The following is a 144,179-nucleotide window of genomic DNA, read 5'->3' as shown; positions in this document are numbered from 1 at the left end:
TCACAATAAACTTATTCTCCTTCTTTCTTTGAGAAAAATAGCATATATATAAAAAAGCAATGAATTTCAAATCACAGCACCACAATAAGTTGTAGAACATATTTTAGAGTTTGACATGAGTTACAATTCCATAATTTTGGGTTTTTACTTCTAGCTACTCTAAGATACTGGAGACTAAAAGAGATATCAATTTAATGATTCAGAATTCATATTCATTTGTTAAATCTTATCTTCACTGTATAATTCCACCATCGCCTTTGTTCTTACCATCCCTCTTTTTAGAATGGCTATGGCCATTCTAACTTTATCATATTGGAAGGGTCTGTCACTAATATAAGGTAGGGAGATGGAACTAGTTGATGATCTGGAGTGGCTGGGACTCCTAGTGGACCAGGGACCCATCTGGAGGTTGTAGGTTTCTGGAAAGTTAGTCTAGTGCATGGATCCCTTGTGGAATCTTATATATTGCCCCAGGTGTTCTTGAGGATTGGCTGGAATGGTCTTGGTTGGGGATTGACAGGTTTGGATAGGTAGCAAGGTCTAACTGAAGCTTACATAAGAGCAACCTCCAAAGCCTTTCAACTCTATTTGAACTCTCTCTGCCATTGATATTTTATTAGTTACACTTCTTTTACCTCTTTTAATCAGGATGGAATTGTTGTTCCCATGATACTAGGGCTGGATTCATCCCTGGGAGTCATCTCCTATGTTTCCAGGGAGACTTTCACCCCTGGATGTCATGTCCTATGTAAAGGGTAGGGCGATGGCTTCACTTGCAGAGTTGGGCTTAGAGAGTGAGAACACATCTGAGCAACAAAAGAGGTCCTCCAGAAGTAACTCTTACGCATGTCTATAGGTAGTCTAAGTCTCTCTGGTACCTACATAAGCTTCACAAGAGTAAGCCTCATGGTCGAGGGCATGGCCTATTGATTTCAATGTCCCTAAATTTAACACAGTATCAGGGGATTTCCTGATGGTAAGTTTTAATACTTCTATATTCTTTCTCCCATCACTCAAGGTATTTTGCCAATACTTTTGTTTATCTGATTAGTATGTTCTAGGATATATCCAGGCATTTCAATAATCTATACAAGATTGAAGGACCTCTTTCTTGTTCTGGGCTCCCTGAGTTTCAATGTTAACATATTTTTATAATAGCTTCTTTGAAGTCTTTATCTTTGAAAGTCTGCTGTCTAGGCCACTTAAAAGGCAGTTTTTATTGCCTGCTTTTACTCTTATTAAGGGTCATCCTAACTGTTTTTTTTTTTGTCTTGAACCTCTTTTGTTGAAAACTGGGCATTTTTAGAGACTATATTGTACCATCTCTGGATAGTGACTTTTTCACATACATGCCACACTTGACAGGTGTTGTTCATTCTGTTGTTTCTTATTTGTTTAAGGATTTGGCTGAATTAATTCTATGAAATCTGTCTCTTTCACAGTGTGCAACTTCTGATGTCCCTACTCAAACTTTTTCCCTCTTCTTTTTATCTTTTAGCTTGTATTCCTAGGGGTTTCCACTGGGCTAGCATAAGTTACTTATTGGTCAAAGGTTGTGCTTAAGCTCCCTAGCCAGTTAAAGTTTTACCCATCATCTTTGTGGGTGTGTATATGTGTATGTGTGTGTTTCTGAGGCTTTTATTACAGTGTAGGGAGCTTATCATGTTTTGGGCTCCAAATTCAGCCAGGAAATAGTAGTTTGAATGTTCTCTCTGTTATCACTCCTGAGAGGGCACAGTCTTGAACATACATGCAGAATTTCAGGGATGAGTGTGATCACTTTTATTTTTATAAATTTTTCAAGTCAAGAAATTGTGAGTTTACAGAAAAAATCATGCATAAATTACAAGATTCTTATACTTGTGTTGTATTCTTGTTCCCTATTTTCAACATCTTGCATTAACGGTATATTTCTTGCAATTGATGAAAGACTAGTTTTATAATTTTACTATTAACTAGAGTCCATGGATTAATTTAGGATTCCCTGCTTGTGTAGAGCATATTCATGGATTTTTTTTTTTTAACATGGGCAGGCACTGGGAATTGAACCCAGATCTCCAGCATGGCAGACAAGAATTCTACCTGCTGAGCCACGGTGGTCCACCCTATTCATGGATTTTTAAAAAACATTCTGTCCTGTTATATAACCTAACAATTTACCTTTTTATCACCATAAAGATACATATTTCAGTGCTGTTATTTATGTTCAGAATGTTGTGTTAGCATCACCACCATCTGTCACCAAAACAATTCCATCTTTCAAAATAGGAATTATGCACATATTAAGCCTTAACTCTATTCCTTATTTCCCACCCTGTTCCCTGCTAAATTTTATTCTGGATTTTGACTTTATGAATTTTCTTATTCTAATCATTTCACTTAAGTGAGAACATGCAATATTTGTCAATTCATCTTGTCTTGTTTTGCTCAACATGTTGTCTTCAAGGTTCATTTATGTTATCAAAAGTATCAAAACTTCATTCCTTTTTATGGCTGAATAGTATTCCATTGTATGTATATACTATATTTTGTTTATTCATTTGTCAGTTGATAGAGACTTTGATTACTTCCAGATTTCAGCATCTGTGAATAATGTCACTAAACATCAGTGCGCAAATATCTGTTTGGGTCCCTGCTTCCAATTCTTTTGGGTATATACCTAGAATTGGAATTGCCAGGTCATATGATAATTCTATACTTAAATTTCTGAGGAACTGCCAAACTGTCTTCCACAGGGGCTGTACCATTTATATAGATATCAACAATGAATGTTTGTTTCTATTTCTCAAAATTCTCTCCAACACTTATTTTCCATTTTTATAATAGTAGCCTTTCTAATGAGTGTAAAATTGCATCTTATTGTGGTTTTGATTTGCATTTCCTTGATGGTTAATGATATTGGGCACCTCGTGATGTGTTTTTTTGTCATTTGCATATCTTCTTTGGAGAGATTTCTATTCAAGTCTTTTGCTCATTTTTAAAATTGGGTTGTTCATCTCCATTTTTTAAGATGAAGATTTTCTTTATATATTCTTGATATTAAATCTTTTTTGTTTAAATGACTTCCAAGTATTTTCACTGATTGGGTAGCTTGTTTTAGTTTCATAATAAAGTCTTTTGAGGCACAAATTTTTTTATTTTGATAGCATTTCATTTATTATTGTTTTGTTGCTTGTGCTTTGGATATAAAGTCTAAGAAACCACTGCTTAGCACATGGTCTTGAGGATGCCTCCCTAGGTTTTATTCCAGGAGTTTGTAGTCATGGTTCTTATACTTAGGTCTTTGATCCATTCTGAGTGGATTGCTGTATAAGGTGTGAGATTGGGCCCCCACTTCATTCTTTTGCAAATGAAGATCAAGTTTTTTTTTATCACCATTTGTTGAAGAAGCTATCTTTCCCATTTGAGGGGTCTTTGATATCTTGTTAAAAATCACTTGGCCTTAGAATGCTCACCTTTCATGCAGGACCCCGGGTTCTATTTCCAGACCATGCACCCCCTAAGAAAATATCAGTTGACAATAATTGTGAGTGTTGATTCATGTGGTCTCAATTAAATTGCATTAGTCTATATATCTGTATTTGAGTTAGTACCATGCTGTTATGATTACTGTGGCTTTGTAATACATTTTAAGATTGGGAACTGTGAGTCCTCTAACTTCATTTCCCTTTTTCAAAATGGTTTTGTCTATTCAAGACCCCTTACCTTTCCACAGAAATATGATGATTAGCTTTTCCATTTCTGGAAAGAACATTGCTTTAATTTTGATTGGGATTGTGTTGAATCTGTAAACCACTTTGGGTAGAATTGACCTCTTAACAATATTTAGTCTTCTGATACATGAACACAAAATGTCCTTCTGCTTATTTAGATCTCCTTTGACCTTTTTTGGCAATGTTTTGTGGTTTATATGTGTGAGTCCTTTACATCATTGCTTAGACTTATTCCTGGATATTTCATTCTTTTAGTTGCTATTATAAATGAGTTTTTTTTCTCGATTTCTTCTTCCAATTGTTCATTCTATGTATTGAAAAAGTTTTCCACCATTAAGTAGAATGTTAGCTGTTTTTCTTTTTTCACATATGTCTTTTATCATAGTAAGGAACTTTACTTCTATTCCTAGATTTCTAAGTGTTTTTTATCAAAAATGGGTATATTGGGTTTTGTCAGAAGCCTTTTCTGAATCAATGTATATGATCATGCATTTTTGTTCTTTCATTCTGTTATTGTGGTGTGTTCCATAGATTGATTTTCTTACCTTGAACTAACCATTAATACCAGGCATAAATCCCACTTCATCAAGTTGTATAATTCATTTATTTAGTTTTTGGATCTGGGTTGTTAGTATTTTGTTGAGAATTTTTTCATCTATATTCATAAGGGATAATGGTCTGTAGTTTCCTATTCTTTTGGTATATTGATCTTGCTTTGGTATGAGAGTGATGTTGGGCTTGTAGAATGAGTTAGAGATTGTAACTGCCTCCTTAATTTTTGGGAAGAGTTTGAGCAGAAATGGGGTTAAATCTTCTTTGAATGTTTGGTAGAATTCCCCTGTGGAGCCATCCTGTCTTAACCTTTATTTCTTGGGAGGTTTTTTATTACTAATTAAATATTTGTACTAGTAATTGGTTCATTGATAGCTTCCTTTTCTTCTTGAGCTAATGCAGATAGTCTGTGTGTCTCTAAGAATATATCCATTTCATCTGGATCATCTAATTTATTGGCATACATTTGTCCATATTATCATCCTATAGTACTTTTATTTCAGTGGGTCTCCATTTTCCCTTCTGATGTATATATATTGGTTCTCTTTCCTTATTTTCTTGGTCTGTCTAGCTAAACCTTCATCAACTTTATTCATCTTTTCAAGTAGCAAACTTTAGGTTTTCTTGATTCTCTCTACTATTTTTTGTTTTCTATTTAAAATTTATCTCCACTCTAATCTTTGTTATTTCCTTCTATCTTCTCATTTTGTGTTTAGATTGCTCTTCTTTTCTAGTTCTTCTGGTTTTGAAATAAGGTCTTCGATTTGAAGTCTTTCTTCTTTTTTAATGTAAGCACTTAGAGCTATGAATTTCTCTCTCAGCACTGCCTATGTTGCATAACATTTTTGTTATGTTGCATTTTAATTTTCATTCACCTCAAGATACTTCTTAATTTCCTCTTTAATCCATTGGTTGTCTTAGAGTATGTGGTTTAATTTCCACGTATTTATGGATTTTCCATTTTTCCTTCTGTTACTGATTTTTAGCTTTGTTCTGTCGTGGTACGAAAATATTCATAGTATGATTTCAATATTTTTTAATTTATTGAGACTTGTTTTGCGTTGCACATATTGTCTATCTTAGAGAATGATACATGTGCCCTTGAGAGAATATATATTCTGGTGTTTTGTTGGTTGCAGTGTTCTCTCTATGTCTGTTAGGTCTAGTTTGTTTGTTATATCATTCAATTCTGTACTTTCTTATTCATCTTCTGACTAGATATTCTATCCATTATTGAAGTGGTGTGTTAAAGCCTCCTACTATCCTACTATTAATGTAGAAACATCAATTTCTCCCTTCAAACCTATCAGTATTTGCTTCTTGTATTTTGTGATGTTGCTGTTAAGTGTATATATATTTATAACATTTATATCTTCTTGTCGAATTGTCCCCTCTTTCAATATATGCTGATACTATCTTTGACCCTTATAACTGTCTCTATATTTTTTTCCTTAAAGTCTACTTTATTGGATATTTATACAGCCACCCCATTTGTCTTTTGGTTGCTACCTGAATAGAATGTGTTTTTTTTTTCCATCCTTTCACTTTCACTCTACTTTATCTTTGAATTGAAGATGAGTCTCTTCAAGACAACATACAGTTGGGTCATGCTTTTTATTCATTCTGCAAATCTCTGTCTTTAGACTGAGTATAAATAAGTATAATCCATTTATACTTAAATGTGACTTTAAAGTGACAACTGATAATGCAGGACCTTTTCTGCTATTTTTGTATTTATCCTTTGTAAATATTATGCCTTTTTGTCCCTTATTTCCATAAAAGCTTATTTTTATATTTATTTGCTTTTCTTGTACCATATTTAGTGCCTTCTCATTTCTACTGGATATATTTTTCACCTATATTCCTTGTGGATGCCATGGGATTAATGCTTAACATACCAAATATATATCTATGATATTTAGTTTGGTACCAACTTTAATACAGTAACATGCACATATACTTTTCCATACCCTTCTGTCACCAGACAATTTTTCTGTATTCGTTACTACTTATATATTTGTACATTATATATCCAATAATATAGATTTTTCATTCTTCTTTTTGCACTTGCATTTTAGAACATGTAAGAAGAATGAAGTGAACTTACAAACCTAAGAATACAGTACATTAATAATGTCTTCTATAATTAATTAAATGGTTAGTTTTACAACAGGTCATTATTTTTTACACTGCTTGAAACCACTGAAGAACTCCCTTTACCATTTCTTGTAAGGCAGCTCTAGTAGTGATGAATTCCCTCAACTTTTTAAATCTGAGAATATTGCAAACTTCCCACCATTTCTGAAAGAGAATTTTGTAAATTGTAAAATTCTTGGCTAGCACTCTCAGCACTTTATTACTTCAATCCACTGCCTTCTTGCCTCCATGGTTTCTGATGACAAATTGAACTGAACCTAATTAGGACTCTTTGTACACAACATGTTGCTTTTCTCTTTCACCTTTCATGACTTTCTTTTTGTCCTTTGCATTCGATAGCGTGATCCATATATTATGGGTTATATTTATCTTGTTTGTTGATCTCTGGGGTTCCTGAATGCACATATTCACATCTTTTGCCAAGTTTTGGAAGCTCACTCTTATTATTTCTTTGAATATTCCTTCTGCTCCTTTCTCTATTTCTTCTCATTCTCGGGCTCCCATAATGCATGTATTGGTAAACTTTGATGGTGCTCCAGAGGTGTCTTAGGCTATTTTCATTTGTTATAATTCTTTTCCCATTCTCTTCCTCAGGCTGACTCATTTTGAGGGTTTTTTCTTTGAGTTCTTTCAGGGGCAGTCTTTTCTCAGTGCTCTCCTAGACTGTTTTAATTACAGGCATTGTGTTCTTCAAATCGAGTAGTATTGTTTTTATGATTGATTTTCTACTCTTACTGTACTCAAAGGCACTACGGACTTTGTTTCTTGTAATCAGAATGGCACTACCAGTCCATGGGGTGAGCTGGCAAAAGAGATAATCAAAATATGTCACCATTGGATTCTGCTAATTCTTCACTTATATGAAGCCAGGCTCTGTGGAATAATGTTTTTGACACCTTTAAGGAGTTTTGTGGAATTAGAGGTAAGGGGAGAATTTAGCTGGTTGTTGTTAGATATGCTGTATACGTTGATGAGGGAAAGGAATGAGCTGAAGGCTTCAAGTGAGAAGCTTATGCACCATATGACAGATGTAAAAGTTTCTATGAAAGCCATGAAGGAAAACCTTATCGTTAGAGTAGCAACTTTACAATGTGAACTGAAATCTCAAGCTTCCATAGTGTCTGTCATTAAAGTGAGGAAATTGATTGGAAAGAAGTGGAACTCTGAAAAATGGGATTGTGACATATGGATTGATAATGATGCCAGTGGAGAGGTTGAAACCTTAGATCATCCTGAGTCTTTTCTAGATAACCCTGTAATAGTCTTCCTTGAGGACATAGCTGCCCCACCTCCAGCTTGCCCCAAGGAGTTGGTCAGCCAATCTCCACCTGAAGGAATTAAATTTAGAGTGATTAATCCTTTTTCACCAGATGAAACCTCAAGTGAAATCCCTGAGACAATTGGCTTGGAAGATATTTCTAATTCTTTTCATGACCCACCCCCACCACCCCTCATTTCTTCCAGACCTATAACTAAAGTCTCAACAGGCCCCAAAAGGTGGCATACAAAGTGTCACCAATGAGGAGGTATGTTGCACTCCAAAAGAACTGCATCAGTTTTCCAATTTATATAAACAGAAATCAGGGGAATATGTGTAGCAATGGATATTAAGGGTGTGGGACAATGGTTGGGGGGATGTAAAGCTGAGTCAGGCAGAATTTACCGAAGTGGGCCCACTAAGCAGAGATTCTTCATTCAATGTTATAGCTCAAGGAGTTAGAAAAGGCATTAACAGTTTGTTTGAATGGTTGGCTGAAGCATGGATCAAAAGATGGCTGACATTATCTGAGGTTGAAATGCCAGAACTGCCCTGGTATAATGTAGATGAGGGGATCCAGAGGTTTAGAGAGATTGGGATATTAGAGTAGATTTATGATGCACAGCCTGCTCATATACCTGAGGAATGCCCGGAGGATGCACCTCTTACTGGAACTGTGAGAAATAAATTTATGAGACTAGCTTCATCATCCCTGAAGAGCTCTGAAGTTGCCCTTCTCTGTAGGTCAAATATTACTGTGGGATCTGCTGTCACTGAAATGGAATCCTTAAATACAATGGGGATGATCAGATACTGAATTGGCCAAAGCAAGGTGGCAGCACTTAATCACCAAAGACAAGGCGGACTTGGCTTTCATAATGGACAGCAAACTCAAAGTAGGATTCAAAATAATCTGACTTGCAGAGACTTGTGGTATTGGCTAGTAGATCATGGGGTACCTAGAAGTACAATAGATGAGCAGTTTACTAAATTCTTTTCTGAGCTGGATAAACAAAAGGGTTCTAAGTCAAGTGTACAGAAGTCTCACTTGAATTCCAAAACACAGAGTCACTGTCCCTTAATCAATTTCCAGACTTGAGACAGTTTACAGACCCAGAGCCTTTTGAATGAGGGGGAGGCCAGGTCCCTTTGGGGGAGGACCCTGTTACACTGCCAGAAATTTATACTCTTAAACTTCCTCCAAGCTTTCCCCAAGGAGACTGATGGCCTTTTACCAGGGTAACTGTGCATTTGGGAAAAGGAAATAATCAGATGTTTTGGGGATTATTAGACATTGACTCAGAAGTGACATTAACTCCAGAGGACCCAAAACATCACTTAGGTCCACCAATAAGAGTGGGGGTTTATGGAGGTCAGGTGATCAATGGAGTTTTAGCTCAGGTCCATCTCGCAGTGGGTCAAGTGGATCCACAGTCCCATTCTGTAGGTATTTCCCAAGTTTCAGAATGCATAATTGGGATAAACATACTAAGCAACTGGAGAAATCCCCATATTGGCTCTCTAACTCATGGAATAAGAGCTATTATGGTAGGAGAGGCCAAGTGGAAGCTACTAGAACTGCCCCTACCTAGCAAAATAGTAAATCAGAAGGAATACCAGATTCCTGGAGGAACTGCAGCGATTACTACCACTCTTAAGGACTCGAAGGATGCAAGGGTGGTGATTCCCACCAAATCCCCTTTCAACTCTCCTATTTGTCATGTACAGAAAATAGATGGGTCTTGTAAGATGGCAGTGAATTATCGTAAGCTCAACCAGGTGGTAACTCCAATTGCAGCTGCTGTTCCGGATGTGGTATCATTGCTTGAGCAAATCAATACACCTCTGGTACCTGGAAAAAGCATTTTCCAGATCAATAGCTGTTAGGAAAGACCACCAGTAACAGGTTGCTTTCAGCTAGCAAAGTCAGCAATATACTTTCACCATCCTACCTCAGGGGTATATCAACTCTCCAGCCTTATGTCATAATCTTGTCTGCAGGAACCTTGATCATTTCTACCTCCCACAAGACAACACAATGGTCCATTATATTGATGATATCATGTTGATTAGACCTAGTGAGCAAGAAGTAGCAACTACTCTAGACTTATTGGTAAGCTATTTGCATGTCAGAGGATGGGAGATAAGTCCTATAAAAATGCAGATGCCTTCCACCTCACTGAAATTTCTAGGTGTCTAGTGGTGTGGGGCATGTCGAGATATCCCTCCTAAGATGGAGGATAAATTGATTCATCTGGGAAAAAAATAGGCTCAATGTTTAGTTTGTCTCTTTGGATTTTGGCAACAACATATTCCTCATTTGGGCATATTACTCCAGCCCATTTATTGAGTGACCAGAAAAGCACCTAACTCTAGTGGAGACCTGAACAATAGGAAGCTCTGCAACAGGTCAGACTGCTGAACAAGCTTCTCTGCCACTTAGACCATATGATCCAGCAGATACAATGGTGCTGGAAGTGTCAGTGTCAAATAGAGATGTGATCTGGAGCCTTTGTCAGGCCCCTATAGGAAAATCACAACACAGACCCTTAGGATTTTGAAGTAAAGACTTACCATCTGCTGCAGATAACTACTTTCCTTCTGAGAAACAGCCTTTGGTCTGCTATTGTGCCTTCTGATGACAAACATTACTCTAAACTATCCCCTTTGAACTACATTGACTCACAATTCATTATACTCACAATAATGTACTACCATCACCTTTATCTATTTCTAAATATTTAAATTCAACTTGGTTAAACATTCTGCACACATTAAGCAACTTCTTCCCATTCTTTAGACCTGTTTTATCCTCTGGCAACCATATTCTAGATTTTTTTGTCTATGAGTTGACATATTATAATTAGTTGATATTAGTGAGGTCATACAATATTCATCGTTTCTTGTATGACTTATTTAACTCAACATAATGTCTTCAGGGTTCATCCATGCTATTGTGTGCTTCAGAATGTCATTTTTTCTTACTAATGAATAATAATCCATCATAAATATATATATATATATATATATATATATATATATATATTCCATATTTCTTTATCCATTCATCAGTTGATGGACACTTTAATTGTTTCCATGTTTTGGAAATTGTGGTTAATGCCAGTATGAGCATCAACGTGCAAGTGTCTGCTCGTGTCCCTGCTTTCATGTTTTCTGGGTATATACCAAGAAGTGTCATTGGTGGCTCATACAGCAACTCTATATTTAGCTTTCTGTGAAACCACCAAACTGTCTTTCACAGTGGCTGTGCCACTTACATTCCCACAAGCAGTGAATTAGTGCTACTATTTCTCCACACACTCTCCAACACTTGTGGTTTCCTGTTTGCTTAATCTAGTATGTGTGAAATATCTCATTGTGGTTTTGATTTGTATTTCCTAATAGCTAGTGAAGTGTGGTAAAATTAACCTGTGAAGCCATCTGGTCCTGGGTTTTTCTTTGTGGGAAGATTTGTGATAACTGATTCAATCTCTTTATTTGCGATTGATTTGTTGAGGACTTCCATTTATTCTCGAGTATGTGTATGTTGTTTGTGTGTTTCTAGGAAATGTTTTCATTTCATATAAGTTGTCTAGTTTGTTAGCGTACAGTTGTTCATGTATCCCCTTATGGTCCTTTTCATTTCTCTGGGTTCCATGATAATGAACCCTTCTCATTTCTGATTTCGTGAATTTGCATATTCTCTCTTTTTGTCTGTCAGTCTAGCTAAGGGTTTGTTGATTTGACTGATCTTCCTAAAGAACCAAATATTGGTTCTGTTGATTCTTTCTCTTGCTATTTGTTATCCATTTTATTTATTTCTACAATAATTTCTGTTATTTCTTTCCTTCTGCCTGTTTTGGGATTTCCAGCTGTTCAATTAGATCCTTGGTTTTAGGTTTTTCTTCCTTTCTTTAATATAGGCATTTAGGGCTATAAATTTCCCTCTCAGCACTGCCATTGCTGCATCACTTAGGTTTGATATATTGTGTTTTCTTTCTCATTCTTCTTGAGATGTTTACTGATTCTTCTTGCAATTTCTTCTTTGACCCATTATTTTAGAGCACAATGTTTAACCTCTTCATATTTGTGAATTTTTCACTTCTCCAGTTGTTATTGATTTCAAGCTTCATTCCAATATGGTTAGAGGAAGTGCATAATTTCAGTCCACTTAAATTTATTGACTTGCTTTGTGCCCCAGTATGTGGTCTATCCTGGAGAATGTTCCATTAAAACTTGAGAACAATGTATATCCTGCTGTTTCAGGATGCAATGTTCTCTCTATATATGTTAGATGTAGTTTATCATATCATTTGGGTTCTCTATGTCATTAGTGGTCCTCTGTTTAGATCTTCTATCTATTGGAGAGAGCGGTGTGTTGAATTTTCCCACTGTTATTATAGAGACATCTATTACTCCCTTCAGTTTTTGCTGTGTTTGTCTTGTACTTTGGGGCATCTTGCTTGAATGCATAAATATTTATGATTTTTATTTCTTCTTGGTGAATTGCCCTTTCATTAACGTATAGTATCCCTATTTGTCTCATAATATTTTTGCATTTAAGGTTTATATTTTCTGTTATTTATATAGCTACCCCAGCTTTTTGTTCTTACTGCTTGCATAGAATATCTTTTTCCATCCTTTCACTTTCAACCTATTTGTATCTTTGGGTTTATAATGAGTCTCTTATAAAGATATGATGGATCATATGTAATATCTTTTCTTTCTGCCAACCTGTGTCTTTTGATTGGGGGGATTAATCCATTAATAGTCAATGTAATTACTGTGAAAGTTGTTCTTACTTCCATCATTTTATCCTTTGACTTTTATTTATCAGATCTATTATTTTTCTTTCTTTTTATCCTTTTAGTTACCCTTACTGACACTCATCACTTCTATACTATCCTTCAAGCCTCTCTTTCTCTCTTTCTCTTTGTTCTTCTGGTAGAATGAAGGTCTCTTGTTAACAAATTCTCCCAACCTCTGTTTATCTTTGAATATTTTAAGCTTTCCCTCACTTTTGAAGGATGGTTTTGCTGGATAAAGAATTCTTGGCTGTTGTTTTTTTTCAGTATCTTAAATATATCATACTACTGCCTTCTCACTTCCTTGGTGTCTGATAAGAAGTCAAGGTTGAGCCTTACATGGTTTCCTTTATATGTGATGAATCACTTTTCTCTTGCTGCTTTCAGAATTCTCTCCTACTCAGCTTTGGCAGTCTGATTAGTACTTGTCTTTTTTTTCTCCATTTTTTAATTTGCATGTCCAAATTCAGTTGCTCTGTCCTCTATTTAGCAGATTCTTTCTTTTACCTGTTCAAATCTTCTGTTGTCTATCTATAGTTATATTTTTAATTTCATCTCCAGAACCTTTCATTTCCTTAAGATCTGCTATTTTTCTATGTAATCTATCAAATTTCTCTTCATTCTCTCTTAGGGTATTTATAATATCCTTTATCTCTTTAACCATTTCATTGAAATTATTTAGAAGATTTGTTTGACTGTCTTTGATTAGTTGTTCCAAACTCTGTATTTCCTTGGACTGTTTAATTTGATCATTTGGTTTGGCCATACATTCTTGTTTCTTAAAGGGCTTTGTAACTTGTTGCTGGTTTCTGGGCATCTGACTATCTTGATGAGATTATTTTAGATTGGTTTCCTTCTCATCTAAGATTCTGTTGTTCATTAGGTTCAAGTTGAAAGTTTCCTTTGGCACTTAGTTCATCTATATACCACAGCCAAACTAGTGTCACCATACCACACAGTGGGTGCAGACCCATCCCAAAGGGCCCACAATTTCTCAGTTGTAATTTCTCCATTTTTCATCCAGCTATTCTTCATATGTTGCAATGGTCCTTCCTTGGTCTCCTGAGCCCCAGAACCACTGCTTTGGATAATGTCTCCCTGATTTCTTAGAGCTTTTGGTGGAGGAGTGAGTTCTTTCTGTCCTTATTCCACCATCTTTCTGGAAATCTTGGTCTCAGAGTTTTTAATCCTACCTCTATAGTTTTTTGTAGTCTTTTAATTGTCTCATGCTGCTTTTGCTTGGAAAGAGGAACTTCCTGGATATAACTTTCCTGAGTATTTTACAGCCAAAACAGGGCCAGGGACCCATGATGGGTTTGCAGACCAGCACCAAAGCCCTGAGAAGGGGATTAAGAAATGCACAAAATGCTTCAACAGCTCCTGAAAGCTGAAATCTCCTGGGATTCCCATAAAATGCAGTCTTTCTGCTACCTTTGCCCTGTAGTCCTGAGGAAGTGATGCATCTTTAAATCTCTATCACCTCTACCCTTCTCCAAGGAGGGTTATAATAAGGCTTCTGCTACCTTGGTCCAGAACAGGTTTGAAACAATGGCTGCTCTCAGAGCTGGGCCCCCAGTGATCCAAATTCACTAATCAAAAGCCATAATCAGTGATTAGCTATGCCCACCACCCTTCTCATGAAAGATGGTTTTATTTTCCTTTCTGTCACCCATGAGCTAGTCAGGAATTGGACCCCAAGGTGTCCTGCCATAAGAGTGGGAGATGTGCACAAATAGGTGCCATGCTGAGAGAGCAACTTATTTTCCTTTAGTGTAGTTCATCAGCCTCTTCTTCCTTCTCTTCCCTGAATGATGTAGAGTATTCTTCAGGCCTCTGATGTTTCAAAATAGTTGTTTCAGACAGTCCCTGCTTGTTTCATAGTTGTCTTGGTGGAAGGATTGAGTCCTGGAACTCCTTACTCCATCCTCCCCAGAAGTTCCCTACTGAGCTTCTTATTCTCATTGTTTTACTTGTTGAATTTGATAGAAACACTATTATGCTATCTTGTTTCTTTTTTAATGCTCACAGGTACAATTTATTGCAGCCAAGAGATACAGAGTAAAATCATCAGAGAGAAAAAATGCATGTGGTGAAGTTCAGAGGAAAACAGATGCAGGCTTCCTAGTTTCCCCTCCTAGTGGAGTTGCCTGAGACACACTCAATTCCCCCAGTGATGATATGTGATAACACGTATTGTATGTTGCCAACCAGGGGAGCTCACTGAAACCCAGATATCTGGGATTTATATTGGAGGCCAGTCACATAGCCATATAGCACCTGTGTGACTGCTCTTAGTACCTAAAACACTAAAACCACAGAGATAAAGCAGTGTTAATCACCTACTTCATTAGGGTAAGCTTTCAAGATGAATTAGTAGGCCTCAGGCATTCAAAAACTCTTCTTTTGGAAGAAAGAAATGACTTTATTTCTTTCAAAGTCTTTCTATGTGTTTGTTTTATTTTTTTGTCATCAGATAGATTATTTTTATTTTTATTTTTCTTCTTGCTTAAAAAATTATTACAGAGGTTGTGGGTTTACAGAACCCTTACACACAAAATACAGCATTCCCATACACCACCCCACACTGACATTTGCATTGGCATCCAAAGTTTATTACAATTGACTAAAATACATTTTTATAGTTCTATTTTTAAAAAGACTTTTACTAACTAAAGAAAAGATTTTAGCTTTCATTTTTCAAAAACACTAAAATAACACACAACGTAGTATGTAAGCACACAATATAAACTGATATATGCAATCAATATTTCCCCAAATGATTATTTTAAGTTTTACTTTGGAACTCCTTCAAAACCTACACAAAAGGATGACTCTTGAATGACCTTTATCAAAGTTATCAAAAACAACAAGAGGAAGTACTGGAAAAACAAACAAACAAACAAAAAATCCTGCGTGGTGCAATAGAGGTCAACAACAGAATTCTTGCCTGCCATGCCAGAGACCCGGGTTCATTTCCTGGTGCCTGCCCATGTAAAAAGATAAACCTTAGTGTAAAAGATACCTCAATCCTTAGAAACTTGGAACTTTCTGCAATGGAAATACTTGAGTTTCTTCTCAAAAATACCCCTCTGTGTCACCCATTTTGTCAAGAGTTTAAGTGACATTTATTTTCAATCTGTTGAGTCCTACAAACCAAAGCAGGAATTTAATGGCCACACTGTTTTATCTAGATTTAGTGTGAAAGAAATCATTCTAAGACATCTTGTAAAATTAATCTCACTGGTTTCTTTATTCCTCCTGTGCCCTAACTATAGCATAACAGGTTTGCTAATCCAAGAGTTCATAGAGCTAGTTAATTCTTGTGTGATCTGTGTGATTGGATACACTTTTCACACTTGAAAACATTTTCTTATGTTCTATTGTTTGTCCCAAAACCCTGGGCTTTAAAAAGTCAAAGAAAATATATTTTGACCCATTACTCAGGAACTCTCTGAGACACACAAACAGTGTTGTTGCAGAAGCAATAGAATGCAGGCCAGACAGCTCCAACTGAGAGCCCATCTCTTCAAGGAAAGCAATTTGCAGTACATCTGCAAAAATTCGCATTTCTAACTGCAGCAGATTTGGTTTTTGATAGCAGGGTAATTGTGACAGCCAGGGACACCATTCTCTGTGGTGGTTGGTGGCTCCCAGTGGGAGGGAACCCCTCAGCAAAGCACTTTTCCATAGGAGCAAAAGACAGACTTGCAGCTGTGCTTTGAGAAGCTGGTGAAGTTGAATTTCTTCTTAGTGATTATCTTAAATATGGCAGCATTTTGTTGACATTGAGAAGCAAGAGGTCAATCTCACTCAAATCATTTTTCATTCCCATTGATAACTCAGACAACCACTTATGTGGGCTTAATCACAGAATACAGAAAGAGATCCTTTCAAATACACCTTTCTGGGTGAATAAAGCTGCAGTACATGGAAATGGAAATTCAAAAGGTGCATCTGAAGGGTTCTCCTTTCATGTTCTGTGATTAGGCCCACATAAGTGGTTGTCTGAGTTATCAATGGAAATGAAAAATGATTTGAGTGAGATTGACCTCTTGCACACATAAGAGTGTGTCTGAGTCATTTCCTCTTCCCAAATTCACTGTGGCCAGGCAGTTGTGGAGGACCCCTCTTCCACCCCTCATATTTTATATCCTAGGATGCAGGGAGCCTGAAGGCAAACCTCTGTCACAGCCAGAGGAGGACATTAAATGGATCTCAATATGACCCTAAAGTGGATGAAGAAGATGAGCAGTGCATGAATCAGCCCCTTGCAGAAGACCCCATAGGAACAGGTGACAGCTGAGTGCAACAACCATACAGTTAGACCCAACGGAGTAGCTGTCATATAGAGATTGGTGCCTGCCACCAGCACACCACATGCTCCCAGTGCCTGCCCACTGGCTAGCTGCTCTTTGCATCCCATGTTTTCCTAGGCCTTTGCCCCAACTACTGACCCATACTCGGTGAGCTGAGGAAGGGAAGGAGCAGTGGTGAGGCTGGTAGATGGACAGGCAGGCCACAGTCTGGGGAGGTCCCAAAAGTGTCTGGACACCACCACTGGCTCTCAGCCCCACTGTGTAGTCTCATAATTCTATGGTGTTTTAATGGTAACAACATTTGTAACAACCAAAGATTATAAATGTAGTACTATAATTATTGTCCATAGTTTACATAGGGGTATTTTCCCCCATATTCCTGACCTAATATTATTATTTTTCATATGCATCTTTATTTTGTTACTCATCTACCCATGTATTGGATAAAGGGAGTATCAGTCACAAGATTTTTACAATCACACGGTCACACCATAAAAGCTGTATAGTTACACAACCATTAACAAATATCAAGCTGACTGGATTACAGTTCAACATTTTCAGCTATTTACTTCTGGCTATTCTAATACACTAGAAACTAATAACATCTATATAATGGGTCATTAGTTATAATCCTTTGTTAAATCTTAATTTCCCAGCTACACCTCCTCCCTCTCATTTGATCATCCTTTCAATCTTCAGGGATATCTTGCCAATGGTCATTTCATTTTCTTCATGCTGGAAATGGGTGTTGATCTTATGGAGTGAGGTTGAAGTTCTTAGAGAGACTGGTACCTCTGGGTTTCAGGGCTTACCTGGCATAGGAAAAATCTGGAGACATAAAGATTCTGAAAAAATAAACTTATGAAGTAAAACTTTTATAGATTCTTAGATAGAGTCTGGGGTATTCTTTAAAGTTTTAAAGAGTACTGTTGCTTGGAGCTTGATGTACTGTAGCAGTTTGCAATATCTGGCTGAGGCATGCATACGAGTAATCTCCAGAATGATTTCTTAACTCTATTTGAAATCTCAGCCACTGAAACTTCTAATTTTGTTTCATTTCTTTTTCCCCATTTTGTCAAGAAGGCATTCTCAACCCCATGGTGCCAAGGCCGGACTCATCTCTGGGAGTCATGTCCCTCATTACCAGGAAGACTTAACCCTTGGGGGCCATTTCCCACATAGTGGGAAGGGCAGTGACTTTATTTGCAGTTTGCTTAGAGAGAGAGCTCACATCTGAGCAAAAAAGTTCTCTGGTTTTGACTCTTAGGTATGGTTATAAGTACTTTCACATTTGCCATTTCAGAAATATGTTTTATAAGGGCAAGCCTCAAGATGGAGGGTTTGGCTTATTAAATTGGGATTCCCTAAAGCTTGAAAGAACATCAAGAATTCCCCAGGTGTGGAAGTTTAATAGTTCTGCAGTTCTCCCCAGTACCTCAAGAAGACTTAGTTGTAATGTTTGGTTCTTTGATGAATTTTGAGTCAATTTTTGCATATATGTGGTATAAGGGTCTTCTTTCATTCTTTTGGACATAGATATCCAGTTTTACAAGCACTATTTGTTGAAGAGTCTGCTTTTCCTCAGTTGAGTTGGCTAGACCACCTTATCAAAGGTCAATTGTTCATAGATGAAAGGATCTGTTTCTGAACACTTGATTTGATTCCATGAGTCAATATATCTGTCTTTATGTGGTATCATGCTATTTTGACTGATGTAGCTTTGTAATGTATTTTATTTTTAGGGGGAGATGCATGTCTGGGAGTCAAGCTCAGATCTTCTGCATGGTAGGAAAGAATTCTATCACTGAACTACCTTTGCACCATCCTGTAATATATTTTCAAATCAGGTAGTGTAAGACCTCCAGCATCATTTTTCTCAAGAATTTTTTTAACTATTCATGGCACCCTGTCATTCCAAATAAATTTGATTATTGTTTTTTCTATTTCTCTAAATAAGTTGTTGGGATTTTGATAGGTATTTCATTGCATCTATACATCAATATGGGTAGAATTGACATCTTAATCATATTTAAGATGTCTTCCATTCATGAACAATGAATATCCTTACATTTATTTAATTTCCTTGAATTTTTAATGAGTGTTTTCTAGTTTTCTGTATATAGGTCTTTTATGCCCATGGTTAAATTTATTCATAAATATTTGAATATTTTAGTTGCTATTGTAAATCGATTTTTTTCTCGATTTCCTCCTCTGAATGTTCATTACTAGTGTATAGAAACACTACTGATTATTGCACATTGATCTTTTATCCTTTCACTTTGCTGTACTCATTTATTAGTTCTACTAGCTTTGCTGTTGACATTTCTGGAGTTTCTGTGTAGGATCATGTCATCTGAAAACAGTAAAAGTTGTGTTTTTTTCCTTTCCAAATTGAATGTATTTTATTTCTTTTTCTTGACTAATTGCTCTAGATAAAACTTCCAATGCAATATTGAATAACAATGTTGACAATGAGCATCCTTGTCTTGCTCCTGATCTTAGGGCAAAAGATTTCAATCTTTCCCCATTGAGTATGATGTTAGTAGTGGGCTTTACATTAATTCCATTTATCATGCTGAGAAAGTATCCTTTGAAGTGTTTTCATAAAAAAAAAAGAAAAAGATGCTGAGTTTTGTCAAATGCCTTTTCTTCATCAATTGGGATAATCATGTGGTTCCTTCTTTTTTATTAAATTAATTGATTTTCTTGTGTTGAACCAACATACCTTGAATTAAACCAACTTTGTCTCAGTGTATAATTCTTTTATTGTGCTGCTGGACTCAATTTGCTAATATTTTATTGAGGATTTTTGTACCTTTATTTATTAAAGTTATTTGTCTATAATTTTCATATAATATCTTTGTATGGCTTTGGTATTAGGTGCAGTTGGCTTTGTAGTATGAATTGTAGAACTCAAAAACTCTTTTGAGGGTAGTTTTTGATGGTTGATTCAATTGCTTAACTTTTGAGGGCTTCTAATTCTTTTTGAGTCAATGTTGGTTGTTCTTGCTTTTCTAGGAAGTTATCCATTTCATCTAATTTGTCCAGTCTGTTAGTATCTTTGCTCATAATATCCTCTCATTATCACCTTTATTTCTGCAGAGTCAGTAGTTATGTTCCTTCTCCCATTTCTGATTTTATTTTACTTATTTTCTTCCTCCCTTCTTTATTTTTGTCAGCTTAGCTAAGGGTCCACCATTTTTAATGATTTCCTCAAAGATCCAACTTCTGGTATGTTGAGTCTCTCTATTGAGAACTCTCTATTAGAACTCTGCCACTGAGCCACCATCACACTGCCCATCTTTCTTCTTTTTAAATATATGCGTTTAGGGTAACAATTTTCCCTTGAGGTATTTACTGATTTTTTTTTGCAATTTCTTCCTTAACCCACTGATTGTTTAAGAATGTGTTGTTTAGTCTCCATATATGTAAACATTTTCCAGGCTTCCACCACTTATTGATTTCTAATTTCATTCTATTATGATCCAAGAAAGCATATTGTAAAATTTTGATCTTTTAAAATTTATTTATGCCTGCTTTGTGACACAACAATATACCTGCTTTGTGACCCAACATTTATCCTGGAGAATGATACAAGAGCACTTGGACAAATGTATATCCTGATGCTATTGGGTGCAATGTTCTGGAGATGGCTGTTAAGTCCACCTCATCTTTTATTTTATTCAAGATACCTGTTTTCTTATTGATCCTCTGTCTAAATATTATGTCCATTGATAAGATATTGAAGTCTTCCATTATTACTGTTGATGTGTCTACTTCTCCCTTCAATGTGGTCAGTGCTCACCTCATTTTTTGACCACTCTGGCTCAGTGCATAAGTATTTATGACTGATATTTCTTCTTGACAAATTATCTCTTTTATCAATAAATAGTGCCCTTCTTTGTCTCATTTAATAGTTTTAAATTTGAAATCTAATTTTTTATTAGTATAGTTACCCTCACTGTTTTCTGGTAGTTGTATGCATGAATTAATTTTTTCTACCTTCCACTTTCAACCTGTTTTGTCCCAGGGTCTAAAGTGAGTCACTAGATGGACCCTGATGTTTTATCCATTTTGTGAGGCTATGTCTTTTGATTGGGGTGTTTAGTCCATCAATATTTATTGTTACTACTGTTAAGGCAGGACTTTCTTCAATCATTTTGTCCTTTGGATTTTATATGTCATATATTATTTTTTTCTCTTTTCACTGTTTTATTTACCCTTACTCAGAATCTTCATTTCAGTAGTCTTTTCCACACCCCTCTCTCCTGTATTTTCCTATCTGCCAAATAGCACTTCCTTTAGTATTTCTTGTAGAAAAGTTCTGTTGTTCATGAACCCTCTCAGTGTCTGTCCATAAATAGTTTAAGGTCTCCTTCATTTTGAGGGAGAATTTTGCCAGGTATAGAATTCTTGGTTGGTACCTTTTCTCTTTCAGAATCTTAAATATATCATAACATTTCCTTCTTACCTCCATGGTTTTTATTGAGAAATCCTCATTTAGTCTTATCAAGCTTCCCTTATTTGTGATAGATCAATTTTCTCCTGTTTCTCTCAAAATTCTCTCTTTGTCTTTGGCATTTGTCATTCTGATTTGTAAGTGCTATGGATATATTTATTTGGGACTATCCTGCTTACACTTATTGGGCCTGTATTATTTTTTTCATAAGGATTGAGAAATTTTCACTGATTACTTCTTCCATTATTTTTCAACCCCGTTTCCCTTCTTTCCTCATTTTGGAACATCTAGAACACATATGTTCATGTGGTTCATGCTGTCATTCAATTCCCTGAGACACTGCTCATATTTTTCCATTGTTTTCCCTATCTGTTCTCTTGTATGTAGAATTTCAGAAATCTGTCCTCTAGTTCACTAACCCTTTCTTCTGCTTCTTCAAATCTACTGTTTTATATTTCCATTGTGTTTTTCATCTCTTCTAATGTGCCTTCCTTTTGCACAATGTCTGCTATTGATTTTTGCAAGCTTTCAGTTTCTCCTTTATGGTCATCCAGTTTACTCTTTATATCCTTCTTCTCGCGTCCCACATTTTTCTTCAACTCATTGAATTGATTTAAAAAATTTGTTTGAGTAACTTTAATTAGTTGTTTCAACTTCTGTATCTCTTTTAAAGTGTTAGTTTGTCCCTTTGACTGGGCCATATCTTTGTGCTACCTATTGTGAGTCACGAATTTTTGTTAATGTCTAGGCATCTGATTTTCTTTACTAGTTTATTCTGAAGGTCATTTTCTCACTTTTGCTTAGTGTTTCTGTATTGGTTGGCTTTGTTCTCTATTCTTTGACATTCAGTTCAACAGATTCTAGGCCCTTCACATAGATTGTGTTTAACTGATAAGAATTTTTCAGCTTATCTTTTACCTGTTTTTTTCCCAGCCTATATGGAATTTTTTTCAAATTACTTTTTTTTTTTTGCATATACATTTGTTTCACCCCCAGGAAAAAGCTCTGTCTTCCTTCTTCCTCCTCAGGAAATGCTGGGGTCCTGTTTATTTTATTTGGTTTTTTACTCTATATATTTTTAACACTCATTTTATTACTTCTGACACCATTTACCTGAAGTTTTGACTCTGGGGGGAGGATCTTTCCAGATAGATTTGACCGTATTCAAATTTTTGAGACAAGACAGGACCAGGACTCATTAAGGGGGTGTAATCAGTATCAAGGTTCCATATAGATGAGATCCAGCAGGGCAGCAGTCATTCCTGTGAAGCCTCTTAATGCTGTGCTTTTCCTGTAATGCCAAGAAAATGGTGCTTGTCAGCCCACTGCTCCCCACAGGCTTAATGTGTTACTGTGCCTTTAATTTTCAGCAGACCTTGTCTGTATTGGTTTTATAGTGTTATTTACCTAGAAAAGCCATGTTCTTTTAATCCTAATACAACCTTGGGGGACGGCCATGCTCTTTTAATCATGATCCAATATTGTAGGGTGGTGCCTCTTGATTAGGCTGTTTCCATGGTGACGTGACAAGCCTGATTGTATGTGTGACTTTTTGATTAGATGGAGTGGTTACTCTGACCATTCAAGATGGTTTTTATCACTTTACTTGAGCACTTGAAATAGCCAAACATAGAGTAGATACAGAGTTTGGAGATGTAGTGGAAACTACTGGAAGGACCCACAGGATCTACAAGAGCCAATTGAAACAGAAGCTGGGAGGGGAGCACAGCAGATGTTGTCTTGTGCCTTCCCATGGGACCCCTACCAAGACAGAAACCAGAGTTTTGTTCCAGAGAAGCTAAGTGAGGGCCCACAGACACCTAGAGAGGAAGCCACTTAAATCAGAAGCACAAACAAATGAACCAGGATCAAGGGCCTCAGGTGCCAGTCACATGCCATATCAGCTGACAAAGATGTCTTGAAAGCCTTTCAGCCTTCCTTTGAAATCAGGTATTTTTCTCTGGGTGCCTTACTTTGGACATTTTAATGGCATTAGAACTGTAAACTTGTAACTTAGAGAATCCCCTTTATACAAGCTGATCCATTTCTGGCATATTGCATTCTGGCAGCATTAGCAAGCTAAAACATCATCCCTTCCAGGAGCATGACTGCGACAGAGGCTGAAGCTGAAGGGGAGCTTAAACTGTTTCTGTTTCCCAGCTCTTGAGGTCTGAATTCTCTAAATAACATTCACCACTTTTGCTTAGACTTCTTCCTCCCTTCTTTAGAGGAAGGCAGGAACCTCTCTTCAACCCCATTCTCTGAAGGCTGAGAGTCTAGTAACAAGACTCTCAAGCAACATCCCTTTCCCTCTTGCTGGGCTGGTGTTTGAAACAGGCTGGTATGTTTTGTAGGTTGAAACTGCTGCTGATATCCCAGCCCCTGGTGCCTAAATTCTCTGAATGAGAGCTTCCACTTGTGCTGGGCCCTGTACTGCACTGACAACACCCCCCCCCATTTTCTTGGGGAAGATAAGCTTTTTAGGGAACTATATCCTTCACCTGATTAGTTACTTCATCTTTCAGTCATTCCACCCTTGTTTGGGAAAGGGATGAAAACTAAGATACCCCATGCTTTCTTTAATTCACTATAAAAAAGAAAGTCATTCTCAGAGCAGTCCCCAGCCCCTCGAGTTTGCCAATCAGGAAATTGAGTTGGTATCCAGCTCTATGTGCCCCTTTTCTTGGGGCACAGCCATTTTTCGGCATTCTGAGCTCAACCAACTCCCAAAACCTCTGTTATTGTTTTTTTTTTTTCATCAGCCCTGCCTCCTCACTACTGGGGATGGTGCTGCTATAGATATCACAGCTCTTTTCTTGTTTTCCCTGTAAGTCTATCTGTACTCAGAGCTGGTATTCAGCAGTCTGATTTTGTTAATCATATCCTTGATTTAAGTTTGATTGAGCTCTCTTCCCTTGCTCTTAGTAGACAGGGCTTCTGTTTTCCAACAGAGAGACTCTGAATCAGCCTTTCATGCCACTGGGGGAGGATCACCAGCCTCCACAACATGGAAAAAATTACTTACAGTTTTGTGCTGTGATCACAACCATTCCACATACTCCACCCTGGTGCATGATTTGTGTCTGGTCAGTGAAGTCCCCCAAATAATTGTTCCAGATAGTTCATTGTTATTTGTTAGCTGCCCTAGATGAGAAATTAAATCTCATGTCTCTTTATGCTACCGTCTTTCCCTGCAATAAGAATCTATATTGTTTTAATGGTCTTGCTATTTTATTTCCACTCAACTTTTTTTTGTAATTTGTTCATGTTGTTGCATATAACTAGTACCATCATTTTCACAGCTGTTTGTGCAAACACTTATCTTTAAGCATTTGAGATGTTTCTAGTATTTCTGTGGAATGGTACTATGAATATTCTTGTGTAGGTGTCCTCACACACGTAGTGAAATTTCTGTTGAGAATTTAACTAGAAATATGATTGTTGGATCATAAGATATACAAATATTAAACTTTAGATGATAATACCAACATTTCTCAAAGTGGTTATACTCATTTACTCTCCCATTACCAACATACGAGTAATTCTCTTGTTACATAATCACTTTAATATTTTATATTGTCAGATTTCTCAACTTTTCCCAATTGAATGGATACAAGATCGTATTTTATGGTGTTATTGATTTGCTGGATATGCTTTTTAAGGCCCCCTAGATGAATCTTGTGAGTTATTTAAATGGTTTTGTGGGTTAGGAACAGGAATTAGGAACTTACTGCATAATTCCAATTTTCAGTGTCACGTGAGTTACCACCCCATATGCTTCTTCTTTCTAATATTTCTGCCTTCTATCACCACTACCTAAGATAATCATAACCATGTGTCATTGATATCCTGGACCTCTTGCCCTCTTGTGGGAAGTGATGCCATAGTGCTGCTCTCTGCTTCTTGACTATCTTCAATAGGACCCAGCTTTTTATAAAGGTGGCCAACCACCATTCCAGATTGAGTTTTTCTAGTGCATCCCAGCACTTCTTCAGACCCCTCCCTAGCCCCCCAACAATTCATTTTACTTGAAGTGTCAAATTCTGATTTTAATGCTTCAGTTTATAAAAATAAAGAAATGAATATAAGAATTTTTAAAGAGTGAAGATGTCAGTATAACATAATTTTGAGCATGTTCCCTAAACAAATTTACTTTTAAATACGCATTATAACCCTCAGTTAACAATAGCAACAAAGACAATCAAAGTGGTTCTACACCATAAATAGGAAAATCTGTCTGTGACCATTTTGTATAAGGGTTTTTTTTTTAACTCATTATAGGGTATATTTGTGTTTTATGTTTCAAACACTGCCTTTTATTGATTCAGTGATTATCTAACTTCAGTGTGCAGCTGAATTGCTTAGGGAACTTGTTAAAATAAAGATGTTTAGGTAACATCTCCAGAGATTCATATTCTCATAGGTCTGGGGGTGATTGGAAGTCTGCATTTTAGTAAGACCTCTAAGAATTATGTTCAAATTCATTTCACAGCCATAAGTGAAGGCATCTACCACATAAAAGAACTGTCTTTTCCACACAGTTGAGATGCTTTTACCTCTGCCAGAGAGCATCTTTGCTCATATCAGAGCTTGTCTAAAACATTGCTAAGACTCATTAGTATTAAGTTAGCTTTTCTTTCCACTCCCCCACTCCTACTGTTGCTTTCAACCCAACCCTGGAAGGAAATCAATAAACTTCCAGCTTCAGACTTCCTTCTCCCATTCTCTTTCACTCAGCTGACATACTTGACCACTGTAGCCGCAGTCTCCACATAGATCTGGCACCCACAGCTTATCACTAAAACTTAGCACAATGGGGACAGAAAGTGAAGAAGAGTAAAAGGCATTTTTCTAAGGTCTGCTGCCCAGTTTTTTTTTTAATAATCAAGCTATACAAGTATCAGTTCATTGGCCTTCTTACTGAGCTATGAAAAGCCTGGATTGGCTGAGGCTCTGATGGGAGGAATTAGGGAAGTAGGGAGATGAAAGAGAAATGTTCAGAGAAGCAGGCTGCTAAGCAAAAGATGAATCAGGATTTGGAGATGTTCTCATAATTGCTACTATGGTCTTCAACTTTTAGAATTTGGGGGCTGGAAGTAATATTTCAGTTCACCCACTCAAGTACAACTTATACTATATCCCTCCAAAGAGGTATTCCATCACCAGCTTCCAGCTTTCCTTCCTCCTGAGATCATGTGCTCATGCTGTTATGAGACAGCACATTCTATTCTATGATGGCTCTGACTGATAGAACATTCTTCCTCATATTGAGCTGATAAATCTATTCTCCTTATGGCTTTTAAAAGTTTTCCTCTGAGGACCCACAAAGATCATTTCACTCCCTTTGTCCCATGATAGTCTTTCAAAGTCCAATATCCAAGACTAAGCCCCCCTGAGTCTTTTCTTCTCCAGACCAATTAGCCCCTGAAACTTCCTCATTGGACTTGTTTTCCAAATCCTTCCCGAGAATATTTACTTCCCTGCTCTAAGACCTCAATTTGCTTTTGTCTCTCTTTATGTGTTGTGTCCAGAGGTACTTCCCCTAGATGGTCCTGACTAGGAGAGAAGAAAGCCAGGTTTGCACTTTTGATCACTAATTCCCTTTGGAATTTTGTTGAGTTTTGTTTCAAGGTCAGACTCTCTCTTGATGAGAATGGTTTCTCATGAAACCAGCATGTCTGCTCTGCATGCCTAATACACCAACAGACCCACACCACTCCCTAGGGCACTGATTTTTGAGGCAGCTACCTCCCTCTTTTCCATTCTTCTCCTACTATATTCATTGATTAGTAAATATTTATTGAGGGACTACTATGTGTCAAGACATGCTCTGGGCACTGAAGAGAGAACCCTGAATAAGGCAGATGTTTTCCTGCTTTTCTGGGTTTATATTCTAGTGGGAGGAAATGGACAGTAAACAAGTTCCTCCTGGCAAGGAACAAAGCAATCTTTGGCCTGCCATGGTCTCAAAAAGATTGTTGTAATACTCCTGCTTCATAATCCACTCTTAACAGAGTTCTCCCCATACTCAAGAAAGCCAAGTCTCCCCCTGCCCTCAAAGGAATCCATGGATTTGCAGCTGGGTTACAAATGTTACAGAGTCCTGCAACAGTCACAAAAGCTCTCCTGGAAACTAGAAGTTGAAGACCGCTATGAGAAAGGGGAGAAGAGGCTCTGAAGAGATTTCTCGTAAAGGGCTCCATGCCTTTCAGGATAGAAGCTGTATGGCAAAATATTGCTATTGTTATTATTAATAATAACTGCAATAAATTAATTAGGGTCAGACACCCCAGGCAAACTCTAGTGTTTGCAGAACATCTTGACCTATTTTTTCAAATGTTTGGGGTTCAATGTAAGCCAAACTCTGTTTTGTTCTGAGTTCTTTTCTCTGTAGCTAGGGGGAAAAAAGGAAGGCATGTACATTTTAAGGGAAATTTAGCCCACATGTTGTTAAATTGGTCTAAATTTAAATCATTGAAATTTTTTGAAATTAAAGTGTTTTGGTGTCCAAGCAGGCTTTGAAAGTTTTTAATAAGCTTTCTGTATTTTTCCAACTTTCCTTATAAATAGGAACTTGTCTTCAAAGAAGCTTGTAAGGGGGTTAAGGGTGGGGGAGGCATAAAAATTTACCGTACTCTGAAGTTTCATCTTAAAGCAAAACAGGATCTCTTCTTCCTATTACCTTTCAAGGGGTCTAGTTGTTATTACTATTGCCTTATTTTATTTTTCAATGCAGCTGAACTGGAATAAACTCACTCTCACAATATCGGCCTTCCAGGACAAGTATGTGAAATGTAGATATCAGAGAGATATAAATCATGTGGTTTACCATTGTGAAAATCAGTCCCAAGCCCCCCAGACATTGGCAAGAGCAAGATGAGAAATGGTTGACACTTCAGGCTTGAGGGCAAAGTACCATGCATAATTCTGTTGACACTAAGCCTGGAACAGGGAGCAGGATGCAAGGAGAGACCAAGAGATAATCAATAAATCTAGTATCTAATCTGAAATATGGTTGGGGATGAAAACACATGTGTAAATGGAAGACATGTATGGGAAATACCTTTTGGCACAAAAGTCCTAGGTTACCTCATAGGAGGGAGGGGTATACAGTTCCTCAATTTAGCCTCTTGGAAAACAGTTTTGACTGGACTTTCCACTAACAAACTTGCTAATGTCATCCCAGCTTTCTTAGAGATCTTGGCCTTCAGGAGTCTTCTGGTGTCTGAGGGTCTCCAAGTATGCCAGTATCTTCCTCAGCTCTCACCAAGTTTCTTGTTATGACTCTTGAGGGACCAAAAAATTCCAGGACTTAAGGATCCCTGAAGTCCTGAGCAACATACTATGCCAATGATCTCTGTTCCTAATTGGCCTCTAACTTTGAGCTTTTCATGGTGCTTCTTCTAAATGAGCTTTTTGAGATACATTTGTGCCACTAGAGCTTCCTTGGAAGAACCACTGGACCAAACAAGGAAAGTATCTTCTAAACTTCTGATCTTTTGCTCTCTGCTATTTTCTTTGTAGCTACCATGGAGCTTAAATTTAACATCCTAAATCTGTAACAAACTCTTATACAAACTTAACTTCAATAATATGCAAAAATTGTGTTATTATATCCCTCCATCCCCCCACCCTTATGTAGTTCTTGTAACAAATTACATGCTTATATATTATGAGTCCAAATCTGATTTATCATAATATTTATGCATTTGCCTTTTAACTCTTGTAGGAAGTAAAAAGTGACATTAAAACTAAAAATACAATGATACTGCCATTTATAATTATCCAATGTCTTTACTTTCACTGGAGATCTTTATTTCTTCATGCAGCTTTAATATACTGTCTATTGTCCTTTCCTTTCAATCTGCAGAACTTTCTTTAGCATCTTTAATAGGGCTGGTCTAGTAGTGACAAACTTCCTCAGTTTTTGATAATCTTGAAATGTCTTAATCTCATTTTTGAAAGACAAAGTTTTGCCAAATAGAATATGCATTGGCAATTTTTTTTTTTTGCTTTGAGCACTGGAAATATGCTATCCCACTGCTTTCTTTTCCTATGGTTTTTCATGAGAAATCAACATTTAATCTTACTGAGATTCTGGTTTGTTTCATTTTTAACTTATTCTTTGATCCCATCTAGCTCCTGCATTCCCAGGGGCCTGTGCACAATTTGTTCCATCTAATTAAACTGCCCTTATATTACTACCTAAACTTTTATTCTATATCTTTTTGTCTAATGTCATCTTCCCCATCTTATATCCACCCCCTTGCAACCTCATTTAAGGTATATGAGGGCTAAGACCTTTTCCTTGATTGTTTGGTGTTGTGTCTGAAACACAGTAGGTGTTCAATAAGTATTTTTGAATGAGCATGAGTGTTCTTGTATTTTTCACTTACAAAGGGCTAGGCTAAAGAAGATGTAACACTACTGTGCTCACATGCTTCTTTGCTACAAGGAGACAATGATGGAGCTTTAGGGATAGCAGCCTTCTTTAGTGAACCATGCTGGAAATTGAAACTCTTCATCTCTAGATTCTGCTCCAAACCATTTTACATATAGTATACAAAGTGAACTTTCTAGAACATAAGTTTGATCATGTCAGTCCTCTGTTTAAACCCTTTAATAACTTTCCACTACCCTCAGGAAGAATTCATTCATTTACAAATAGTTGCTGAAAGCTCTATTAATTTTCTATTGCTGTTTAACAAATTACCACAAACTTAGAGACTTGAAACAATACCCATTTATTAGTTCACAGTTCTGTAGATGAGAAGTCTGGGTACAGTGTAGCCTGGTTCTTTGCTCAATGTATCACAAGGCTGAAATTAAGAGGTCAGCCAGGCTAAGTTTTCACCTAAAGACTGGAAAAATCCTTCCATGCCCATTCTTGTTGTTGAAAGAATTCACTTCCTGTGCTCATAAAATTGTTGCAGGATTGTTTCCTTCTTTGCTATCAGTCAGGGGGCATTCTCAGCTCCTAAACGTTGCCTGCATTCCTTGATTTGTGCCCCACCTCCATCTTCAAGTTAATAGAAGCCTATCAAATCCTTCTTGTACACTGAGTCACTGAATTCCTCTTCTATTTTCAGCTGGAGAAAACTCTCTACATTTATAAGGCTCATGTCACGTCCACCTGCATAGTGTCCCTATGCTAAGGTATAGTGAATTTGGACCTTAATTCCATCTGAAAAATCCCTTCAGAGAAGTATCTATATTAGTGTTTTATTTAATAAGTACATCAGAGGCCGATAATCTCAGGAGGCCATCTTATCATTTCAATATGGGGAGTTCACTACATTTCAAAGGTACATACCACTATAGAGCTTCCCCCTAGATCCCCAAGTCTTAGCAATACAGAAAGACTTTCATGGCAGCTAAGGGCAGAGCTGGGTTCATAGGGAAAAATCCAGAAGAGCTGCTCAGTGCAATAGTAAGAGCCCTGAAAGTTCACTGGTGAAGGAAAAGTTAAATAAACTAAGAATCAACCCTTCTAGAGATTATTATGCAGCTGTTCAAAAGAATGGTTAAGTACACAAATCATGTTACAGAATAATACATAAAATATTATCCCAAGTATAGATCCCATTTATATAAAAGTACCATCTATTAACATATAGTAGACTTATCACTATTCAATACAGTTTACAAAAGGGCATTGGGATGGCTTGGAGAAGAGAACAGGTCTGGGAATTAGAATATGTGAATTGTTTTATTTCCCTTTCTTTTTATTTGAAGTATGGCAAGCATACAGTAAAGTTCATACATCTATGTGTACATCTCAGCTAATTTTCTTTAACTCAAACACCTGTGCTTTTCCTTATTTTTAATTTTCCATATTTTTTACTAGAGAAGTTCACTTATAGAAAAATTGTGCAGAAAATAAAGATTCCCATATACCTCCCCTATATCATTATCACTTCATGTTAATTACAATTGATGAAAGACTCTTATTATGATTGTAATATTAACTATAGACTATAATTTACTGTTCATTATGGTTCACTGTTTATTTTGTACACCCCTAGTTTTTATTTAAATGTTATTCTAGTAACACATAAACAACCATCCATTACCAAAATACTTCTATCACCCCAAACAGAAACTCTGTACCAATTAAGCATTGACTCTCCATTCCTAAACCTTCCCTGGCCCCTGGTAACCTGCATTCAAGTTTTGGATTTTATGAATTTTCTTATTCTAATTAGCTCATATCAGTGAGATCACACAATATTTATCACTTTGTGCTTGGATTATTTTGCTCAACAAAATGTCTGCAACGTTCATCCATGTTGTCACATATATGAGAACTTCATTCCATTTATGCTGAATAATATTCTATTTTATGTATACACCAATTTTTTTTTAATCTATTCATGGGTTGATGGAATTCTGAGTTACTTCCATGTTTTGGCAGCTGTGAATAATGCTGTTATGAACATCAGAGTGAAAAGATCTGTTCAAGTCCCTACTTTCAGTTCTTTTGTGTATATTCCTAGAAGTGGGATTGCTAGGCCATATGGCAACTCTATAATCAACCTTCAGAGGAACTGCCAAATCATCTTCCACAGTGGCTGCACCATTTTGCAGTACAACAAAAGTGAATGAGTGTTCCTATTTCTCTGCATGCTCTCCAACACATCATTTTCTTTTTTAAAATAGTAATCATACTAGTCGGTGTAAAATGGTATCACATTGTGGTTTTGATTTGCCTTACCCTGATGACTAATGCTGTTGAACATGTTTTCATGTGCTTTCTGTCCATTTGTATATCTTCTTTGGAGCAACATCTATCCAGGTCATTTGCCATTTTTAAATTGGACTGCTTACTTTTTCTTGTAGAGTTGAAGGAGTCCTTTATATAATCTCTGTATTAAACCCTTATCAGAAGAATGGCTTTCAAATATTTTCTCCCACTCTCTAGGTTGTTTTTTTTTATTTTCATGATGAAGTCCTTTGAGGCACAGGTTTTTAAATTTGATGAAATCCCATTTATATATTTTTTCTTTTGTTGGTCATGCCTTTGGTGTAATTTCTAATAAACCATTCCCAAACAAAAGGTCCTGACAATGCTTCCTTACACTTTCTTCTAGGAGTTATAAAATCCTGGTTCTTATATTTATGCCTTTAATCCATTTTGAGTTAATTTTTGTATATGGTGTGAGTTGGGGTTCTTCCTCATTTTTTAGCATATGGATGTCCAGTTCCCCAAGCACCATTTTTTTGAGGAGACTATTCTTTCACCGTTGAGTGGGTTTGGCATCTTTGTCAATATCAATTAGCCACATATGTGAGAGTCTATATTGAGCTAACACTTTGATTCCATTGTTCTATATGTCTGTACTTGAACTTCATTATTCTTTTACAAGATGATTTGGATATTTGGGGCATATACCCATCTGCATAAATTTGATTATTTGCTTTTCCATTTCTACAAAGTAGTCTTGTTGGAATTTTAATTGGAAATACCTTGAATTTGTGGGTTGCTTTGGGTATAATTGTCATCTTAATGAGATTTAATCTTCCAATCCCTGAACACAGAATGTCCTTCCATTTAATTAGTCCTTTTAAATTTCTCTCTGCAATGTTTTGTAGTTTAGTGTATGAATCCTTTGCATCATTGGTTAAATTTATTCATATATTTGATTATTTTAGTTACTGCTGTAAATGGAAATTTTTGTTAACTTATTCTTCACATTGTTCGTTACTAGTGTTCAGAAACACCACCAATTTTTGCATATTGATCTTGTACCCTGCCATTTTGCTGAATTAATTTATTAGCTATAGTATATTTATTTGAGGATTTTTTAGGGTTTTCTATATATAGGATCATGTCATCTGAAAGTAGGGAAAGATTTATTTCTTTTCCAATCTGGATACCTTTAGTTTGTCTTTTCTTCTGACAAGAACTACCAGGACAATGTTGAATAACTATGGTGATAGTGGGCTTCCTTATCTTGCTCTTGATCTTAGAGGGAAATCATTCAGTACTTAATCATTGAATATGATGTTAGTTATGTTTTTTTTTTATATAAGCCCTTTATCATATTGGGGATACTTAGCCCCTTTCTTAGTTTCCTAGTTTTCCCATCAATTGGGATAATCATTTGATTTTTGCTTCATTGTGCTAATGTGGTATATTGATTGATTTTTTATGTTGAACAACCCTTACATAACTGAGATAAACCCCACTTGATTATGCTGCATAATTCTTTAAATGTGTTGTTTATTTTGGTTTGCTAGTATTTTGTTGAGGATTTTTGCATCTATATTTGTAAGATCTATTCATCTGTAGTTTTCATTTTTGCTGATGTCTTTGTTTAACCATGATATCAGTGTGATACTGGCCTCATAGAGTGAGTTAGTGAGTGTTACTTCCTGTTCATGTTTTTAGATGATCTCAGCAGAATTGGTAAAAAAAAATTTTCTTGAAATATTTGGTAAAGTTCAGCAGTGAAACCATGTGGTCCTGAGTTTTTGTTGTCGGGAGGTTTTTGGTTACTGATTCAATCTCTTTACTTGTGATTAATCTGTTGAGATCTTCTATTTCTTCTGTTTTAAAGTTTTTTTTTTCTTCTATTTCTTCTTAAGCCAGTGTAGGCAGTTTGTGTGTTCCTAGGAATTCATCCAACTCAGCTATATTATCTATTTTTTGGTATACGTTTTTTCATAGAATCCATATATAACCTTTTTTATGGCTGTGGGTTTAGTAGTAATGTGCCCTCTTTCATCTGGTTTTATTTATTTGCACCCTCTCTATTTTTCTTTGTCAGTCTAGGTAAAGGTTTGTTGATTTTATTGATCTTTTCAAAGAACCAACCTTTGATTTCATTGATTCTGTTTTTTTTAATTCTCTATTTCATTTTATCTCTGCTTTGATCTTTGTTATTTAGATTTAATTTGGGCTTCCTTTTCTAGAACCTCCAGTTGTGAGGTTAGTTTTCTGACTTGAGACATTTCTTTTTATTAATGAATACATGAATGTCTACCTTAGCTACCCTACTGATTTAGAGTGCCTCCTCTCCAGGCTTCAGTTTCTTCATCTGTAACAGGACAAGTAAAATATGTTGTTTTATTTAGTTCCTTCCAACCCCAATATTATAAATTTAATGATCTTGTATTTATGGTTATACTTTGAAGCTTTGCCTGCCTGATGTTATCTTTATCTAATCTTTTGGAGGACCATTCATAGAGGATTGTCCAGTCCTAGCAGTTTCTCTTTCTTCAGGTATTTGGACATCAGAATATTAACCCTAGATACAAGAGTTGACATTTATATATCATAAATTTCATCGTGTTTATTTCAGTCTAACATCCAAGGTGCTTGAGAACATTTTAAATCATGACTCTTTTGCTATGGCATTAGGTTTGGGTCATCTGCAAATCTGAATGATATTCCTTTTATGTTTTAATTATCTATATAAAAAATGTTCAACAAATCAATATTTCCAATTTGACAAAGAACTAGTACTTGGTTCAGTGTTTGGATAGCCCGGGTATATTATGAGAAAATTCACCAATGCAAGCTCTCATCTTGTCCATATTTCACCATCTTATCAATTCACAATCTTATAAGGGATTTTGTCAGATGTTTGGATGAACTCCAAGATCACCCTTCCCTGACTTACTAACCTAGAAATCTTGTTGCAAAACAAAATTAAAGCAATTATGAATGAGATTATCTTAATGAACTGAAGATGGCTCCTAGTGCTCTCTTCTTCCTTTTAAAAATTCTCACAAACCGTTTAATATTATTTTCTAGGATTTTTTATTACTATCAAGTCTCCAGATTATTGGTTTCCAGAGACTTACCTTTTACTCTTTTATTTCTTTTTAAGACTATCAATACTTTAGCCACTCTCTAAGTTTGAAAATTATCTGGAATGTTTTTGAACTCAGCTATTCCTGAGAAGAAGGGTCAGGTTTCACTTCAAGGTGTTCTTAAGTCTTAAAGCACCTAGCTTTTTACAGGATACTCTCTGGTCATGCCCTTTCCTTAATTAAATACATTTCAGCATCAATAAAGTGAAGGCAGGACCCTTCATGAGAGCACTGAGCTCAGGGAGACCATGGCTTTGGTATTTATTTTAAAGAGTTATAAAATGGGTTCAGAAAAAATCTTAGATTCTGAACGTATTTTATTTTGGAAAATGAGTTTAATATGATCTGTTCATTTGAATATTCAGTTCATTCATTCAACAAAATGTAAAATGGCTACTGGAAATACAGAAATTAATCATAAATGGAATCTTCCCTTGAGAAACTCACAGTCCAGAGAAGAGATGAGACCAGTATGTAACTGAAAATGACCATTGAGATTAAGTGACTGGTGTAAGGACAACTTTATTACCTAGATATATAATATATGACCATGGTTTTGTATCCATATCCTCCTGTAACAGACACTTTGAAACACCTAGAAAATAACCATAACATCAATGGAGGTATCATGATAGAAGTATCTTAACTTTGGACCAAGAGTCAGGGAAAATGGGCCCTAATCCAAGCTCTGTCACTGCCTTTTGGTGTGATCTCACACAACTCCATTCTCCCTGTTGGCCTCAGTATCCCCATCAGTAACACGGCAAAATGAGAGAAATGGCATAATCAGAGTTAGAACTTTCCTGAATTACACACACTTACCTGGCATGTATCATACAGTCTCTAATAGGGTCTCTCATGCTTTTAGTTTTGAACAAATTTAACAGAAATGAAATGAACAGTAATCATGGATTAAGTTCAAACAGGAGATGGAACATCACCCAGTAGTTATGTGTGAACTCCAGGTTAGCTGTAGTGAAATAATTCATGATAGCTTAAATAACTCATGAAAGCAAGTCAATGAAAAACTGCAATACTGCAGACCCAGAAAACTCCTCATAAAGACTAAATTCCTGAATTTCTAGCACAAAAAGAAAGCTCTGTATATCTGGGACTCCTCCAAAGGAGATAAATAAATCCTTCACCAATGGAAGAAATGAAGGTTGTCACAGAAGGAAAGGGTGTGCAGAACAAAGGGAAATAACTCACATATTCTGAGCACCTACTATGTGCCAGGTGCTGTGGAAAAATTTGAGGGAAGAGGGATGAATCTTGTGATAATTCTGCCTCCAGACAGCTACATTAACTTATTCATCAATAATATATTGTTCATCTAATATGTGCTAGGCACTGCTCTAGGTGTTAAAGATACACTGAGAACAAAAGACAAGACCCCTTGCCTTTGGAGAGCACAGATTCAGTGTAATGTGTAACTATCCTGGGCACTATGGAGGATGAGAAAAGACAAGAAATAGGGAGTCAACTAATATTTGTGGAATAACTATATGAGTGATGAATAGATGAATAAATGAAAGAAGGATAAGTGATAACTGAAGAAGTTGAGGTCTCCATAGATGACTCATAAAGCCTTGAAGTTTTGTACATGTTCGTAATTAATCCCTTTTCTTTTTTGTATTTTTATTGGTTTCTTCCTTCAACAAATATTCTCTACTTAACTCTGTGCCAGGCACTATTCTAGGCACTGTAGAGACCAAAGCAAATAAGACAAACTGTTCATTATTACAAGGAGATTACAGTCCAGTGAGCAAAATGGACATATGATCAATAATTATAATACTCTATGATAAAAGCTTGAATAAATATATGGGCAATGTGCAATTGGATCCCAAGAAGGGAAGCAGTGAAGTTTAGAGGAGACAAAGATGTATTAATGAATGAGGCAACATTTAATTTGGGTATTCAACAAAGATTTCACCAATGACACAGCAGCAAATATAACCAAGACCCAACATGAGGACAGTTAAATACCCAACAAGAAGAAAAGAGCAGCTGAAACTGAGGTACAACCCAGGGCTTACACGACTGTCAATTTGAGAGGCTTTTTCCCAGACAGTTGAAAAGTCCAACAAAAGGGATTTTTGGCAGCCCACTTGAAAGGATATGTGCTCTGGAGAGAGAAAGCAAACAGAGGTTTCAAATAAACCCAAATCAAATCTGTTAAGTAATCTAACATTGCTTCAGTTCCCTGAAATGGAAAGGTGAGCTTAAAAGTACACTCTGTTCCAATGGTTAGGTCATGTTGGAGCCAGATTCTGAGATTCAAAGCCATAGAAAACTGGATTCATGGAATACATTTGGAATATGGACAATTAAAAAGCTAACCACAGTGGTAAAATAGTGTGGTAAAGGGCATAAGTATAAATCCTCCAGCTACCCTTGAATGAACTCGTTCACTTACAAAAATCTTTAATTCCCTGGGAATATTTGCTTTGCAGCACAATCCCTATGATGAATCACCATAACAAATGCTCCAAATGGCAGACATTGGTTTGTGATGCAACTGCTTTTCACAAGCAACTTTATGTGGCATGCTGTAGGGTGAAGAGCTTCAGGGATTCACCATAGAACAACAAAAGTGGTTTGTTTTTTTTTTTTGCCTGGGCAGGCACCAGGAATCGAACCTGGGTCTCTGGCATGACAGATGAGAACTCTGCCTGCTGAGCCACTGTGGCCCACCCCAAAGGTGGTTTTAAAGAACTTTGTTTCAAAGGTGAAAATCATCACAGTTCTGTATTAGTCACTACAAATAAAAGTAATAGTACAAATCCAAGGATAATTATTTACTGTTTATATTAAATTGTATTTAACAAGGTTCTTGATGTTTCTTAGAAACACCAGTTAAGGCAGCAATAAATAAAATGACAAGTAATAAGTACAAAAGTTGGACAAGATGCACCTAAAACAGCACAAACACTTAAACTATTCATAATAGACTATTATCACAATGCAACATGTTACATATTATTCTGATATTGTGCAGCTGACTGTTATGTTCAGAGGAGCGCATGTGCCAAACCAATGGGCCTGAACTTTGGTTGTCCACTTGACTGGACATTTACAGGATGAATTCAAACAAAGACTAGGACAGAACCAGCACCTACCTGAACAATGATGCACTTAGAAATTTAAATATAAAGTTCAGGAGCTTCATTTAAGTGTCTGCATGGGAAACACATTAATCATGCAGTCTAAGTTAATGCATAACTGATTTCCAAAGAGTCCAAATTTAGTGCATCACACATTTATGCACTTGAATGTGAATGTTGTTTTTAAAATTCTAATTATTTAAAACATTCTTAAAATATATTTCAAAATGAAATTAAACTCAACTGTCTGTTGATTTTCTGAAGCATTGCCATTAGGTCAATTCATAGTTGCCTATCAACTCAAAAAGCAAAGAGCAAGGGCAGAAATGATGTCATTTCCTTAGACCAGTGTTTCTCACACTGTGTTTCTCAAACCCAATAGGCGATTGGGAAATTAATTCAGTTGGTCATTTGGAACCAGCAGTTTATACATATGCACACATACATGTGTGTTTATACTGTATATAAAAAGCATGAGACTGTATGGAATTGATCTTTAATAAGAATTCTTTCAGTAATGTTTGATTTCTGTTATGTACACACATACATGTACCAAGTACATACATTATCTTACTATGTATGTAAGCCAAAAAATTTTCAAAAAAAATTTCAAGAAACCACTTTTTCTTCCTAGCTGAAGAACCTGCAAAAGTCCATATTTGCTCTTCAAGCTTAAATCCTCCAATCATCCTTTTAATTTGGCCCTTGTCTCTCTACCAAAAGTTCTCCTATTGTTTTCTCAAGATTTCCTGGGCTACTTAATCCTGCTTTTCTCCTCACCACATACAAACTAAAGTCGTTCTTGCTTTTGAGGTTTTGTTCCTTTCAGCTGTTTGCTAGAGCATCATTTCTCTCTTTTCTACCTATCAAATTTCCTTTCCTACCTCAAGATCTAACACAAGTGTGAGTATTACCACAAAGCTTTCTCTGACCATGTATTTCTAAATGATATTCAACATCTCTCTCCTTTCTTTCTAATTGATTGTGGTACTTATCATCTATGCCATATAGTTCTATACTTAACAACGGGAATCTCCAAGCTGGGAGAGACCTGAAGGGCTATTTGGTCCACCCCTTTACTAAGGGCAATGTAATCCAGAACAACATACATCTGAATCCCCTGGAAAGCATATTACACATGCAGATTTCTGGACCTCATATCCAGTCCTCCTGAATCAGAATCTCTAGGACAAGTCCCAGAAATCTGCATGCACATCAACTTCTATGTCTAATTCAACCTACTACCCATCCCGGGAACTGTTGTTTCCCTTTTGTTTCATGGGAAGAGCTTCCATTGGTCATTGTTTCCATTGACACCTGTTCCCCATTTTCTGGTACTACCCAGGTAAACAGTAGGGTGATATGGTGTCTTTTCTTACAGATTTGAAGAGGCTCAGAGCAGAGCTTTTCTACCCAGCAGGAACAGGTCTGAGAAGAGGATGACACACTTCCAGGACCACAGGGAGCTACACACCGGACACTCCCTAGACTTTGTGTATGCCCCTGTAGAATGTCCATGAAAGCCTCCATTTACTGTTAAGTGTCTTAAAGTTCTAAAATACCACTTCTGGGATCACTAGATCCTGGGCCTATAATCTCATCTCTGTGTTAAAAGTTTAGCAGGTTAATTGCTATAAGTTAAGTTTCCTCATCTAAAAAATAGGGATACTATTTATATTGACTTCATGGAGTTGATGTGAGAATTAAACAAGGCAATGAAGAAGAAGTTTTATGTCAAACAGGACAGGCTCAATAAATGATGGTTGTTGCTATTATCCCCATGGTCTTCTGGTTCTAAATGCCCTTCCACCGTTATTTTATAATCCAGATTCAGGAAGACGATTCTAAGGCACAAAGAAGTCTACTGGATCTTATGAGAGTTGAATAGATTAAACCCTTGTCCAACCAATCCTTAGGCAACAACAAAATTTGATGACCCACAGGAAGCTGAAGATTCAGCTGGAGACATGAGCTAGGGCGGATTGCCATAGGCTCTTATTCTGACCTGCATAAAAAGTGCTCTGAAGTGTTGGAGTGACAGAACAAAATAGAATCATAGAAAATAAGCCCCAGCTAGTAGGGATCTTAGAGGTCATCTACACCACCACTTCAGGAGATAGTTGAGGAAACTGAAGTCTAAAGCAGCAGAATTGGGTGCAAGACTTTCTTAGAGCCCACCATGTCCCCAGATAGAACTGGCTGAGATAAAGACACAATGGGGATAGGAGGCTGGGAAATGAAACAAGGGACTGTGAAGACTCTCAAGAAGATGTGAGTGGCTGATAGCCTTGAAATTGGGAGAGGAGGTAGCTTTGCTTAGGATCCTAACAGTGGCATGGTGCTTGCTCACTAGTGGTGTGGGCAGAATGGAAGGAGGTGCCAGGGTGGGAAACAGGTTCTAGGACAAAGGTGGATTTGCAGACCTAGAAATGAAGGTCACACCACCCAAGGGTCCTTGGTCATTAGAACCTGGGCACCCCATAGATCCCACAGCACCTATTCTTAAGCTTAACAGGGGAGTCAATGGAAGCTTAGGTGGAGGGAAAACACTGTATTTGTTTAAAATATTGGAATTTTGCATATGATTTTCTTTTGAAGAATGGAAATATTCCACTGACATAAAATAAAAATGAAGTCAGAATAACTTTTGCCATGCTACATGCTTGAGATAAGGAGGGAATCTCAGTCTCAAGAAGCAAAAAGAGTTGCACAAGGGCCTATAGGGTGCAAGGACCCAGCCTAGATAGAAGCCCAGTACTCTTGACTACTAGTGTCCTCTCTACACTGCTGGTCTCAGTTGGCTATTGCCCAAAGTAGAATTAGAATCTTGGAAAACACTTGTTAGAGATACAAATTCTCGGGCCAATCCAATACCTCCTAAATTGGAACCTGGGGCTGACAGCCCAGGAATCCAAATGTTGATTCAGCTCCTTAGGTGATATTGATGCACTGAACTCACTAGGTTGAGAGCTGTGCTGATTTGAGACTGTTATGTACCCCAGAAAAGCCATTTTCCTCTGAACCCATCCTGTGAAGACAGACCTATTGTTGGGTGCAACATTTTGATTAGGTTGTTTCCATGGAGATGTGATCCCACCTATTCAGAATGGGTCTTAATCAGCTTAATCACTTACTTTAAGTGAGCAGAAACAGATGTTTGGAGAAGCTCAGAGAAAGACAGAAACTCAGAGAGAAGGCCACTGGAACCAGGAGTTGAAAACAATGAAACCTGGGAACAAAAGGCCAGCAAATTTTGCAATGTGCTTTCCTATGTGACAGGGAAACTCTGTATGTGATCCGCCTTTCTTGAGTGAAGGAATCCTCTTGTCGATGCCTTAATTTGGACATTTTCAAGGCCTTACAAAATTGTAACTTTTAACTTAATAAATTCCCTTTATAAAAGCTGGTGCATTTCTGTTATATTGCATTCTGACAGCATTAGCAAACCGAAACAGAAGCCAGTATTTCACACTAGCACTAAGGCACTTCCTCTTTGCACAATTCTGCTAACAAGAAATTTACCACTCCTTGAGGCAACCCACAATCCAAGGACATTTTTAACTGGCTAAGAGTTCTCCCTCATAAGCTGAAAGTTCTTCTTAGCTTGAGGTAGCTACCTGAATCCTTCAGACCCTGTCTGCTCCTTCTGCCCTGTGGGAGTCATTGTGAGGTTTGAACACAAATACCCTGATCCTATGAATCTTCTCCATGCTGAAGAGCTCCATCTCCTTCAGTTGTTCTTTATGATACCTGGGTTCCAGGTCCCTCCCTAGCCTCCTCACTTATCTCTAGATATGCTGAGGTGTGTCTGTACACCTTATAAATATTTGGGGCCCAAAGCTTGGCATCTATACTAGGTAGCATCTGTCTGGTAGAAACAGATTCTGAATGCATCTCACACTGATATTTCCATCACAGAATTCCACCCTAAGCCTTGTTTACTTATCCTACCTGTCTGAACTGTATCATCAACCCTGTACTTCAACAAGAACTTAATATATTTTCTCTTAAATGTGACTTTACTCTTGCAGATGTTTAAAATTTTAATAAGCTATCCCATTCAACTTCATAGCATCCACAAATTTTAACAGCCAATGTGTTTATCCAACTTACTGATAAATATATCAAGCAGGGTAGAATTGAGTAAAAGATCCGGTGGCACCCCAATACATATCTCCTCTAATTAATTTGTCCTCATTGAAGATCAATTGTTCAATCATAATCTCATCAAATAAGTTGACAAAGATGTTACTATTTTGAATAATTTGTAAGGTATTGAGCAAAGTCTTTATGCTATAGTCTATAATCATGTCAAAGAGCAAAATAAGATTAATAATATTATCATTTTTCTGATAACTTTGAAGTTTCATTTTATCATTTGCATGGATTTATAAAAACAAAAATTTTTGTCTGGATTGCAGCACATTTCTCACGTATAATTCTGTGTTTTATCTTTTTAAAATTTTGCTTTTTTGGTGTACAGTTCTGTGAGTTCCCATACATATGTATATTTATGCAAACATTTCCACAGTCAGGATCCAGAACAATTCCAATACCAGCAAAGAATCCTCTTGCTCTTGTAGTTACACCCTTACTCACACCAAACCTCTGGCACCACAGATCTGTTCTCTGTTCCTACATTTTTGCTTCCTATAGAATCTCATGTAAATAGAATAATAAACCGTGCAGCATTTTGTGTCTTGTTTCTTTTACTTGGCATAATAAATTTGTGATTCATCCATGTTCTTTCATTTATCAGTAGTTGTTTTTTATTGCTGAGTAATATTCCATGGTATGGACATATTACAGTTTGTTTATCCATTCAACCGCTGATGGGCACTTGGGTTGGCCCCAGTTTTTGGGTGATTTTGAATAGCATTGCTATAAGTATTCAGGTTTTTGTGTGAACATATGATTTTAACCTTCTAGATTAAATACATAGAAAAAAGATTGTTGGATTATGTGATTAAGTATAAGCTTAACTTTTAAAAACACTGCCAATGAACTCTTGACCCCTGTACCTCACCCCACCCTGCCCCACACACTTGCCCCACCCCACAGCACAAGTACCTTTCTCCCACACTGGACAGGTGCTCTTGTACACATATGTACCACATAGCCTCCACCCTGCACAATTGGGGAAACTTATCCCCCCCCCCCCACATCTTTGACCTGGGCCAGTTCCCAACCTATCTGACATCACCCATCCCTGACACATATCCCACACACTCTGATACCTATGCCATGCCCCTGCACACTCACATATCTGCATCCCAGCCCCCTAAATCTTTCCCCTGCACAAGGACACATGCATGCCCTGCCACCCCTGTGCCCTGACTTCTGTATCCTGGACCCCACAACCTATCACCAAAGACTTATGTACTTCATGGCCCACCAACACCCTGCCCATGTACCAACCCGAGCACATTTGCTCAGCTCCCCCATCCACCTCTTGTCACAATCTACCTCTGTGTCCCCCATGCTGCACCCTGTTCCTGAACTCCAAGGCCTGCCTGAGCTGTACCTTGTCACCAGGAGCCCCACAAAACACCTCCACAACCCTGCAGCCTTCACTGCACACTTACAGGGAGCAGTGTAGAGTGCATACACATGCACAGAAAGCCATCACCTCACTATCTTGCCCCATCCACACCAGACATCTTGTTCCAAATCCATGCCACAAATACAATGCTTTAGCCTGCTGAAGGAAATAAACTTTCAAAGTAACCCTATCAAGATACTTGCATGTCACAAAGACAACAGAAGATCTCTAACCATATGAAGATGCAGACAGATATAGCCCAGTTTAATGATCAAGTTAAAACACCAGAGGAAACAAAGACTTTGGAACAACCAATCAAAGATGTTCCTGTAACTCTACTAAATAAAATCAGTGGCTATTGATATAAAGGAGATAAAAAAGAAACCAGAAAAGCATAAAGAGGAATTTGAAAGAATAAATAGAAAAATAGCAGATATCATAGAGATGAAAAATGCTGTAGACCAAATAAAAAATATACTAGAGACACACAATGGCAGATTTGAAGAGGCAGAAGGAGGAATAAGTAAATTAGAGGGCAGGATAATTGATTATGATCATACAAAAGAGAAAATGACAAAAAAGATAGAAGATTTTTTATTAGATCTCAAGGAAGTGATGGACAAAAAAAGCACACAAATTAAGACTTACTGTCCCAGAAGGAGAAGAGAAGAGTAAAGAGCTAGGAAGATTAGTGGAGGATATAACGGGGGGAAACTTCCAAAACTTTATAAAAGACAAATATGCAAATCAAAGAAGAGCAACGAATTCCAAATAGAATAAATCCAAATAGGCCTACTCCAAGACACACACTAATCAGCCTGTCAAATGTCCAAGAGAAACAGAAAATCCAGAGGCAAGAAAAACACAATCTACTAAGTGCATGGGGAACCACATAAGACTAGGTTTGGACTACTCAACTAGCACCATAGAGACAAGAAGGCAGTGGTATGATATATTTAAGATGCTGAAACAGGAAGACTTCCAGCCAAGAATTATGTACTCAGCAAGATTGTCCTTCAAAACTGAGGGAGAGATTGAAAATTTCACTGAGAAACAAAGGCTGAGAGAATATGTCAACAAGAGACCAGCCCTACAAGAAAAACTAAAAGTAGTTCTCCTGGCTGAATAAAAAAAAAGAAAAAAAAAAAAACAGGAGAGGGAGGTCTAGGAGAGGGCACAGAATTGAAGAGTACCAGTAAGGATAACTTAAAGGATCAAAAGAGAAGGAAGGAAAAGAATACATAGATCTGACAAATAAAATCCAAAGAATAAGATGATGGACTCAAGAAATGCCTTCACAGTAATAAATATGAAAGGTAAAAGACTAAATTTGCCAATTAAAAGATCAGATTGATAGAATGGATTAAGAAGTATAATCTAGCTATATGTTGCTTACAGGAGACTCATCTTATACCTAAGGATACAAATATATTGAAAGTGAAAGGGTGGATAAATATGTTCCAAGCAAGCTGTAACCAAAACAAAGTAGAAGTAGCTATACTAATATCAGACAAAATAGATTAAATGTAAAGACATTATAAAAGACCAAGAAAAACACCATATATTAGTACAAAGGACAATTAAAGAAGAAGAAATAACAATCATAAATGTCTGTGCTCCTAATCAAGGAGCTCCAAAGAACATGAGACAAACATTAGCAAAATTAAAGAGAGCAATAGATGTTTCAACAATAATAGTAGGAGACTTTCACACACCCCTCTCTTCTTTAGATATAACAACCAGACAGAGGATCAACAAGTAAATAGAGAACATAAACAATTTCATAAATAAATTATACCTAACAGACATATATAGGTTGTTATACTTAAAAAAAAAAACAGGATATACATCTTTCTCTAGTAGCTTAAGGAACATTCTCCAGGATAGATCATACACTAGGGCACAAAACAGGTCTTTATAAATTTAAAAATATTGAAATTATTCAAGCACCATTTCTGATCACAGTGGAGTGAAGCTGGAAATCGATAAACACGAAAGAATGAGAACTTTCACAAATATATGGAGGTTAAGTTATACATTCATAAACAATGAGTGGGTCATAGAATAAACTGCTAAAGAAGTGAGTAGCTATCTGGAGACGAGGGGAAATGAGAATACAACATATCAGAACTTATATGGTGTGGCAAAGGCTGTGCTGAGAGGGAAATTTATTGTCCTAAATGCCTATATTAAAAATAAAAAAAGAGCAAAAATTAAGGTTTTAACTCGTCACTTGGAGGAACTTGAGAAAGAACAACAAACTAACTCCAAAACAAATAGAAGAGGAGAAATAACAAAGATTAGAGCAGAGTAAATGGATGAGAGAACAAAAGAACAATAGAAAGAATCAATAAAACCAAATGTTGGTTCTTTGAGAAAATCAGTAAAATTGATGGGCCACTAGAAAGGCTGACAAAGAAAAAAAAAAGAGAAAGGATCCAAACAAACAAAATCAGAAATGAGAGGGGGTCATTACCATAGACCATGAAGAAATGTTTTTTAAATCATAAGGGGATACTATGAATAACTATACGTCTGCAAACTAAACAACTTAGTTGAAATGGAAAAATCCCTGGAAACACACAAACAAGCTCCACTGACTCAAGAAGAAATACAAGATCTCAACAAGCCAATAGCAAGTAAAGACATCGAATCAGTCAACAAAAATCTTCCTACAAAGTAAAGCCCAAGGACAGATGGCTTCAAAGAAGAATTTTATCAAATATTCCAAAAAGAACTACCACAAATCCTGCTCAAATTTTTCCAAAAAAATGAGGAAAAAGGAACTCTACCTAACTAATTTTATGAAGCTAGCATCATTTTTAAAAACTTTTTTATTGTATAGTATAACATATATATATAAAGCAAAGAAATAAAAATCAATAGTTTTCAAAGCACTCTTCAACAAGTAATTACAGAACAGATCCCAGAGTTTGTCATGAGCTACGATATGATCTTCTCAGATTTTTCCTTCTAGCTGCTCCAGAAGCTAGAAGGCTTAAATATTTTATCATCACAATAAGCTTTTTTCCTTCTTTTTTTGTGAAAAATAACATATATACAATAAAGCAATAAATTTAAAAGTGGAGCACCACAATTAGTTGTAGAACATATTTCAGACTTTGACATGGGCAAACAACTTAAAGTTAAACAACTTTAAGTTTTTACTTCTAGGTGCTCTGAGATACTGGAAACTAAAAGAAATATCAATTCATTGATTCAGCATTCATATTCATTTGTTAAATCCTATCTTCTCTGTATAACTCCACCACCACCTTTGATTTTTTCATTTCTCTCTTTAGGAGTGTTTGGACTATGACCATTCTAAATTCTTCATATTGGAAGGGTCTGTCACTAAAATGGGGTAGGGAAGTGAAACTATCTGATGTTCTGGAGAGGCTGGGCTAAGTTTCAGGACTTATCTGAACCGGGGACCCATCTGGAGGTTGTAGGTTTCTGGAAAGTTACTCTAGTGCATGGAACACTTGTAGAATCTTATATATTTCCCCAGGTTTTCTTTAGGATTGGCTGATAGTCTTGGTTGGGAGTTGGCAGGTTATGATAGGTAGCAAGGTCTAACTGAAACTTGCATAAGAGTAAACTCCAGAGTAGCCTCTTGACTTATTTGAACTCTCTCTGACACTCATACTTTATTAGTTACACTTCTTTTCCCCCTTTTGTTCAGGATGGAATTGTTGATCCCACAGTTCCAGGGTCAGATTCATCCCTGAGAGTCATATCCCACATCACCAGGGAGACTTTCACTCCTGGATGTCATGTCCCATGTAGAGGGGAGGAGAGTGATCACATTTGCAGAGTTGGGCTTAGAGAGAGTGAAGCCACATCTGAGCAACAAAAGAGGTCCTCCAGAAGTTGTACTTAGGCATGATATAGGTAGTCTAATCTTCCCCAACACCTACATAAGATTCACAAGAGTAAGCCTCATGATCAAGAACATAGCCTATTGATTTGGGTGTCCCAAAAGTTTGACACAGTAACAGAGGATTCCCTGACAGTAAGGTTTAATAGTTTCATATTCTTTCTCCCATCTTTCTAGAAACTTTGCCAATACATTTTGATTATCTCCTTGGTATATTCTGGGATGTATCCATGCATTACAATAATCTATACAGGATTAAAGGACCTCTTTTTTATTCTGGATTCCCCGTGTTTTAATTGTTCAGATGAGCTATACACATAGGTTGAGTTAGATTAAGCACTACAGAAATTTTGAGTTCCAGACCAAATAAATCTTTCTTCCATTGATCTCAAAGAGTATGTGTGGTTCTAATACATAGACATTGTCTTCCTTATCCTTATTTTCTGAATTACTTTAACCTTAACCTGTTCAGCTTCATTCTTATCTCTAAATATCAGGTTATATATATATATAAAACAGTCTCTCAAAATCCAGAAATAATAATCACCATTCCAGACTTAATGTGTTTACTATAAAAGCTTTCAATCTAGGCCCTTGTTTTCTTATAAGCATTTTCTAAAGGTAACCATACCATTGTTGTTCTTTTGTTTCTGGATCATTTTGTCTCACCAAATGTCCCACATGTTCATTCACATCATTGCATGCCTCATGACTTTGTTCCTTTTTGTAGCAGCACAACCTTCATTCATAATTGTACACTATCATTCAGCAATCTACTTCTCATTCAGTGCATCCTTCAGCCACCTGCTTTCATCAAAACAGTAAATCTAAACTTCCTCTTAACTCTTGTCCCTCCTCCCCATTATTAACCTCTGCTGTTGCTATGGTTTGCTGATGGTTTCCTTTTTAACATAGCTTATAGCATGCAATAGCAGTTTTCTCCCTGTATCCTGGAATTAAATGCTCTTAAGCTAATATCATTTTAATACCAAAAGTGACTAAAGAGGCTACAAGAAAGGAAAACAACAGACCAAGCTCCATAATCAACATAGGGGGGAAGTCATATAATCATCTCCATTGATGCTTAAGAAAGCATTCGACCAAATTTAGCATCTTTTCTGATAAGAACACTTCAAGAGGTAGTAATCAAAGGTAGCATGATAAAACACATTACAAAAAACCGACAGCCAGCATTGTACTCAATGGTGAGAGACTGAAAGCTTTCTCCCTTAGATCGGGAATGAGACAAGGATGTCTTCTGTCAAAATTATTAATCAACATTGTACTAGAAGTTCTAGCTAGAGAAATCATGCAGGAAAAAGAAATAAAAGGCATCCAAAATGGAAAGGAAGAAGTTAAACCTTCATTATTTGCAGATGTCCTGTTACTATGCTTGGAAAACCCTGAAAAATCTACAACAAAGTTATTTGAGCTATTAAATAAATTCAGCAAAGTGGCAGGTTATAAAATTCGTGTGCAAAAATCAGTAATGTTTCTATACACAAGCAGTGACCTAACCAAGGATTCAATTTAGGAAAAGATCCCATTCAAAATAGCAACTAAATGAATAAAGCAATTAGGAGTGAACTTAACTAGGTGTGTAAAGGATTTGTACACAGAGAACTACATAGCATGACTAAAAGGAAACAAAGAAGATCTAAATACATGGAAAGATTTTCCAAGCTCATGGATGTGAAGGTCAAATATAGTTAAGATGTCAATTCTACCCAAATTGATCTATAGATTCAACACAGTACCAATCAAAATTCAAAAAACCTACTTTAAAGACTTGGAAAAACTAGTTAACAAATCCATCTGGAAGGAAAAGAGACCCTGAATAGCTAAAAGAATCCTATAAAAAGAGAGCAAAGTGGGAGAATTAACACTTCCTGGCTTTAAAACTTATATATATCCACAGTGGTCAAAACAGCATGGTGCTGGTACAAATATAGAAGTATTGACCAATGGAATTGAATCAAGAGTGCAGAAATAGACCACCAAATCTATGGTGAATTGATCTTCAAGAAGGTCCTCAGATCCAGTGTACTGGGACAAAATAGTCTTTTCAATAAATGGGCATGGGAGAACTGGATATCAATAGCTAGAAGAATAAAAGAGGTCCCTTACCTTACACCCTACACAAAAATTAACTCAAACTGGATCAAACACCTAAACATAAGAACCAATACTATAATGCTCCTAGAAGAAAATGTAGGGAAACATCTTCAAGACCTAGTAATAAGAGATAGCTTCCTAAACTTTACATGCAAAGCACAAGCAATAAAAGAAAAAAAATAGATAAATGGGAACTCCTCAAGGTCAAGTGATTTTCCACCTGAAAGACTTTGTCAAAAAGCTGAAAAGGCAGCCAACTCAATAGGAGAAAGTATTTGGAAATCCCACATCGGACAGAAGTTTAATATCCTGTATACATAAAGAAATCATACAACTCAAAAACAATAGAGCAGATAACCCAATTATAAAGTAGGCTAAATATATGAATAGACATTTTTCTGAAGTGAAAATACAGATGGCTAAAAAAACACATGAAAAATGCTATTCTCATTAGTTATAAGAGAAATGCAGGTCAAGACTACAGTGAGATACCACCTCACACCTATGAGGATAGTGGCTATTAAACAAACAGGAAACTGCAAGTGTTGGTGAGGATGTGGAAAAATTGAGACTGCTGGTGTGAATATATAATAATACAGCCACTATGGTAGACAATCTAGTGGTTCCTCAGAAAACTAAATATTAATTTGCCGTATGACCAGGCAATACCACTACTTGGTATATACCCAGAAGAGCTGAAAGCAGTGATACAGAGATTTTCACAGTGATGTTCATAGCAGCACTATTCATAATTGCCAAAAGATGGAAACAATCCAAATGCCCATCAAGAAATGAGTGGAATAACAAAATGTGGTATATACATATGATGGAATATCTTGCAGCAGTAGGACAAAATGATGTCTGGCACTACACAAAATGATGGATGAGTCTTGAGGACAAAATGCTGAGTGAAATAAAGCAGACACAAAAGGATAGATACTATCTGATTTCATTTTTATGACTAAGGTAAAGGCAAAATCTGAGCCTTATAATATAGAATATATGGGGCTTAGAGGTACAAAGGAGATTGAGATGGGTAAACAGCTACTGAGGTGGAACCTAATTGTAAGGGAATAGATAGAAATGAAGATAGTTCACTAGTGTGTCTATAAGTAATATTATCATATTGAAGGTGAACATGATTGAAAGGGGTAGTATAGACTCAGCACTACAAAAATGTAAGTAATTTCCAACATGAACTATTGCAAAGGTATGAATCTTGTACAAATATTGTGTAATTTGGGGATATAGGGAGAAATACCATTTCATTTTATGGGCTATGTGGAATGGGAAAGCATCCACAGTACCACAGCAATACTAGGAGTACATAATGGATGGGAGAAACAAGAGTTACGGGAAGGTCTGGGTTTTCTATTTGGTTATATTTCTCTTGGAAAAAATGAAATTATCTGAAATTGAGAGTGTTGATGGACTGTTAATTTTGGATGCTATACAAAAGGTCCAGTAGATGGAGGTGCCTGAAAGATGCACTGACTGAAAAGTAAATTGGTGGACAATGGTGTATACATATGATCAAACATTTTGCTGCTAAAAAAGGAATGAAGTTGTGAGGCATGCAACCATGTGAATGATCCTATGGGACATTTGGTGAGACAAAATAAGCCAGAACCAAATGAACAAATATTTTATGATCTCATTTAGGAAATATTTAGAAGAAAACTGGACCTTAGATGTAAACTCTTTTAAAATCACATTTTATCTAGAGTGGTAATTGTTATTTTGGATTTTGAAGGGCTGTTTTATATATGTATAATTTGATATTTAGAAATAAGAATGAAACTGATCAGGTAGGGATTAAGGTAACTCAGATTACAGGAATAAGGAAGACATTGCTTGTATTTTAAAACTTCACTTTCTCTTTGAGACCAAAGGAAGAAAGGTTTATTTTGTTGAGAACCTAAATATTCTGTAGCACCTACTCTAACTCAACCTATCTGGATAGATCATTTAAACAATCTAAACACAGGGAGGCCAGAATAAGAATGACAGCCTTTACTCCTGTATAGCTTAATATAATGCCTGGATAAATTACAGAGTATATTAAGCAGATAATAAAAAAGTATTGGTGATTAAAAATATGTATTATTAAACTTTACCACCGGGGAAACTATGGATACTGTGTCAAACATTAAGAACACCCAAATCAATAGGCCAAACCCTTGATCTTGAGGCTTGTCCTTGTGAATCTTATATATGTAGCAGAGTAACTTAGCCTACTTATAGCTATGCCTAAGTGTCACCTCTGGAGGACCTCTTCTGTTACTCAGATGTAGCCTTTCTCTAAGCCCAACTCTGTAAGTGAAACCATTGCCCTCCCTTCCATGTGGGACGTGACATCCAGGAATGAATGTCTCCCTGGTGCTGTGTGAGATGACCCCCAGGGATAAGCTGGCCCTGGCACTGTGGGATCAACATTGCCATCTTGACAAAAATGGGGAAAAGAAGTGTAACAAATGAGATATCAAAGGCTGAGAGAGTTCAAATAGAATCGAGAGGCTACTCTGGAGGTCACTGTTATGCATGCTTCAGTTAAACATTGCTACATAACTTGACAACCCCCAGCCAAACCATTCCTGCCAATCTTAAAGAATACCTAGGGCATTATATAAGATTCTGCAAAAGTTCCATGCATTAGGGTAAATTTCCAGAATTCCCCAACCACCAGATGGGTCCCTGGACCAATTAACTTCTGAAATGCAGAGCGACCAACTTCTCCAGAGCATCAACTAATTCCATCCCCCATCCCATATTATTGGCAGCCCCTTCCAACATGAAAAAATTGGAATGGGAATAGCCCAAACACCCCTAAAGTGTAGGAGAAAGATCAAAGGTGATGGTGGAGTTATACAGCAAAGGTAGGGTTTAACAAATGAGCATAAGTGATGAATCATTATATTGGTATTTCTTTTAGTCTCCAGTACCTTAAAGCAGCTAGAAATTAAAACCTAAACTTGTGGAATTGTAACCCATACCAAATTCTGAAGTCTGTTCTAAGCTAATTGTTGTGATATACTTTGAAATGTCTTGTTTCTTTCCATATATGTTAATTTTCACAAAAAAAGAAAAAAGTAGTAGGAATATAACAGAGAAGATAGGATTTAGCAAATGACTATGAATGCTGAATCACTAAATTGATATTTCTTTTGGTCTCCATTGTCTTGAAGCAGCTATAAGTACAAACAAAATATCATAGAACTGTAACCCATACCAAATTTTAAAATCTATTCAATAACTACTTGTTAAAATGTACTTGGAAATGCATTGTTTTTGTATATATGTCATATTTTCCATTAAAAAACAAACAAACAAAAAGCACTGCCAAAGTGCTTTTTAAGATGTTGCATTATTGCATATTCCTATTACAGCATTTTTTTTTTTGGTGAACCAGGACTGGATTCTTGTCTTACCTCCCCTACCTCGTTAGAATCCAGGGACTTCATCTTTGTATGCCTCACAGCACCTAGCCCAGGAACAGATATAAAGCAAGTGCTTGTTGGTTGTTATTTATGGCTACATATCCTTCCATCTCTCACAAATGCCATTTTTAAATGCATTCTGTTTAACTATCTTCCTTTAATGTGCCCATTATTACCTATAGAATAAAATGGAAATGTTTCAGGCTCACACACAAATCCTTCTTTCATTAGTTAGTTCCCACATTCCTTTCTCAATCTCATCACTATAAGTGCTGGTTTGAATCTGTGATGGACTTCAGAAAAGCCATGTCCTTTAATCCTCATTAAATGTTGTTGGCTGTGGGATTTTATTTGTTCCCACGGATATATGACTCACCTGATTGTGGGTATTAACTTTTGATTAGTGGGAGATGTGACTCCACTCATTCCAGGTGGGCCTTCACTGGGATCCTTTAAAAGAGAAAAATTTTGGATAGAGTTCCTTTTTTTTAGAGCTATGAAAATGATGGGAATAGTGCCCATACTGCAAGAGACCTTTGGAGATAAAGAAGGAATATATCCGTAGGAAAGCTTCATGAAACAAGAAGCTTCGAGAGAAAGCTAGCAGATGTTGCCATGTTGACCACCTTTCCAATTGAGAAAGATACCCTGAACTTCATCAGCCTTTCTTGAGTGAAAGTAACATTTTGTTGGTGCCTTGATTTGGACATTTTTATAAACTTGCCTTAATTGGGACATTTTCTTGGCCTTAGAACTGTGAACTAGCAACTTATCAAATTCACCTTTTTAAAAGCCATTCTGTTTCTGGTATATTGCCTTCCAGCAGCTAGTTAACTAGAACACCATATATCACCACAGCCCGTATCTCAGTAATACCAGAAAACTACAGTCTCTTATTTCCAACTGAAATGTCCCCATCTCATATTAATTCTAATTATCAAAATTTCAGCTACATTTACCAAGTACCTATTACAGTTCCAGCTATGTACTACTAGATGTTTTATATCAGATTTAATCATCACATATTTTGTAATATAATCTCCACTTAACAAATTTGGAAACATAAATTCAGACAAAATAAGTAACATACCCAAGATCAATCAACTAGTGAGTTCCAGAGTCAGAAATAAAACACAGGACTACAAGATAAACACCAAATCCTTAAGCCTGACATTCAAAGGCATTCATGATCTTTGTTCTGCCTATATTGAAAGTTACTGTAGAGGATGATAGCATGTGTCCTGTCTGGATTAAAATTTCCAAAGCTTGAATTCTGGCTCTGCCACTTACTAGCTGTGGCACCTTGATCAAATTACTTAACTTTTCTGTGCCTCTGTTTCTCAACTGGCAAGTGGGGATGATGCAGATAATATCACCTATCCCATATAGTCATTGTGAGGATTAAAGAAGTTAGTGCATGTTACACTTTCAGCACCATACCTGGTATATATCAAGTGATCCACAAATGCTAGCTATTAGTATTGTTTTCTATCCTCATCTTCGCTCACTACATCACTACACACCCTACACTCTGCAATGCCCTGCCTCCATGCATTTGTCCATGTTGTGTATTGTACCTCATCTGTAGGTATGGAAGTCTAATTTATTTTTCCTGATTCAGGTCAAATGCCTCCTATTCTGTGTAAGCTTCTAGGATTTCTCAAAAATTCTTCCTCATGACTCTCAGAGTATTGTATTTGTACTTCTCTTATTATAGTGCCTATCAATTTTTCCTTGTATTTGATTCACTTGAGTAGGAGGCTGTGTTTTCCATGCCTCCTTCTGATCAACTTGCTCCTTTTTCTGTAGTTCACAGTGTAAAGAATGGTGCATGGCAGAGGGCCTTCAAGCTCAGAACATAGTTGTGGAATTGCACACATCTTGTTCCCAGGAGTGCCAGCTGAAGACTGAAACAAGGTGATAGAAAGTTCACACTGAAGTCAAGCCAACCAAGACTTTCTTCTCTTATTTGTGGTCTCTCATTTTGTACTAATAATTTTCATGTGAATATGCTTGAAACAAACTCTGCAGGTAGAGGCTGCTAGAACAGGCCTTGCCTAATGAAACCAACTTATAGTTGCCCACTATAGAGGAAGAATTACTCTCTCTGCTTCAGCTAGCCAGTCTCTCCTGGAATATTCATTGAACACCTTCATTGGAGCTGTAAGTTCATGACCTGCACTATGGAATTGGACTCCTGTGTCCCCACAGTTAGATGAGGCACTTTTATCAAATCTCATATTTACAGATATCTCCCACTGGTTCTGTTTGTCTAGACAACCCTGATGACTACACTTTGCATCATTTGTTGTAAACATTGGCACCAAGCCTACTATCTTCTTCTGCCATCACCCTGAATTTCAAGGTTCAAACAAATCTTCTACTCATCACCTGAGCTTTTATGTATTTTAATTTCCACCTCTGCAGTGATTTTGGTCTTTCATACTGCCTTAAGTGCCCTCACCATTGTTATCACCCAGAGCTGCTCTACTCCTGGAATATTAAATTCAATGATCCATTTCCCACAATGAATCTTTCTAGCTTTCCATTTAGTTACTCCCAGGAAACTCTTTTCTTTTTCTCTATCCAATCAGGCCCCTGTTATCACAGAATCTTGTTCTGTGATGTCTCCAAAAGGCAGGAGCTAGGTCTCTAGTCCCTTATCCCATCCTTCCCAACCTCATCCTACTCCAACCAGAGCTTGTATTACAGATGAACTTTCTCCTTTAGGCTGGGAAAGAACTGATGCCTTGGCCTGGCTATCATGGCCATGACCTGTCAGCCACTGCTCTCTAGAGAGCTGTCTGGCTTAAAGTTACCTGATGATAAAGTTGACCAGAGCTCCAGTCTCAGCCCGAGTGCCAGCATGTTTAGAGAAAACGGTAGTCTTATAGTGTTGCATATGAGGGGGTGCATGTAATTGTAAGGGCTGTGTAAGAATCCTCTCTGAGAGACTGGGTCTCCTATGAAAATGTCATTTTTAAATGAGATTTTCTCCTTTTGTTCAATCTCATTCCTTTAATCATTTGAAGTTTGTAAGCCTTAAATGAAAGGCAGACTAAGTCAACTTGATTATAATGCAGCAGTTTGGGACTCAAATATATTTAAAATGCAAGAGTGACTTTTTAAAAATATTTTTATTTTAAACAACAAAAAAACATACAAACATTCTTGGCATACAAACATTCTGTACATAGAGTACAATCAATGACTGACAATATCATCACATAGTTGTGTATTCATCACCATGATCACTTTTTGGACATTTGCATCTCTCCAGCAAAAGTAAGAAAAAAGAAAAAACTCATACATGCCACACCCCTTACCCCTCATTCTCATTGACCACAAATATTTCAATCTAGTCAATTTATTCTAACCTTTGTTCCCCCTATTATTTGTTTATTTTATCCATATTTTTTACTCATCTATCCATACCATAGATAAAAGGAACATCAGCATAAGGTTTTCACAATCACACAGTCACATTGCAAAACCTGTTTTTTACATAATCATCTTTCAGAAACATGGCTACTAGAACACAGCTCTACAATTTCAAGTACTTCCCTCTAGCCATGCTAATACACCATAACTAAAAAGTGGATATCTATGTAATGCATAAGAATAACCTCCAGGATAACCTCTCAACTCTTACTTTGTTTGAAATCTCGCAGCCACTGACACTTCATTTTGTTTCATTTATCTCTTTCCCCTTTTGCTCAAGAAAGTTTTCTCAATTATTTGATGCCAGGTCCTGGCTCATTCTGGGAATTCTGTCCCACATTACCAGGGAGATTTACAGCCCTGGGAGTCATATCCCACATAAAGGCAGGAGGGCAATGAGTTTGTTTGCCATATCAAAAGAGGTTCTCTGGGGGTGACTCTTAGGCTTAAATTTAAGTAAGCTTAGCCTATAATTTGCAGGGATAAGTTTCATAGGACAAAACCCAAGATCAAGGGCTTGGCCTATTGATTTAGTTGTCCTCAATGCTTGCTAGAATATCAGGAATTCCCCAAATGAAGAAGTGGAATTTTCGCCCCTTTCTCCCCATTACCACAAAGGGACTGTGCAAATACTTCTTTATTCACTGTTCAAATGACTGGGATTTATTGGGGCATCATACTAACCTGGACAAACCAACAAAATCTCATGCCCTTTTCAAGGTTCCATGTACTTATGGTGTTCAACAGAACTGACCATACAAATTAAATTAGGAAATGCACTATTCAAAATATAAATTCTGCACCAAATAAACATTTCTCCCTTTAGTCTCACAGAGAAGTTGAAGTTTTAAAATATGAATGACCACCTATTTTCAACACCCTGCAATACTAACAGTCCTTTTTTCTTCCTCATGCAAAACACTTTTTAAATTTTTACATTTAGTCGCTGTGATTGTACATTCTAGGCATTCTTAAATTACACCATCTCAGTTTTATCATCTATCTTTCCTTCTGGTTTCGTATATTTTGCCAACCTTTCTCCCTCTATCATTCTCGCATTCAGCTTCATTCAATGTACTTACATTATTGAGCTACATTCAGGAAGTATTGCTCTATCCATTTCTGAATTTGCACAATCAGCCCTGTTGCACAATCTGTATCCTTTCAGCACAAATTACTCAGTCTCTACCCTATTTCTATCTCCTGATAACTTTTGTTCTTAAATGAAATTCTCCAATTTCACTCATTAATGTTAGTTCATATCAGTGAGACCACACAGTATTTTTCCTTTTGTTTCTGGCTAATTTCACTCAGCATAATGTTTTCAAGATCCATCCATGTTCTTACATGCTTCATGACTTTATTCTTTCTTATAGCTGTGTAATATTCCATCATATGTATATTCCACAGCTTGTTTAGCCACTCATCTGTTGATGGACATTTGAGCTGTTTCCATCTCTTGGCAATTGTAAATAATGTTGCTATAAACATAGTTGTGTAAATGTCTGTTTGTGTCTTTGCTCTCATGTCCTCTGAATAGCTACCTAGCAATGGGATTGCTTGATCATATGGCCATTATATACTTAGCTTCCTGAGGAAATGCCAAACTGCTTTCCACAGTGGGTGTACCATTTCACACTCCCACCAACAGTGGATAAGTGTGCCTCTCTCCCCAAATCTTCTCCAGCACTTATCACTTTCTGTTTTTTTTTGACACTGGCCATTCTGGTGGGTGTGAGGTGATATCTCATTGTGGTCTTAATTTGCATTTCCCTAATAGCCAGTGAAGCTGAGCAATTTTTCTTGTGCCTTTTAGTCATTTCTATTTTCTCTTCTGAGAAAGGTCTATGTCTTTTTTCCAGGTTTTAATTGGGTTGTTTCTCTTTTTGTGGATGAATGAAGAATCTCTTTATATATTCTGGATACTGAGATCTTATCTGATATATGGTTTCCAAATATTTTCTTCCATTATGTAAGCTGCCTTTCTACTTCCTTGATAAATGTCTTTGATGCACAAAAGTATTTAATTGTGAGGAGTTCCCATTTATCAATTTCTTTCTTCAATGCTCGTGCTTTTCGTATAAGATCTAGGAAACTGTCACCTATTACAAGTTTTATAAGATATTTTGCTACATATTCTTTTAAAAGTTTTATGGTCTTAGATCAAGTGTTTAGGTATTTGATCCATTTTGAGTTAATTTTTGTATAGGGTGTGAGATATGGATCCTATTTCATTCTTTTGCATATGGACATCCAGTTCTCTAAACACCATTTATTGAAAAGACTGTTCTGTCCCAGTTGAGTTGGCTTGGCTGTTTTATCAAAGGTCAATTGTCCATAGATGAGAGGGTCTCTATCTGAACACTTTGTTTGATTCCATTGGTCAGTATATTTATCTTTATGCTAGTTCCATGCTATTTTGACCACTGTAGCTTCAAAATATGCCTTAAAGTCAGGTAGTGTGAGACCTCTGACTTAATTTTTCTTTCTAAAGATATTTTTAGCTATTTGGGGAACACTGCCTGTTCTAGTTTGCTAGCTGCTAGAACACTACAGAGATGGATTGGCTTTTATTAAAAGGGGATTTATTTAGTTAGCTCTTCAGAGGAAAGGAAGTCAACTTTTAACTGAGGTTCTTTCTTACGTGAGAAGGCACAGGAAGATCTCTGCTGGCCTTCTCTGCAGGCCTGCGGGGAAAGTTGTTGGAACCCAGAGACCTGGAGAGACCATTTTATTAAAAGTCAATCCATCTCTGGTGTGTTGCATTCCAGGAGCTAGCAAACTAGAACAATCCTCCAACATAATATTCAATAACAATGGTGACCGTGGACATCCTTGTCTGGTTCCTGGTCCTAGGGGGAAAGCTTTCAGTCTTTCCCCATTGAGGATAATGTTGGCAATGGGTTTTTCATATATTCCCTTTATCATTTTGAGGAACTTCCCTTCTATTCCTATCCTTTGAAGTGTTTTCATCAAGAGCAGATATTGAATTTTGTCAAATGCCTTTTCTGCATCAATTGGGATAATTGTGGTTTTTCTGCTTTGGTTTGTTGATATGGTGTATTACATTAATTGATTTTCTTATGCTGAATCTTCCTTGCACACCTGCAATAAGTACCACATAGTCATGGTGTGTAATTCTTATAATGTGTTGCTGAATTTGATTTTCAAGAATTTTTTTCAGGATTTTAGCATCTATATTCATTAGAGAGATTGTTCTGTAATTTTCTTTTCTTGTAGTATCTTTGTCTGGCTTTGGCATGAGGGTGATATTGGCTTCATAGAATGAGCTAGGAAGGCTTCCCTCCTCTTCAATTTTTTGGAAGAATTTTATCAGGATTGGTAATAATTCTTTCTTGAATGCTTGGTAGAATTCACATGTGAAGTCATCCATTACTGGACTTATACTTTTTTAGGAGATTCTTGATAACTGATTAAATCTCTTTACTTGTGATTGGTTTGCTGAGATCATCTGTTGCTTCTGGAGTCAATGTGGATGTTCATGCCTTTCTAGGAAGTTGTCCATTTCATCTACATTGTCTAGTTTATTAGCATAAAGTTGCTCATTGTATCCTGTCATTAACTCCTTTATTTCAGTGGGGTCAGTGGTTATGTCTCTCCTTTCATTTCTGGTTTTATTATTTGCATTCTCCCTCTATTTCTTCTTGTTAACCTTGCCAAGGGTCCATAATTTTATGGTTTTTTCTCAAAGAATCAACTTTCTGTTCTATTGATTTTTATCAATTGTTTTTATGTTCTCAATTTCACGTTTTTCTGAGCTGGGGGCTTATTTTCAGTAGTCAGAATTTGTTAATTAATTCTGCAATTGAAGCTTGGTTGAGCTAAATCCATTCTGCTGGTAAAGTCTTTTTCCTTTTCCCTTGGGAAACTAGGATGCCGTGCCCATGGGGGAGGGGCGTTGGCCACTGTGGCTTGAGGATTTACAGTTCTGTGTGGGATCACAACCTGTCCAGCTTGCCCAGATTGGTGTACACTGTGTGTCTGGTCACTGATATGGCCTCAGCTGTTGTTCTGTACTGTTCATGAATATTTATTAGCTGCTCTGGAGGATGAACTAAATTTAACACCTCACTAAGCCCCAGTCTTGGAACTCCCCCACTCTAAGAATGACTTTTAACAATGTAACTGAAAGGAGTTGTTGAATTACTAGTGTCGCAGAAATCCAGATACCAAATAACTGACTTCTCTTGATAAGAGCTGTGAGTCTACCCAGTTAAATTTACATAAAAAAGAGCTTGCTGCCCTCTGCCAAGTTAATTCTTAAATAACTGAACATACTCTCTATGTCAGTCATTATTGTTACCTCAACTAGAATCTTCAGATGGAGTTGTTTTCTAAAACCAAAGAACTAGCTATCTGGGACCTATAGCCTGCTGGAAATAATGCTCACCACTCTTTTCTACAGTCTTGCTAATTGGGAGAATCTCAAATCTTTTTTTTACCCCCAGCCTACAGAATACAGATAAGTGACTCTTAAATTTACCTTTGTTGCACTTACATCTTATCACCCTGTGCTTTCTATAAATATTCACTCATTTAGAAGTGAAAATACTATGTTCTTACCTCCACTTATGGAACTAGAACACTGGTCATAATCAGATAAGAATGGATTTGGGAGGGACAGTGTTGGGAGAACAAATTGAGCTGAATCACACTTGAAAACACCTGGGCTATTACTTGAGTGTATGTGAGGGATCTGTGGCCAATTCGCTGCCATGGTCAAAAGATCCCTCAAAAAATCCCATAATATAGTGGAGAGAAAGTGCTCTAACATCAGAATACCTAGATTTCAAATTCTAGCTCTGCCACTTCCTAGTTGTGTGAACTTGGGTAAGACACTTCACTTCTCTGAGCCTCAGATTTTCTATCTCTAAAATGAAGATACTACCTGCTGCATAAGGTTTATGGTGAGTTCTGAATGACATGATGGGCATGGAAAAATTTTACTTAGTCCATTCATTGCATTTTTTAGGGAAGAAGACAGGGAATTTCTTCTGATTAGCAATGGGAGGGGTACCCAGATGTCCCCGTCAGGTGGTCTGCTTTGTGGTCTGGATCGCTCAGGCTAGATGAAGTAGTATTTACTCAATAAACCAAATTTGGATCTCCCTGTCTCAAGACTGGATTAAGTCCTCCATTCTCAGTATCTAGTAGTTAATAGTTAATAGTATGGATATAAAAGCCAGACTGGACTCAAATTCTGCACCATCACTTATAGTTTTGTGATCTTGTGCAAATGAGTTAAGTTCTCAGGTTTCATTGTTTAAAATTAGGCTAGCATTGGAATAAATATAGGTAAGGCACTTAGTGCCTCAAATAAAATAAAGGTTACAGAAATATTCACTTTTATTACCTTCATCCCAGTACTTGTCACAATGCATTGCTTTCATTTGTTATTAGTTTGTGACAGCCTTGCTACGCACCACTTAACAGGAAACTCATCTAAGGCAAATTAAGAAAATTTCAAGCAATACCACACAAGTAAAATAAAGAATGGTTATCCTTTCTATCTTGTTCCAGATATAATCAAGGTTTTCTTGTGTGAGCTTATAATATATTGGAAAACATATATGGGATCATACGTAAATATGATTCTATCACCTGACCTTTTCATTAAAAAGAATCATGCAAATCTATTTTTGTGAAGTCCTTGTTTTCAGTTTCAAAAATTCTGAATTCACCCAGAAGATCATTGTAAACATTTTAGTATGTTGATTGAAAAAATATACGTATACAAAAATCCCCACTAATTCTGTTTCAAAGAAGTAGCTATTAAAATTATAGTTCCTCTATGTGTGAGACAAATTGTTTATTTACCCTAGAGATGTACCTATGGATTCAAAAAGCCCATATAATAACTCCAAGGCCCACAGGGATACATGACCAACAGGATAGAAGCCTGGGATCCTATTAAAGGAGTGTTCCATATTTGACAACCCATGGTTTTATGTAGGATGATAACACTAGATGGGTCCTGGTGGTTCTATTTTGCTAAAGAATTTCTTGAGCTAGTCTTGAATGACAAGTAAAGATGGCCTGTTTTTCAGAAACAAGCCCTCCTCATGTGGTCTAGTTAGTTGGAGGGAGAAAGTTAGGGCAGAGGGAAGGAAGGAAGAGAAGGAAGTAGCCACCCCAAAGTCCACCAGGAGTCCTATTAAAGCAAGACCATTGTCAGGGACATAGTAGGAAACATGGTCTTGAGGAGGAGATATATGCAATTCCTGCTGAGCCATGGAGAAACCAAAATGAAAGGCTGCTATTTTTCTTTCACATTATCATAAAAAAATAATAAAATGAGCAAAAGTTTCATGCTGTTCCTATCACCTTGGAATCAAGATATGCTTCGAAGTCATAGACAATTGTTAACAAGGCAGAAGAAGCTGTGATCATACTGCTTATGTTTTAGCCCCAAATAATTCAGAGCAGGAAGTCAAAGAAACCCATACACTAAAGTACATCCTGTACAGCTTTCTGCCTCAGGGAAACTCAACTCTGAAATCCCTTGAAAGATAACTGCCTTGCCCAGTGATTTCCAGATGGTGGATTTCAAAGACCAACGTATTTTCCTTAACTAAGGAGACTATCAAAAATGTGTCAGTCTTTTCTTTGCTAAGTAAAAGCAACTTCTTTCCCTTACTTCCTTCCCTCTGCCTTTGCTTTCTCTCTCCAATAATTCTGTTTCCACAATTTCTTAAAATAAATATCAAGACAAAAAATATAGGCATGATTAATTTTTCTAAGACCTAGTTTCTTATTTGAAAAATTTAGCTTAATGAAACCTTTTTGCATTGTCATTTTCTCACTTCATTATGGACCAGTGCTTATATAGCCATATATTCCTTGGGTTCCAGTATTTGGACACACTAGCCTAAATTATATGTTTAATAATATTAGCAATTGAGATTCAAATCACAGTCAAACAGACCTTTTACTACCTAATATAATGCTCTTTTATTGCATTGTCTGACATTTATCTCTTTCTTTCACCTCAAAAGAGACAAAACATAGCCAGCATCCTTCTTAAGGTAAATTGTAAGATCCTGGAAAAACATCATGTCATGTCCTCTATCAATAAGGATCTTGGCAGTAAACAGGTGGTATAATCACATTGGGAATTTGAGATAAGTTTAAAAAAACAGAAACAACAAGAACAACAACAACTATTTACAGAAAGTACAGGTAGCAGAGTGAATTAGGTTGGGGTTCTAACAGCAGGGTGTTTTATTTACCGCCATAGATTTGAAGAGGTGAAGAAATGCATGGTGGGGAGGCAGCCAGGTCTTGGCAACCCTCCTCTCCCTGCTGTGAAGGAGCAAATGAGAGAAATAAACACCTAAACTCATTATCCTCTCTCTCTCTCTGATATCCTTGTAAGCCACCCAACCCAGTTGGAAACTGCACTTGGATCAGTCTCCTGATGTACAGATGAAGTGGAACATAGCACCAGGTTAGGAGGCAAATAAAGTATCAAGCCTATCCATAATAAACTTTTTTTGTTTAATTCTTAGAATATCAGAGTTACAGGTAACCCAGGATTTTATATATGGAGAAGCTAAGGCCTACAGAGGGAAAGTGGCCTGGTAAGTGTTACAACAAATAAATGGCAGATCCAGGGAAATATTTAATCTCTCTTTATAGATCCAATTTCAACTCTTCGGATCACTTTTATGACTGATAGATCATATATCATTCACCATGTCCTTCCTCAAAATGAGTACATGAAGATCTGAATCATGGAACAAATACAAATGACATTTGTTATACTGTATTTAGAATTGTTCTTTCCCTTCTCTTCAGTTGAGACTGGTTAATCTTGTCTTGCTACCCCTCTCTTCCCTTAGGTTGTTTTTTTTCCCAGAAGGCTCCTTATTCCTTTATATGCAAATAAGTACTTGTTGTCTTACCATTTCTCCAGTAATGATTGAATTTCAGTGATGAACCCAAATTAAATTGAAATTGGATCTGTGTAGTTGGAAAGACTTCTAACTCTCCTCCAGTATCCATTCTCCCTTCTTTCCTTTTGGTAACATGACCATCCCTAAATTTACATGGGTACACAGGCTTGAGGCTACAATTCCTAGATTCCCTTGCAGCTAATTATGAAAACATGAATAATTTTTAACCAATGGAATGTAAGTAAAAATGATGCATGAAACTTCCCTATCATCTTCTTACAGATGAACTTGTTTGACCTGAAATTTCTCTCACTACCTAATCCACATGGCTTGAAATAAGATACGGTAGTGTCCTAGCTTAAGGCCTTGCAAATGATGAAGACATTCCAGGTAATGGTGAAGTATTGAAAGAGAAGGTTTTTCTTCTCTTTCATTCTTATATTGTAACTAGTGTCCTAGCCATTACATCATTATACTTTAAAACTTTACATCATTTTTTTTATGAGAATAGAATGTCACACACTAGTTCTCTTGTTGTTGGGAGCACACTTGTGTTTATGCCTTTTACATCTACACAAGGCTTAAATTTCCTGCTCAAAAGCAACCTTTAGCAGGGGTCAGGGATGCAAAAGAAAGAATGGCAAAAGAGGAATCTCCTCCATAGATCAAGGTGGTGCGTGGATGGGCAATTTCCTGGGGATAGATCAAGTGAGACTAAAACTCATGATTTCTTCACTGTTGCCTAGACCTTTAAGAATCAGTCAAGGTTAGTTGAAAATCTATTCCATGTACCACTGACAGCCTTTCAAAACAGACACTTTACAATTGGGATGGCTTTGATAGCCCTGTGAGAGCAAAAATTAAAGTGGGATTTCTCCTTTCTTCAGACACACTGTCTCCTTCTACAACTATATGACAACAATATAGAGTTGTGAATAAAAACACAGACTCTGGAACAAAACTGCCTGGTCTTGAATATTGACATTTGCATATACTATAAAGCATTTAGAACAGTGTTCTATTAATATTACTCTACTATTGTAGATGATGTAGCCCTGTGGTTTACATGCCCATTTCCTGAAATATACATTGTTTCCATATGCACCACTTCTCCAACCTTTCAGACTTATGGAAATCAGAACTTGGGAGCAAGAAGGAAAATTGTGGAGATTTTCCCCAGGTCAAGCTCTGCTTTGTCTGCTGCCTCAAACCCAGGGAAAGATTTGGCTTGGAAAATGGGGCTAGATCTCACTCTTATCATTTTATGTTGACACAGAACTATAGAATTAAGAGATATAATTGTATCATTAAATTCAACCTATCAGTATTGCCAATTTGCTTATGTACAGCCTGCTCACATCTAAAAAGAATTGTAAGTGGTTTACAGGAAAATGTAAAGTTAAAATAATTATTTAATATTTAATATGATGGTACAAAATGATGGTGAAATGGGAGAAGAGAAGATACTAATTATAGCAGAAACTTTGGGACAACCCTAAGCATCCTAATAGCCAGGGAAAATAGATAAAGAAATAATATAAAAAAAAATTAAAAAATAAAAAAAAGAAATAATATACCAGTCCTTATACTATGAAAAGAAGCTACCATTCTACCATTCCATCATGAGAAGAACTCTTTCTTACCTCTGTGCAAAATTTATTTCTGGTCAGTCCCTAGTATGTGACGTTAAATGTCTTTATGGTATCCTGAATAGCAGTTTTACAAGTAATGTAGAAAGAGTCTATATATGGCTATTTCTTTAAGAAATTTTGGATTTAATAAATGACTAAAGGCATGGTTGAGCTATAGAATAATAAGAAATAAGAAACCCTATTGAGGATACAGTACACAGCTTTCTGGGAATTTACTTGAAACACAAAGGAAGAAATTACCATGTATTGAGAACCTACTGTAAGTCAAACACAAGGCTAGAGAACATCTTTTTCTTCTCAAAAACTTGTAAATTCAGCATTTAATATGAGAAAAATAAGAATAAATATTTTTCAGGTGTACAAAAATGCTACAGCCATGGAAGGAAGGAAGGAAAGAAGAAAGTAAGGAAGGAAGAAAGGAAAAAAGAAAGGAGGGAAGGAAGGAAGGAAGGAAGGGACAAGATATGAATAATCCATTCTTGGAGAAAACATGATGCCAAACTAAAAGAAATTTTCTACTAGTGCTTCAAACTATAGTAATAATTACAAATAATATGAATTCAGTGAAGGAAGACATCAAAGATTAGATGATAAAAATGGAATGTAATAAAAAAATGGAAATTTTAGAGCTTATTAAACAAATTGAGGCTAAAGCAACACCTTTACAGAGGAGAGACATAAAACAGCAACATCAAAAACAAAACAAAACAAAACAAAAAAAACTAAGTGGAAAATAACTGTGGCTGAAAACACAGAGAAAATAATTGAAACAAACATAGAAAATGCAAAGAAAAAAGATACTAATATAAAAAAAATTAGATAAAAGTTAGAAATGTAACATGGTCAACAATGAGCCACCATAAGAATAACTGTTGTTCCTGGGTTACAGAACTCAAAAAATGGAGAAAAACAAAAAGTCAGTCATGGTAAGAGAAAGATTTTCTGAACTGAAGAAATAATTGATTCCATAGGTAAAAAGAACACTATATTAGAGAAAAAAAAATGAGACAGACATATAGCACCAATTCACAACCTGATAGAAAGGATTTCAGTATAAAATTTGAGTATAAAAATTATTCAAGCACTCATCACCAGGACAAAACTTAAGCCTGGGTACTCTTTTTTTTTCCAGTTTTATGCAGATTTATTTTGAAGATACAGCAATCACATTAACATGAACCTCATCTAAAACTTTGAATTCATTTTTCTAACTAGATCCAACTCTAATTTGTGAAAAATGGGGGCTGTGGCTTGCAGAGGTAAATCATTTGTCAGAGTTGACAGGGCCAGCTGTTGACAGAGAAATCAAGACTCAACTCCAGGCTTCCTTCTACTTTAACACATGTTCTTTTAATTAGGACATCCCCACAATAGTTAACAGTTATTTTATATAATTTTAAATATTTTTACTGACAAATCCTCACACACATGCAGTCCATACATGGTGTACAAACAATGGCTCACAATATCATCATATAGTTATGTATTTATCACAACGATCATTTTTAGAACATTTGCATCACTCCAGAAAAAAAAATTTGAAGAAAAAACACTCATGAATCCTATGCTGCTTAACTTCTCATTGCATTGACCACTAGTATTTCAATCTACCCAACTTATTTTACCCATTATTCACCTATTACTAATTTATTTTTATCTCTTTTTTTTTTACTTATCTGTCCATACCCTGGATAAAAGGAGCATCAGACACAAGTTTTTCACTATCACACAGTCACATTGTAAAAGTTATATCTTTAAGCAATCATCTTCAAGAATCAAGGCTATTGGAACACAGCGTAACAGTTTCAGGTACTTCCCTCTAGCTACTCCAATATACTATAAACTAGAAAGGGATATCTGTATAATGCATAAGAATACCCTCTAGGATAACCTTTCAACTCTGAAATCTCTCAACCACTGGAGCTTTATTTTGTCTTATTTCTTTCTTGCCCCTTTTCATCAAGAAGGCTTTTTCAATCCCTTGTTGCTGGGTCCCAATGACTCCTGGGAGCTTGTCCCATGTTGCCACAAAGATTTATACCACTGGATTCATGTCCCATTTAGGGGAGAGGGCAGTGATTTCACATGATGCATTGACTTAGAGAGAGAGAGGCCACATCTGAGCAAAAAAAAGAGGTGTTCTGAGGGTGACAGTTAGGCATAATTATAAGAAGGCTTAGCCTACATTTTGCGGGAATAAGTTTCATAGGGCTGAACACCAAAATCTTGAAGCTTAGCCTATTGATTTGGTTGTCTCCACTGCTTGTGAGACTATCAGAAATTCTCCAAATGAAGAATTTGAATGTTTATGTCTTTCTCTCCAATCCTCCAAGGGGACTTTGAAAATACTTCTCTACTCACTGCCCAAATTACTCTGGGATATTTTGGGACATCACCTTGAAAAACAGGGGCGATCTCACACCCTATTCAAGATTCCATGTACTTATGGTGTTCAACTAAACCGACCATACAAGTTAAATTGGGTAATGCGTTAGAACCTGGGTACTCTTATTCATCAGGAAAAAATGATGAAAGAACTAATAAAATGGAAGACAGGAGGCATGGAAGCAGAAGAATTATGTGTGATAATAAGCTCATCTTTCATGATCAAAAATATTGTCCATAGTTGATAAATCAAGAAAAATAAGTTTAAGTATATTATCTAAAGTTATAAAGGTATCTCCTGAAATAAAGGAAAATTTCCAAATGACTGGAAGGAAAACACATGCAAAATAAAAGAATATAGGAAAAGATAATCTATAGAACAAAGGATAAAAGAAGGAAAGCATTAACAATATAAGCTAAATGTATGATAATGGATGTTTTGGTTTGCTAAAGCTGCTGCAATGCAGTATATCAGAAATGGGTTGGTTTTTACAATGGGGATGTCTTAACTTACAATTTACAGTTCTAAGCCCATGAAAATGTCCAAATTAAGTCATCAACAGAAGGATGCTTGAAATTTGAAGAAAGGACACCTCTGTCACATGAAAAGGCACATGACTGACATGTGCTCGTCCTTCAGTCATGGGTTTCATTGCCTTCGGCTCTGATTTTAGTGGCTTCCTCTGTGGGTCCTCTCTTAGCTCCTCAAGGTCTTTTCTTTTTCTAAACTCTCTTAGCTTTTTCTGCCTTTATCTACTTACAAAGGGCTCCAGTAAAAGAATTAAAACCTATTTTGAATGGGGTGGATCACATCTCAATTGAATTAACCTAACCAAAAGTTCCATGCACAGTAGGTCTGTATCCACAGGGGTGGATTAAAAGAACATGGCAGGGTGGTGCAACAGTAGCTCAGTAGCAGAATTCTCATTTGCCATGCTGGAGACCCGGATTAGAGTCCCAGAGCCTGCCCATGCCAAAAAAATAAATAAATAAAATAAAAAGAACATGTCATCTTCTGGAGGTATATGACAGTTTTAAACTAGCAGAATGGAAATGATACAAAAATGTTCTTTCAAAACATGCAAGTGGGAAAAACCCATCTATGAAAGTAAAACTCAGATTAGGAATATATATAAAGACATAGATATATAATATTATATTATATTACAGAAATACAGCTAAAACTGAAATGAACTCAGAAGGTTCAAATAAAAGGTAAAAGAATGGACAATGACATTTCATTAAATACTAACAAAAAGAAAGCTGGAGTTGTGCTATAAACAGACCAGTTTGAATTGAAGATTAAAAAGTATTAACGATGATAAAAAGAGAAATTTATAATAAATGTAGACTGCACAATAAAGAGCTCAATCCATAACAAACTATGACAAACATAGAGGTTAAAATAGTCACAAATAAACTGTCCACAAAGAAATTACCAGACCCAGATGTCTTCAATGATAAATTCTACCAAAAGTTTAAAGAAACATTAATACTAATTCTTCACAAAATTTCCAAAAAGTACAAAAAGAGATACCATATTCCAACTCATTCTATGAGGTTACTATTATTCTGATATTATAATCAGGCAAAGATGGTACAAAAAATGAAAACTACAGATGAAGATGTCTTATGAATATACATCCAAAACACCCAGCAACAACAACAAAAAGCTAGCAAACCAATTCAGTAATATACAAAAAAGGTCATATGCCATGATCAGTGTTGCTTCAAAAAAAATAAAAATAAAAATAACCACCATATAAACAGAATAAAGAGTTGGTTAAAAAAAACACCATATTAACAAAATAAAGGACAAAAACCACATGATCATCTACATAGACACAGAAAATATGCTTGATAGAACTCCAACATCCTTTCATGAGTAAAACATTTGACAAAATAAGGATAGAAGGGAATTTTTTTACCCTGATAAAAGACATCAATGAAAACCTCACAGCTAACATCATATTTAATAGTTAAAGACTCATTTTCTTCCCCCTAATAGCAGGAACAAGGCAAGGATACCTGCCTTCTTCAAATCTAGTCAACATTGCACTGTAGGTACTGGCTGGGGCAACTAATCCAGATAAAGAAATAAAAATCATCTTGATTAGAAAGGAAGAAGTAAAACTATCTCTATTTGCAGATGCTGTGATCTTGTATACAGAAAATCCTAAGGATCCCATTAGAAATCTTCATAAATAAGTTTAGCAACTATGTAGGGCAGAAGATTGATGTATAAAAGTCAATTGCATTTCTACACATTAGCAATGAGTACATTGCAAATTAAATGAACAAAATTATATTTACAATAGGATCAAAAATAATAAAATACTTAAACATGACTTTACCAAAGAAATTCAAGACAAGTACATTGGAAACTACAAAAATATTTTTAAAATTTGAAAATGTATAAGTGAATGGAAAGACTCCATATTCATAGATTAGAAGACAATGTAATTAAGATGGCAATAAAACTCAATTGCTATACATATTCAACAAAATTCCTATGAAAATCCCATTAATTGACAAGCTGGTCCAAAAGTTCACATGAAAATGAAAGGCATGAACTTAGAAAAAACAATCTTGAACAGCAAAGTTGGAGGAATCATATTTGCTTATTTCAAAGCTTATTATGAAATCAATGTAAATAAAAGAGTGTGGTATTGGTATAAGGATAGACATATAGATCAATGGAATGCAATTGAAAGTCCAAGAATAAACCCTTATATTTGTGGTCACCTTATTTTTGACAAGGGTGTCAAGACCTTTCAATGTTTACAACAAATGGTGCTGTTACAACTGGATAATCACATGCTAACAATGAATTCAAAACCTTATCTCACACTACACAAAAAAATAATAAAATCTTTCATAGACCTAAATGCAAAATATAACACTATAAAATACGTAGGAGTAAATCTTTGTGACTTTGGATTAGGTAGTTCTCTCTTAGATATGACTCTCAAAGCAAAAGTAATGTAATAAAATATGTATGAATAGGATTTCATCAAAATTTAAAACTCGTGCTTCAATGGAGACCATCATAAAGTGGAAGGATGACCCAAAGAATGGGAGAAAATATTTGCAAATTATTTATCTTATAAGAGACTAATATTCGGTATTATAAAGGACTCTCAAAACTCAACAATAAATACATACATAACTCAATTTAAAATGGGCAAAAGATAGGAGGATTGTGGGAAAACAGAGTAGTGGAAAGCTTCAGCATTGAGTCCCTCCATCAGAACAGCTACTAAGCAGGTAGAAACTGTCTGAAACAACTATTTCAAAATGCCACAGTGCATAGAATACTGTGAAGCATCCAGGGAAGAGCAGCAGGAAGATGCTGTTAACTTGAGGGAGATACCAATTTCCCTCCACATGGTGGCTATCATCACCTATCTAACAGTCTTGCAGTTGACAGCAGTGAGGTACTAAAACTTGGCCCTTGATGCATCATGCTGGTGCCAGGATGGTACCTAAAGACTTAATTCCAAGATCTGGTTTATAATCTGATTACTGATCACTGCTTTTGACTGTTGCTTCAGATTGCTAGGGGTCCAGATTTGAGGACAGCCATTGTTCCAACACACCCTGGACAAAGCCTGTGGCAGAGATTTAAAGATGGCATGCTTCTTGAGAGCAGTGGAAGACAGTTGAAGGCCTGAATTTGTTTGCCAGATGCTGGATCAAAAAACAGCAGCTTTAGGGAGAGTTGGGAAGAAGTTCCTGGTTTTCTTCCTGGCCCCTTTCTCTTCTCCTCCCTGGAGCAATTTGGAGCTGGCCATTGCTCCCTTTGTGGTATCCTGACCAGGTTCCTGGCTGGGAAAGACTAACTTGGAAAACTCTTCTTTAGCATGCTCTCCCCCTCAGAATTTGCTTTCCAGGCAAAAGCAGCTTCCAACAGCCAAATCAGAGTAAGAAACAATTGAGTCAGGTTGCCTGAGGCAAGGGCTGAACTGCTTTAAGTCCTGTGGTGGAACAACCTGTAGAGGGAGAAGGTCTGTTTCCTGGAGAGTAGAGTCGGAATTCAAATTCCTGTAAACAGAGCAATACCTAAGGCCAGTAGCAAGTGCAAGTTCAGGAAAGGAAGCCTGCTCAGAAAAGACAGGGTGATGTCTATACTTTGCATTTGCTTTGGGCTGACCTTTTTGATCAGATAACTGAACTCTGAAGGAGAGCAAAAAAAAAAATAACCAGTATGCAAAGATGGTGAAAGGTGTTTTATGCTTAAGTTTTCCTTGGTTTTCTTAACTCCTGCCACTGAAGAAAGTTTGTCATATCACTAGGTGGATACAAACTCAAGAAACAGGCATCTCAGGGAATAATTCCCAGAATTAACATTTTAAAATATTAAAATGCACAGTGTGCAACAAAATATTATGAGACAAAGGAAAAAGGGAAATTATTCCCCATGCAAAGGAAAAAGATAACAATCCTGAAAACAGCAGTGAAGAAGATCAGATTTTGCACATACTAGAAAAATACTTTAAAAATTGAATTTCAAAATGCTCAAAGAGATGAGAAATAATACAGAGGAAAAAGCTATATGATTTCAGGAAAACAATGAATGAGAATCTCAATTAAGAGACAGCAATTTTATAAAGCAACCAAACAGAGCTACTGAAGTTGAAGACTGCAATAACTGAAACGAAAAATTCCAATAAGAGTTTCAACAAATAATTGGAGCTATGAGAAAAAATCATCAGTAAAGTCAAAGAAAAGACAATTGAAATGAGTCAGGTTGAGAAGCAGAAAGGAAAAATAATTATAAAGAGCAAAAATAGGTTGGGTAGGCAATGTGGCTCAGAAGGCAGAGTTCTCACCTGCCATGCCAGAAACCCCGGGTTCAATTCCCGGTGCCTGCCCATAAAAAACAAGCAAAAGATACCTAAGATATCTCTGAGACAGCATCAAGTATACAATATGTGCATTATGGGATTCACAGAAGAAGAGAGGAAGGAAAGGGAAGAAGGAAGAGTCAAGGAAATAATAACAGAGCACTTCCCAAACTTGGTGAAAGACATGAATGTGCACATCAAAGAATCCCAGAGAACACAAAACAGGGAAAACATGAACAGAGATACACCCTGACACATACTGGTAAAACTGTTGCATGCAAAGGATGAGGAGAAAGTTCTGAAAGCTTCCAGAGAACAGAAACAAGTTAGGTTTAAGGGAGTCCAAAATAGATTAAGTTCCAAATTCTCATCAGAAACCTTGGCAAGAAGGTTGAAATACTTAATGTGCTGAGAAGAAACAATTGTCAATCAAGAATTTTATATTTGGAGAGATTAAGACATTTCCAGATAAAGCTAAGGGAACACATCACTGATAGACCAGCCATACAAGCAATGTTAAAGGAAGTTCTTCAGACTGAAAAGAAGTCACAAGATAGTGGTTCAAAGAAATATAAAGAAATAAATAACTGTGATAAAGGTGGTCCAAAGACCTCCAGTAAAGGATAATTTAAATATGGATAATTATAACTGCTAGTACTATTGATTTGCATTTTTTTGCATGTAACTCCACTGCTTACTTCTAAGAGGTACTAAATGTAAATAGTAAATGATGGGATGGCAACCCATGACAAACATGGAATGGTTGCCTATGACAAACCGATGGAATGGAAGCCCATGACAAACGCTGGGATCTGTTCTGTAACTACTTGTCAAAATGTGCTTTGAAAATTGTTGCTTCTTCTTTCTTTGCATTGTATATGTGTTATATTACACAATTAATATATTTAAAAATAAAAAAGTAATGATAACTTTATGTTTGGGACATACAGTATATACAAAGATATAATTTTTCATAAGTTCAGAAAAAGTTGAGGTGTAGAAAAGTGTAGGATTTAAGTCAAGGTGGTGCCAAACCACATTTGATTGTTATATGTTTAGGATGTTGAATGTTAACTTCTTCATAATCACAAAAAAATATGACAAATATATCCAGAGAGAAATGAGGAGAATAAAAATGGGCTTAAAATATGGTACAAAGTAAAAGATCATATAACTATGAAAGTAGGGATTAAAAAAATTGAGGGACAAAAAAGTATAAGTCTTACAAAGACTAAATAGCAAAACGGCAAAAGAAAGTCCAGGATTTTCAGTAGTTACTGTACATGTAAATGAATTAAACTCTTCATTTAAAAGTCAGAGATTGGAAAAATTAATTAAAATGCATGACCCAACCCTACGTTCTTTACAAGAGACTCACCTTAAATTCAAAGAAATAAGCAAATTGAAAGTGAACGAATGGAAAAATGTATGTGCCATGCAACTGATAAACAGAACAGAGCCAGGGTATTTATACTAGTATAGGATAAAATAGACTTCAAATAAAAAACTGTTAAGAAGGGAAAAAAGGTAGTCATTTTATACTGATAAACTGGTCAATTCAACAAGGAAACAAAACAATTATAAATATATATGTACTTAACAGCAGAGTCTCACAAACATATGAAGGAAACATTTATATATTTGAAGAAAGAAATAGACAATCTACACTGGTACTGGAGCCTTCAATACACCACTTTGAATAATGGATAGAACATCTAGAAAGGAGATTATTAGGAAGATAAAAGAGACTTCAATGACACTCTAAGCCAATTATAGCTGAAAGATGTGTAAAATACCTTACCCAACAAAACAAAGTGCACATTCTTTTCTGGTGCACATGGATCATTCTCCAGGATAGACCATATGTAAGTCACAAAAAATCTCAACAAATACAAAAATGTTGAAATCATACAATATATCTTCTCCAAACACAATAGAATGAAGCTAGAAATCAATTACAGATGGAAAATGGAAAATTCACAAATGTGTGAAAATTAAACAACTTAGTGGTAAACAACCAATGGGCTAAAGAAGAAATTAGAAGCAAAATTAGGGAATATCTTGAGGTGGAAAATAATGGGAACACAAAATATGAAAACTTATGGGATACAGTATAGGCAGTACTGAGAGGAAAATTGATACCTCTAAATGTTTGCATTCAGAAAAAAGGAAGATGTTAAATCAGAGACTTAACTTCAAAACTGATTAAACTGGAAAATAGAGCACCTAAACTCAAATCAAGCAGAAGGAAAGAAAAAACAAGGGTGACAGCAGAGATAAGTGAAATATAGAATAAAACAAGAGAAAATCAACAAAATCTGAATTCATTTCCATGAAAAGATGAATAAAATTGACAAACTTTAGCTAGACTGTTGAAGAAAATAAAAAGAGGATACAAATATCTAAAATTGTAAATTAACAGAGGAACATTGCTAACAACCTGAAAGCAAAAAAACAAGACTGTAAGCAGACACTATGCACAGCTGTATGTAAACAAATAATATAACCTAAATGAAATGGGCAAATTTCTAGAAACATGCAAACTACCCACACTGACACAAGAAGAAACAGAAGAACTCAACAAATCAACAATTCATAGACATTGAAGCCTAAATAAAAAAAAAAAACCTCCCAAAACAGAACAGCCCAGGAACAAGGCTTCAAAGGGGAATTTTACCAAATGTTCCAAGAATAATTAACACCAATCCTGCTCAAATGTTCCAAAATATTGAAGAAGTGAGAACACTTGCTAACACATTGTACCAGGCTAACATCACCCTCATATCAAAGTCAGATAAAGATAAAAAAAACTGCAGACCAATATCTCTTATAAATATAGTTGCAAAAATCCTCACAAAATATTATGAATTCATATCCAATAACACAGCAAAAGTACAATGTACTGTGATCAAGTGGGATTTCTCCCACAAATGCAACAAAATCAATTCGTGTAATACACATTATCAGAATGAAGCAAAAAAAGCAGCAACACATGATCATGTCAATTGACACAGACAAAGCATTTGACAAAATCCAGCATCCCTTCTTGATAAAAAACAGAAAATTAAGAACAGAAGAAAACTTCCTCAACATGATAAAGGACATATATGAAAACCCACAGCTAATATTGTACTTCATGGTGAAAGACTGAAGGTTTTCCCTCTAAAATCAGGAACAAGATAAGGATGCCCATTGTCACCAGTGTTATTCAATAAGGAAACATAGGGAAGCATTTTCAGAACCTTATGTTAGGCAGCAGTTCATTAGACAAAAGAAAAATAGATAAATGGGACCTCAGCAAAATTAAAAATTGTGTGCATCAAAGGACTTTATTATGAAAGAAAAATGACAAACTACACATTGAGAAACAAATATTTGGAAACCTCATATTTGATAAGGGTTTAGTATCCAGAATATATAAAGAAATCCTAAAATTAAATAACCAAAAGTTAAACAATCCAATTTAAAAATTAGCAAGGTTTCAAAGTCTCCAAGGAAGATATTCAGATGCCTAACAAGCACATGCAAATACTTGTAACATCATTAGCCATTAAGGAAATGCAAATCAACATCACAATGAGATACTATTTCATATCTTACTATTTTTAGAAAAGGAAAATTGCAAGTGTTGGAAAGGATGTGCAGAAATAGAAACACTCATTCATTGTTAGCAGAAGGTATAATTGTGCAGCCCTTGTGGAAGACAGTTTGGCAGTCCCTCAGAAAATTGAGTATATAATTACCATGTGGCCTGGCAATCCCACCTCTAGGTTTATACCCAAAAGAATTGAAAGCAAGTATTTGCACAGCAATGTCCATAGTGGCATTATTCACAAATGCCAAAAGCTGAAAGCAATCCAGGTGCCCATCAGCTGATGAATTGATGAACAATATGTGGTATATACACACAATGGAATATTATTCAGTCATAAAAAGTGTTAAAGGTCTGATACTTGTAACAACATGAATGAACCTTGAATACATAATTTTATGTGAAAAAAGCGAGATACAAAAGGCCCAATAAATTTTGGTCTCTCTGATTTGGAATAATTAGATTAAGCAAACATATAACCCAAAAATCTATAACACAGATGACCAGGGGATGATGTGTTTGTGTGTAGAGGATAAGGAGTTAATACTTCAATTGCACACAGGTTTTATGTGGGGCAATGGAAACACTTTGGTAATGGAGGTAGTAGTGGTAGCACAATATTGTGAATGTAATTAAAATCACTGAATTATGTATTTGAATGTGCTTAAAATGAGTTTTAGGTTTTAATGTGTTAATGGGTGTTCTAGGTTGCAAACTGTCAGCCTGCAATATACCAGAAAAGGAGTGGCTTTTAAAAAGGAGAACCTAATAAGTTACAAGTTTACAGTTCTAAGGCTGTGAAAATGTCCAAATTAAATCATGGCTATGAAAATGCCCAAATCTAAGGCATCCAGGGCCAATGATGTTCAGGGTCTCTCTCTCAACTGGAAAGGGACATGGCAAGCAAGGGCATGTCTGCTAGCTTTCTCTCCAGGTTTCTTGTTTCATGAAGCTCCCCCAGGGGCATTTTCCTTCTTCATCTCCAAAGGTCTCTGGTTCTGTGGGCTCTCTCTGCTCTTTCCAAAATGGTTTTCTCTGAAAGTGATCCAGTAGGTAACCCCATCTTGAATGGGTGAAGATACATCTCCATGAAATCTACCTAATCAAAAGTTACCACTCACAATTGGGTGGGTCACATCTCTGTCGGAACAATAAAAAAGCTCCCACCCAACTAGATTGAATGAGGATTAAAGGACACAGCTTTTCTGGGATCCACAAATTCAAACTGATGCAATAGGATTAAATTTTTATGAAAAGTCCATGAGACTGTCTAACACAGTTAAGCCTAAGGTGAACCATGGACTGTAGTTAATACATATAAAATGTGCCTTAATCAATTGTAACAAATATACAACAGTACTGCAAGGTGTTAATAATAGGGTGAAAAGGGTGGTAAAAGACAACCTTGTCATGGTCAGGTTCATGTGTTAACTTGGCCAGGTGGTTGTGCCCTGTTGTCTGGTTGGGCACGCACTGGCCTGTTTGTTGCTCGGAGGACATTTCATGGACTTAAATCATGTTTAAGTTGGCTGCATCCACAGCTGATTGCATTTGTAATCAAGCTAAGGGGCGTGTCTTCTGCAATGAGTGATTCTTAATCTAATAACTGGAAGGCTTTTAAGGAGAATTCAGAAGAGACAGTCACTCTTCCTGCTTCAGATGGCAAGCCTCTCCTGTGGGGCTCATCCAGATACTTCATCAGAGCCACCAGCTTCACAGTCTGCCCTATGGACCTTGGACACTTACATTCCCACAGTTGTCCAACCAGCCCCTCCTGAGAGTTCACTGTGGACCTTCACCAGAGTTACCAGCTTGCAGCTTGCACTACAGAACTTGGACTGTACATCCCTATGGTTATGTGAGATGCTTTTATAAATTTTATATCTATGGATGTCTCCTGCTGATTCTGTTTCTCTAGAGAATCCTAGCTAATACACTTGTATTATGAATGATTTTTTCCTGTAAACCAAGAACTTCTCTAATTTAAAAAAAATGGTGAAAGAATTGAGGAAACATTTCTCCAAATAAAATACAAAGAACTTATAAGAATGTAAAAAGATGTTCCAAATAATTTCTCATTAAGGAAATGCATCTGAAAACCTCAGTGAGATATCACTTCACACCCTGAAGGATGGCTATAATAAAAAAGATAGACAGTAACAACTTTGGGTGAAAAATTAGAACTATCATACTTTCTTGACAGAAATGTAAGTTTTTCCAACCATTTTGGAAAACATTTTGGCAGTTCAGCAACTTGTTAAACATAGAGTTGTCATATCAGACAGAAATCCCACTCCTGGGTATATACTCAAGAGAAATGAGTCATATGTCCACGCAAAACTTGTGCATGAATATTCATAGAAGCAGTATTCATAATAGCTAAAAAAAAGAAATAGCCCAAATGTTCACCAACTTATTAACAGATAAATGAAATTATGATATATCCATAGAATGGAATGTTATTTAGCAAAACAATGAATATTAATACATGCTGCAACATGGATGAGCCCTTAATACATTCAGCTAAGTGAAAGAAGTCAGTCAAAAAAGAGCATGTATTATATGATTCTATTCATATGAAATAACACAGATAGGCAAATTTATAAGGACAGAAAGTAAACTATGTTTGCCTGCAGTTCTGGTGGGTGTGAAGTGTGCAGTGACTGCTAATAGGTATGGGGTTCCTTTTGGGGTTGATGAAAATGTGTTAAAGTTAAATAGTGATGATGATTGTACAACTCTGTGACAGTAATGACCAGTTAAACAATGTAATGTGGAAATGAGTAAGTTTGTACTAACATCAGAAAAAAATAAATGTGAAATGATGTGGGTGAGGACCTTATGAAGAAATTTCACATTTATATCACTGATGTTCCAGTTTCCAAAATTTGTTGCTATCTTCTCCCTGCTATTGTACCTACTCTCTCGTTCTTATTTTATACATGTTGTTTGATGCTTACTTTATTCCTTTGATGTCATTTTAAAGAAGTGAAGAAAGACATAACCCTCAAGAATGAAAGTCTCATTGCATTTTCAAAACTTAATGAAAATAAAAACACACATAAATATCATCTGGTGACACGTTTGAAATTACAATATATAAAATAATTTCTACATTAGCTTAGATAGAATAAGGAAGTTGCTTGTGAGGAAATAAAAATAAAAATAGTTATACTTTATGAAATAATAAGTATCAAGAGCAACAGAAGATTCTTTACAGAGATTTGAGGGGAAATTTTTCATTTGTGAACTCCACATACATCAAAGCTTTTAAGTACAATGAGACCAGGAATACATTTTTAGATATTGAGGTCTCATAAAGTATTCTACTTGTGAATATTTCCTGATAATCTACTCAAAACTATACTTCAGCTAAGTGAGAAATGAATAAAAATAAACTCAAGAATGGGCCAAAGGCATTATATACAGTACTAGTAGTTAACATTAAGCCATTTTCATACATGATTTTATATATGACTATTATAAATAATGTCTATAATGACTACTATAAATAACATAAAATAATATGTTGTATTATTGAGAGAAAAATATAAAAATAAAATTTACTGTTAATACACAACTTAACCAGGAGCTAGGTTACAGATGAGAAGAAATGAAAAATATGTTATTTTCCTTATTGTGTTAGGGAAGAGTTTAATAGACATCATATCATTTTTGTTATTATTTAATTATTTTAAAAAATTATAGATGAAATACATGAATGTTTTTACCATTATAAAAACTAGAACATTTCATAGAAAATAAACAATAGCACATCCTTCACATGACCCAACTCACCAATCACACTTTCCTATTCAAAACTGACCAGTTGTAGGTTACCAGAGCTGCCATAACAAAATACCACAGGCTTGATTCTTCAACAGGAATTTATTGACTCACAGAAATGAAAACTACTTGTCCAAAATCAAGATGTCTTAAGGCAATGATTTTTACAGAACATTCTGTAGCATTCTGGTGGTAGTTCATCAACAATCTTTCATCAAGGCTGATTTGTTTCTTTTTTGTCTCCTATGGTTTCTACTTGCATATCAAATTTCTTTTGCTTTTAAGGACTCCAGTTATACTAGACTAAGACACCCTGATTCAGTTTGCTCTCATACAGATAGAATCTTCAGAGATAAGAGAGGTGGGGCAAGATGGCGGCATAGGAAGGTGTGCAATTTCATTCATCCTTTAAGGAGGCTAGTTAATAGCAAGGAACTGTTTGCAGTAATTGTTTGGGCAAATTTTGTGACCAGATGCACATCATATAACAGTCTGGAATGAGTGAAAGGGCCAAGGTCACAGGACAGAACTGTAAGTAAATTCTTCTATTCAGTTGAGGAAGATTCCCCACTCACAGTGGCAGAGCAGGCTGACTCAGAATCTCTCCCTGGTGGAAAAAAGAAGGGCTCTGTACTAACAGCAAAGGAAGGAGAATTAAACCAAGCTTCAATTGTGGATTTGCTTAACAAATTTGGACAGCTGAATACCAGCTCTAAGCGCAGATAAATCTGCAGTGCAAACAAGAAACAGAAGATCTATAGCAGGCAGGGGTGATGATAAAACTTAAAATAAAAAACAAAAAACACGTATGTTTATGGAGATGGCAGATTTCAGAATGCCAGAAAAGGAATGTACCCCAAGAAAAAAGGGGCATAGAACTGGGTACCAAATCTGACTCTTGACTGGTGAATGCATGGATTTGGGACTGGCTCTGAGAAGGATTTTATCTTTTCTCTTCTTTGTTAATTTTTGGCAGCCCACTACAAAAAGCAGCAGGTATTTTCTTTTTCAGCCCTGCACCAGGCAAGTGTGAAATTAAGAGAAATGGGGCAGAAAGAATAATGGAAGAAATAATCAATGAATCTTTCCCAACTCCTATGACAGATATAAAATTACAGGTCCAAAAAAGTGCAATATACACCAAACAGAGCAGATTCAAATAGACATATGTTTTAGTTTGCTAGCAGCTAGCATGCAATATACCAGAAACAGAACAGGTTTTAAAAAGGGGAATTTAATAAGTTGCAAATTTACAGTTCAAGGGCTGAGAAAATTTCCCAATTAAAACAAGTCTATAGAAATGTCCAATCTAAGGCATCCAGAGAAAGATACCTTGATTCAAGAAGGCCAATGAAGTTCAGGGTTTCTCTCTCAAGTGAAGGGCACATGGAGAACACAGTCAAAGTTTCTCAATCATCTAGAAAGGCACATGGTGAACACAATAAGGGTTCCTCTCTCATCTGGAAGGGCACATGGTGAATACGGTGTCATCTGCTAGCTTCTTCTCCTGGCTTTCTGTTTCATGAAGCTCCCTGGGAGGCATTTTCCTTCTTCATTTCCAAAGGTCACTGGCTTGTGGACTCTGCTTCTTGTGGCTATGTCTTTCTGTTCTGCTCTTTCTGAATCTCTCCCATTCTCCAAAATATTTCCTCTTTTATAGGACTCCAGTAAACCAATTAATACCCACCTGAATGGGTGGAGACATGCCATCACCTAATCCATCTTAACAACCACTCTTGATTGAGTCACATCTCCAGGGAAATTATCTAATTGCAGTTTCAAGCATACAGTACTGAATAGGGATTAGAAGAAATGTTTGCCTTTACAAAATGGGATTAGGACTAAAACATGGATTTTCTAGGGTACATACATCATTTCAAACCAGCACAACATACTCCAAGACACTTACTAATCAGATTGTCAAATGCCAAATACAAAAGAGAATTCTGAAAACAGCAACAGAAAAGTGATACATCACATACAAGTAAAGTTCAATAAGACTAAGTGAGTTCAATAAGACTATTTCTCAGTAGAAACAATGCAGATGAGAAGGCAGTGGTATGATATTTAAGGTAATGAAAGAGAAAAACTGCCAACCAAGAATTATATATCTGGCAAAAGTCTTCTTCGAATAATGAGGGAAGGTTTAAAATATTTACAGATAAACAAACACTGACAGAGTTCATTAATAAGAGTCTTGCTGTACAAGTAATACTAAAGGGACTGCTACAGACAGATAGGAAAAGAGAACAGAAGGATGTGGAGGAGAAGACTGAAGAAATGAAGATTCTCAGTAAGGGTAAATAAAGCAATGAAAAGAAAAAAAATAAGATATGCAATATAAAATCCAAAAGGCAAAATGGTTGAAGAAAGTCCTGCCTTTACAGTAGTAATATTAAACATTAATGGACTAAACACACCAATCAAAAGATATAGAGTAGCAGAGTGGATAAAACAACAGGATCCATGTATATGCTATCTATGAAAGACTCACTTTGAATATAAGAACAAAATAGATTGAAAATATAATGTAGAAAAAGATATTTCTTAATAGAACCACCATTAAAGAGTGAAGGTAGCTATACTAATAGCAAGCAAATTAGACTTCAAATATAAAATCATTAAAAGACACGATGCAGGACACATGTACTAATAAAATGGAAAACTCAACCATAAGAAATAACAATGATAAATATTTATACACTGAACCAGAGTGCCCCAATAATATGAAACAAATGCTGACAACACTGAAGGAAAAAGCAGTCTTCTCTAAAATAATAGTTGGTAACTTCAAAACACAACTGTCTTCAATGGATACAAGAGCTAGATAGAGGACCAATAAGAAGGCAAAGATCTTGACTAATATGAAAAAGGAACTAAATTTAATGACATTTACAATTGTTTGATTCTAAGAATATGAAAGAGTGTATGAAAACATCAAATATTCTATGCAGAAAAACACCAGCATATTAAGAGAGCCAAAGAACTGCAAAATCCAATCAAGTAAACAGCTGGGTGGAAGCTTCAAATTTCTGTGAGTAACGAAGAACAAGGCTAAATAAGTGCAGAGACTAACTTCTTTAGCTATTAAACATACACTAACTATAAAATGCCTCAGTATGACAGGAGAATAAGAAACACTTGGGATACTGACTACCTTTGGTGTCACATCTAATCAAAATCTGTTTTATAGATAGCCTCAGTTACCTGGAATTTTTGGGGGGGAGCACATCTTTGAACTGAATGCAAATTTAGAATTAAGTAATTGGAAAATTTCGCTTTTGCAATAGCAGTGTAAAGAATTCCACAGACCTACTCCCCAGCAAAAGAAGCAAAGTCAATGAAAACTACATTAAAAAAAAAAAGAACCACATAAAGTCTCTGGAAATTGTCTTAAGGGAATATGCAAATGAAGAAATCAATATAAATTTAAAGAAATCTACTAAAACTTGGTAAGAACAGTGGGAGTCAATGGAATATCAGCCCAAACCTGCTCCCTACCAAACTCTGCCTACACCTCCCCAGCTCAATCTGATGCAAACTCCATCCCAGACAGGTGTAGCCAAAAGGACAGAGCTCCTACTACTCTAATCTCTTATTCAAATTTCACTGTGTCTGACCAGGAATGGCAGGTTGCCTCATTTATCATCCCCTTCAACTCCAAGCTAAAGAGACTAAATTTCTGGTGAGTGTAGCCAAGAAGTTAGAGGCTAGTTTCATTTGCCCAGTTCTTACCGATGGGACAGGAGCTTTATTACAAGAGCATCAGACTGAGCAAGCTGGGTCCTCAACCACACTTGCCCCAGCTTACTTGTAGGACAGAGGTTCCAAAACAGGGAGGCAAACCAGGAAAACCAGAAGGAATTATTTAGCTCAGCCCCCAGATTAGAGGCTCAGACAGATTTCCAGGAAGAAAGATAATCCATTAAAAAAGAATGCTACAAAACTCTCTTCAAAGTAGCTGAACTTATTTGAAATGGAATACAGTAAAGTTGAAGCCTACAGGAGCTTCTTGAAAACAATGGCACCTTAAAAAAAATGACATTTGCAGAACATTGCATACAAAAACAGCAGAACATACATTTTTCTCAAGAGCTCATGAACCATTGTCCAGGATAGACTACATGTTGAGTCACAAAATAGGTTTCAACAAATTTAAAAATATAAAAATTATACAAAACACTTTCTCAGATAATAATGAACGAAGTTAGAAATCAATTAGAGACAGAAAACTTGAAATTTCACAAAAATGTGGAGGCCAAACAACACACTCTTAACCAGTACATCAATGAAGAAACTACAAAAGAAATCTGTAAATATCTTAAGACAAGTGAAAATGAGAACACAACATATGAACTTTTGGAACATAGGAAAGTCATTGCAGATAGGGAAATTTATTGCCTGAAATGCCTATATTAAAAAAAAGAAAGAGCAAAAATCAAGCATTAAATGTTCACCTGATGGAACTAGAGAAAGAGCAACAAAGTAACCCCAAAGTAAGCAGAAGGAAAAAAATAGCAAAGATTAGAGTAGAAATAAATGAAATTATGAATAGAAAAACAATTTTAAAAAACTGGACGTTGATTCTTTGAGAAAAAATCAATAAAATCAATGGATCTTTAACTAGGCTGACAAAGAAAATAAGAGAGAGGAAGCAAAAATAAATAAATTCGGTAGTTGGAGGGGGACGTAACTACAGATCTTACAGCAATAGAGGAGATAATGAGAATACTATGAGGAACCATATGTTAGCAAAACTAGATAATGGATGAAATGGACAACTCCCTAAAAAGCATGAAAAAGTAACATTGACTAAAGAAGAAATAGATGAACTCTACAAACCAGTCACAAGTAAAGAAACAAAATTACTTACAAACACTTTCCCTCAAAAAAGATCCAGCATCAAATGGGTTCATATGTTAATTATACTAAACATTCTAGAAAGAATTAGTACCAATACTGGTGAAAAACTTAAAAAAAAAAAAAAAAATTGAACTGGGAGTAAAGCTGCTTAATTCATTCTATTTAGCCAACATTCACCCTAATACCAAAGTCAGACAACTATACTACAAGAAAATTACAGACCAATTGCTTTCATGAATATAGATGTGAAAGTCAACAATAAATACTTGCATAATCCACTCCAGTAGCAGAATAAAAGAATCTACACCATAGCTAAGGGAGTTTTACTCCAAGTATTCAAGGGTTGATCAGCAGAAGAAAATCAATTAATGTAATACAACACATCATGTCAAAGAGGAAAAACCACATGATCATCTCAACTGATGCAGAAAGGGCATTTGTAAAAATTCAGCACACTTTCTTGATGAAAACACTTCAAAAGACAAGAATGGAAGGAAAATTCTTCAATATGATAAAGAGAATATGTGAAAATCTCACAGCTACTATCATGCTCAATGGGGAAAGACTGAAACTTTCCCTCTAAGATCAAGAACAAAACAACCACGCCCACTGTTACCATTTTTATTCAATAATGTGCTAGAAGTTCTAGCTAGAGTAATTAGTTAAGAAAAACAAATAAAAAGGCATTCAAACTGTTAAGGAAGAATGAACACATTCACTGTTTACAGATGACATCATCCCACATGTAGAAAATCCCCAAATATCTACAGTAAAGAAACTAGTGTTAACGAATGAGTACAGCATGGTGGCAGGATACAAGATCAACATGCAAAAATCAGTTGTGTTTCCTTACATTAATAATGAGTAATCCAAGGAGGAAATCAAGCAAAAATTCCATACAATGATTACCACAAAATAAAATATTGGGGAACAAATTTAACCTCTCATCTATGGAAAATTTATTTTTGATAAGGTAGCCAAGTCCATTCAACTTGGACAGAGGAGCCTTTTCAAAAAATGGTGCTTGGAAAACTGAATATCCTTGTACGAAGCAATGAAAGAGGATCCTATCTCACACCTCATATGAAAATTAACTCAAAAGTGGTCAAAGACCCAAATATTAGAGCTAAGGCCATCAAGCTTTTAGAAGAAAACTTAGGGAAATAGTTTAATGATCTCGTGGTAGAAAGTGGTTTCCTAGAACTTACACCCAAAACAAGTGATGCATGAAGAAATAGATAAATGAGATCTCAAAGTTGAATACTTTTTTGCATCAAAGGACTTTCTCAGGAAATTAAAAAGGCAGCCTACTCAATGTGAGACAATATTTGGAAGCCACATATCATATAAGGGTTTACTATCCATAATATATAAGGAGATCATACAATTCAAAAACAAAAACAAACAATCCAATTAAAAACTGGTCAAAACACATTGTACTGACACTTTTCCAAAGAGAAAGCACTAATGACTAAAAAACACATGAAAAGATGCTCAACCTCACTGGCTATTAGAGAAATGTAAGTCAAAACCACAATGTGAGAGAGGCAGGGCAAGACGGTGGCATAGTAAGGTGTGGAATTTAGTTCATCCTTCAGAATGGCTAGTAAATAGCCAGGAATGGTACAGCACAACTACTCGGGGAATACCAGTGAATGGACACACAGCATACACCCATCTGGTCCAGGTGAAATGGCTGAGAGCCCACACAAAACTGAAAGTCTTCCAAGCTGTGGAGGCAGGCACCGCTCCCCCAAGGGCACAGCAGGCTGTATCTCAAGGGAAAAGAAAACAGATTTTACTATTAGCAAGAGCTCAGCTAATCAAGCTCCAATTGCAGAACTAATGAACAAATTCTGACTACTGACAGCAGGTCCCTATCACAAGTAAACCTGGAACAAGCACTAAAGGTCTTAGGAGATTTTGCCTCAGCAGAGAAAGGGCAGGGCAGATCGGGAGAAAACAGAGGCTTTTTGAGTTGGACAGCATAAAATACTGGAAAGGGGCTGGACCCAAAGAAAACAGGTAGCATATAGCCTGGAGATAAATAAAGCCATGTACCAACTCAAACTCTTTGTTGGAAGACATGAGGAACCAGGGTCCAGCTCTGAAAAGGCATTTCTATTTTTTTTTACTCCTTAAATGGCTCATTAGATAGAACTGGAAGTGCGCTCAGGCTGCAGAACTACCCAAGGCAAGGGTGGAATTAAGCTTGACTGAGAGATAAAGTAACTAGTCAGGCGAAACAAATTAATTCCCTAAAGGGTGTCTCTACCTCCCCCCCCCAATAAAAGGGAGCAGGGCCCAGCTCAAGTGAAATCCCTCCTTCAAGGAATCCAGACCCCAGGGATTGGAAAACTGAAGCAATTAAAGCCATCCTACATCCTCACTTCTGACTCAACCATGCTCCTGGCAGGGAGAGTCTGTAAATTAAATGCACCTCATCACTTCAAGCTAGTGGGAAGCTGCAGGCAGACAAGCACTACATGCTGGGCAGGATAGGAAAAACACAGAGTCTAGACACTTCAAAGGAAAGTCTGATGACTTGCTAGACTCACCCTCAGAGAAAACTGATGCTTGTTACTCTTTCTTCCCAAGACATGGGCCTGTCTAGCCTAGGAAAATCTGACTGGGGTCTATAATATATGTAGAAACTCTCCTAAATGAAAAGCTCCATATAGGCAGGGCAAGAAATAGAAAAACAAGAACTGAAAAATTGTGATCACTTCAAAAGAACATATGCTAGAGGTCTAAAATAAGTTGAACTGAATGTCAAAGAACAGATAGAGAACAAAGCCATCCAGCAAGAAAACCCTAGGTAAAAGAGTGAAAACAAACCCCAGAATAAACTAATTAAGGAAATCAATCACCTAGATAGCCACAAAAATACGAATCATACTAGGAAAATCAGAGGTATGGTCAAGTCAAAGAACACACCAACACTTCAAATGAGAAGGAGTTGAAACAACTATTTCAGGATGTTTGATCAGGTAGGAAAAATCTCACCAAAAATCAGGTCAACCATTTGAGGGAGAGCATAAAGAAGGCATTGGGTGAACAAAATGAAGAACTTTAAACCTTGAAAAAACAAATCACAGAACTTATGGGGATGTAAGGCACAATAGAAAAGATTTTAAAAAATGGAAACCTACACCAATAGATTTGAAGAGGCAGAAGAAAGTATTATTGAAGTATTATTGAAAGTATTCATACTGGACATATGAAATCCAACCCACAAAAGAAAATATAGGGAAAAATGGAAAAATATGAGAATGGTCTCAGGGAATTGAATGACAACATGAAGCACACTAATATACATACATGCTATATGTGTCCCAGAAGGAGAAGAGAAGGGAAAAGGAGGAGAAAGACTAGTGGAGAAAATAATCACTGAAAATGTCCCATCACCTATGATAGATATGAAATTACAGATCCAAGAATTTCAGCATCACCCAAACAGAATAGACCACATAGACATACTCCAAGACACTTACTAATCAGATTGTCAAATGTTAAAGAAAAAGAGAGAATTTTGAAAACAGCAAGAAAAAATCAACCCATCACATAAAAGAGAAGCTCAATAAGACTATGTGCAGATTTCTCAGCAGAAACCATGGAAGTGAGAAGGCAGTGGAATGACATCTTTAAGATTCTAAAAGAGAAAACTTGCCAACCAAGAATTCTATATCCAGCAAAATTGTCCTTCAAACATGAAGGGGAGTTTAAAATATTTTCAAACAAACAATCACTGAGAAAACTTGTAACTAAGAGACACGTTCTGCAAGAAATACTAAAGAGAGCACTACAGGCAGATAGGAAAAGGCAGGAGAGAGAGAGGTGTGGAGAAGAGTGGGGAAATGAAGACTATCAGTAAAGGTAAAAAAAAAAATAGATATGACATATAAAATCCAAAAGACAAAATGGTAGAAGAATGTATGCATTTACAGTAATGACATTAAATGTAATAGATTAAATTCCCCAATGAAAAGAAATAGAATGACAGAATGGATTTAAAAACAGGACCCATCTATATGCTGTCTACAGGAGACTCATTTATCCCCAAGGAGAAAAATAAGTTGAAAATGAAAAGTTGGAAAAAGATATTTCATGCAAACAACAATCAGAAAATAGCGGGACTAATAGCGGATATTAATATCTGACAAATTATACTTCAGATGTAAAACAATTAAAAGAGACAAAGGACACTATGTATCAATAAAAGAAACAATTCAATAAGAAGACATAACAATCATAAATATTTATAGACCAAGCATAAAGTGCTCCAAAATACATGAGACAAAACCTAACAAGATTGAAGGGAGACATAGAAACCTCTACCATAACAGTTGGAGAATTCAATTTCCCACTCTCATCAATGGATAGAACATGTAGATAGAGAATCAATATGGAAACAGAGAATTTGAATAACGCAATAAATGAACTAGACTTAACAGACATTCTGAGAACATTCACCCCACCACAACAGGATATGCATTTTTCTCAAGTGTTCATGGATCATTCTCAAGGATAAATCATATGCTGTGTTGCAAAGCAAGTCCCAATAATTTTAGAAAGTTTAAAATAATACAAAATACTTTCTCAGATCATAATGGAATGAAATTGAAAATCATTAACAGGCAGAGGGCAATAAAATTCATAAATATATGGAGACTAAACAACACACTCTTAAACAACCAGTGGATCAAGGAAGAAATTATAAGAGAAATCAGTAAATATCTTGAGGCAAGTGAAAATGAAAATACAACATATTAAAATTTATAGGAAGCAGCACAGGCAGTACTGAGAGGGAAATTTATTGCTTTACTTGCCTATATTTTAAAAAGAAGAATAAATTGAGGAATTAACTGTTCTTTGGAAGATGTGGAAAAAGAACAGTAAACTAACACCAAAGGAAAGAAATAATAAGGAATAGAGGAGAAATAAATGATATTGAGAACATGAAAACAATTGAGAAAATCAACAAAACCAGCAGTTGGCTCTTTGAGAAAAGTAGTAACATTGATGGGCACTGAGCTAGGTTGATAAAAAAAAAGAGAGAGGATGCAAATAAATAAAATAAGAAATGGAAGATGAGACAACCACTGACCCTGCTGAAATAAAGACGGTAATGAGAGGATACTATGAGCAACTTTATGTTAATAAACTTGACAACATAGATGAAATGGACAACTTCCTAGAAAGGCATTAACAACCAACATTGACTCAAGAAGAAACAGATGACCTTGACCAACCATTCACAAATAAAGAGATTGCATCATTCATAAAGAAGTTCCCCAAAAAGAAAAATCCAGAATCAGATGGCTTCACAATAAAAATTTTCCAAGGAGTCAAGAAAGAATTTGTACCAATCCTACTCAAACTCTTCAAAGAATTGAAGAGGAAGCAAAAGCTACCTAACTCATTCTATGAAGCCTACAATATGGAAACTATTTCATATTGTAGGCTTACAATACTGAAGTCAGACAAAGATACCACAAGAAAAGAAAATTACAGACCAAGCTTTTTAATGAATATAAATGCAAAAATCCTCAACAAAATACTTGCAAATTCAATACAGCAGCACGTTAAAAGAATAACACACCATGACCATGTGGATTTTACTCTAGGTATGCAAATCTGGTTCAATATGAGAAGATCAATTAATGTAAACAGCATCTCAAATCAAAGCAGAAAAAATCACATGATCATTTCAGTTGATGCAGAAAAGGCATTTGACAAAATTCAACATTAATTCCAGATGAAAACATTTGAAAGGATTGGAATAGAAGGGAACTTCCTCAGCATGATGAAGAGAATATATGAAAAATCCACAGCTAACATCATCATTAATAAGGAAAGACTGAAAACTTTCCATCTAAGATCAGGAACAAGATGAGGATGCCCACTGTTACCATTGTTATTCAACATTGTGCTGGAACTTCTAGCCAGAGGAATTAGACAAGAAAAAGAAATAAAAGGCCTCAAAATTGGAAAAGAAGAAGCAAAACTCTCATTTGCAAGTGACATGATACTATATGTGGAAAATCCTGAAAAAAATACAGCAAAGCTACTAGAGATAATAAATGAGTGCAGCAAAGTGGCAGGGCACAATATCAATGTCCCCAAATCAGTCTTGTTTCCATACATCAGTGATGAGCAACCTGAGAAATAAATTAAGTAAAAATTCCATTTACAATAATAACCAAAAGAATCAATATTTAGGAATAAATTTAACTCAGGATACAAAATAGCTATGCACAGTAAACTACAAGAAATTGTCCCGTTATTAGGTGTATACTTGTGGGAACTGACAACAGGGATACAGATAGAAATTTGCACACTGGTATTTTGTGTGATGTTATTCATGATTGCCAAAGATGGAGGCGGCCTCAGCGTACATCAACTGATGAATGGAAGGATGCCTAGGGTTGTATACATATGACAAAATACTAAGCAACTGCAGAAAGGAATGAAGTCATGAGGCATGCAAAGAGGTAAATAAACCTTGAGGAACTTATGTTGAGAGCAGTAATCCAGAAATTAAAGGACAAATATTGTATGGTCTCACTAATATAAACTAACTATAATGCACAAACTCTGAAAACTGAATTTGAGGACATAGTTGATCAGGAAATAGAAAATGGGCAGAGATTTAAAATTGATGATTGAAGAGTACAAATATTCAATAAGGTTCACTGTAAAGGTTCTTAGATTGAAAGCTCTTACAGTAGTCATGTTTATTCCTGAGTTTTAGTTGTGTTTCTAAATTCTGAGTTGCTTTTCTCTTTGTGTGTAACATGGTGGTTCCCTGGAACTTTTGGTATCTGTGTGAAACCTGAGACTCAGGGTTAGAGTTTGGCAGTGTTTATTTTGAGACATTTCATAGTTTTTGTTACTAATATGATTGATGGTTTTGTTCATTATATTTAGTTTTTATTGTTGATATTAATATATTTGCTTAGTATCTCAGTTTTACTTATTTACCTATTTTATATCATAGTTGATTTTGCTTAATTTTCAAAATAGATAATCATATATCTGCATTTATGATGTAATTTTCTTTTTTCCAATATATATTACCTTGAATTTTTAAAAAATTCTCATTGCATTGGCTAATACTTAAATTAAAAAATCAATAATAGTGGTAATAGAGGGAATTTTGTCTTGTACATGACTTTAATGGGACTGCTTCAAATATTTTATCATTTAGTATCATTGTCAATACTTCAGGAATATTCTCTTTATGGATTTAAGGAGGTTTTGTTTTATTTCTAGCCTCTAAATGAATCTTTTGCTTTGATAAAATTGGTGATAATCTATTATGACAGTGATATGTTTTGCTTTGATATTTAATTTAGTGAATGACATTGCTAGATATATCCTATTTTTGAACCATCCTTGATTCCTTGAATAAATACCATAATGTATTATTCTTCTTATTATTTTTTTTGCATGGGTAGGCACCGAGAATCGAACCCAGGTCTCCATTATAGCAGGCAAGAACTCTGCTACTGTGCCACCTTTGCCTGCCCATGATGTATTTTCTTTAAGTGAACAACTGAATTCAATTTAATAATATGTTATTTTCAGCATTTGCATCTGTATTCATCTTCCAGAAAACTAGTTCTACCTTTACCTAACACATTATTATCCATTCCACCTACTGAAAATTTTATTTTCAGTAACATTTCTAATTTTCATGAAGATTGTATTATTCTTGGATAACTCCTTTTCCATATAAGATGATCTTTTTATTTTATGCATCCAACGTCTTCTCAAATCTTACTGAATCAACTACAATTATGTTTTAAGTTCTTCTCTACTCCCTGCATCACATCTGTTTTTCAAGGGTAAATTTTTTGCATGCCCATCTTGGTCTTTCTGTTTTCTGTTATTTGTCTTCCTCAATTGTGTGATGATGCTTTGCTATCTATTCACATTTATGATTGGTGTACTAACTTGATTGCTGTAGATAGATGGCATGGATTTCCTCTATAATAGTGTGGGTCTGCTTCTCCAACAAGTTTCTTCTCTGAGTAACATGGCTAATGTGAATGACTTGTGTAAATGAGCAGGAAATACATGTGATGAAACTCTCACATTGGAGTGTGCTGACATGAAATAGGCAAGTAGTCTGGAGAAAATCCACCCCATCCCCCCTACATGCACAAAAATTTCAAAATCAGAAAATTTTATTTTTTTAGAGGAATGTTTAGAGTATTTTATTTCTGGTGAGAGTTATTATTACTTTATTCCACTCTGCACCTCATAATCTGCAAATTATTTTTCTGCAGTTGTGGCTCCTCATGGGAAGGATGTTTCCTTTTCCAAAGGTATTTCTCAAGTTGTAATCTGGAGTTCAAATCTGCTGCTGCTACTGACACCTCAAAAAGGAGGAGAACTTAGGCAGTCTAACAGTTGAGAATGCAGGTATTATACTCTGATAATTGTACTTATTCAATCTGAAATCGGAGTTTCTCTGGATTTGGTCTTGCTTATGAATTTACTTTCTCCTCTGTGTTTTTATACCACTACAGCTGAAGATTTATTGAACATAGGAATCACCTGGAGATCTTTTAAAATGAAAATTAATTTCACCTGGTCTGTAGAGAAGCCTGATAATTATTTTGTGCATCAAAAAGAAAATCCAAGGATGATGAGGATGCTTTTCTGTAGACCAAACTTTAATTGGATGGGTTTTAGACTTTGTTTTTGTTTCTCCATAAACCAGACTGTAGATGCTTCCTCTCTTCCTGATATTTATAAAATTTTGGTCTATTGATGGCATTCTTTCTTGTTTCCCAGTGCTGTTGTGGATTTCTCCTTTAATAAAATTGTTATGTCATTGTAAAGGATTTAAGGTCAGAGAGGAGGTGGACAGGTATGATAGATCTGTTGTCTTTATACAATTTTCATTTCTCTTCTTCTTGGTAATGATAATAAGAGAAACAAAGTTTATTCATCCTTAAAAAAATCTATAAGTAACACTAACAGAATTAAAACAGCATTGTTATTTTCAAAATACTAAAAATATCAAACAAAAGCACAGACCATCTCACAAAAGGAATGGAACGAAAATGAAAATGGCAAAACACAAAATTACATTTTATCAATAAGACCCAACATAAAAGTTACAACATTGATTTCAACGGATTGAAATAAGGTTAAGCCCCAAATAAAATCTCAATGCATATTGTGTACCAAAAACTTATTTACAACAGACTGAATAAGAAAGGACAAACTTATATTCTCAATATACAGAGCAAAGTTATTCCTAAAAAATTCCAACTATACCAGAACATACGATATTAGGAGAAAAATATTCAAGGCAGAATATCAGAGGAATTAAATTTTTTTTGGTAAAGTGCATAATTCAATCACCCATTAAAAGATATTATTTAAAACCAACTTATTGCTAGGTGCTGGAGACACAAGTATAAGGAAAAATATAAATATATTTAAAAGTACACTATGATTAAGTAAGCTTCATTCCTGGAAATGGAGAGAATCAGAAATGGTTTATTTAAAAATGGGTAATACAGCAAAATCTAAAACAAAAATTTTGGCTACTTTCTTCTCTCACCTTCCTTAAATGAAAGAAATCATATAAAATAATATATGCAGCAATGTATCTTTGGGATCATAATGTATACAGACAAACTATTCATAACAATAATAACACAAAAAGGGCAAGAAGCAAGAGCATATATAGGAGTAAAGTTTCTACATGTTCCTGGAATTAAGTTAGTATTAACATGAAATACACTCAGATAAATTAAAATGCATATTTGCAAGACCTAGAGAAACCACTAAGAAGAATTTCAAAACATTAGGATTAAAAGATCATTAAAGGACTTAACATGCTATACTGGAAAATATCCACTAAATGCAAAGTACAACAGTTAAGGAGGATCACCAAAACAAAACAAAGAGGCATGTAATAAATAAAAAAAAAATTGACATATGTAAACCTACCAAATCAGTGATAATGTTGTGAGTGAATGAAAAATCCAGTGACATAATTCAAAGAGAGTTTAATACCATATCTTCAATAATCGATAGAAGCTTAGGCAGATGATGAATAAGGACATAGAAGATTTGACAAGAGTATAGAATAACTAACCATAACAGACATCTATAGATCCTTATATCATAAAAAAACATAGTACCCCATTCTGCCCAATCAGACATGAAATATTCTTCAGGATAGCCCATGTGCAAGATCATGAAGCAAGACTTATACATTTAAAAGATTGAAATCATGCAAATTTTGTTCTCCTACCACTCTGGAAATAAATTAGAAACCAATGACAAAAGGAAATTTGGGGAATTTTGAAAATTCACAAATATGAGGAAATTTTAAAATATGCCTCTCATTGACCAATGTCAAGGGAGATGACAAGGGAAAATATAAAATAGTTTAAGATGAATAAAAATGGAAGCACATCATAGTAAAATTTATAGGATTTAGCTAAAGCAATGCTAAGAGAGATATTGAAAGCAGTAAAAAAAGAGAAATATTTCAAATCAATAACATAAGTCCTATATAAGAAACTGGAAGGAAAGAACAAACTAAAAACCAATGCAAGTTGAAGTAAGGAAATAATTAAAATGAGAGCAGAAAAAAATGAAATAGAGAATAAGAAAATAATAGCAAAAAGGAGAAATTTTAGGTTGTGTATATGTTACAAGAATAAATACTTACAAAACAGGACTATACAACACAATGAACTCAATTGTAAACAATGGACTATATTTAATACCACAATTATTAGAATGCTATTTCATGAACTATAAAAAATGTATCACACTAATGCAATGTGTTAACAATAGGGTGGTTGGTAATAACAGGTGGTTTGAAACTGTTATGTGCTCCCAGAAAAGCCATGTACTTCTGATCCAATCTTGGGGGACAGACCTATTGTTTGCATGGTACCTTTTGATTAGGTTGCTTCCATGGAGATGTGACCACATCTATTCAAGAGGGGTCTTAAAAGTTTACTGGAGACCCTAAAAGAGCTCATGTGGAGAGAGAGCGCTCAGAGCCAACACAGACAGTAGAGAGATGAAACCAAGACACAGACCTTTGGAGATTCTAAGCTAAGAGGTGAAACCCAGAGTCTGCCCTACAGAAGGTAAATGAGGAACCACAGATGCTTAGACTGAAAGCCACTGGAAACAGGAGCTGAGAGAGCTATTTGAAACCTGAACATAGGAATGAAAGACAGTAGACATCTCCACGTGCCTTCCCATGTGACAGAGAAACCTTGTATGCTATTGGCCTTTCTTTCAGAGTCAAGGTATCTTTCTTTGGATACCTTAATTTAGACATATTCATGGCCTTAGGACTATAAATTTGTAACTTAATAAATCCGCTATGAAAAAACCAAGCCATTTCTTTTTTCCCATTTCCATAAACTTATGTATATTTACATTCTATATAAATGAAGTAAAAAAATAATACTTTGTGTCTGATTTCTTTCACTCAGCATGTTTTTTCTTTTGCAATTGAGAGAAAAATCTTCATATATTACTATTTACTATATAGTTTGCTTTAGGGATATTTTTATACAAAAGCCACCCTATTATCCCAACTATAACACCCTGTAACAGTACCACACATTTGTTCTAATTCATGGAAGAAATATCTTGTTGCTTCTTATTGAAACAGAGCTCGAAGGATATTAAGGAATGATGAGAAAGAACGAAAGGAAGAAGGAGAGAAAGAAAGACACAGATGGGCTCAGGGGGTCTGAAGCTTGAGTTTACTTCAGACAGACTTCAGACAACTTTATTCTCAACCAGATCCTTGTTATATACCACAGGATGTCAATAGATATGCAGGCATTTCCTGAGGGAGCAAGATTCTTATCTCACAGTGTTCTTCATACTTAACATAACTGTTTTGGGTAAACATTCTCTTCCTCCCAGACTGCTCTACATAACAATCTCCACAGTTTACCGCTGCTATCCCAAGGCCAGCAGCTTGCAACAAATTCTGTAGGTCTTGCTTTAAACTCTTGGCTTCTACAATATCTTATATTTTTATTTTGACCACACTAATCATCCACAACAGGGTTCACTATGTTTTACACTCCCATGTCTCCTTCTCTAACTTTCCATCTATTGACATAAATGATTTTCCCTTTCTGTCACAATCACACCCACATATCATTGTTGTTAATTACACTCACTATAATGTGTGACCATCACCTCTATCCATTTTCAAACATTTGCAATCAATCTTATTACATATTTTGCACAAATTAAGGATCAACTTTCCATTTTCTGCCCTCAGTCTCATCTTGTGACCTATATTCTAGATATTAACACTAAGAGATTGTTTCTTACATTTAGCTCATATTTGTGAGCCCATACAATATTTGTTTTTTTCTATCTAACTTTTCATTCAACATAATATACTCAAGGTTCATCCATGTTGACACATGCATTGAGACTTTGTTTCTTCTTAGAGCTGATATCAATATATCACATTTTGCGTATCCATTCATTTGTTGATGGACACTTGATTTATTTCCACCTTTTGACAATTGTGAATAATACTGCTATGAACATCAGTGTGCAAAAGTCTGTTAGCATTGCTGCTTTCAGTTCTTCTGAGTGCATATGTAGTGGCAGGATTGACAGACCATATGAAAGTTGTATATTTAGCTTTCTGAGGAACCACCAAATATCTTTCACAGCAGCTGTACTAAGATACATTCCACGATCAGTAAATAAGAATTACTCTTTCTCTATATCCTCTTGAACACTTGTAGTGTTCTTTTTTTAATAACAACCATTCTAGAAGATGTGAAATGATATCTCATTGTGGTTTTGATTTGCATTGCTCTAATAGCTAGTGTCCTTTTCAGACATTTGTATATCTTCTTTGGAAAAAATGTCTATTCAAGCCTTTGCTGACATTTTAATTGGGTTGCTTGTATTTTTATCATTGAGTTGTAGTATCTCTTCATGTATCCTGGATAGTAAACTCTTATCAGATATGTTATTTCCAAATATTTTCTCCCACTTCACACTCTTGACAAAGTCTTTCAATTTTGATAGAGTCCCATTTCTTTAATTTTCATTCATTGTTCATGTTTTGGGTGCAAGGTCAAAGAAATCACCCTTTACCACAATATCTTAAAGATTCTTCCCTACAATTTCTTGTAGGAGCTTTATCACCTTGTCTTTTATATTTAGGTCTTAGATCCATTTTGAAGTAATTTTTATATAAGATGTGAGATACAGGTACTCTTTCATTCTTTTGAGTATGGATATTCAGTTTTCCCAAAAACATTTGTTGAAGAGAGTATTCTGCCTTAATTGTGTGGACTTGGCTGCCTTTTCAAAAATAAATTGTCCATAGATATGAGAGTCCGTATTTGAACTCTCAATCATATTCTATTAGTCAATATTTCTATCTTTATGCCAGTAATGTGACATTTTTACCTTTGTAGCTTTGTAATATGCTTGAAGTCAGGTACTGAGTTCTTCTTTCTCCAAATTTGTTCTTCTATTTCAAGTTGTTTTTGCTGTTTGGGATCCCTTACTTTTCATAACATATTTGATAATTAGCCTTTCTAATATTGCAAAGTAGACTGTTGAATTTTTTTTTGACATTTTATAGCATGAAACACAACACATGTATATAAAGCAATATGGGTTATGGTTCCATGATTTTTCACTTTTTCTTCTAGCTGTTTGAAGACACTGGAGACCAAAGAAATATCAATATAATGATCCAACAGTCATATTCATTTGTTAAATCATATCTTCTCTGTTATAGTCCTTCTTCTCTTTTTCTTTTTTTGTGAAAAATAATATATATCAAAAAAAGCAATAAATTTCAAAGTATGATGCAAAAATTCTCTGTAGAACAGATTTCAGAGTTTGGTATGGGTTACAATTCCACACTTTCAGGTTTTTAATTCTAGCTGCTCTAAAGTACTGGAGACTAAAAGAAATATCAGTATAATGATTCAGCACTCAAACTCATTGTTAAGCCCTATCTTTTCTGTATAACTCCACCATCAACTTTGATCTTTTGCCCACAATTTAGGGATATTTAGACTATGCCCATTCTAACTTTTTCATGTTGGCAGGAGCTTTCAATAATATGGGATAGGGGGATGAAACTGGTTGATGTTCTGGAGAGGCTGGGACCTCTGCATTTCAAGACTTTTCTGGTACAGTGATCCATCTGCAAGTTTTAGGTTTCTGGATAGTTATCCTAGTACATGGAACCTTTGTAGGACCTTATATAATGCCTTAGGTATTCTTTAGGGTTGGTAGGAATACTTTTGGTTGGGGTTTGGCAAGTCATGATAGGTAGCAATGTCTAACTGAAGCTTGCATGACAGTGACCTCTGGAGTAGTCTCTCAAATCTATTTGAACTTTCTCAGCCACTGATACCTCATTTGTAACACTTCTTTTCCCATTTTCTGTCAGGATGGCATTGTTGATCCCACAGTGCCAGGGCCAGGTTCATCCCTGGGAGTCATCTCCCATACCACCAGGGAGACTTTCATTCACTCTTAGATGCCATGTCACATGTAGGGGTGAGGCCAGTGGTTTCACTTGTAGAGTTTGGCTTACAGAGAGAGACCACATCTGAACAACAAAGAGCAAATCCTCCACAGGTGACACTTAGGCATATCTATGGGTAGACTAAACTTCTTCCCTCCATCTAAGCATCACAAGAACAAACCTCAAGATCAAAATTTTGGCCTATTGATTTGAGTGCCCCTAAAGTTTGACACATACCAGAGGTTTCCTTGGTGGTAAAATTTAATAAGTTAGTTCATATTTTTTTCTCCCATCCCTCAAGGAATTTGCCAATACTTTTTTTTATTTTCTGCTTAATATATTCTGGGATGAATCCATGCATTACATTAAACTATGCTCTTTTTGTTTGGATTGTTTAAATGGTATTTCCAGACAGGCTGAGTTAGATTATGTGCTACAGAAAATTCAGGTTCTGGAGAAAATGTACCTTTCTTTCTTTGATCTCACAGAATAGGTGAAGTTCTACAATATAGACAATGTCTTTCTTACCCCTGTATTCTGAATTATTTTAATCCTGAACTGGTAAGCTTTGTTCCTATCTCTGAATACCAGGTTATACATATAAAAAACAGCCTCCCAAAATACAGAAATAACATTTACCATTCTGGACTAAATGTGACTGCTATAAAAGCTTACAATCTAGGCCTTAGTTTTCTTCTAATTTTTTTCTAAGTGAGATCATACAATATTTGTTCTTTTGTTCCTGGCTTATTTTGCCTCACCAAATGTCCCACAGGTTCATTCACCTTGTTACATGCCTCACAACTGTATTCCCTTTTGTAGCAGGACAATGTTCCATCATATGTATATACCATCATTTACTAATCTTTTTCTCAGAGTCAGTGCATCCTTCAACCACCTCAATCTACTAGGCCTCATGTATAATGTCCAAACTCAACAGTCCATTCAACACTCTCATTTCTTTTCATTATTACCAAGAGAAAGAGAACCAGTAGACACACCTTCACCAAAAAGAAAATCAAAACCTCCCCCTAATTTTTGTCCCTCCCCCTATTATATACCCCTGGTATTGTTGAAGTACTATTTATGTTTTCCTGCTAAATGTAGCCCATAGTATGCAATAGCATTTTCCCCCATAACACAAAATTATACACTCTTTATACAAGATTCATACCTTTACAGTGGTTTATGCAAGAATTTGTTTATATTTGTAGTTTTTTTTTCATAGGCAGGCACCGGAAAGTGAATCCAGGTCTTTGGCATGGCAGGCAAGAACTCTGCCATTGAACCACAGTGGCCCACCCATATTTGTAGTTTTAATCGGTGGGAAACATGAGCCTATACAACTCCTTTCAATCATGTTCACCTTCAATGTGGTAATATCACATATAGACCCACTAGTGAACTGCCTATACTTCTATCTATTCCCTTACAGTTAGTTTCCACCTCATTAGATAACTGTTCACCCATCTCAAGATTGTGCGCACCTCTAGGTCCCCTATATTCTGCATTATAAGCCTCTGATTTTACCTTTACCATGGTCATAAAAGTGGAATTATACTGTATCTGTCTTTTTGTGTCTGGCGTATTTCACTCAGCATTGTGCCCTTAAGTCTCATCCATATTATCATGTGCTTCAGGACATAATTTTGTCTTACAGCTGCATAATATTCCATCATATCTGTATATGACATTTTTGTGAATCCACTCATTTGTTGATGGACACTTGGACTGTTTCCATCTTTTGGCAATTGCTAATAATGCTGCTATGCACATCTGTGTGCATATCTCTGTGTCACTGCTTTCAGCTCTTCTGGGTATATCCTGACTAGTGGTATTACCAGGTCAATTTGATATTTAGTTTTCTGATGAACTGCCAGACTGTCTTCCATAGCAGCTGTACCATTGTACATTCCCACCAGCAGTGCATAATTGTCCCAATTTTTGCACATAACCTCCAACATTTGTAGCTTCCTGTTTGTCTAATAGCATCTATTCTTTTAGGTATGTAGTGGTATCCCATTGTAGTCTTCATCTGCATTTCTCTTATAGCTAATGAGAATGAGCATCTTTACATGTGCTTTTTAGCCATCTGTATTTGCTCTTCAGAAAAATATCTATACTTATCTTTAGCCCATTTTATAATTGGGTTGTTTGTTCTTTTGTTGCTGAGTTTTATGATTGCTTCATGTTTATAGGATATCAGAGTTTTATCCGATGTGTGATTTCTGAATGTATTCTCCAGTTGAGTTGGCTGTTTCTTCACCTTTTTGACAAAGTCTTTTGAGGGACAAAAGCATTTGACTTTGAGGAGTTTCCTTTTTTTTTTTTTTTTTTTTTTTTTTTTTTTTTTTTTAAGGAAAGACAGAGAGAAGGAAGGAAGGATAGAAGGAAGGAAGGAAGGAAGAAAGGGAAACATCTTTAAACATTTTCTTGTTTTATTGTATTTTGTTTTTCCGTTTTTGTTACATGGGCTGGGGCCGGGAATCGAACCGAGGTCCTCCGGCATAGCAGGCAAGCACTTTGCCCGCTGAGCCACCGCGGCCCGCCCAGGAGTTTCCATTTTTATGTATATATATGTATTTGTGTTGCTCCTGCATTGGGTGGTGTAAAATTTAGAAAGTTACTTTCTATTAGTAGGTCTTGAAGATGTTTCCCTACATTTTCATCTATGAGCTTTAAGTTACTGTTTCTTATTTTAGGTGCTTGATACAATTTGAATTAATTTTTGTACAGGGTGTAATATAAGGGTCCTCTTTCATTTTTCAGGATATTGATATCCAGTTCCCCCATACCCATTTATCGAAAAGACTAATTTGTACCAGTTCACTGGATTTGGTGGCCTTGTCAAAGATCAGTTGACCTAAGACTTGATGGTCTATTTCTGCACTCTCAATTTGATTACACTGTTCAATACTTCTACCTTTGCACCAGTACCATGCCATTTTGACCACTGTGGCTTTATTAGTTTTAAAGTCAGGAAGGATTTATCTTCACACTTCATACTTCTTTTATAGGATGTCTCTAGCAATTTGGCATCTCTTTCCTTTCCAGATTAATTTGTTAACTAGCTTCTCCACTTCCCAAAGTAGGTTGTTGGAATTTTGATTGGCACTACACTGAATCTGTGGATCAATTGTGGTAAAATTGACATCTTAACTCCATTTAATCTTTCCATCCATGAGCATGGCATGTCTTTCAAACTATTTAGATCTTCTTTCATTTCTTTTAGCAATGTTTGGTAGTTTTCTGCATGCAAGCCCTTTATGTCCCTAGGTAAGTTCATTCTTAAGTACTTGATTCTCTTAATTGCTATTTTGAACAAATCTTTTATATCTCTAATTAAGTTCATTCCTTGATACTTGATTCTTTCAGTTGCTATTTTGATTGGAATTTTTTTCCTTAATTGACTCCTCGGTTAGGTCGTTTCTTGTGTATAGTAATCTTGTTGATTTGTGCATATTGATTTTATAACCTGCCACCTTGCTGAATTAGTTTATTAGCTCAAGAAACTTTTCCATAGATTTCTCAGGATTTTCAAAAAAGAGTATCATGTCTTCCACAAACAGTGTAAGTTTTACTTCTTCCTTTCCATTCTGTATGCCTTTCATTTCTTTTTCCTGTCTAATTGCTGTAGCTAGAATTTCTACTACAATGATGAATAATACTGGTGATAGAGAGCATCATTGGCTCATACTCAATATTAGGGAGAAAGCTTTCAGTTTCTCATTATTGAGTACAATGTTGGCTTTTGGTTTTTTATATAAGCCCTTTATCATACTGAGGAAGTTACCTTTGATTCCTTCATTTTGAAGTGTTTTTATTAGAGAAAGATGTTGAATTTTGTCAAATGTGTTTTTGAGCATCAATCGAGATGATCATATGATTTTTCTCTTTTGATTTGTTATTGTGCTGTTTTACATTAATTGCTTTTCTTTTGTTGAACTATCCTTTCATTCCTCATATAAACACCACTTGCTTGTAGTGTATAATTCTTTTAATGTGCTGTTGTATGCTATTTGCTAATATTTTGTTGAAAATTGCTGCATCTATGTTCATTGGGGAGATTGGTCTGTAGTTTTCCTTTCTTGTAACATCTTTATCTGGTTTTGGTATTAAAGTGAGGTTAGCTTTGTAAAATGAGTTAGGTAGTGTTCCTTTTCTCTCAATGTTTCAGAAAAGTTTGGGCAGGATTGGTGTTAGCTATTTTTGAAAAGTTTGAAAAAATTCCCCTGTGAAGCCATCTGACCCTGAATTTTTCTTTGTAGAACAATTTTGATGAGTGAATCTCTTTATTGTGATTGGTTAGTTGAGGTCTTCTATTTCTTCTTGAGACAGTATAGCTTGTTTATGTGTTTCCAGGAATATGTACATTTCATCTAAGTCGCCCATGATTTTTTAAATTTCTTCTGGGTCTGTGGTAATGAACCCTCTCTCAATTCTGATCTTCTTTAATTGCCCCCCTATTTTCTTTGTCAGCCTTGCTAGTGGACCATAAATTTTATTGATTTTCTCAAAGAACCAGTTGCTGGCTTTATCGATTATTTTGATTGTTGCCCCAATTATTTAACCCTACTTTGATCATTGTTATTTCTCTTTTTCTATTTGCTTTGGTGTTAGTGTGCTGTTCTTTCTCCAGTTCATCCAAGTGACCTATTAAGTTCTCAATTCTTGCTCTTTCTTATTTTTTAATATAGGCTTTTAGGACAATAAATTTTCATCTCAGCACAGCCTTTGGCACATCCCATAAGTTATGATATGTTGTATTGTCATTTTTGTTAATCTCTAGATAGCTATTGATTTCTCTAACAATTTATTCTTTGACCTACTGGTTGTTTAAGAATGTATTATTTAATGTCCATATGTTTGTGAAAGTTCTCATTCTGTGGTGGGTATTGATTTCCAGCTTAATTCCATTGTGATTAGAGAAAGTGTTTTGAAGAATTTCAATGTTTTTATATTTATGAAGATCTGTTTTATAACCCAGTATTTGATCTATCCTGGGGAAAGTTCCATGAGCATTAGAGAAGAATGATATCCTAGTGTTTTGGGGTATAATGACTGATACATATCTGTTAGATCTAATTCATTTATCACAGTGTTTAAGTTATCTATTTCCTTTTTGATCCTCTGTCTGGTTGTTCTATTGAGGAGAGCAGTGTATTGAAACCTCCTGCTATTATTGTTGAAACATCTATTGCTCCCTTCAGTTTTGCCAATGTCTGTCTCATGTACTTTAGAGCTCCTTGATTGGGAGCGTACACATTTATGATTGCTATTTTTTCTTGGCTAATTGTCCTTTTTACTAATATACAGTGTTCTTCTTCATTGCTTATGATGTCTTTTCATTTAAAGTCTATTTTTCTGATATTTTGTATAACTGCTCTTGCTTTCTTGTGGTTACAGTTTGCTTGGAACATCTTTTTCCATCCTTTCACTTTCAATCTATTTGTATCCTTGTGTCTAAGATAAGTGTCATGGTCAGTTTCATGACCATGAACTTAGCCAGTTGGTGACACTGATTTGTCTGGTTGGGCAAATGCTGTGGATTAAATCATGATCACATCAGCTGCATCCACAACTGATTGCACTTGTAATCAGCCAAGGGGAGTGTCTTCTGCAATGACTGAGTCTTAATCTAATCACTGGAAGGTTTTTAATGAGAATTCAGAAGAGACATTTTCTCTTACTGCTTCAGCTGGTGAGCCTCTCCTGTGGAGTTCATACAGACCCTTCATTGGAGTCATCAGCTTCACAGTATGCCCCATGGATTTTGGACTCTACATCAACACAGCTATGTGAGACACTTTTATAAATTTTTTATCTATGGACATTTCCTGCTGATTCTAATCCTTAGAGAACCCTAGCTAACAGAGCTTGATGCCAGGAACGGTATGGTTCTTAAGAAACAGAATCTTAAAAATGGATTTTTATTATTGGTTTTCTACTCTGACTGGACACAAAGATACTAAGGATTCTGATTCTCATAATGAGTATGATACAGCCAATCCATGGGATGAGTTAGCTAAAGAAATAAAGTATCACCATTGGATTCTTTTAATGCTTCACTTGTATGAAACCAGGCTCTGGGGGATAAAGTTTTTGACATGTTTATGCAGTTTTGTGGAAATAAGAGCTATAGAGATGTTGGCTGGTTGTTGTTAGACACACTCTATGCATTAATGAGTGAAATGGATGGGCTTAAGGCTTCAAATGAGAAGCTTACGTGTAATCTGAGAGATGTGAACATTTCTTTGAGTGTCCTGGGGGAAAATCTCATTTCCTGTAGCCGTATACTTGAGATCTCCAAAAATCAGACTCGGAACCTTATTGTTAGAGTAGCAACTTTACAACGTAGACTGAAATCTCAATCTTGCATGATGTCTGCCATTAAAGTGAGGGCATTGATTGAAAAGGAGTGGGACCCTGAAAAATGGGATGACGATATATGGATTGATAATGATTTGGGTGGAGATGTTGAAACCCTAGGTCATGTTGAGATAACCCTGTAATAGTCAACTCTGAGGACATAAACACCCCACCTCCAGCCTGCCCTGAGGAGCTGGGCACTTAACCTTCACCTGAAGAGATTAGCCTCAGAGTAATTAATCATATTTCTTCAGATAAAACTGCAAATGAATGCCCTGAAGCAAATGGCTTGGAAGATACATCTAATTTCTATTGTGACGCACCACCACTACCCCTCAATTCTTCGAGACCTATAGCTAGGCTAAAGTCCCAACAGGCCCCTAAAGGTGAGGCACAACGAATCACACATGAGGAGGTATGTTATACTTCAAAACAACTATGTGAGTTTTCCAATATATATAGACTGAAATCAGGGCAGTATGTGTGACAATGAATTTTAAGGGTGTGGGATAATGGTGGGAGGTATATAAAGGTGGATCAGGCTGAATTTATTGAGATGGCCCACTAAGCATAGATTCTGCATTCAGTGCTATAGCTCAAGGGGTGAGAAAACATGTTAATAATTTGGGTGGTTGGCTGAAACATGGATCAAAAGGTGGCCGACATTACCTGAGGTTGAAACACGAGAACTACCTTAGTTTAATGTAGATGAGGGGATCCAGAGGCTTAGAGGGCTTTGGAATGTTAGGGTGGATTTATCATGCAAAGACTGCTGCTGTCTGGAGGGTACACCTTTTATCAGAACTGTGAGAAATAAATTTCTGAGACTAGTGCCATAATCCCTGAAGAGCTCTGTAGTGGCATTTCTCTGTAGGTCAGATATTACTGTGGGAACTGCTGTTACTGAGCTGGAATCCTCAAACACAATGGGGATGACTGGATCCCGAGTTGGTAGAAGCCAGATGGCAGCGCTTAATCACCAAAGACAAAGTGGGCATGGCTATCATAACAGACAGCAAACCCTAAGCAGGAGTCAAAATAATCTGACCCGCAGAGATTTATGGCATCAACTAATAAGTCAAGGGTTATCTAGAAGTACAATAGATGGGCAGCCTACTAAATTCTTGCTTGAGCTGTATAAACAAAATAGTTCTAGGTCAAGTAAACAGAAGTCAAACTTGAATTTCAAAAATGGAAAGTCACAGCCCCTTAATCAATTTCCAGACTTGAGATAGTTTACAGAAACAGAACCCCTTGAAGGAGTGGGGGGCAAGGTCCCTTTGGGGAAGGACCCTGTTATGTACCACAAATTTATACTGTTAATCTTCCTCCAAGCCTTCCCCAAGGAGACTGACTGCCTTTTACCAGGGTAACTGGACATCAGGGAAAAGGAAATGATCAGATATTTTGGGGATTACTAGACACTGGTTCAGAAGTGACAAATTCCAGGGGACCCAAAACTTCACTCTGGTCCACCAATCAGAGTGGGGCCTTATGGAGGTCAGGTGGTCAATGGAGTTTTAGCTCAGGTCGATCTCACGGTGTGTCCAGTGGGTCCCCGATGCATTCTGTAGTTATTTCCCCAGTTCCAGAATGCATAATTGAAATAAGCATACTGAGCAGCTGGCAGAATCCCCAGATTGATTCTCTAACTCATGAAGTGAGGGCTATTATGATGGGAAAGGCCAAGTGGAAATCACTAGAACTGCCCCTACTTAGCAAAATAGTAAATCAGAAGCAATATCAGATTCTTGGAGGGATTGTAGAGATAACTGCCACTCTTAAGAACTTAAAGGATGCAGGGGTGATGATTCCCACCTCATCCCCATTTAACTCTCCTATTTGGCCTGCGCAGAAACCAGATGGATCTTGGAGGATGACAGTGGATTACCACAAGCTCAACCAGGTGATAACTCCAATTACAGCTGCTGTTCCAGATGTGGTATTATTGCTTGTGAAAATCATTGCATCCCTTGGTACCCGGTATGCAGCTATTGATCTGGCAAACACTTTCTTCTCAATAGCACTTAGCAAGAACTAGTAGAAACAGTCTGCTTTCAGCTGGCAAGATTAGCAATATACTTTTACTGTCCTGCCCCAGAGGTATATAAACTCTCCAGCTTTATATCAATCTTGTCTGCTGGGCCTTGATCATTTCTCCCTCCTACAAGACAACACACTGGTCCATTATAGTGATGACATCATGTTGATTGGACCTGGTGAGCAAGAAGTAGCAACTACTCTAGACTTACTGGCAAGGCATTTGCTTGTCAGAGGATGGGAGATAAATTCAACAAAAATACAGGGAACCTCTACCTCTGAAATTTATAGGTGTCCAGTGGTGTGGGGTATGTCAAGATTTCCTTCTAAAGTTAAGGATAAGTTGTTGCATCTGGCCCCTCCTACGACCAAAAAAAGAGCCACAAAATCTAGTTGGTTTCATTGGGTTCTGGTAACAACATATTCTTCATTTGGGTATGCAACTCCAGCCCATTTATTGAGTGACAAGAAATGCTGATAATTTTGACCAGGGACCTGAACAAGAGGAGGCTCTGCAACACATTCAGGCTGCTGTACAAGTTGCTCCACCACATGTACCATATGGTCCAGCAGATTCAATGGTACTGGACATGTCAGCAAATAGAGATGCTGTCTGGAGACTTTGCCAGGCCCCTATAGGAGAATGACAACACAGAACCTCAAGATTTTGGAAGAAGGCCTTATCATCTGTGGTAGATAGGTTCAGGTGTCAACTTGGACAGGTGAAGGTGCCTAGTTCTATTGCTGTGGACATGAGCCAATGGTATGTGACCCTCATCTGTTGCTCATTACATCTGTAGTCAGCTAGGAGGTGTGTCTGCAGCAATGAATGATGTTTGATTTAATTGGCTGGTGCTTAAATGAGAGAGTTCAATGTAGCACAGCACAAGCAGCTAGGCAGACCTCATCTCAGCATTCGAAGCTCAGCCCAGGCCTTTGGAGATGCAGAAAAAAATCACCTCAGGGAAAGTTGTTGGAACCCAGACGCCTGGAGAGAAGGCCAGCAGAGATTACCCTGTGCCTTCCCATGTAGGAAAGCACCTCAGTTGAAAGCTGCCTTTCCTCTGAAGAAGTATATGTTAACTAAATAAATCCCCTTTTGTTAAAAGCCAATCCATCTCTGGTGTGTTGCATTCTGGCAACTAGAAAACTAGAACACCATCTGCTGCAGATAACTACTCTCCTTTTCAGAAACAGCTTTTGGCCTACTTCTGGGGCCTAGTAGAGACTGAATCCTTGACAATGGGCCACCAAGTTACCATGAGACCTGAGTTGTCTACCATGAGCTTGGTGTTGTCTGATCCACCAAGCCATAAAGTTCAATGTGTACAACAGTACTCCATCATAAAATGGAAATGGTATATACGAGAAAGGGCCAGAGCAGGTCCTAAATGCCCAAGTGAGTTACCTGAGGAAGTGACCCAAATGCCCACAGTCTCCACTCCATCCACATTGCCTTCTCTTTCCCAGACCAGAGCTATGGCCTCTTTGGGAGCTCCTTACATTGAATTACTGAGGAAAATAAAACCTGGGCCTGGTTTACAGATGATTCAGCATGATATGCAGGTACCACCTGATAGTTAACAGCTGCAGCTCTCCAACCCCTTTCTGGAGTGACCCTGAAGGACAGTGGTGAGGGAAAAACATGCCAGTGGGCAGAACTTCAAGCAGTGCACCTGGTTTTCTTTTTTTTTTTATTAATTAAAAAAAATTACAAGAAACACAAACATTCCCAACACATACACTCAGCAATTCACAATATCATCACATAGTTGCATATTCATCATCATGACCATTTCCCAGAACATTAACATCAATTCAGAAAAAGAAATAAAAAGACAACAGAAAAATATAACAAACAGAAAAAAAAAATTTACAGGCCATACCACTTACTGATCACTTTCATTGATCACTAGCATTTCAAATTAAATCTATTTTAACATTTGTTCTCCCTATTATTTATTTTTATTCCATATGTTCCTCTCATCTGTTGACAAGGTAGATAAAAGGAGCATCAGACACAAGGTTTTCACAATCACACAGTCACATTGTGAAAGCTATATCATTATACAATCATCCTCAAGAAACATGGCTACTGGAACACAGCTCTACCTTTTCAAGCAGTTCCCTCCAGCCTCTCCATTACATCTTGGATAACAAGGTGATATCTACTTAATGCATAAGAATAACCTCTAGGATAACCTCTCGACTCTGTTTGGAATCTCTCAGCCACTGACACTTTGTCTCGTTTCACTCTTCCCCACTTTTGGTAGAGAAGGATTTCTCAATCCCTTGATGCTGGGTCCCAGCTCATTCTAGAGTTTTCTCAATCCCTTGATGCTGAATCTCAGCTCATTCTGGGACTTCTGTCTCATGCTACCAGGAAGATCCGCACCCCTGGGATTCATATTCCATGTAGACAGGGGGAGGGTGGTGAGTTTGCTTGCTGTGTTGGCTGGAGAGAGGCCACATCTGAGCAACAAAAGAGGTTCTCTTGGGGGTGACTCTTAGGCTTAATTTTAAGTAGGCTTGACCTATCCCCTGTGGGGTTAAGTTTCATATGAACAAACCCCAAGACTGGGGGCTCAGCCTATAACTTTGGTTGTCCACACTGCTTGTGAGAATATCAAGAATTCAACTTGGGGAAATTCAGTTTTCCCCCATTCTCACCATTCCCCAAAGGGGACTTTACAAATTCTTTTCCACTCACTGATCAAATCACTCTGGGATTCATCAGGGCATCACCTGGACAAACCAACAAAATCTCATGTCCTATACAAACTTCCATGTACTTAAGGTGTTCAATCATCTACATAAATTATATTAGGAAATGCACTAGTCAAAGTATAGATTTGTACCAAATAAACATTTTTTGGTTTAGTCTCACACATTAGTTGAAATTTTTAAATATTAAGTACCATCTATTTTCAGCACACTGCAGTAATGACATTCTTTTGTTCTTCCTCATGCAAAAACATTTTTTAAATTTGTACATTTAGTCACTATCACTATACACTCTAAGCATTCCTAGATTATACCATCTCAGTCTTTGTCGTCTTTCTTTGTGATTTCATTTATGCCCCAACCCTCCTCCCTCTATCATTCTCATATGCAGCTTCATTCAGTGTTTTAACATAACTGTATTACAGTTATGTAATATTGTGCTGTCCATTTCTGAGTTTTTATATTCAGTCCTGTTGCACAATCTGTATCCCTTCCACTCCAATTACCCAATATCTTACCCTATCTCTATCTCCTAATGGTCTCTGTTACCAAGGAAATATTCCAAGTTTATTCACTAATGTCAGTTCATATCAGTGAGACCATACAGTCCTTTTGTTTCTGGCTAATCACACTCAGCATAATGTCCTTAAGGTCCATTCATGTTGTTACATACTTCATAACTTTATTATGTCTTACAGCTGCATAATATTCCATCTTATGTGAATGTCATAGTTTGTTTACCCAACTGTCTGTTGATGGACACTTTGGCTTTTTCCATCTCTTGGTAATTGTTAATAATGCTGCTATAAACATTGGTGTGTAAATGTCCATTTGTGTCCTTGGCCTCGTGCCCTTTGAGTAGAAACAGCATATAGGTGGGTCCTGTTTTTTAATCCATTCTGCCAGACTATGTCTTTTGATTGGAGAGTTTAATCCATTAACATTCAGTGTTATTACTGCATAGGTAGTACTTTCTTCTACTATTTTGCCTTCTGGATTTTATATGTCATATCTAATTTTCCTTCTTTTTACCTTTACTCACAGTCTTCTTTTCTACACTCTTCTCCACACCTCTCTCTTCTGTCTTCGTATCTGTCTCTAGTGTTCCCTTTAGTATTTATTGCTGAGCTGGTCTCTTGGTCACAAATTCTCTGTGATTTTTTTTTCTGAAAATGTTTTAATTTCTCATCACTTTTGAAGGACAATTTTGCTGGATATAGAATTCTTGGTTGGCAGTTTTTCTCTTTTAATAATTTATATATATTATCCCACTGTCTTCTCGCCTCCATGGTTTCTTCTGAGGGATCTGTGCATAGTCTTATTGGGCTTCCCTTGTATGTGATGGCTTGCTTTTCTCTTGCTGCTTTCAAGATCCTCTCTTTCTCTTTGACCTCTGGCATTCTGATTATTAAATGTCTTGGAGTATGTCTATTTGGATCTATTCTCTTTGGTGTACGCTGCACTTCTTGGATCTGTAATTTTAAGTCTTTCATAAGAGTTGGGAAATTTTCAGTGATAATTTCCTCCATTAGTTTTTCTCCTCCTTTTCCCTTCTCTTCTCCTTCTGGGACACCCTCAACATGTATATGCATGTGCTTCATATTGTCTTTCAATTCCCTGAGTCCCTGCTCATATTTTTCCATTTTTTTCCTATAGTTTCTGTTTCTTGTTGGATTTCAGATGTTCTGCCCTCCAGTTCAGAAATTCTATGTTCTGTCTCTCGAAATCTACCATTGTAGGTTTCCATTGTTTTTTTCATCTCTTCTACTGTGTCTTTCATTCCCATAAGTTCTGTGATTTGTTTTTTCAGACTTTCAGTTTCTTCTTTTTGTTCTTTCCTTGCCTTCTTTATATCCTCCCTCAATTCATTGATTTGGTTTTTGATGAGGTTTTCCATGTCTGTTCGCACATTCTGAATTAATTGTTTCAGCTCCTGTATGTCATTTGAATTGTTGGTTTGTTCCTTTGACTGGGCCATACCTTCAATTTTCCTAGTGTGATTTGTTACTTGTGCTGGCGTCTAGGCATTTAATTACCTTAATTAGTTTATTCTGGAGATTGCTTTCACTTCTTTTATCTAGGGTTTTCTTGCTGGATGAATTTGTTGTCTATCTGTTCTTTGACATTCCTTTCAGCTTTATCTGGACTTTTAGCTTAAGTTTTGTTTAAGAGAGGAGAATTTTTCAGTTCCTGTTTTCTTGTTTCTTGCCCTGCTTGTGTGGTGCCTTTCCCCCCCCATACACTTAGGTGGGTCTACTTAGATATTATTGACCCCAGCCAGATTTTACCGGACCAAACTGGCCTCCTATCAGGAGGGGAGAGTCACCTGTGTAAGTTTTCCCTGAGGGTGAGACCCAGCAGGTTGAAAGACTTTCCTGTGAAGTCTCTGAACTCTGTTTTTCTTATTCCTCCCAGTATGTGGCACTTGTCTGACTGCAGGTCCCACCAGCATAAGATGATGTGGTACCTTTAACTTTGGCAGACTCTCCCTGCTGGGGGCATGGTGGAGACAGAGGAGAGGTTGTAGGCTGGTTTTAATGACTTCAAATTACCAAGCCCTGGTGTCTGAATTTCTTGATGGAGAGATTCCACCTGGGTGGGGCTTCATCCCACCCCTGGGGAAGGCACAGGCTCCAGATAAGCCCCCCAAAGTGCTCACTTCTGCCTATGCCTGGGCAGTTGCAGCCTGAAAAGTCTTGCCGCTGTATCCAGAGGCAGTCAAGCCTTTGTAGATACACAGCCACAAAACCCTCTGTTTCCTTCTTTTTTTTTTTCCTCCTTTTTCTGTCAGCCCTACCCTTTTGGCGCCGGGGCAAACATGAGCAACCTCCTCTTTGATCTGGTTCGCCTAAGCTGGGGGCCTATTTTTAGTAGTCAGAATTTGTTAATTAGTTCCACAATTGGCATTTGATTGTGGCCATTCCCTGCTGCTGGTAAAGTCCTTTCCTTTCCCCTCTGGGAAGCAGCCTGTAGGGGAGGGGCACTGGCCACCGCAGTTTTGGGAACTCACGGTTCTTGGGGGTACGTGCAGCCAGTCCAACTAGTCCAGACTAGGGTACACTGTGTGTCTGGTCACTGACGTGGCTCCAGGAGCTGTTCTGTACTGTTTCTGGTTATTTAGGAGTTGTTCTGGAGGACAAACTAAAATCCACACGTTGTTAAGCTGCCACCTTGACCCGGAAGCTCTCCTGGTTTTCCATTTTGCTTGGAAGGAAAACTAGCCATAGGTGTATTTGTATACTGACTCATGGGCTGTTGCTAATGGCTTGGCTGGATGGCAGGGACTTGGAAAGAACATTGTTGGAAAATTGGTGACAAAGAGATCTGGGGAAGAAGTATGTGGATAAACCTTTCTGAGTGGACTAAAAACATGAAGCTATTTGTGTCCCATGTGAATGCACACCAGAGGGTGACTTCATCAGAGGAAGGTCTTAATAATCAAGTGGATAAGATGATCTGTTCTGTGGATACCAGTCAGCCTCTTTCCCCAGCAACTCCTGTCATTGCCCAATGGGCTCATGAACAAAGTGGTCATGGTGGTAGGGATGGAGGTTATGCATGGGCTCAGCAACATGGACTTCCACTCACCAAGGCTGACCTGGCTATAACCTCTGCTGAGTGTCCAATCTGTCAGCAGCAAAGACCCACACTCAGTCCCCGATATGGCACCGTTCCTCGAGGTGACCAGCTGGTTACATGATGGCAGGTTGATTACATTGCACCACTCCCTTCATGGAAGGGGCAGCGATTTGTTCTAACTGGAATAAGCACATACTCTGGATATGCGTTTTCTTTCTCTGCACACAATACTTCTGTCAAAACTACCATCTATGGACTTACCGAATGCCTTATCCATCATCATGGTATTCCACACAACATTGCTTCTGATCAAGGAATACACTTCAGAGCAAATGAAGTTTGAGAATGAGCACATGTTCATGGAATTATTTGGTCTTACCATGTTCCCCATATCCAGAGGCAGCTGGATTGATAGAACAGTGGGTTGACCTTTTGAAAACTCAATTATGGTGGCAATACCTTGCAAGACTGGGGTAGTGTTCTCCAGGAAGCTCTGTGTGCTCTGAATCAGTGTTCACTATATGATGCTATCTCTTCCATAGCCAGGATCCATGGGTGCAGGAACCAAGGGGTGGAAATGGGGATGGCACCACTCACTATTACCCCTGATGATCCACTAGGAAAATTTTTGCTTCCTCTCCCTGAGACCTTGAGCTCTTTGCTCTACAGGTTTTAGTTCCACAGGGGGAGTGCCTCCATAAGGAGAAACAACGATTCCATTTAACTGGAATCTAAGACTGCCACCTGGTCACTTTAGGCTACTCATACCCGTGGATCAACAAACCAAGAAGGGGATTAGATTACTGGCTGGAGTGACTGACCCTGACTATTTGGGGAAAATATGACTGCAAGTGTACAATGGAGGAAAAGAGGAGTTTTCTTGGAATACAGGAGCTCCCATAGGGCATCTTTTAGTACTACCATGCCCTGTGATTAAAATCAATGGAAAACTGCAACAACCCAATCCAAGCAGGACTACCAATGGCTCTGAACTTCAGGAATGAAGGTTTGGGTCACCCCACTTGGCAAAGAATCATGGCCAGTTGAAAAGCTTGCTGAGGGTAAAGGGAACATGTAATGGGTACTGGAAGAAGGTAGTGATAAATATGAACTATGACCACGTGATCAGTTACATAAACGAGGACTGTAATGTTGCTTTGTTCATGTTATACTATTTAAGTTGTAAGATATCAAGTTTAAGAATGAATATTATCCAAGGATTTGCACCCTATTCTGGAGAGATTTCATGTGTTTCCATTTATATACAGGACAGTTGAGTATCATTAGGTAAAAGAAAAAGTGTGTGCACCATTGAATCTACTGGATCATAGGCCCAAGTGGCAGAGCAGCTTGTACAGAAGCATAGACTGGTCACAGAAGCTCCTCTTGTTCAATTCCCCACTCAAAATTGGCAGCTTTTCTGGTCACTCAATAAATGGGCTGGAGTAGCACACCCAAATGAGGAATATGTTGCCACCAAAATCCAAAGAGACCAACTAGGCATTGTGCCTCTTTTTTGGTCATAAGAGGGGCCAGATGCAGCAACTTCTGCTTTACATTAGAAGGGATATCTCGGCATGACCCACACCCCTGGACACCTAGAAATTTCACAGAGGTGAAAGGTCCCTGTATTTGTTTTGCATTTATCTCCCATCCTCTGACATGCAAATGCCTTACCAGTAAGTCTACAGTAGTTGCTACTTCTTGCTCACTAGGGCCAATCAACATGATATCATCAGTATAATGGAACAGTGTGATGTCTTGTGGGAGGGAGATATGATCAAGGTCCCTGCGGACAAGATTATGACATAGGACTGGAGAGTTGATATACCTCTGAGGTAAGACAGTGAAAGTATATTTCTGACCTTGCCAGCTGAAAGCAAACTGTTTCTGGTGGTCCTTACTAATAGCTATTGAGAAAAACCATTTTCCAGTTCAATAGCTACATACCAGGTACCAGGGGATGTATTGATTTTCTCAAGCAATGTTACCACATCTGGAAGAGCAGCTGCAATTGGAGTTACCACCTGGTTGGGCTTATGATAGTCCACTGTCATCCTCCAAGACCTATCTGTTTTCTGCACAGGTCAAATAGGAGAGTTGAATGGGGATGTGGTGGGAATCACCACCCCTGCATCCTTCAAGTCCTTAAGAGTGACAGTAATCTCTGCAATCCCTCCAGGAATCCAGTATTGCTTCTGATTTACTATTTTGCTCAGTAGGGGCAATTCTAGTGGCTTCCACTTGGCCTTTCCCACCATAATAACCCTCACTGCATGAGTTAGAGAGCCAATGTGGGGATTCTGCCAGTTGCTCAGCATGTCTATACCAATTATACATTCTGGAACTGGAGAAATAACTATGGAATGGGTTCAGGGGCCCAAGGCACTCACTGTGAGATGGAACTTCGACCATTGATCACCCAGCCTCCACAAGCCCGCACACTGACTGGTGAACTAGAGTGACATTTTGGGTCTCCTGGAATTAATGTCACTTCTGAACCAGTGTCTAATAATCCCCAAAATATTTGATCATTTCCCTTTCCCCAATGCACAGTTACCCTGGTAAAAGGTCATCAGCCTCTTTGGGGAAGGCTTGGAGGAAGATTAACAGTATAAATTTGTGGCATTGTAACAGGGTTCTCCCCTAAAGGGACCTGGCCTCCCCTTCATTCAAGGCACTCTGGGTCTGTAAACTGTTTCAAGTCTGGAAATTGATTAAGGGGCCATGACTCTGTGTTTTTGTAATTCAGGTTAGACTGCCGTTCACTTCACCTAGAACTCTTCTGTTCATACACCTCAAACAAGAATTTAGTACACTGCCCTTCTGTTGTATTTTGAGGTATCCCATGATTTACTAGCCAATCCCACAAATCTCTGTGAGTCATATAATTTTGATGCCTATTTTGAGTTTTCTGTGTATCATAATAGCCACATCTACCCTGTCTTTAGTGATTAAGTACTGCCAACTGGCTTCTGCCAACTCAGGATTCCATTATCCTCATTGTGTTTAAGTATTCCATCTCAGTGACAGCAGTTCTTACAGTAATATTTGATCTACAGAGAAGTGCAACCACAGAGCTCTTCAGGGATGAGGGTGCTAGTCTCACAAATTTATTTCTCACTGTTCTGGTAAAAGATGCATCCTCCAGACATTCCTGGGGTGTAAGAGCAGACTTTGCATGATAAATCCACTTTAACATTTCAATCTCTCTAAGCCTCTGGATCCCCTCACCTACATTATACCAGGGCAGTTCTGGCATTTCAACTTCAGGTAATGTTGGCCACCTTTTGATCCATGTTTCAACCAACCATCCAAACAAACTGTTAATGGCTTTTCTAACCCCTTGAGCTATAACATTGAATGCAGAATCTCTGCTTAGTGGGCCCATATCAATAAATTCAGCCCAATCCAGCCTTATATTCCTCCCACCATTATCCCACACCATTAAAATCCATTGCCACATGTATTCCCCTGATTTCTGTCTATATAAATTGAAAAACTCACACAGTTCTTTGGAGTATAACATGCCTCTTCATGTGTGATACTTTGTCCCTCACCTTTAAGGGCCTGTTGGGACTTTAATCTAGTTATAAGTCTGGAAGAAATGAGGAGTGGTGGGTATGAGTCATGATAAGGATTAGAAATATCTTCCAAGCCATTTGCTTCAGGGCCTACATTTGTAGTTTCATCTGGTGAAATAGGATTAATCACCCTAGGGCTAATCCCTTCAGGAGAAGGTTGGGTGGCCAACTCCTCAAGGAAGGTTGGAGGTGGGGTGGTTATGTCCTCAGGGAAAACTATTACAGGGTTAGCTAGAGAAGACTCAGCATGACCTAGGATTTCAACCTCACTCCCAACATCATTATCAGTCTATATGTCACCATCCCGTTTTTCAGTGTCCCACTCTTTTCCAATCAATGCCCTCACTTTAATGGCAGACACCATGCAAGACTGAGATTTCAGTTTACGTTGTAAAGTTGCTACTCTGACAATAAGATCCTGAGTCTGATTTTCAGAGATCTCAAGTCTGTGACTACAGGAAATAAGATTTTCCTTCAGGATACTCATAGAAATGTCTACGTCTGTCAGATGATGCTTAAGCTTCTTGTTTGAAGCCTTAGGCCTATCCCTTTCACTCTTTAATGTAGCCAATGTATCTAACAACAACCAACCAACATCTCTATACCTCTTATTTCTACAAAACTCTGTAAAGGTGTCAAAAACATTATCCCCCAGAGCTTGTCTTCAAAAAAGCAAAGCATTAGGAGAATCGAATGGTGATATTTGACTATCTCTTTTGCCAACTCACTCCACAGATTTGGAGTGTCATTCTGATTATGCCTTTGAGTCCAGTCAGAGTAGAAAACCATTCATAAAAAAACATTTTTAAGATTCTGTTTCTTAAGAACCACCCCTGGTACCAAGATGTATTAGTTAAGGTTCTCTAGAGAAACAGAATTAACAGGGAACACTCGCAAATATAAAATTTATAAAAGTGTCTCACATGACCACCAGAATGCAGAGTCCAAAATCCACAGGTCAGGCTGTGAAGCTGACAATTCTGATGGAGGGTCTGGATAACTCCACAGGAGAGGCTCACCAACTGAAACAGGAAGAGCTTGTCTCTTCTGAATCCTCCTTAAAAGGCTTCCAGTGATCAGATTAAACATTACTTATTGCAGGAGACACTCCCCTTTGGCTGATTACAAATGGGATCAGCTGTGGATGTAGCTGACATGATCATGATTTAATTCTATGAAATGTCCTTATTGCAACAGACATGCCAGCACTTGCCCCACCAAACAAACAGGTACTACCTCTTGGCCAAGTTGACACATGAACCTCACCATGACAGACAGTCTCTGATTTTCAGTATCTCAATTCTACAGCTTTCTCAACCAGAGCTTCCCCATGTGGTGTAGAAGACCCTTGCAGGTCACTTACACCCTTAAATCACTCTCCTGGTCATTTTTGTGTCACTTCTCTAGCTGAACCTTGGAGTAGTGGTGAACTTGACCTATCTGATTCCACCATCTTCCAGGAACTAAAGCCATTTCTTGTATATTGCATTCTGGCAACTTTAGCAAACCAAAACAGGAACTCTGCGGGTTATGAATAATTTTCTGCAAACTTACAAGTTCTTTAATTAAAATGTAGATAGAAAACAAACAAAAAGTAATAGAGAAAAATCAATGAAACCAAATGCTGGTTATTGGAAAAGATCAATACAATTAACAAACCCTTATTAGATTGACCACCAAAAGTAGAAAGCAGAGTGAAATTACTAAAGTCAGGAAAATAACGAAAGGATTGCAGTAACAGGTTGAGCACTAGGTCAGGACAAAGACCACTGAAAAGTAGTAGGATCAGGAGGCCATCATGGCTCAGCAGAGTTCTTGCCTGCCATGCCAGAAACTCAAGTTCAATTTCCAGTGCCTACCCATGAAAATAAAAAAGCAGTTGGATCTCCTGGAACCCTAGCTGATCCGTATCCTATCACTGGGTCTGTATCGAGTTGGTCCATGTTCCCAGTGAAGATCTCTGGTCCAAGTTCTGGAGGGAGCAGAATAACCTTCCTTCACTTATTGGGAGAATGTACGTCTGGCCCAATCTGGTGATGGCCTGAGTATTTTGCTGGAAGTTATTCTATGGAATACTGTGGAAGAACAACCAAGTCATTCCTCCTGGGGCAAAGAAATGCTGGTGTTTAGGACAAAGAGTGCAATTGCCCAGGACCATGAGGAAATTGTTTTCTACAGAAAAGGCAACATTCATATCTGTGCAAACAGTGAAATTCCTATGGCCACAAAAGGTATGCATAGAAAAGATTAGGGAGTTCCCTACACTTTAGTATGGAGCTATTTTGCAAATGAATTGTATGGATAAGCCCTGAAGGAGAGCATTCACACATGAAAATCATCAAAACTTGGAAAAAGAGTTTTCTTTTTCTCCTTCAACTTCTTATCTAGGATCCTGAAATTCAAGGAAAGCTCTACCATACTATTTGTTGCATACAAACTTGAGGAACAGATGCCTCAGAGTCTAAATTCCAGTGAGATCTCACTAAAATATTAAAATGTTCAGGGTTCAGCAAAAGATTACAAAGCATACAAAGAAACAGGAAATGATGTTCCCAGCAAAGAAGATTAAAGCATTAGAAATCTTCAATGAAGACAATAAATCTTAGGACACTAGATAAAAATACTTTTAAAAACAAGTCCTAAATACATTCAAAGAGCAAAAGTAAAACATGGCCAAAGAACTAAAGGAAATCAGGAAACAGTAGATGAAAATATAGAAACTATCAATAGAAGATGGACAGTATGAAAGGAGCTGAAGACTACAGTACAAGAAATTCAAAATTCCCTAGAAGGGTTCAACAGCAAATTGGAACTGACAAAAGAAAGAATCAGTGAACTTGAAGAGCATACAATAAGAATCATACAGTCTCAAGGGCAGAAAGAGGCAAGAGTCAAGAAAAGCAAACAGAGCCTGAGGTATCTGTGGGACACCATGAAGTGTATCAGTGCATACATGTGGAAATTCCAGAAAAAAAAGAAGGAGTGAGAGGGACAGAGATAATATTCAAAGAAATAATGAGTGAAAACTTCCCAAATTTAATGAGAGACATGAATATACATATCCAAGATACTCAGTGAATTTCAAAAAGGATACATAGAGCCACACTCTGCCATTCTATAATCAAACTGTCAAATTATAAAGATAAAGGCAGAATTCTGAAAGCATTAAGAAAGAACATGTCACATACAAAAGAACCTCAATAAGATTAGGTGCCAATTTCTCAGTGGAAACCATGGAGGCAAGAAAGCAGCAGGAAGACATGTTTAAAAAGCTGAAAGCAAATATTTGCCAACTACAAATCCTATATCCAGCAAAAACAGTCTTTCAATAATTAAGGAGGAATTAGGCCTTCCCAGAAAAACAAAAGCTGAGGGACTTCACCATCACTAAACTGGCCCTGCAAGAATTCCTAAAGAGAGTTCTGCACATTGACAGGAAAGGATATTAGACAATTGACTGAAACCACATGAGGAAATAAAGATATTTAATGAAGATGATAGGGGTAAATATAAATACCAGTGCTATTGTATTTCTGCTTTGTAACTCCACTTTTTGCATCCTACTAGATCTAAAAGGCAAATAAATTAAGTGCAATGATAATTCAATAGTTGTAGACTCATATGTATAAATACATAATTTATGACAAGAACTACATAAAGGTGGGGAGATGGAGGGATATAGCAAACATAGTTTATGTATGCTATTAGTGCTAGTTTGAAAGGATGTATGCCCCCTAGAAGAGCCATGTTTTAATCAAAATCCCATTTCATAAATGTAGAATAATCCCTGTTCAATACTGTATGTTTGAAACTGTGATTGGATCATATCCTTGGATGATGTGATTTAGTTAAGAGTGGTTGTTAAACTGGATTAAGTGACGACATGTCTCCACCCATTTGGGTGGGTCTTGATTGGTTTACTGAGTCCTATAAAAGAGGAAATATTTCAGAGGGAGATTCAGAGAGAGCAGAGCAGAACAACATAGCCATGAGAAGCAGAGTCCACCAGCCAGCAACCTTTGGAGATGAAGTAGGAAAACACCTCCTGGGGAGCTTCATGAAACCAGAAGCCAAGAGAGAAAGCTAGCAGATGACACCATACTCGCCATGTACCTTTCCAGCTGAGAGAGAGAAACCCTGAACTTCATCGGCCTTCTTGAACCAAGGTATCTTTCCCTGGGATGGATGCCTTAGATTGGACATTTCTATAGACTTGTTTTAATTGGGACATTTTCTCGGCCTTAGAACTGTAAACTAACATCTGATTAAATTCCCCTTTTTAAAAGCCATTCCATTTCAGGTATGTTGCATTCTGGCAGCTAGCAAACTAGAACACTATTAAAGTTGGTAAGTTGGCATAAAAGAAAAGAAGATTGTTACAGATTTAGGTTGTTGAATTTAAGCCCATGGTGACTACAGAGAAATTATCAGAGAATATGCAAACCTATAGATATAGAAAGTAGAGTACAAGTAATGAGGGATAGGTGAAGAGTCATTGAGGAGTTAACGCAAAATAGGTGCAGGTTTTCATTGTGCAAAAGTTATAGTAATGAGTGGTGGTGAGGGTATTGCAATATTGTGAATGAGATTAATCTCACAGAGTGGTATGCTTGGGAGGGAGTAAGATGGGAAGATTTATGTTATATACATATTTCCATAACTTAAAAAATGAGAAAGAGAAACTAAAGAGATTACAATTAAATGCAACACATGATACTGGAAGAGATTTAAGAATGGAGGAGAAAAGTCTAAAAAGGACATTGTTGAGGCATAAAAAAACACTGGAACATGGAATGTAAGCTTTATATAAGTTATGCTTCTTGAACTTGATAATGGAACTTAAGGTGATTAAATACTTGAGTATTGTGTTGGTAGGAAATGTACATGGAAGTATTATGTGTACAAGGAGCATCAGGTGTGCAATCTGCTCTCAAATGTTTAGAAAACTAAATAGAAAGGTATATAGGTACAAACATAGGTAGAGAGACAGGCACAATGATACCGTAAAGTTGGCAAAATATTAAAATTTTTGGATCTGGGTATCATAGGGTGGGTTGGAGTTTTCTATATGGGGTTTCTATTATTTTTGCTATCCTATCCTGTTAGTTTGTATGTATTTCAAAATAAAAAGTAAGAAAATTCAAATTTAAATAAAAAAGTTGAATATAGATACCAGAAACATAGACAAATTATTCAATGGCACAAACCACTAAAACTAAAGATGTGAGAATAGAAAATCTAAATAGACATCTCACAAGTAGAGCTATTGAATTATAAATGTTAATACTTCTTACAAAGAAAACCTTGCACCTAGATGGTTTCACTGGTGATGTCAACAAAACACTTAAATTAAATTAACACCAATTCATTAACATTAAAAAATTAATACCAATCCTTATGAACTCTTTCAAAACATAGATGAGGGATCACTTTTCAACTCATTCAGTGAGGTCAGAGATTAATGATATCAAAACCATACAAAGACAACAGCAAAAACAACTAAAGAAAAACATTCCTTATGAACATAGGAATTAAAATGTTCAACAGAATACTAGCAAATCAAATCCAAAAATGAATAAATAGGACCATAAACCTAGATTAACAGATTTATTCCAGGAATTCAAGGATATATTAACATAAAAACCCAATTAATATAGCACATTGGAATAAAAGACAAAATCATATATCTTCTCAAAGACAAAGAAAAGGTATTTGACAAAACTCAAAACCCTTTTATGATAAAAAACTGAAGAAATTCAGAATAGAAGGGAAGTTCTTCAAAATGATAAATGGAATGTATAAAAAAAACAATAGCTCAAGAATTAACACAAATCCTGCTCAAACTTTTCCAAAAAAAAAAAATGAGGCAAAAGAACACTACCTAGCTCACTTTATGAAGCTATCATCATTTCAATACCGAAATCAGACAAAAAGATGCTATAAGAAAGGAAACTATAGGCCAATCTCCCTAATGAATGTAGAGCCAAAAACTCAACAAAATAATAGCAAATTGAATCCAACATCACATTAAAATAATTATGCATCATGAACTAGTGGGGTTTATGCCAAGAATACAAGGATAGTTCAACCCAAGAAAATCAATTAATGTAATACAGCACATTAACAAATCGAAAAAGAAAAATCACATGATCATCTCAATTGAGGCTGAAAAAGTATTCCACAAAATTCAACATCCTTTTCTGATAAAAACACTTCAAATGATAGGAATCAAAGGTACCTTCCTTAATATTATAAAGGGCATATCTGAAAAACCGATAGCTAGCATTATACTTGATGGAAAGAGACTGAAAGCTTTCATCCTAAGACCAGGAATGAGACAAAGATGCCTCTTGTCATGACTATTATTCAACATTGTATTAGAAGTTCTAGCTAGAGCAATCAGGCAGGAAAAAGAAATAAAAGGCATCCAAATTGGAAAGGAAGAAGTAAAACTTTTATTATTTGCAGATGACATTATACTATACTTGGAAAATCCTGAGAAATCTACAGCAAATTTCCTCTAGCTAATAAAAAATTCAGCAAGGTGGCAGGATATAAAATTAGTATGTAAAAATCAGTAACATTTCTATACCCAAGAAATGACCCAACTGAAGGGTCAGTTATGAAAAAAATTCCATTCATTACAGCAACTGAAAGATTCAAGAACTTAGAAATGAACAAATAAAAGACTTATACACAGAAAACTACATAACTGCCAAAAGAAATCAAAGAAGATCTAAATAGGTGAAAATACATTCCTTGTTCATGGATAAGAAGGTTAAAAATAGCTAAAAATTGTTAGATAGTTAATAGGTAAGATGTCAATTTTATCCAATTTGATCTACAGATTCAATGCAGAACCAATCAAAATTCCAACAACTACTTTGAAGACTTGGAAAAGCTAGTTGCCGAATTCAACTGGAAGGGAAAGAGACCTCAAATACCTCAAAGCATCCTAATAAGGAAGAGCAAAGTCGGAAGATTAAAACTTCCTGATTTCAAGATACATTATAAAGCCACAGTGGTCAAAACAGCATGGCACTGCTGTTCCCCACAGAGCGAGCATAGGCGGTCCTGAACCACATCTTGGGAGAGAGAACGCAGGCATCAGGAAATGTCCCAGTCCCAGGAGAGAGATCAGAGGAAGAGCCACTTGATCCCCATATAGAAGATGCCCCAGATCCTCAAGAAGACAAAGATCTACATTGCCCTCCCCTTCTCAACTGAAAGAAAGAAGAGATGAGGAAAAAAGACAAAATAAACAAAGAGCAAAGAACATCAGACTTTTGAGGAAGACTTCGAGGACAAAACAGAGGAAGAAATAGAAATGATGGGATTTTGCCTACTTTGACTCCACAAAAGGTAAAAAGGTAGATGGCGCAGTCAATGCCTATGCCATAAATGTGTCTCAGAAGAGGAAATACAGGCAGTAAATGAATCAAAAAGGTGGATTTCACAGGCCTTTGGATTTCATTCCATGAGAATTGAAATGTTGAAGAATGTATTTTTCCTTCATCTTGGTCAAAATGATGGATTTTGTATTTTGTATTTAATTTGCATCAAAAACAGGATCTCAGTTCTTCCTTAAAGTAAGAATACATTATTTGTGAAGTGTGCAGTTTACTTACCCTGCCTCAAAAAAGAAAAATTAAATATTACATTTTTTTCTTTTAGGAAATATCATTTATGTCAATCATCAAACCCATTTTGTTTGTCTTTATTCCTGCAGAAGTTGTGTATGTTTTCTTCTTGGCTACTTGTTAGGACTTTTTTAAAAACATGGAAGTGGTTTGGATGTAAGCTTCTCCAATAAAGCAATATTTCTACTAAAAAGAAACAAAACAAAACATGGTACCAGCACAAAAATAGAAGTATTGACCAATGAAATGTAATCAAGAGTGCAATAATAGGCCACCAAATCCATGCTCAATTGATTTTTTTTTTTTTTTGCATGGGCAGGCACCGGGAATCAAACCTGGGTCACTGGCATGGCAGGTGAGAAATCTGTCACTGAGCCACCATTGTACTGCCCAGTCAACTGATTTTTGATAAGTCCCCCAAATCCATTGAACTGGGACTAAATAGCCTTTTCAATAAATGGACATGGAAGAACTGGATATCAATAGCCAGAAGAATGAAAGAGGACCCTTACCTTACACCCTATACAAAAATTAACACAAAGTGGATCAAACACCCAAATATAAGAATTAGCACCATAAAGCTTCTAGAAGAAAATATAGGGAAACGTCTCCAAAACCCAGTAATAGGAGGTAGCTTCCTAAACTTTACACCCAAAGCACAAGCAACAAAGCAAGCAAATAACAAAGCAAAGCACAGGCAACCTAGAAGTTAGAGCTAAGGCCATAAAGTCTTTTGAGGTGCAGAAACATTTGATTTTGAGGAGTTCCAATTTATCTATTCTTTGTTTTGTTGTCCTCTGAATATACACCTAGTAATGAGATTGCTGGATCATATGGCAATTCTATACTTAGCTTCCTGAGGAACTGCCAATATGCCTTCATGAGTGGTTGTACCATTTTACATACCCACCAACAATGGATAAGTGTTCCTCTTTCTCCACATCTTCTCCAGCATCTGTCATTTCCAGTTTTTTTTTTTTTGATACTGCCATTCTAGTGGGTGTCAGAGGATATCTCATTGTAGTTTTGATTTGCCAGTGATGTTCAGCATCTTTCCATGTGCCTTTAGCCATTTGCATTTCCACTTCTGAGAAGTATCTATTCACGTTTTTTGCCCATTTTTAATTGAGTTGTTTGCCTTTTTGTTGTTGAGTTGAAGAATCTCTTTATATTTTCTGGTTACTAAACCTTTATCTGATATGTGACTTCCAATATTGTCTCCCATTGCTGCCTTTTTACTTTCTTGACAAAGTTCTCTGATGTATAAAATTGTGTAGTAGAGCTGGTTTCCTAGATGCAAAGCATGAGCATTGAAAAAAAAGAAATAGATAAATGGGAAGTCCTCAAAACTACGCAATTTTATACTAGGTGTATAGTCAGAGGACCTGAGGGCAAGGACACAAATGGATATTTGTACATCAATGTTTATAACAACATTATTTACAATTGCCTAGAGATGGGAACATCTGAAATATCCATCAATGGATGACTGACTAAAAAAGCTGTGTATATACATACAATGGAATATTACACAGCTGTAAGACAAAGTCATGAAGCTTGTAACAATGTGGATGAACCTTGAGGACATTATGCTAAGTGAAATTAGCCAGAAACAAAAGGAAAAATACTTTATGATTTCTCTAACATGAACTAACATTAATGAGTGAACTTGGAGAATTGAAGTTCAGAAAATAGATTATCAGAAGATAGAAATAGGGTACAGATAGGGTAATTGGTGCTGAAGGAATACAGATTGTTCAACAGGACTGATTTTAAAAATCCAGAAATGGCTAGCACAAAACTACCTGATTGTAGCACAGTAATATAAGTACACTGAATGAAGTTGAATGTGAATATGATAAAGTAGAAGGGCTTGGGGCATGTATGAAACCAGAAGGAAAGGTAGAGGATAAAAACTGAGAAGGAATGCCTAGAGTGAACAATGATGGTGATTAAATGTACAAATATAAGAACGTTTTGCATGAGGGAGAACAAATGTGAATAAACAGTGAATAAAACTGTTTTAAAATGAACAGAGATATACAAGTGCCAGAGAAAATGTGGAGAAAGAGATATACCTATTCATTGTTGGTAGGGAAACTGAGAGATGCAGTCCCTTGGAGGGCAATGTGATGGTTCCACAGGAGATATGAACAAAACTGATCTGAAAAGGACTGAGGTAAATTAGAATACAGGGTAAAGGGTGATATGGTCTATATTTTAAGACCTTGACTTCTGTGTGAGACCAAAGGGAGAGATGTTTATTTGATGCAAAATTTATATTTTGAGTAGTGTATTTCCTAATTTAACTTGCATGGTCAGTTTAGTTAAGCAATATAAGTACATGGAATCTTGAACAGGGCATTAGATTTTGCTGGTTTGACCTTACGAAACTTAATCCTGTAAAGGATAAAGTAGGCCTACTTAAAATGATGTCTAAGAGTCACCCCCAGAGAGCCTCTTTTGTTTCTCAAATGTGGCCTCTCTCTCTAAGCCAATTTGGCAGGTGAGCTCATTGTCTCCCCACTAAATCAGACATGATTCTCAGGGGTGTAAATCTCCCTGGCAATGTGGGACAGAAATACTGGAATGAGCCAGGACCCAGCATCACAGGATTGAGAAAGCCTTGACCAAAAATGTGGACAAGAGAAATGAGACAAAATAAAGTTTCAATGGCTGAGAGATTTCAAGCAGAGTCAAGAGGTTATCCTGAATGTTATCCCTATACATTGTATAGATATTCTTTTTTAGTTCATGGTAAATTGGAGTGGTTGACGGGAAGTACCTAAAACTGTCGAGCTGCATTTTGTCACCTTGATTCTTGAAGATGATTGTATAATGATATAGCTTCTAGAATTTGACGGTAAGGTTGTGAAATCCTTGTGCCTGTTGCTCTTTTATCCAGGGTACGGAAAAATGAGCAAAAAACATCGGTAAAAATAAATAAATAATAGGGGGGACAAAGTGTAAAATAAATTGGGTGGATGGAAATGCTAGTGGTCAATGTGAGAGAGGGATAAGGATATGGTATATATGAGTTTTTTCTTTTTATTTCTTTTTTCTGCAGTGATCCAAATGTTCAAAGAAATTATCATAGTGATGAATACACAACTATGAGATGATATTGTGAGCCACTGATTGTACACCATGGATGATATGTATGTGTGTGAAGATTTATCAATAAAAGTGTTTAAAGAAACAAACACAAAAACTGGATTTTGTCTTTTCAGCTCCACTTACCCTTTCATATAAATTTGACCATTGGAATTTCCACTACTGCAATGAATGCTGTTGGATTTTTATTGGAATTACATTGAATCTACTAACTTTGGGGGTAGAATTGATATATAAGCAATAGTCTTCCAATCTCTGAACACTGAGTGTCCTTCCATTTATTTAGCTTTTCTTCAATTTCTTTCAGTAATGTTTCACAGTTTTCTGTGTGCAAGTTCTTTACATATATGGTTAGATTTATTCCTAGATATTTAATTATTTTAGTTGCTCATGTAAATGGGGGTTTTTCCTTGATTTTCTCTTCAGATTATTCAGTACTAGTGTGTAGAAATGCTACTGATTTTTGCATTCTTGGCTTGTACCCCAGAATTTTGCTGAATTCATTTATTAGTTCTAGCAGCTTTTTTGTGAGTGGATTTTTCAGAATTTTCTGCATATACAATAATGTCATCTGGAAAGGAAAGTTTTACTTCTTCCTTTCCAATGCGGAAGGCTTTTATTTCTTTGTCATGTCTAATTCCTATGACCAGAACTTCCAGTACAATGCTGACTAAGTTTCATGACAGCAGGCATCCTTGCCTTTTTCCTGATCTTAGTGGGAAAGCTTTCAACCTTTCAACATTGAATATGATGTTAGTCGTGGAGTTTTCATATTTGCCTTTTTTCATGTTGAGGAAATCTCCTTCTATTCCTATATTTCTTAGTGTCTTTATCAAAAAGCAATATTAGATTTTGTCAAATGCCTTTTCTGCATCAATTGAGATGCTCATGTTTTCCCCCTTAATTTTGTTAATATGATATAATATATTAATTGATTTTCTTAAATTAAACTATCCTTGTATCCCCAGAGATAAATACCACATGATCATGGTTTCTAATTCTTTTAATTTGCTGTCAGATTTAGATTGCTAGCATTTCATTGAGGATTTTTACATCTATATTCATAAAATTGATCTCTAGTTTTATTTCCTTTTGCTAATTTTTCTGGATTTGGTATGGGGATGATGGCCTCATAGAATGAGTTATGTAGTATTCTCTCCTCTTCAGATTTTGGAAGTTTGAGAAGAATTGGTGGTAGTTCTTCTTGGAATGTTTGGTAAAATTTCTCTGTGAATCTATATGCTCCTGGGATTTTCTTTCTTGGGAGGTTTATGCTTACTTATTCAATTTCTTTACTAGTTATTTGTCTTTTGAGAACTTTACTTTCTTCCTGAGTCAGTGTAATTAGTGTTTGTGTTTTTAGAAATTTATCCATTTCATCTTGGTTATCTAATTTGTTGGTGTACAGTTGTTCATAGCATCCCCTTATAATCCTTTTTATTTCTTTGTTTTGGGTAGTAGTGTCCTCACATTCTTTTCTGATTATTCTTAATTCATGTTTTCTCTCTTTTTTTATTCTAGCTAAAAGTGTGCCAATTTTATTAATCTTTCCAAAGAGCTGAATTTTGGTTCTGTTTGTTCTCTCTTCTGTTTTTTATTCTCTATTTCACTTACCTCCATTCTACTCTTCTTACATTTTAGATCCTCCTGTTATAATGTAAGGTCTCTGATTTGAGATTTTTTCTTTTTTAATGTAAGCATTTAGAGATATAAATTTATCCATCATTCTACCTTCTTTATATCCCATAAGAAACTGTATGTTGTGTTTTCCTTTTCATTCACCTTAGGATATTTCCTAGTTTCCCTTGAGATTTCTTCTTTGATGCATGGATTCTTTAAGATTGCATTATTTAATTTCCACATGTTTAGGGATTTTCCTATTCTGTAGATGTTATTGATTTCTAACCACTCTCTATTGTGATCAAAAAAATACAATAATACATTGTATTATTTCATATTTTAAAATGTATTCGGACTTGTTTTGTAACCTAATAGATATATCTATCCTGAAGAATGATCAATGTGCATTCGAGAATATATATTCTGTTGTTGGGTTAGTTGTTCTATACATATTTTAATGTTCAAGTTTTTGTTTCATTATTGTTCTTTTTTGTACTTATACTATTCATTATTGAAATTGATATATTGAATCCTATTACTATTGTAAACCTGTGTTTCTCCCTTAAAATCTGTAAATAGTTGCCTCATATATTTTTGGACTCTGCCATCATGTAAATATATTTATAATTGTTATGTTTTCTTTTGAACTAACCCCTTTACCTTTATATAATGATTTTTTTTCTCACAACAGTTTTTAGTTAAAGTCTATTGATATTAGTATATCTATCCCTGCTTTCTTCTAGTTGCTATTTGCATGGTATATTATTTTCCATCTTTTCACATTCAATCTAGTTGTCTCTTTGAATATAAATGAGTCACTAATAAACAGCATATAGTGGGATCATGCCTTTTTATCTATTCTGCCAATCTTTGCCTTTAACTGCAGAGTTTAATTCATTTACATATAAATGATAGACCTTCTTCTGCCATTTTGCTCTTTGTTTTTTCTACATCTTATACCTTTTTTAACTTCAATTCTTCCGTTAATGCTTGCTTTCATATTTATTTTTGTACCATTTTGATTTCTTTTGTACCATTTTGATTTCTTTGATTTTTTCTTCATATGTTTTCTGTGTATTTTCTTTTTGATTTTCATAGGCCCCCACTTTTTTTGTACTTGTGACACATTATATCTTTATATGTTATATGTTTAAAACCATAGATTGATCATTATTTTTTATGCCTTTGCTTTTTAGAATCTGTAAGAAGTAAGAAGTAGAGCTATATCTGAAAAAAATTACTATATTCCTGGCACTTTTATTTTGTCTTTGTTTTTTTATGTTGTTGTTTTTATTTTTGTTCCTGGCACTTTTAATTACCCAAATGATTACCTTTACCATTGGCTTTTACTTCTTTATACTGCTTTGAATTGCTATCTATGGTCCTTTTATTTCAGTCTGAAGAACTCCCTTTAGCATTGCTTGTAGGGTTGTTCTAGTAGTGATGAATTCCCTCAGTTTTTATCTCTCCCTCATTTTTAAGAAAAAGTCTCACCAGAAATAAAATTTTTAGTAGGCAACTGTTTTCTTTCAGCACTTTAGATATTTTGTACTACAGCTTTCCTGCCTCTGAGATTTCTGATGAGAAATCAGAACTTAATCTTATTAGGATTCCCTTGTACATAATCATTGGTTTCCTCAACAGTTTTCAACTTTCAAAACCCTTTCCCTGGGCTTCATATTGCACTCTGTTTATGGTTCTCTTTGAATTTATCCTGTTTGGGCATTGTGGAGCTTCATGAACATGAATACTCATATATTTCATTAAATTTGTCGTTTTCTGCCATTATTTCTTTAAATATTCTTTTATCTCTTTCTTCTTCTGGGACACCTATAATGCTTTTATTGGAATGTTTTATGGTGGTCCACACATGTTTCAGGCTCTGATCACTTTAAATTCTCTTTCTTTCTGCTCCTTAGTCTGATTCATGTTACTTGTCTTGTCTTTTAAATCATTTATTCTTTCTTCTGTCCACTACAGTCTGCTGTTGAAACACTCTGGGGAACTTTTTATTTCAATTATTATGATCTTCAACCCCAATATTTCTGGATAGGTTTTATTGAGACTCTCAAAGGGATTCCCATATTGTTCATTCTTTGATTTCATCATAGCCATTTTTCTTTCTCTGTGATTTCCTCTATCTTTTTTAGCATATTGAGGATCATTTTTTAAATGTCTTTTTCTGATATGTCCAAAGTCTGATCCTCTTCATTAACGGTTTCTGGAGTTTTACTTTGTTCTTTTGTATGGGCCTTCATTTCCTATTTCTTTGTTTGTCTTATAATCTTTTGTTGGATACTGTACATTTTAATACTTTAAAGTTTCACCTCTGGGATTTAGTCCCTGAGTTATCTGTTTCTTAAGTTTGTATCTAACTAATAATAAAATAGTGATATCCTTGAGTTCCAGGAGCTAATCAAAACAAATAAGCCAGAGCAAGAGCACCTTCTCCAATCTTTGCAAAATGGCTCTGTGTGCTACTTTAAGAGGAATATATACCCTAGAAATGCCATGTCTTAATCTGAATCCAATCTTGTGGAGGCTGCCATTTCTTTTAATTCCTATACAGTTCTATAGGTTGAAAACTTGATTAGATTATCTCCACAGGTATGTGATTCACTGAATTGTGGGTACTAACCTTTCAATAGAAGATGTGACTCCACCCATTCCAGGCTGGCCTTAATTAGCTTACTGGAATCCTTTAAAAGAGGAAATACTTCGGAAAAAAGCTTGAGAATGACAAGAGCAAAAAGAGAGCCACGAGAACCATGAGAGCCCACACAGCCAGAGATCTTTGGAGACAAAGAAGGAAAATGCCTCTGGGAGAGCTTCATGAAACAAGAAGCCTGGAGAGAAAGTTAGCTGATGTTGCCATGTTCACCACATGACTTTCCAGTTGAGAGAGAAACCTAGAACTTCATCAGCCTTTCTTGAGTGAAGGTAACCTCTTATTGGTGCCTTAATTTGGATGTTTTTATACACTTGCTTTAACCAGGACATTTTCATGGCCTTAGAGCTGCAAACTTGCAACTTAATACATTCCACTTTTTAAAAGCTGTTCCATTCCTGGTATATTGCATTCCAGCAGCTAGCAAGCTAGAACACTTTGCTTTAGCTGGTGGTTTCCATCAGAGCTTAGCCCTTCTAACGAAAAGGTCAGCCTAAGACAAATGCAAAGTTCAAAGTTTTCTTTGACATATCTGAGCCTGCATGGTGGAGCTGCAGAGCATGCTTCTTTTCCTGGGCTTCTTCCTGCTTGTGGCCTTAGAAATTCCCCATTTACAGTTTACAGAATTCGAATGACCCCTCTTCTTTCTTTGACTTTCACCCTCTCCTGGGTGCACTGTTGTATGACTTTACGCATAAAGTCATGCATCTGCTCAAGACTTTGTCAATTTAATTATTTCTTGTAATACATTAGTTATCTGTAAGATGTTTCTCTGCCTTCAGGAATTTTGGGAGGGAAAGCCTGAGACAAGTTTTTTTCTCTCCAATCTTTAGGCTTCTACCAGATATGTTGGCACTGACATACAGGGCATTCTAGTATGAGCCAAAGGGTTATTCTCCTCCCCATGGACCAAGGCCAGTGACTCATAATGATAATGCAGGCTGGCTCCACACCACTCTGGACAGGGTTGGCATAGGGGCTAGCAAAGACACCATGAACGTCTTCTTACATTTTAAGTAATGTAAATTACTATTTTTTTCTTGATTTGGTACTTGCACAATTACTGCAACCCTTTAAATGTTTTTTGAGTTTTGAGGAAGATGGTGCTGCCAGTTTTTGTTAATTGTTTAAAGATTCCTTCGGGGGTGGGTGGCACCTTGGGGTTATCTTATGGTCACTGATAATCAGCTCATAGAAATTTAAGGATAAATTTATAAGACATAGCAGAGCGTCACAAAAAGTATTTGATAACAGTCGAGAAATCTTGGCTCTAGTTATGGAAAAGAACTAAATTTCATTGTGATTTTTGGTCTCTATTTTCTCATCAATCGATGAAAGCATTGGACTACATTGGTAGTATTTAAACTGTTTTCCTTGGAAGCCTATGGATCTACTTCAGCAGGCACTTGAAGAAGCAATGTGGAGGCTAAGAAGGTAGGTTTTGGACCAATATCACCACTATTCCTGATATGCTCTGTTTTAGTTCTTGTAGATCTTTGCTTCCATTTAAAATTTCATTTGAAAAAGAGATTTCATTGTTAAACAAACAAATCAACAAACCAGCAAGCACAAAGAACATACATCATCTTTGCAATCCCTTCTAGCACTGACAGTCTACAAGCCTGTAAATGAGAGGATAGAGAAGACTGCCCTATGTAAACGGTGTCCTTTGCAAAATCCTTCTTGCCCCCAGCCAATATACATGCAGGTAGAGGGAAATAACTGACCTCAACCTCCTGGCTCTAGCATTGCCTTAATTTTTTTCAATTCCTGATATCTAGATTTTGGCAGAAAGGAGAGCCAGGACATTATTATGCTGTTCTGTGGCTCCTTCCAAGTGTTCAATAGCCAGGGCTACATGGGAGGGGGTTACTATTTAGGTGAGACTGGTGGGGCTCCAAACAAATTCAAAATGTTCTTCTCACCAAATTGTGTTCACTAATCTCTTCTTTCCAATATTTATTTAGTTTCTGTTAATTTTGTGGTTGGAATAAGTCTGAATATAAATGAAACTTCTTCCAGCTGGTCACTTTCTCAAGCTATATCCCAAAGTACCAGGATGTTGCAGTCAATACTTGCTTTTCATCTGAATTTCAAAAGTAGATGGAGCAAGGCAAGCTTTACCTTTTTCATCCTAACAGGAATCTTGCCATTCTGTTGAATTGGAGCTGGGTCAAAAAAAGGAACGGAAAGAGAATTCTCTCTTCATTTTGGCAAGGAAGAGGGTGAAAAAAAGGTGCAAGAATGGTAGGTCACCACAGAAGATATGAATTGATTGGCAGGAATGTGGTTTGCAAGGCAAGCCAAGGAAAGTCACTGAATAAGAACCCTGAGAAATTATATCCCTGCTGACCTCATAGGAACTTTAGAAAGGAAAAGGTTATTCTGAGCTCAAATGAAAGAAGCCAGAAAAAGAGGTGGCAAGCATGATGTCAGAGGATACAAGGATCTATTTCTCTACTGAGACAGCTGCCTACTCTCACTAGTGATCCATAGCTATCCTTATTCACTTCTGAGGGACTCAGGACATCAATTATCAAGTTTGCTCAGAGACAAAGACTTTTAGACAGAAAGTGAAAGAAAATTCAAGCTCATTTCAGTAAGCATTAACTTTAGTGTCTACTAAGTTCCATGCTATGTATAAGGACAAGAAGTTTATAGCAAAATGGGAGAAAGTATAAAGAGAGAATTTCAAAAGAAGATAGTAAATGGAGTGATGGAAGTTAGAATATCATGTAGCAGAGGTATTGGAGAGGGACACTTAAATCAAAGACACATAGTTTCATAAAGTATAAGAGTTGGAAAGAAACAGAGAACATGCTTTCCAATCCTTTGTCTTTTCATAAGGAAATGTAAGGCCCTGCAAAGTGGAAGAACTTGTCCAAAGTCATAGTGCCAGCCAATGGCAGAGCTGGGCTAGTTAAAAAATCAGGTTCTTTCAACCCTCTGTCATTCTGCCTAAACAACAAGCCCTTGGCTTCATTCTGGATGGTCCCTCTGGCCTACAAACTATCCCAAGATTCTGCCTGGGAAAACATATTGGGGAATCTGTGAAGGGGTTTCTGCAGTGTAGAGAAAATGGCTGTTGGCTTCCTAGAAGAGCATATTAGCCTTATCTCTGTTGTCTTTATTCTCTTATGACAATCCCATGTGGCCTCATACAAAATCTGCCATTGCCTATGGGTGAAGCAATACCAGGGTACCCATATTTATCATCCTAGCAACAGTGGAATTCTGAGTAGTAAGGGATCCCCTTGGGTGCCTTTCTCTCTCCCCAACTTCAACAGTTATTGTTTCTAATAGACTCTCATAGCAGGACAAAGGCAGACATGTTTCTTTAATTAAATCTCACTTACAAAGTTTGTTATTCCTATCAGATGGTTATTCAACACTGGTTGCCCACCTCCAGTGGCAGAGTAGCCTGCCCCTGTTAGAAATAGACTGTCCTATTTAATGACAAATCTGTTAGAAAACATATATGCTGAATCATCTTCCCTGAAGCTTCCAATTTATAGGGTTATTCTTACTATGTTGATCTCTTCTGTCTTTCAGAGATCTGAAGACCATGATCATGTCCCCATGTGTTTTCTCTTCTCTAGGCTCAACAGTCCCAGGTTTTTCAATTGTTCCTCATGCAGCCTGTACTCTAGATCTTATCTTGATTATTATCCTCTGGACTCATTGCTCAGGTGTAAGTAAAGAGTGTGGGAGAACATCCTCTTTTGTATATTACTAATGAGAGTATTAAATGTGCTGGTGTAGAAATTTGGGAAAGGGTAACTGGTAACTTTTACAAACATTTTAAATGTAATGTGCACACTGTTTGACCCAGGAGCCCTATTTCTAGAACTCCATCTTACAGAAACAGCAACAGTAGTGCACAGGAAAATATGTACAAGGATGGTATTACTCATAACAGAAAAAGAGTGGAAAACTTAAGTGCCCTTTAAAATAATATTGATTTTTAAAATTTGGTATAACTGTACTATAAAATAAAACATTACCATTAAGTGTTGTAACTTTTAGAATTTGTATAGCAGGGTTTTTTGGCTTTAGCAGGAAAACCCTGATTTAAAAAAATGTTACCATTGATATGATTGAAGTAAATCTATATAATAATATGGAAAGAAACCCAAAGTACCACAGTTCATTAAGTGAAAAAGTAAGTTGCAAATTAATATGCATTGCATGATTTCATTTTTATATAGAAAACAAAATGAAATGTGGTTATGTTTATAGGCAAACATAACACCTTATAAGTATAAGAAACCTCTGGAAAGGTGCACACTAAATACCTCTAGAAGTGGATTTAGGGAGATTTTAATTTTTCCCTTTATAATCTTCTATATTTGTTTTAATGAACATGAATTGAATTTTTTAAATTTGTATTAGAAAAAATCATGCATATATTACAGGTTCCCATATACCATCCTATTATTAATACCTTACATTAATTGGGGACATTTGATACAACTGATGAAAGAAAATTTCCATAGTTGTACTCTTAACTATCGTCCATGCTTTAACTTAGTGTTCACTTGTTTCTGTTGTTCAATTCCATGATATTTTAACATTTTTGTTCTAGTAATGTATACACAACCTAAATTTTCTCATTTTAACCACATTCAAGTATATAATACAGTGCTATTAATTACCTTCACCATATCGTGCTATCATCATCCTCACTCATTACCGAAACTTTTCCATCATCCCAAATAGAAGCAGTACATTTTAAGCCTTTACCCTGATTCCTTACCTCCACCCCATCCCCTGGTAACCTATATTCTATAATCTGATTCTATGAACTTGCTTATTCTAATTATTTCATATAAGTGAGATCATGCAATGTTTGTCCTTTTTGTCTGGCTAATTTCACTCAGCACGATGTCTTCAAGGTTCATCCATGTTATTGCATGTATCAAAATGTCATTCCTTTTTACATGGATTACTTTCGGGATTCAAATAAATAAGATTATCTCTTTAAAAGGATAGCTAAAGAAACCAAGATGAGCCAAACCTTCTCTTCCCTTATTCACTAAAATCACCCAAGGCTGATTTTCCTTACAGAGGAAGATGTAAGATAGACGTGATTGTGAATCCTGGATCTAGAATTCCTAGGTTTGAATCCAATCTCTTCCACTTACTAAAGCATGACCTTAGTCAAGTTGCTTAATGTTTCTATACTTCAGTTTCCTGCTCTAGGAATTGGGGATAAACAGAATACATAACTCATGTAGTTGTTCTGAGGATTAAATAATTTAACACATGTAAACCACTTAAGCGTTAACTAGCACAAAATGAACTATAATAACTATATGAAACAATTATAAATTTTATTTTCTTATAATCATTACACTCTGTCCTCTCAGCCACAAAGACTTGAAATATCTGCCATCCTTGATGTTAATTAGTTTCTCTGACCCTTGATCTCATCTCACAATAATGTGGTGTACATGCACCCCAAACCCACTGATCATGCTTCATCACCACTCATACCCCACCAACGGCTTCCTATTGACCACAGCAGCAGTCCTTACCCTTTTTTCTGACATGAAGCATATGACAGATAATGTTCACAAGTATAAAACCCTTCCATTTATATACCCAGATTTTGATACACCCCAAAACAAATTTTTCAGGGAAGTAAAGCAAATCCACTGCAGAAGTTTTATTTTTTGGTATATTATTCATAGAAGCATTTCATAATACCATGAGTAATAAAATCAACCATTTAACTTAACTTGAACATTCTGAATGAAACCAAAAGAGGTTCACCTGATAATTTTAAGTGTTTTTCAATCATTTCCAATGATGATTTTTTAAATGAGCAAACGAAGTTGATGGAAGTAATCTATCAGTTTCTGAACATACTCAGGATTTGATTTGTCTCTTTAACCTGTTTAAAACTATTGATGAAGGTAATCATAACTGGACACTAGCTCTCTCCAACAAGGCATTGTGGTTCAGAATTTTTTTTCTCATCATTTCAACTAATCCTGCAATTTGTAAAATTTGTAAAACTTATAAAATCACCTTGTTTTATTCCAATGTGAGTAGTCTGCCTTTGATTTAGTAGTTCACTCATTCAATCAGCAAGTAATCATTGACCACCTACTATGTACTTAAAGTGTACTCTCATCTTTTCTTATTTTTTAATTATTATTTTTTTATTATTTAAATAAAAAAGATTAACACAACATTTAGAAATCATTCCATTCTACATACGCAATCAGTAATTTTTAATATCATCACATAGATGTATGATCATCATTTCTTAGTACATTTGCATTGATTTAGAAAAAGAAATAGCAAGACAACAGAAAAAGAAATAAAATGATAATATAGAGAAAAAAGTAAAAAATACAAAAAATATATATAAAAAACACAAAAAAACCAAAAAAAACTATAGCTCAGATGCAGCTTCATTCAGTGTTTTAACATAATTATATTACAATTAGGTAGTAATGTGCTGTCCATTTTTGAGTTTTTGTATCTAGTCCTGTTGCACAGTCTGTATCCCTTCAGCTCCAATTACCCATTATCTTGCCCTGTTTCTAACTCCTGATGGTCTCTATTACTAATGACATATTCCAAGCTTATTCTCTAATGTCGGTTCACATCAGTGGGACCATACAGTATTTGTCCTTTAGTTTTTGGCTAGTCTCACTCAGCATAATGTTCTCTAGGTCCATCCATGTTATTACATGCTTCATAAGTTTATTCTGTCTTAAAGCTGCATAATATTCCATTGTATGTATATACCACAGTTTGTTTAGCCACTCGTCTGTTGATGGACATTTTGGCTGTTTCCATCTCTTTGCAATTGTAAATAATGCTGCTATAAACATTGGTGTGCAAATGTCATTTGTGTCTTTGCCCTTAAGTCCTCTGAGTAGATACCTAGCAATGGTATTGCTGGGTCGTATGGCAATTCTATATTCAATTTTTTGAGGAACCAGCAAACTGCCTTCCACAGTGGTTGCACCATTTGACATTCCCACCAACAGTGGATAAGTGTGCCTCTTTCTCCGCATACTCTCCAGCACTTGTCATTTTCTGTTTTGTTGATAATGGCCATTCTGGTGGGTGTGAGATGATATCTCATTGTGGTTTTGATTTGCATTTCTCTAATGGCCAGGGACATTGAGCATCTCTTCATGTGTCTTTTGGCCATTTGTATTTCCTCTTCTGAGAGGTGTCTGTTCAAGTTTTTTCCCATTTTGTAATTGGGTTGGCTGTCTTTTTGTTGTTGAGCTGAAAAATCTCTTTATAAATTCTGGATACTAGACCTTTATCTGATATGTCGTTTCCAAATATTGTCTCCCATTGTGTAGGCTGTCTTTCTTCTTGATGAAGTTCTTTGATGCACAAAAGTGTTTAATTTTGAGGAGCTCCCATTTATTTATTTCTTTCTTCAGTGCTCTTGCTTTAGGTTTAAGGTCCACAAAACCGCCTCCAGTTGTAAGTTTCATAAGATATCTCCCCATATTTTCCTCTAACTGTTTTATGGTCTTAGACCTAATGTTTAGAGCTTTGATCCATTTTTTTTTTAATTTTTTTATTAATAAAAAAAAGAAAAGAAATTAACACAACATTTAGAAATCATTCCATTCTACAAATGCACTCAGTAATTCTTAGTATCATCACATAGATGTATGATCATCATTTCTTAGTACATTTGCATCGATTTAGGAAAAGAACTAGCAAAACAGCAGAAAAAAATATAGAATGTTAATATAGAGAAGAGAATTAAAATAATAATACTAATAATATATATATATATAGAGGAAAAAGAAAAAAACAAAAACAAAAGATACAAACACACAAACAAACAAACAAAAAACCATATTTCAGGTGCAGCTCCATTCAGTGTTCCAACATAGTTACATTACACTTAGGTATTATTGTGCTGTCCATTTTTGAGTTTTTGTATCTAGTCCTGTTGCACAGTCTGTATCCCTTCAGCTCCAATTACCCATTATCTTATCCTGTTTCTAACTCCTGCTGGTCTCTGTTACCAATGATATATTCCAAGCTGATTCTCGAATGTCGGTTCACATCAGTGGGACCTTACAGTATTTGTCCTTTAGTTTTGGGCTAGACTCACTCAGCATAATGTTCTCTAGGTCCATCCATGTTATTACATGCTTCATAAGTTTAGTCTGTCTTAAAGCTGCATAATATTCCATCGTAGGTATACACCACAGTTTGTTTAGCCACTCGTCTGTTGATGAACATTTTGGCTGTTTCCATCTCTTTGCAATTGTAGATAATGCTGCTATAAACACTGGTGTGCAAATGTCCGTCTGTGTCTTTGCCCTTAAGTCCCTTGAGTAGATACCTAGCAGTGGTATTGCTGGGTCGTAATCCATTCTGCCATTCTATGTCTTTTGATTGGGAAATTCAGTTCATTAACTTTTAGTATTATTACTGTTTGGATAATATTTTCCTCTACCATTTTGGCTTTTGTATCATATATATCATATCTGATTTTCCTTCTTTCTACACTTTACTCCATACCTCTCTCTTCTGTCTTTTTGTATCTGACTCTAGTGCTCCCTTTAGTATTTCTTGCAGAGCTGGTCTCTTGGTCACAAATTCTCTCAGTGACTTTTTGTCTATAAATGTTTTAATTTCTCCTTCATTTTTGAAGGACAATTTTGCTGGATATAGGAGTCTTGGTTGGCAGTTTTTCTCTTTTAGTAATTTAAATATATCATCCCACTGTCTTCTAGCTTCCATGGTTTCTGCTGAGAAATCTACACATAGTCTTATTGGGTTTCCCATGTATGTGACAGATTGTTTTTCTCTTGCTGCTTTCAAGATCCTCTCTTTCTCTTTGACCTCTGAAATTCTAACTAGTAAGTGTCTTGGAGAATGCCTATTTGGGTCTAATCTCTTTGGGGTGCGCTGCACTTCTTGGATCTGTAAATTTAGGTCTTTCATAAGAGTTGGGAAATTTTCAGTGATAATTTCTTCCATTAGTTTTTCTCCTCCTTTTCCCTTCTCTTCTCCTTCTGGGACACCCACAACACATATATTTGTGCGCTTCATATTGTCATTCAGTTCCCTGATCCCCTGCTCAAGTTTTTCCATTCTTTTCCCTATAGTTTCTGTTTCTTTTTGGAATTCAGATGTTCCATCCTCCAGTTCACTAATTGTAGCTTCTGCCTCTTTAGATCTACCATTGTAGGTATCCATTGTTTTTTCCATTTTTTCTTCTTTGTCCTTCACTCCCACAAGTTCTGTGATTTGTTTTTTCAGATTTTCTATTTCTTCTTTTTGTTCAGCCCATGTCTTCTTCATGTCCTCCCTCAATTTATTGATTTGGTTTTTGAAGAATTTTTCCATTTCTGTTCGTATATTCAGCATTAGTTGTCTCAGCTCCTGCATCTCATTTGAACTACTGGTTTGTTCCTTTGACTGGGCCATATCTTCAATTTTCCGAGCGTCATCCATTATTTTCTGCTGGTGTCTGGGCATTTGATCAGATTTCCCTGGGTGTGTTACCCAGCTGGTTGAAAGCTTTTTCTGTGAAATCTCTGGGCTCTGTTTTTCTTTTCCTGCCCAGTAGGTGGCGCTCGTGGCGCTCGTCTGTCTGCACTGCAGTCGGCCCGGGAAACCGCGCGTGGAGGTGGGGGTCGCTGGCCGCCGCGGCTTGGGAGAGTGCCGGTCCTAATTGCCCAGCTGGCCCGAAACGCCAAGCGTGATGGGAGGGCCCTGCTATCCAACGTTCCCAGTCAGGCCGGGGAGCCACGTGCGTGGAGGGGACCCCAGTCACCAGCCGCCCCAGCCGGGAAAACGCGCGCCCCTCGGGTAGCTCACCGCAGCAGATTCTCCCTGCCCGTTCAGCTGTTCCAGAATGGGGTACGCTGTCTTTTTGGTCTCTGTCGTGACTCCGGGAGCTGTTTCGTATTGTTTCTGTTTCTTTAGTTGCTTTTCTGGAGGAGGAACTAAGACCCGCGCGTCTTACTAAGCCGCCATCTTCTCCGGAAGTCTCGCTTTGATCCATTTTGAGTTAACTTTTGTATAGGGTGTGAGATACGGGTCCTCTTCCATTCTTTTGCATATGGATATCTAGTTCTCTAGGCACCATTTATTGAAGAGACTGTTCTGTCCCAGGTGAATTGGCTTGAATGCCTTATCAAAGATCAAATGTCCATAGATGAGAGGGTCTATATCTGAGCACTCTATTCGATTCCATTGGTCGATATATCTATCTTTATGCCAATACCATGCTGTTTTGACCACTGTGGCTTCATAATATGCCTTAAAGTCCAGCAGCGTGAGACCTCCAGCTTCGTTTTTTTTCCTCAAGATACTTTTAGCAATTCGGGGCACCCTGCCCTTCCAGATAAATTTGCTTATTGGTTTTTCTAATTCTGAAAAATAAGTTGTTGGGATTTTGATTGGTATTGCATTGAATCTGTAAATCAATTTAGGTAGGATTGACATCTTAACTATATTTAGTCTTCCAATCCATGAACACGGTATGCCCTTCCACCTATTTAGGTCTTCTGTGATTTCTTTTAACAGTTTTTTGTAGTTTTCTTTGTATAGGTCTTTTGTCTCTTTAGTTATATTTATTCCTAAAGTACTTTATTCTTTTAGTTGCAATTGTAAATGGAATTCGTTTCTTGATTTCCCCCTCAGCTTGTTCATTGCTA

At 36.4% G+C, this 144,179-nt stretch overlaps 1 non-coding gene and 1 pseudogene across 1 annotated transcript; both read left to right on the top strand.

The window, feature by feature from the left end:
- The first annotated feature begins 55,923 nt into the window (after positions 1-55,923).
- On the top strand, positions 55,924-125,951 carry LOC143671991 (uncharacterized; annotated as a pseudogene).
- Positions 125,952-137,520: 11,569 nt separating this feature from the next.
- On the top strand, positions 137,521-137,581 carry LOC143672348 (U7 small nuclear RNA). Its single transcript, XR_013169802.1, has one exon. It is a non-coding gene; the product is annotated as a U7 small nuclear RNA (small nuclear RNA).
- The last annotated feature ends 6,598 nt before the right edge of the window (positions 137,582-144,179 follow it).

The sequence above is a fragment of the Tamandua tetradactyla genome, chromosome X (genome assembly GCF_023851605.1).
Source record: "Tamandua tetradactyla isolate mTamTet1 chromosome X, mTamTet1.pri, whole genome shotgun sequence".
Lineage (NCBI taxonomy): Eukaryota > Metazoa > Chordata > Mammalia > Pilosa > Myrmecophagidae > Tamandua > Tamandua tetradactyla.
This window is presented reverse-complemented; position numbering and strand designations above follow the sequence as displayed.